The 117,818-nt window shown below is 38.6% G+C and overlaps 2 protein-coding genes and 1 pseudogene across 8 annotated transcripts; 2 read left to right on the top strand and 1 right to left on the bottom strand.

Annotated features, from left to right (window-relative positions):
* Window positions 1-11,379: 11,379 nt before the first annotated feature.
* Window positions 11,380-96,988, bottom strand: LOC117017553 (beta-galactosidase-1-like protein 3). 7 transcript variants are annotated; one of them, XM_033097932.1, is made up of 20 exons: window positions 96,725-96,988; window positions 95,982-96,113; window positions 95,464-95,679; window positions 86,601-86,669; window positions 85,836-85,931; window positions 84,398-84,506; window positions 72,694-72,786; window positions 70,603-70,684; window positions 69,613-69,677; window positions 38,163-38,250; window positions 35,958-36,095; window positions 35,287-35,367; window positions 34,482-34,588; window positions 33,479-33,646; window positions 33,098-33,169; window positions 32,494-32,572; window positions 31,955-32,042; window positions 31,536-31,647; window positions 11,809-11,925; window positions 11,380-11,667 (listed from the first exon to the last, which is right to left on the bottom strand). In XM_033097932.1, exons 1-20 carry the CDS (start codon window positions 96,745-96,747, stop codon window positions 11,602-11,604), a joined length of 2,001 nt encoding a protein of 666 aa, XP_032953823.1. In that variant the 5' UTR covers window positions 96,748-96,988; the 3' UTR covers window positions 11,380-11,601. The 7 variants fall into 7 exon arrangements, with proteins under 7 accessions (XP_032953823.1, XP_032953826.1, XP_032953825.1 ...); XM_033097935.1 differs by having other exon boundaries at window positions 33,506-33,646; XM_033097934.1 differs by having other exon boundaries at window positions 35,976-36,095.
* Window positions 83,323-83,833, top strand: LOC117017554 (proteasome maturation protein-like). Its single transcript, XM_033097940.1, has one exon. The coding sequence runs from the start codon at window positions 83,333-83,335 to the stop codon at window positions 83,756-83,758; it is 426 nt and encodes a 141-aa protein (XP_032953831.1). The 5' UTR covers window positions 83,323-83,332; the 3' UTR covers window positions 83,759-83,833.
* Window positions 96,989-107,738: 10,750 nt separating the features above from the next.
* Window positions 107,739-117,434, top strand: LOC117017357 (ribose-phosphate pyrophosphokinase 2-like; annotated as a pseudogene).
* The last annotated feature ends 384 nt before the right edge of the window (window positions 117,435-117,818 follow it).

The raw sequence follows: 117,818 nt of genomic DNA, 5'->3' as shown, positions 1-117,818 counted from the left end.
GGCTCTGCCTGCACATTACACAGAGGACTCTTTGGTACAGCAGAGGACAACCTGGAAATTACTTGGTGGGCTTAAAACAAGACTGGCACTGCTTTTTTTGTTTTGCTTTGTTTTTATATCTTTGATATCTTTGCCTGTGTTGACTGGGTTATCGGTTGTTTTTACATGTGAATGTATTTGATTTTTTCTTTGTTGTTGTTGTTGTTGTTGTGCTTGGTGATTTTCTTTGTTCTGAAATTGCCCTACACCAGGGCCCAGATTAACAGGCACAAGATTCAACACACCCAAAGGCCAACTCCAGACCAAAGCAGAGTACTACCGGGTTTGACCTACAAGTGACACACCTAGAGGGAATTCTCTACAGACATAAGAACCTATAGAGGCCGAACCTCATTTAAGTGGTCGACTCTCATGCAGCAGAACACTGCTGTGGGCAGAGCCAAGTCTCACAACTAGTCAGCCCAGGAGCAACCCCACCTACTCAAAAGTGAAAAGAAATTAAAGATCAATTTTAACAGGACAATATATACAACACAAGAGTCACTTTTGGAGCACACGCAGAGGAGCAGAAGGAAGTGGTGCAAGTCAAATATAAAGGACACATACTACGTAAGATAATACAGCAAGAACTAAGAACACTAGGGGATCTACATAATACATCGAAGCAAACACAGAGAGTCAGCCAGAATGGGGAAACAAAGAAACATGTCCCAAATAAAAGAACAGAAGAAACTTCCAGAATTGGAACCAAATGAAATAGAGGTAACCAACCTATTAGAGACAGTTCAGAACACTGATGATAAGAATGTTTAAAGAGCTTAGAGACGACATAAAGAAGGATAGAGAAATCATAATGAACAACCAGTTAGAACTAAAGAACACAATTACTGAAATAAAGAACTCACTTGAAAGAATTACTGCAGGTTAGATGAAGCAGAGGATCGAATCAGCGACTTAGAAGACAAGTTAGAGAGATCACCCAAACGGAACAACAAAAAGAAAAAAGAATAAAAAACAATGAAGATGGTTTAAGGGACCTCTGTGTTAACATCAAGCGCAACAACATGTGCTTCATAGGAATACCAGAAGATGAAGAGAGGAAGCAAGGGATTGAGAACATATTTCAAGTAATAAAGTCCGAAACTTCCCTAACCTGGTAAAGGAAACCGACATACAAGCCCAGGAAGTGCAGAGAGTTCCAACCAGGATAAACCCAAACAGGTCCACACCAAGACACATTATAGCGAAAATGGCAAAGGTTAAAGACAAAGAGAGAATCCTAAAAGCAGCAAGAGAAAGACAGAGGGTTACATACAAGGAACTCCTACAAGACTATCAAATGACTTCTCTACAGAAACATTGCAGGCCAGGAGAGAGTGGCAGGAGATACTCAAAGTGATGGAAAACAAAGGCCTACAACCTAGATTGCTTTATCCAGCAACGCTATCATTTAAAATTGAAGGAGAGATAAAGAGCTTCCCAGAAAAGAATAAGCTAAAGGAATTTATTACCACCAAGCCAGCATTGCAAGAAATATTAAAAGGGCTTCTGTAAACAGAAGAAAGATCTAACTACAAATCTAGAAGAAATCTAACTACAAATTTAAAAAATGGCAATAACTATGTACCTATCAATAATGATTTTAAATGTAAACGGATTAAATGTTCCAATCAAGAGATATAGGGTGGCTGAGTGGATAAGAAAGCAAGACCTTTGCATATGTTGTATACAAGAGACTCACCTCAGATCAAAAGACACACACAGGCTGAAAGTGAAGGGTTGGAGTAAGATATTTCATGCAAATGGAAATGAGAAAAAAGCTGGAGTTGCAATACTTATATCTGACAAAATAGACTTTAAAATGAAGAACATATTAAAAGACAAAGATGGGCACTATATAATAATAAAGGGATCAATCCGAGAAGAGGACATAACACTAGTAAACTTCTCTGCACCCAAGGGAGGAGCACCTAAATATATAAAACAGATATTGAGTGACATAAAGACACAGATCAACAGTAACACTATCATAGAGGGGACTTCAACACACCTCTGACAACAAGGGACAGGTCTTCCAGACAGAAAATCAATATGGAAACAACAGCCTTAAATGACACATTGGACCACTTGGATTTAATCGATATTTTCCGAGCATTTCACCCCAAAGCTGCAGAATACACGTTCTTCTCAAGCGCACATGGAACATTTTCCAAGATAGACTACATGTTAGGCCACAAAACAAGTCTTGATAAATTTAAGAAAATTGAAATCATACCAATTGTCTTCTCTGACCACAGTGCTATGAAATTAGAAATGAACTACAGGAAAAAACTGGAAGACACACCAATTCATGGAGGCTGAATAACATGTTACTAAATAGTGAATGGGTCAACCATGAAATCAAGGAAGAAATCAACAGATATCTCAAGACAAACGAAACTGAAAACACAACGACCCAAAATCTATGGGATGCAGGGAGAGTAGACCTAACAGGGAAATTCATAGCATTGCAGGAATACCTGGAGAAACAAGAAAAATCACTAATCAACAGTTTATCTTCACACTTAAGGGATCTGGAAAAAGAACAGCAAAATAAGTCCAAAGGGAGCACAAGGAAGGAGATAATAAAGATCAGAGCGGAAATACATGAAATAGAAACCAGAAAAACAATACAATAGATCAATGAATCTAAGAGTTGGTTCTTAGAGAAGATAAACAAAATTGACAAACCTTTAGCCAGACTCATTAAAAAAAAGAGAGAGAGGACCCAAATTAATAAAATCAGAAATGAAAGAGAAGTGACAAAAAACACCACAGAAATACATAAAACTTTAAGAAATTACTATGACCAACTATATGCCAACAAATTTGACAATCTGGAAGAAATGGACAATTTTCTAGAAGCATACAACCTTCCAAGGCTAACTCAAGAAGAAATGGAAAACCTGAGATTGATTACCACCGGGGAAATTGAATCAGTAATCAACAAGCTCCTAACAAACAAAAGCCCTGGACCAGATGGACCAGGTGAATTTTACAAAACAGTCAAAAAATAATTATCACCTATTCTCAAGCTCTTCCAAAAAATCCAGAAGGAGGGAAGGCTCCCAAACGCTTTTTACGAGGCCACTATCACTCTGATCCCAATATCAGAAAAAGACACCACAAAAAGGAAAACTACAGGCCGATATCTCTAATGAACATAGATGCAAAAATCCCCAACAAAATATTAGCAAACAGAATTCAGCAATACATTAAAAAGATCATACACCATGATCAAGTGGGATTCATCCCTGGTATGCAAGTGTGGTTCAACATCCGCAAATCAATTAATGTGATACACCACATTAACAAAATGAAAAATAAAAATCACACGATCATATCAATAGATGCAGAAAAAGCATTTGATAAAATCCAACAGCCATTTATGATAAAAACCCTTAAGAAAGTGGAATAGAGGGATCACATCTCAACATAATAAAGGCTATATATGATAAACCCACAGCTAACATCATACTCAATGGGGAAAAGCTAAAACCATTCCCCTTAAGACCAGGAACAAGGCAAAGATGCCCACTTTCTCCACTTCTATTCAACATAGTGCTGGAAGTTCTAGCCACAGCAATCAGACAAGAAAAAGAAATAAAAGGCATCCAAATTAGTAAGGAGGAAGTAAAATTGTCATTATATGCAGATTACACGATACTATATAGAGAAAACCCTAAAGACTCCACCAAGAAACTATTAGAGCTGATAGATGAATTTAGTAAAGTTGCAGGATACAAAATTAATATTCAAAACTCAGTTGCACTTGTATATACCAATAATAAAACATCAGAAGGAGAAATTTAAAAAACCATCCCATTTACAATTGCTTCAAAGACTATAAAATATTTAGGAATAAATTTAACCAAAGAAGTAAAAGATCTGTACTCAGAAAATTATAAGACACTAAAGAAAGAAATGAAAGAAGATATAAATAGATGGAAACACATATCATGTTCATGGATAGGAAGAATTAATATAGTTAAAATGTCCATACTGCCTAAGGCAATATACATATTCAATGCAATTCCTATCAAACTGCCAACGACATTTTTCACAGAAATAGAACATATAATCCTAAAATTTGTATGGAACCATAAAAGACCCCGAATAACCTCAGCAATCTTGAGAAATAAGAACAAAGTGGGAGGTATAATGATACCTGACCTCAAATTATACTACAAGGCTACTGTAATCAAAACAACATGGTACTGGTATAAAAACAGACACATAGATCAATGGAACAAAATAGAGAGTCCAGAAATAAATCTATGCTTATATGGCCATTTAATGTACAACAATGGAAGCAAGAATTTATGGTGGGGTAAAGACTATTCAACAAATGGTGCTGGGAAACCTGGACAGACACCTGCAAAAAAATGAAGCTGGACCACCTCCTTACACCATATACAAAAATAAATTCAAAATGGCTTAAAGACTTAAATGTAAGATCTGAAACCATAAAATACCTGGAAGAAAATATAGGAAGAAACTTCCAAGACATTACCCGGAGTAAGATTTTTACTGATATATCCCCTTGTGCGAGGGAAGTAAGAGAAAAAATAAACATGTGGGATTATATCAAACTAAAAAGTTTTTTCACAGCAAAGGAAACCATCAATAAAACAAAAAGGGATCCTACTGAATAGGAAAACATATTTGCCAATGATATATCTGATAAGGGGTTAATATCACAAATTTATAAAAAACGCACTCAACTCAATTACAAAAAAACAAACAATCCAATTAAAAAATGGGCAGAGAACATGAAGAGACATTTTTCTTAAAAGGACATACAGATGGCAAACAGACATATGAAAAAATGCTCAACCTCACTAACCATCAGAGAAATGCAAATAAAAACCACAATGAGATATCACCTCACCCCAGTCTAAATGGGTATCATCAATAAATCAACAAACAACAAGTGCTGACGCGGATGTGGAGAAAAGGGAACCTTTGTACACTGTTGGTGGGATTGCAGATTGATGCAGCCACTATGGAAAACAGTATGGAGGTATCTCAAAAATCTGAAAATGGAACTACCTTATGATCCAGCAATTCCACTCCTAGGTATCTATCCGGAGAAATCCAGAACTCTAATTCAAAAAAATTTATGCACTCCTATGTTTATTGCAGCACTATACACAATAGCCAAGACATGGAAACAACCAAAATGCCCATCGGTAGACGACTGGATTAAGAAACTGTGGTACATTTATACAATGGAGTATTACGCAGCCATAAAGAAGAAAGAAATCTTACCATTTGCAACAACATGGATGGACCTAGAGAACATTATGTTAAGCGTAATAAGTCAGACAGAGAAAGATAAGTACCATATGATCTCACTTATTTGCGGATTCTAAAGAGAAGAATAAGTAAATGAACTAATCAGAAACAGTTTTGGAGACAAAGAGGAAAAACTGAGGGTTGCTAGATGGGCGGGAGGGGTGGGGGGGTGGGGGGGAGGGTGAGGGGATTGGAGGGCAGTTGGTGACCTCAGGATGGCCACGGGTTTGAAAATTAATCTGGGGAACGTAATTTCGTGGTTACCAGAGGGTAAGGGGGTTGAGGGGTGGGGGATGAGGGTGAGGGGGATCAAATGTATGGTGATGGAAGGGGAGCTGACTCTGGGTGGTGAACACACAGTGTGATTTATGGATGATGTGATACAGAATTGCACACCAGAAATCTATGTAATTTTACTAACAATTGTCACCCCAATAAATTTTAAAAAATAATAAAATAAAAAAAAAAAAGAAACTGTGGTACATTTATACAATGGAGTATTACGCAGCCATAAAGAAGAAAGAAATCTTATCATTTGCAACAACATGGATGGACCTAGAGAACATTACGTTAAGTGAAATAAGTCAGATAGAGAAAGACAAATACCATATGATCTCATATGTGGAATCTAAAGAAAAGAATAAGTAAATGAACAAATCAGAAACATTTTCGGAGACATAGAGGAAAAACTGAGGGTTGTTAGATGGGAGGGACGGGTGGGGATAAGGGGGAAGGTGAGGGGATTAGAAAGCAGTCAGTAACCACAAGATGGCCACGGGGTTTTGAAAATTAATTTGGGGAATGTAATCAATAATGTTGTAAAGATTTTGTAGGGTAACTGATGGACAGTTGTCTCAGTAGGGAGACCACCTCAGGGATGATGTAGATGCCTGATCACTGCACTGTACACCTGAAGCTGAAGCTGAAGAATAATGAATGTCAACTACAAGTTTATATGTGTGTGTGTGTGTGTGTTTACTTACAAGAAGTGGAGTACAGCATTAGGAAAGAGACAGTGGAAATGTAATGGCTCTGTGCGATGTCAGAGGGATAGTGGATGGGGGTAGTGGGGTTGACACAGTGTGAGGGATATAAATGATAAATGTCTAAGTATTACTTTGTTTTGTGCACCTGAAACTAATAAACAAAGAAGAAGAAAAAGAAGAATGAAATCTTACCGTTTGCAACGATATGGATGGATCTAGAGAACATTAAGCTAGGTGAAATAAGTCAGACAGAGAAAGACAAATACCATATGATCTCACTTATATGTGGAATCTAAAGGATAGAATAAATGAAGAAACTAATCAGAAACAATCTCAGAGATATAGAGAAAAAACTTAGGGTTGCTAGAGGGGTGGGGATGAGGGAGAAGGTGAGGGGATTAGAAAGCACAATTGGCAGATCTGGACATATCTCCCCTACCCCCATGGATGGGGGCTGCCACCTTTGCTTCTTTAAACTTTGCACAGACCTTTAGAACACAGTTCCAAAGACCAGCTGTTCCCAGAAGCTTGCCCTCAGAAGGTTTCTATCCTTGAACCACGCCCTCCCCCCACTCCTTCTGTGGAACAGCCCACTGTATGGAATGGACGGTAAGATGGTGTCCCTCACGGACTACCTGGGTGCAGCCATGTTCCTTGCCCGACAACCTCACTCCTGGACAAAGTCTGGGCAGATCCATAACTGCACCTGGTTCAGAGATTTCTTGGTGTCTCTATGGAGGTGTTGAGTTTTCTCCTTACTGGAGGTGGCAGGATCTTCCATTCATTCTGACTGCAGCCCACATACAGCCACCCCTCGAGCTTTGAAAGGTGGGTTGAGACCCAGGGTGAACATGCCAACTAATGGGGAATCACACCAGAGTTTCCCTGTGCTGGTTCCAGGACAGCCTTACGATCATTTAAGAAATTTGTGTCATTCGAGGATGTGGCTGTGGATTTTACCCAACAGGAGTGGCATAGACTAGACATTGTTCAGAGGACCATTCACTAGGATGTGATGCTGGAGAACTACAGCAACTTGGCATGTGTGGCTCATGAAGATGCACCTTTCTCTCCCATCAGAGGCCCTAAAGCTCAGATAACTTGGCCCACGTCTTGTGCTGTTTCCCATTAACGGGCCTCTGCATGGCGAAACCAGAGATGATCTTTAAGTTAGAGCGAGGAGAAGAGCTGTGGGTATTAGAGGAGGAATCCTCAGGCCATGGTTACACAGGATCTCCTCTCACTGCTCTGTGGCAACAATTCTGTTGGGTGTAGTGCCGTCAGGCATGATAATGACCTTCTTCAGCATCAGAAGATTCAAACTTCAGATCAAACTATTAAATATAATGGATATGGGAAAGTCCTCTACAAGAAGATGGGCTTTGTTGAACATAAAAGAGCACACACAGGAGACAAAAACTTTGAATGTCATGAATGTGGGAAAACTTACTGCAGGAAGTCAAACCTTATTGAACATCTGAGGATATACACAGGAGAGAGACCCTATGAAAGTGGCGAATGTGCAAAAACCTTTAGTGCAAGATCATACCTCATTGCTCATCATAAAACTCAACAGGGAAGAAGCCTTTTGAATGTAATAAATGTGGGAAATCTTTTGACAGGAAGTCACAGCTCATTCTCCATCAGAGAATACACACAGTAGAGAGACCCTATGAATGTACTGAATGTAGGAAAATATTTTCTGAGAAGGCAATCCTCACAATTCATCAGAGAACTCACACAGGGGAGAAACCCTGTGTTGTAAATGTGGGAGAAAATTTCACGTTAAGATATCCCTTAAGGAAAACCTTTTCTGAGAAAGCAATCTTCACAATTCACCAGAGAACTCACACTGGGGAGAAACCCTATGAATGTGGTGACTGTGGGAAAAACCCCTGTGCAAAGAAATCCCTAAATCAACACCAGAGAACTCACACAGGTGAGAAACACTATAAATGTGAAGACTGTGGGAAATTCTTCAGAATGAATACGACTCTCAATAATCACCAGAGAACTCACACAGGTAAAAAACCCTATCAATGTAATGAATGTCGGAAATCTTTCAGGGTGTACTCATCTCTCGGGATACATCAGTGAATTCACACAGGAGAGAAACCTTATGAATGTAGCAAATGTGGTAATGCCTTCTATGTTAAAGCACGCCTCATTGAACATCAGAGAATGCATTCAGGAGAGAAACCCTATGGATGCAGTGAATGTGGAAAAATCTTTAGTATGAAGAAATCCCTTTGTCAACACCAGAAAAGTCACACAGGAGAGAAACCTTACGAATGTAGCGAATGTGGAAATGCCTTTTATTTGAAAGTATGCCTCATTGAACATCAGCGAATTCACACAGGAGAGAGACTTTTTGAATGTCAAGAATGTGGGAAAGCCTTCTGCTGGAAAGCACACCTCACCGAACATCAGAGAACTCAAGTAGGCCGGCCCTTGACTTGTGCTATGGAGAAAGCTTCTCAGTGAAGACTCTTCTCACCATTTGATCAAGCCCTTTGGACCATCTGATCACCAGGGCACAGAGAATGCACCTGTAACAATTTGGCTCCTTACTACATTGGTGTGAAAATATGTCCTGATCCCTTAGGGGATAGCTCATTGTTGTTTTCCCTTCATTTGGATTTCCCTAATTAGTGAAGAGGTTGAACATCTTCCTTTCTGTTGATTGTCCATTTGGTTTTTTTCCTTCTGTGCATTGGCTGTTCATATCCTTTTGCTCATTGTTTTCTAATGGGCTATTTATCTTTTATCTCTTGGTTTAAATGTTGTTTTTCATATGAGACTATAAAAAAATCCCCTTTCAGTCAAAAAAAGAAAGAAAGAAAGCACAATCGATAACCACAAGATTTCCATGGGGATACAAAAGACAGTTTAAGGAATATAATCAATAATGTTGTAAAGATTCTGTAGGGTATCTAATGGACACTTGTCTCATTAGGGAGACCTTCATGGACAGTGTAGGTGCCTGACCACTGCAGTGTATACCTGAAGCTGAATAATAATGAATGTCAACTATAATTTAATATATATGTGTATATATATATATATATATATATATATATATATATATATAGTCACAGGATGTGGATAACAGCATAAGGAATAGAGTCAGTGGAACTGTAACAGCTATATACGATGTCAGAGTGGTAGTAGATTGGGAGAGGGGGCTTATCACTTTGTGAGGGGTATAAATGTCTAACTATTACATTGTTTTGTACACCTGAAACTAATAATAATAAAAAAGAAGTGATCACCATGATAAATCCAGCAACCATCTGACACCATATCACGCTATCACAATATTATCAACTTATTTATTTTATACCTGGAAATTTGAACCTTTTATTCCCCTTCACTTTTTCTCCCCCTTTTTAATTTTTCAATTAGTTGACATTCAATAATATTTCATATTAATTTCAAGTGTACAACATAGTGGTTAGACATTGATATAATTTAAGAAGTGATCCCCCTGACTAGTCTAGTACCCACCTGGTACTATACATAGTTATTACCATATTATTGGCTATATTCTCTATGCTTTACTTTACATCCCCATGACTACTGTGTAACAACGAATTTGTACTCTAAGATCACATTCTTTAGAACACCTTTTCTCAACTGGGGTTCCCTGAGAGATTTAAGCTGCAATGACCTCGGGCATCCATGGTCTGTAATGAATTAATGTCCCTAATGTGCATATAGAATGACACAAGAAACTAATCCCTGAACACATTTTCTTTAAGGTTTAATTCTCTTATGAAACCCAAATGAGAAAGGCTGCTTCAGAATTCCCTTTAGTGTGTGGATCTTTTGATGATAAAAATCTCTTGGGCTTCTGTTTAAAAGGTCTATATTTTGTTCTGCTTTGTTTTTCTTGAAAGGCAATTTTGCTGGGTAAAGAATTCTAAGCTGTGTGCATTTTTCTCTAAGCACGCTGAAAGTATATCTTCTGGATAGAAGGGTTGCATTCATATTTGGGAAAGACTGACATAGGTATGGAGCTGAGGTATAATAACAAAAGAAGAGGTTTGAATCAGAAAGACATATTCAAACACCTCTTTGAACTTTGATTTTTCCACCTACAAAATGGGTATATATTTGTTGCATGGTTGTTAAATTTAGAAATGATGTATATATTGCATCTGAAATATAATACATTCTCATCATTATTGCTTCTGTTTTGCTCTCTTAGTCTATAGTTTAGCCATAGAATTCATGAGTTTGAGTCTAGAGCGCCCTAGAATGAAGTTTTATGTAGAAACTGTGTAGGTACATGATAGAATTCTCCTTCAATAAACCAGCCATTCAGATTAGTGGGAGAGAAGATAATCTGACTCTTTTGTCCTCATTCCAAACTGGAAGGTTTCTTCCTCCCTTTGGACACCAGATTATTTTCTAAATTTCTCTAACCTCCTAGGTACTATTACTAGCAAGGTGATAATATTTTTGTTATAGTGCATTGGTTTGAATTTAGGCTAAGTGCTATATCTTGATTATAAGAATGTGATTAGTTTCCAATGGTGTCATTTGAGAAAATTGGTTGAGTTATCCATGCATATATGGCTTATCTCACTCATATCTGTCTTCTATCAGTAAGAGCTTCAACTATACCCAGACAGCTGAGGAGTAATAAGACACAGAGTGCTCAATGCCAGGCTTTGCTGTCACACACATCAGAACCAAAGAACCAAATTGCTTTTCCTTCTTTCAGTGGATGTGATGCACCAGGTAATGCAGGAGATATGCAGGCTGTAGGGAAATGCCTGAAGACATTGCTCACTCTTCCCTGCATTGCCCCCTCCTACACACACACACACACACACACACACCGGGGGTTTGTCAGTCAGTCTATACAACACTCTGGCATGGAGAGAGCAGTAATTCTTACTCTGTCACAGGCCAGAGACCCTGCACTTCTTCCCAATTGAGAATGGAGAAACACAAATAAAATTTGTTTTTATTTTATTCATATCTGCCTAAAGGCATATTTGATTAGAGAACAAGAACCTGCTAAGGATTAAGCATTTAGCTAGGTAAATCAATCATTGCAGATTTGAAGACTTTTTAAAGCCTAAAACTAGACATCATATGGATATACTATAACATACATATAACAATTTCTCTATTGATTTTTTTAGGTTTTTTCACATTTTTGCTATTGTAGACAACACTGTGTCTGAAATTCTAGGTGTAAATCTTCCTCCTGAAACACTGCTTGTAGATGAACTCCAACAATCCATGAAATATGCTATAAGACAATTTAAAGCATGGGTCCATCTATAGTTTGAATGTCTGAACCACTCTTGCTTTTCTCAAACAGGATGATCTAGGGAAAAAAGAAAGGCTGACAGTAACAAAGGATAACCTCTTTAATACAGGATGAAAAAGACACTGCAATTTGCATTCTGTGGATGAAGGTAGATCTGAAAGTTTATGAGACAAAAAGGCAGGGGCAGGGGTGACTCACCTCATTGTCTTCTGGATGAAGCCAGGCACCAGGAAGATAAAGTGTTTCCTGTGGTCCAATGCACCAATATCGCCCAAGGTTATGTCCATTGATGAACACAAATCCATAATTCCAGTTCTGGAAGAAATGGAGGCTTGAGACGTGGGAACAGATTCACACTGGCAAGGTAAAATCAGAGGCACTTGGGGAGTGAGAGCATGACTAAGATGCGTTATGGTACTGAAAATGAAAGTGAGTTTACAATGGGATATGTTCTAGAAGTTTTACCTGGCTGTACCTGGTGTAGGCATGACAGAGCAGGTCTTCTGCTTCCAGAAATAAGTACTAGGCAATAGAGATGAACACTACTGCTGACAACAGCTATAAAAGCTAGACAATTTTTTTAAAAAATTTGCTTGCAATGCAATGAAGAATTATAGGAAAAGAAACTGAGAACACATTGAGGCAATTATTCCACTAGAGGAATCTGCTTACTCAGGAAGAGGTAGCTGAGAAGCTGAGCAGAACTTCTCATAGCTTCACAAGTTTAGGGGAACAAAAATTCGATACCAAGGAACTTTATTATATAATCTACACTCTGGGTTGGGAACCTGAGGGTATACACCCTAGGAGAAGAGTGAACTAGAAATAGTCTAGTCATTGGATGGAAGACTTGATTCAAACCATTTCATTCATTGTAAATTATAGCAAGGTCTAGTTTCCCTAGTCACCTCCAGAGTTGAATATAAATCCCCTGAAATCATGTTAGGCCTTGAATTATTTCTAGAATTTTTCACTTTTTGTTTTGTTTGTTTAGTGATAAAAGTTTATTTTTTTATTTTTTATTTTTTTAATTAAAGGTTATTGGGGTGACAATAGTTAGTAAAGTTACATAGATTTCAGGTGTACAATTCTGTATTACATCATCTATATATCACATTGTGTGTTCACCACCCAGAGTCAGTTCTCCTTCCATCACCATATATTTGATCCCCTTTACCCTCATCTTCCACCCCCTTCCCCCCTTCCCCTCTGGTAACCACTAAACTATTGTCTGTGTCTATGAGTTTTTGTTTCTCATTTGTTATCTTGTTCTTTTGTTGTTTTTGGTTTATATACCACATATCAGTGAAATCATATGGTTCTCTGCTTTTTCTGTCTGATTTATTTCGCTTAGCATTATAATCTCAAGATCCATCCATGTTGTCACAAATGGTCCTATTTCAACTTTTCTCACCAGCGAATAGTATTCCACTGTGTATATATACCACAACTTCTTTATCCATTCGTCTATTGAAGGACATTTTGTTTGTTTCCATGTCTTGGCCACTGTAAATAAAGCTGCAATGAACATTGGAACACACGTGTATTTATGTATAAAAGTTTTCAGACTTTTTGGGTAGATACCCAGGAGAGGGATTGCTGGGTCATATGGTAATTTTACTCGTAATTTTTTGAGGAACCTCCACACTGCTTTCCATAGTGGCTGCACCAATCTGCATTCCCACTAACAGTGTATGAGGGTTCTTTTTTCTCCACAGCCTCTCCAACACTTGTTACTATTAGTCTTGTTGATGACAGCCATTCTAACTGGGGTGAATTGATATTGTGGTTTTTATTTGTATTTCTCTGATGATTAGTGACGTTGAGCATTTTTTCATATGTCTATTTGCCATTTGTATGTCCTCTTTGGAGAAATGTCTCCTCAGGTCCTCTGCTCATTTTTCAATTGGGTTGTTTGTTTTTTTGTTGTTGAGTTGCATGAGATCCTTGTATATTTCGGATATTAGCCCTTTATCGGAGGCACTGTTTGCAAAAATCTTCTGCCATTCAGTTGGTTGCCTCTTTATTCTGTCAATGGTTTCTTTCCCTGTGCAGAAGCTTTTAAGTTTCATATAGTCCCATTCGTTTATTTTAGCTTTTACTTCCCTTGCCTTTGGAGTCAAATTCATAAAATGCTCTTTGAACCCAAGGTCCATAAGTTTAGTACCTATGTTTTCTTCTATGCAGTTTATTGTGTCAGGTCTTATGCTTAAGTCTTTGATCCATTTTGAATTAATTTTGGTACATGGTGACAGATAGCAGTCCAGTTTCATTCTTTTGCACGTGGCTATCCAATTCTGCCAGCACCATTTATTGAAGAGGCTGTCTTTTCTCCATTGCATATTTTTTGCTTCTTTGTCAAAAGTTATCTGTCCATATTTATGTGGCTTTATTTCTGAGTTCTCAATTCTATTCCATTGGTCTACAGGTCTGTTTTTCTGCCAATACCATGCTGTTTTGATTATTGTAGCCCTGTAGTACAAGCTAAAGTCAGGGAGTGTGATACTTCCAGCATTGTTCTTTTTTCTTAAGATTGCTTTGGCTATTCGGGGTCTTTTGCGGTTCCAAACAAATCTGATGATTTTTTGTTCTATTTCTTTAAAAAATGTTATTGGGATTTTGATGGCGATTGCATTAAATCTGTATATTGCTTTGGGTAATATAGCCATTTTAACTATGTTGATTCTTCCAATCCATGAGCGCGGAATGCTTTTCCATTTCTTTTTGTCTTCTTCAATTTCTTTTAAAAATGTCTTACAGTTTTCAGCGTATAGGTCTATCACATGTTGGTTAAGTTTATTCCTAGGTATTTTATTCTTTTTGCTGCTATTGCAAAACGAATTGTTTTTTGTATTTCTTTTTCTGAGATTTCATTGTTAGTATATAGGAATGCAATGGACTTTTGTACGTTGATTTTATAGCTGGCAAATATACTGTATTCATTGATTGTTTCTAATAGCTTTTTGGTGGAGTCTTTAGGGTTTTCTATATATAACATCATCTGATCTGCAAGAGTGACAATTTAACGTCTTCATTCCCAATTTGGATGCCTTTTATTTCTTTTTGCTCTGATTGCTCTGGCGAGGACTTGCTTTTTTCTTATTGCTCTGGCGAGGACTTCCAACACTGTGTTGAAAAGAAGAGGTGATAGGGGACAGCCCTGTTGTGTTCTTGAATGTACAGCAAAGGGCTTCAGTTTTTCACCGTAAATTATGAGATTAGCTGAGGGTTTGTCCTATATGGCCTTTATTATGTTACGGTATTTTCCTTCTATACCTATTTTATTAAGTGTTTTATTAAGTGTTTTAATCATAAATGGATGTTGTATCTTGTCAAATGTTTTTTCTGCATCAATTGATATAATCATATGATTTTTGTCCATTATTTTTATGCTGTGATGTATCACATTGATGGATTTGTGTATGTTGAACCATCCTTGTGTCCCTAGGATGAACCCCACTTGGTCGTGATGAATAATCTTTTTAATGCATTGTTGCATTCGATTTGCTAGAATTTTGTTTAGGATTTTTGCATCTGTATTAATCAGAGATATTGGTCAGCAGTTTTCTTTTTTTGTGTTGTCCTTACCAGGTTTTGGTATCAGGGTAATGTTGGCCTCATAAAATGAGTTAGGGAGTACTGTCTCTTCTTCAATTTTTTGGAAGAGTTTGAGCAGGTTTGGTATTAGATCCTCTTTGAAGGTTTCGTAGAATTCACTAGTGAAGCCATCTGGTCCAGGAATTTTGCTTTTGGGAATGTTTTGTATGACTGATTCAATTTCGTTACTGGTGATTGGTCTATTTAAATTTTCCAGTTCTTCATGTTTCAGCCTTGGAAGGCTATATGTTTCTAAGAACTTGTCCATTTCTTCTAGGTTATTGAATTTGGTGGCATATAGTCCTTCATAGTATTCTTGGATGATCCTTTCTATTTCTGTGGCATCCGTGATAACTTCCCTCTTTCATATCTGATTTCGTTTATTAGTGTCTTCTCTCTTTTTGTCTTAGTGAGTCTAGCCAAGGTTTCGTCAATTTTGTTAATCTTTTCAAAGATCCAGCTCTTTGTCACATTAATTTTTTTATTGTCTTTTTGTTCTCTATTTCATTTAGTTCTGCTCTGATTTTTATTATTTCCTTTTTGTTACTGACCTTGGGTTTCATTTGTTCTTCTTTTTCTAGTTCTTTAAGGTGTAATCTGAGGTTATTTATTTGGGATATTTTTCGTTTCTTCAGATAGGCCTGTAGTGATATAAATTTCCCTCTTAAAACTGCTTTCACTGCATCCCAAAAATTTTGGTAGGATGTATTTTCATTGTCATTTGTTTCTATGAATATTTTGATCTCTCCTCTAATTTCTTCTTTGACCTGGTTGTTCTTTAAAATTATGTTGTTTAATCTCCCTGTATTTGTGTTTTTTCCTGCTTTCTTTTTGCAGTTGATTATCAATTTAAAAGCCTTGTGATCAGAGAATATGCTTGGTATGATTTCGATCTTCTTAAATTTTCTGAGGTTAGTTTTATGTCCCAATATATGGTCTATCCTTGAGAATGTTCCATGTATACTAGAAAAAAATGTATAGTTTGATATTTTAAGATAAAGTGCTATATAAATGTCAATTATGTCCATTTCATCTAATGTGTCATTTAGGGCTGCTGTTTCATTATTTATTTTCTGTTTGGATGATCTATCCATAGTTGTCAATGATGTATTTAGGTCCATTAGTATAATTGTGTTTCAGTCAATTTCTCCCTTTAGTTCTGTTAGTAGTTGCTTAGTATATTTCGGTGCTCTCTGATTGGGGACATAAATATTGATGACTGTTATGTCTTCTTGTTGTTTAGTCCCCTTTACCATTATGAAATGTCCATCTTTGTCTCTTGTTATCTTTTTCACCCTGACATCTGTTTCATCTGATATCAGTATGACTACACCTGATTTTCTCTGGATTACCATTTGCTTGGAGTGTCAGTTTCCCCCCTTTCACTTTGAGTCTATGCTTGTCCTTTTAGCTAAGATGTCTCTTAAAGACAGCATATGGTTGGGTTTAGTTTTTTGATCAAATCTGCTACTCTGTGCCTTTTTATTGGTGAGTCAGTCCATTTACATTTAGGGTAATTATTGATATGTGAGGATTTCCCATCATTCTATCTTTCGTTTTCTGGTAAGACTCTGTCTCCATTGTTTCTTTGCCTTTTTTTTGTTGTTGTTGTTGTCTATTATTTCTGTATGGTGGTATTCTATGATGTTTCCCTCTGTTTCTTCTTTTATTACAGTATATATTTCAGTTCTGGATTTTTTTTTTTTTGAGTGGTTACCATTAAGTTTACGTAAAAGAAAGTTTGATATTTAGAGTATTCCATTTTCTTCAGCATGCTGACTTTCTCCATTCCCATGTTCCGGTTCAGGCCTTCACTCTCTCACTTTTTATGTTTTGGTTGCCACAAATTGTCCCTGATGATGGTGGTTGAATACCCTACTTTATTATTTCTTGTAGTGCATGTCATGTATTAGAAAATTCCCTCAGCTTCTGTACGTCTGGAAATGTCTTTTTTCCTCCTTCATATCTAAAGGATATCTTTGCTGGATATATTGTTCTTCGCTCATAACTTCTCTCTTTCAATAGTTTGAATATTTGGTTCCACTCCCTCCTGGCTTGTAGAGTTTCTGCTGAGAAATCTGATGATAATCTAATGGGCTTTCCTTTGTTGTTACCGTCTTCTTTTCCCTGGCTGCCTTGAGGATTCTTTCCTTGTCATTGATTTTTGACAGCTTCAATACAACGTGTGTTGGAGAAGGCTTGTTGGGGTTGAGGTAATTAGATTTTCTATTTGCTTTTTGGATTCGAGGATCCAGTTCTTTCCACTAGTTTGGGAAGTTCTCATCGACTATTTGTTTGAATATACTCTGTTCCTTTCTCTCTTTCTTCTCCTGGTATGCCCATTATTCTTACATAGCTCTTTCTGAAGGAGTCAGAAAGTTCTTGTAAAGTTCTTTCATTTCTTTTAAGTCTCAAGTCTCTTCTTCCATCCGTGTCATTTCCAGGTTTCTATCTTCGATGTCACTGATTCTTTCCTCCATCTGATCAACTCTACTACCTATGCTGGCTATTTCATTCTTCATTTCTTCTATTGAGTTCTTAATCTCCAGAAATTCTATTTGGTTCTATTTTAAAATTTCAATCCCTTTGGTAAAATGTTCATGTTGTTCTTTGATTGTGTTTCTGAGTTCATTAAACTGCTTTTTGTGTTTTCTTGCATCTCATTGAGGTTTTTCAGAACTTCAATCTTGAATTCTGTGTCATTTAAATCACGTATTTCCATATTTTTAAGTTCCTTTTTGGAGACTTTTCACTTTCTTTCTGAGCTGTCTTGCTGCCTGGGTTATTCATGGCAATTAATGATTTATTATTTCTCTTTCTAGACATCTACAGGAGTGGATTCTGCAACAGGTTGATAGGAAGAGGTCTTTCTTTTGTTTTCCAATACGTGTTGGTAGAATGTTTTATTTTCTCTCCAACTGCAGCCTTTTTTGTCTCTCACACAGTAGTTTTATGTTTTCTCTACACTATTCCAGCTTCTCACACAATGAGTGGATTCCCTGGAAGGTGGGTTTCTCCTCTATTAACAGTTCACCTGGGTCATAGTGCACCGCGTCCCTGTGGGGATGCAGAGAGCTTTGAAGTTCCAAAGCTCTTCCTGCACCAGATTCAGAACCCATGTGTTTCAGCAGTTCTGTTTACTTCTGCAGGGATCCGCCCAGACCAGGGCGGCTGAGTTGTGAGAGGTGGCCAAGAGCAATGGTGGCGACCACCACCACAGCCAGTTCTGCCTGCACAGCTCCCTCCTATTTGCCAGAACTAGTTGGGCTACATATCTGTGTCTGCAGAGTACAGTTCTCAGAACTGCAAATATTCTGTTCTTTTGATCTGACACTGCTACTGTTCTGCTTCTAGCACTAGGCAGGTGAAGGCTGAGCGAACTCTGTGAGGGTACGGAGGGGGTGGCTAGTCTCAGTGCCTAAGGCTTCCATTCTCTGCAGCAGTGAGGGCTTAAACCACTGTTTTCAGCCTTCTTCCCTCAGTCTTTGCTCCGAGGTCTCTGCCATGAGCGTTGGGGTCAGCCGTGTTATATACTGTCCCTTCAGCCCTGTGGACCATAAACAGAGCCCTAGCAGTCCGAGTTCTTCCTTCTCCTGCAGCTGTGGTAGTTTCGGGATGCAGCGAGCTCATAGCACTGAGCTAGGTCTGCGTCCTGCGCCCACGCGGCTCTGTCCCCACACTTCTCCCTTCCCTCCTTCCCTGCTCGTACAATTTGCCCACCTTTAGGTGAATTCAGTAGTGACAATCTTCATCTTGCCTGTCTGCTGTGCAAGGAGTCCTTTGTGGAGTTATAGCTGTTTAATTTGTTGTAAATTCCAGGGGAGATTTCCAGAGGCTCACCTCATGCCGCCACTTTGATGACGTCTATCTAGAATTTTTCATAATGTCTGGCATTCAATCAAAAAATAATCAATGGAATACCATATGCAATGGAATACAATTCAGCCATTAGAAAAGATGAAATGCTGCAATTTGCAACAACATGGATAGCTCTTGAGAGTATCATGATGAGTGAAATAAGTCAGACTGAAAAGGACAAGAATCATATGATTTCATTCATATATGGGATATAAAACAGAAAGCAACAAATGAATGAACAAAACAAACAAACAAATAAACTCATTGATACAGCAAACTGTATGGTGGTTACCAGAGGGGAAGGGGGATTGGGGAGGTTGAAGAGGGTAAAAGGGGTCAAATATATGGTAACTGAAGGAGACTAAACTTTGGGTGATGAGCACACAATGCAATATACAGATGATGTATTATAATATTTTACACCTGAAACTTATATAATCTTATTAGCCAATGTTACCCTAATAAGTTTTTAATAAAATTGAAAATAAAAAAGGCGATTGTATGTCTAACTATTACATTGTTTTATACACCTGAAACTAATTTTAAAAAAGGCTATAGTTATAGAATTGAAATTCTAGAGCTAAAAAATATAATAATTAAAATTATGAATTTAGCAGATGTTTTGATGGATTAGATAAAGCTAAATGGAGAAAATAGCTAAATAGAAAACTAGCTGAATAATAATAAAAATGAAATTTTCCAGAATTAAGCTCAGAGGGAAATAAAAAGAGTAACACATGAGACAGGAAGAGACAAAAGTAATATAACAAAAGGTCTCACATATAAATTGGAGTCTCTGATTTTAAAAGACAAATTTAAAAGACAATAATTGCTGGACTGCAGCTGGACCCTAGGTCGGACAAAGAACATAAACTCCATACCTGGGCCCCTCCCTTCACTGTCCCAATGCTGCCCTTGCCCTTCCAGAGACTAAAGGTGGCCCCTGAACTGAAGAGTAGTATCAGATTACAGAGGAGCCGTAGTGCTGAGGATCTGGTAAGACCCAGCATGCAGCTCTGAAACAGGGAAGAGGCTGAAAAGAGTGATATTGCTGGACTGGGAGAGAAGAGACTCCTCCACCCCCAGCCATCAGCTTTACTGGCCTTTGGGAAGAGTGTGACACTTCTGGGCTGGGAGAGAGAAGACCCCTCCATACTCAGCCACCACCTTTTTCTGGCCTGACTAGGGCAGGGCAATTTCAACTTTGGAGAAATTCCCAGGGATCAGCAGTAGGCGACAGACGCAGCTCTGGGCTTTCAGCAGCTCAGAAATCTCCTACCCTACACACAGACACACACACACACACACACAAACGCACACACGGAAGAAGTGCCCTAAGACTCAGGAGAACTGGGCACAGAGCTGGTTGTGTTACTCTCAGTGTGCATATGTGCAGGCGAGAGCAGACACTGCACTGACTTTGTAGAAACTACCATCCGGACCCCTTAGCCCCACTCATCTAAATCTGCAGTCCCAAGGTCACTCTGGGCACCAGGTGACCGGCTCTGCCTGCACAATACGCAGAGGACTCTTTGGTACAGCAGAGGACAACCTGGAGATTACTTGGTGGGCTTAAGCCAAGACTGGCACTGCTTTTTTTGTTTTGTTTTTATATCTTTGATATCTTTGCCTGTGTTGAGTGTGGGTTATCGATTGTTTCTACATGTGAAGGTATTTGTTTTTTTCTTTGTTGTTGTTATTGTGCTTGGTGATTTGCTTTGTTCTGAAATTGCCCTACACCAGGGCCCAACTTAAAAGGCACAAGATTCAACACACCCAGAGGCCAAATCTAGACCAAACGAGAGTACTACCCAGTTTGACCAACAAATGATACACCCAAAGGGAGTTCCCTACAGGCACAAGAGCCCATAGAGGCCAAAACTCACTTAGGCGGTCAACCCTCACACAGCAGAATATCCTGCTGTGGGCAGAGCCAAGTCTCACAACTAGTCAGCCTAGGACTCAATCCCACCAACTCACAAGCTAAAAGCAATTAATGATCAACTTTAACAGGACAATATACACAACACAAGAGTCACCTTTGGAGCACACACAGAGGAGAAGAAGGAAGTGGTGCAAGTCAAATATAAAAAACACATAATACATAAAATAACTCAGCAAAAACTAAGAACACTAAGGGATCTACCACATACATCAGCAAACACAGAGAGTCAGCCAGGATGGGGAAACAAAGAAACATGACCCAAATAAAAGAACAGAAGAAACCTCCTGAATTGGAACCAAATGAAATAGAGGTAACCAACCTATCAGACACAGAGTTCAGAACACTGATGATAAGAATGTTTAAAGAGCTTAGAGACGACATAAAGAAGGATAGAGAAATCATAATGAACAACCAGTTAGAACTAAGAACACAATTACTGAAATAAATAACTCACTTGAAGGAATTACCAGCAGGTTAGATAAAGCAGAGGATCAAATCAGTGACTTAGAAGACAAGTTAGCAGAGGTCCCCCAATTGGAATAACAAAAAGAAAAAAGAATAAAAAATAATGAAGATGGTTTAAGAGACATCTGGGATAACATCAAGCGCAACAACATGAGCATCATAGGAATACCAGAAGGTGAAGAGAGAAAGCAAGGGATTGAGAACATATTTGAAGTAATAATGTCCGAAAACTTCCCCAACCTGGTGAAGGAAACCGACATACAAGCCCAGGAAATGCAGAGAGTTCCAACCAGGATAAACCCAAACAGGTCCTCACCAAGACACATTATAGCGAAAATGGCAAAGGTTAAAGACAAAGAGAGAATCCTAAAAGCAGCAAGAGAAAGACAGAGGGTTACATACAAGAGAACTCCTAAAAGACTATCAAATGACTTCTCTACAGAAACATTGCAGGCCAGGAGGGAGTGGCAGGAGATACTCAAAGTGATGGAAAACAAAGGCCTACAACCTAGATTGCTTTATCCAGCAACGCTATCATTTAAAATTGAAGGAGAGATAAAGAGCTTCCCAGAATAGAATAAGCTAAAGGAATTTATTACCACCAAGCCAGCATTGCAGGAAATATTAAAAGGGCTTCTGTAAACAGAAGAAAGATGAAAACAATCTAACTACAAATTTAAAAAATGGCAATAACTACGTACCTATCAATAATCACTTTAAATGTAAATGGATTAAATGTTCCAATCAAAAGACATAGGGTGGCTGGGAGTATAAGAAAGCAAGACCCTTGTATATGCTGTATACAAGAGATTCAACTCAGATAAAAAGACACACACAGACTGAAAGTGAAAAGTTGGAGTAAGATGTTTAATGCAGAGATTGGTCATCAAAATGGCGGGGTGAGGTGAGCCTCTGCAACCTCCCCTGGAATTTACAACAAATTGAAAAACTATAACTCCACAAAGGACACCCTACACAGCAGACAGGCAAGACCAAGAGGCCCACTACTGAATTCACCTAAAGGTGGGCAAACTGCACGAGCAGGAGAGGAGAGAAGGAAGAAGTGCAGAGACGGAGCCGTGTGGGTGCAGGATGCAGACCTAGCTCAGTGCTCCAAGCTCACTGCATCCCAGAACTACCGCAGCTGCAGGAGCAGGAAGAACTCGGATTGCTAGGGCTCCGTTTATGGCCCACGGGGCTCAGGGGACAGCATATAACACGGCTGAACCCAACGCTCACAGCAGAGACCTTGGAGCAAAGACTGAGGGAAGAAGGCTGAAAACGGTGGTTTAAGACCCCACTGCTGCAGAGAATGGAAGCCTTAGGCACTGAGACTAGCCGCCCCCTCCCTACCCTTCCAGAGCTCGCCCCACCCCTACCTGACTGGAGCTAGAAGAGGAAGAGTAGCAGTGTCATATCAAGAGAACAGAATATTTGCGATTCTGAGAACTGTGGTCTGCAGACACAGATTCAGAGCCCAACTAGTTCCGGCAAAGGGGAGGGGGCTGAGGAAGCAGGACCATTTGAGGTGGTGGTCGCCGCCATTGCTCTGGGCCAATTCTCACCATTCACCCCGCCTCTGTCCCCACCTATCTGGGCAGATCCCTGCAGGAGTAAACAGAACTGCTGAAACACATGGGCTCTGAATCTGGTGCAGGAAGAGCTTTGGAACTTCCAAAGATCTCCACATCCCTACAGGGACACGGTGCCCTATGACCCAGGTGAACTGTTAATAGAGGAGAAGCCACCTTCCAGGGAATCCCCCCATTGTGTGAGAGGCTGGAATAGTGCAGAGAAAACATAAAACTACAGTGTGAGAGAGAAAAAAGGGCTACAGTTGGAGAGAAAATAAAACATTCTACCAACACGTACTGGAAAACAAAAGAAAGACCTCTTCCTATCAACCTGTTTCAGAAACCACTCCTGTAGATGTATAGGAAGAGAAATAATAAATCATTAATTGCCATGAATAACCCAGGCAGCAAGACAGCTCAGAAAGAAAGTGAAAAATCTCCAGAAAAGGAACTTAAAAATATGGAAATATGTGACTTAAATGACACAGAATTCAAGATTGCAGTTCTGAAGAAAACTCAACAAGATGCAAGAAAACACAGAAAGGCAGTTTAATGAACTCAGAAACACAATCAAAGAACAACTTGAACATTTTACCAAAGAGATTGAAATTTTAAAAAAGAACCAAATAGAATTTCTGGAGATTAAGAACTCAATGGAAGAAATGAAGAATGAAATAGCCAGCTTAGATAATAGAGTTGACCAGATGGAGGAAAGAATCAGTGACATCGAAGATAGAAACCTGGAAATGACACGGATGGAAGAAGAAAGAGACTTGAGACTTAAAAGAAATGAAAGAACTCTACAAGAACTTTCTGACTCCATCAGAAAGAGCAATATAAGAATAATGGGCACACCACACGGAGAAGAAAGAGAGAAGGGAACAGAGAGTATATTCAAACAAATGGTCGATGAGAACTTGCCAAATTTGTGGAAAGAACTGGATCTTCAAATCCAAAAAGCAAATAGAACACCTAATTACCTCAACCTCAACAGGCCTTCTCCAAGGCACATTGTATTGAAGCTGTCTAAAATCAACGAGAAAGAAAGAATCCTCAAGGCAGCCAGGGAAAAGAAGACGGTAACCTACAAAGGAAAGCCCATTAGATTATCATCACATTTCTCAGCAGAAACACTACAAGCCAGGAAGGAGTGGAACCTAATATTCAAACTATTGAAAGAGAGAAATTATGAGCCAAGAATAATATACACAGCAAAGACATCCTATAGATATGAAGGACGAATAAAGACCTTTCCAGACATACAGAAGCTGAGGGAATTTTCTAATACATGACCTGCACTACAAGAAATACTAAAGGAGGCTATTCGACCACCATTAAAAGGGACAATTTGTGGCAACAAAACATAAAAAGGTGGAGAGTACAGGCCTGAACCGGAATATGGGATAGGAGAAAGTAGGCATGCTGAAGAAAATGAAATACTTTAAATATCAAACTTTCTTTTACATAAACTTAAGGGTAATCACTCAATAAAAAATCAAGAACTGAAATATATACTGTAATAAAAAAAAGAAACAGAGGGAAATATCATAGAATACCACCACACAGAAATAATAGACAATAACAAAAAGGCAAAGAAACAATGGAGACACTATTCTCTGATCACAAGGCTTTGAAATTGGATATCAATTGCTAAAAGAAAACAGGAAAAACCACAAATACGTGGAGATTAGATAACGTACTCTGAAAGAATGACCAGGTCAAAGATGAAATTAGAGAGATCAAAAGATACATAGAAACAAATGACAATGAAAATACATCCTACCAAAATTTTGGGGATGCAGTGAAAGCAGTTTTAACAGGTAAATTTATATCATTACAGGCCTATCTCAAGAAACAAGAAAAATCCCAAATAAATAACCTCACGTTGCACCTTAAAGAACTAGAAAAAGAAGAACAAATGAAACCCAAGTTCAGCAGAAGAAAGGAAATAATAAAAATCAGAGCAGAACTAAATGAAATAGAGAACAAAAAGACAATAGAAAAAATTAATGTGACAAAGAGCTGGTTCTTTGAAAAGATTAACAAAATTAACGAAACCTTGGCTAGACTCACTAAGATAAAAAGAGAAGATACTAATAAACAAAATCAGAAATGAAAGAGGGGAAGTTATCACGGATGCCACAGAAATACAAAGGATCATCCAAGAATACTATGAAGAACTATATGCCACCAAATTCAATAACCTAGAAGAAATGGACAAGTTCTTAGAAACATATAGCCTTCCTAGGCTGAACCATGAACTGGAAAATCTAAATAGACCGATCACCAGTAACGAAATTGAATCAGTCATCCAAAACCTTCCCTGAAGCAAAAGTCTGGGATCATATGGCTTCACTAGTCAATTCTACCAAACCTTCAAAGAGGATCTAATACCAATCTTCCTCAAACTCTTACAAAAAATTGAAGAAGAGACAGTACTCCCTAACTCATTTTATGAGGCCCACATTACCCGGATACCAAAACCTGGCAGGGACAACACAAAAAAAGGAAACTGCCGAACAATATCTTTGATGAATACTGATGCAAAAATCTGAAACAAAAGTCTTGCAAATCAAATGCAACAATGCATTAAAAAGATTATTCATCACGACAAAGTGGGGTTCATCCCAGGGGCACAAGGATGGTTCAACATACACAAATCCATCTGTGTGATACACCACATAAAATAAAGGACAAGAATCATATGATTATATCAATTGATGCAGAAAAAGCATTTGACAAGATACAATATCCATTTATGATTAAAACACTTAATAAAATAGGTATAGAAGGAAAATACCTTAACATAATAAAGGCCATATATGAGAAACCCTCAGCTAATCTCATAATTTACGGTGAAAAACTGAAGCCCTTTGCTGTACATTCAGGACCACGACAGGGCTGTCCCCTATCACCTCTGCTTTTCAAGATAGTGTTGGAAGTCCTCGCCAGAGCAATCAGGCAACAGAAAGAAATAAAAGGCAACAAAATTGGGAATGAAGACGTTAAATTGTCACTCTTTGCAGGTGACATGATGCTATATATAGAAAACCTTAAAGACTCCACCAAAAAGCTATTAGAAACAATCAATGAATACAGTAAAGTTGCCAGGTACAAAATCAATGTACAAAAGTCTGTTGCATTCCTATATACTAACAATGAAATCTCAGAAAAAGAAATACAAAAAACAATTCGTTTTGCAATAGCAGCAAAAAGAAGAAAATAACCTAGGAATAAACTTAACCAAAGTTGTGAGAGACCTATATGCTGAAAACTATAAGACATTTTTAAAATATATTGAAGAAGACACAAAGAAATGGAAAGACATTTCATGCTCATGGGTTGGAAGAATCAACATAGTTAAAATGGCTATATTACCCAAAGCAATATACAGATTGAATGCAATCGCCATCAAAATCCCAAAGGCATTTTTAAAAGAAATAGAACAAAAAATCATCAGATTTGTTTGGAACCACAAAAGACCCAAAATAGCCAAAGCAATCTTAAGAAAAAAGAACAAAGCTCGAGGTATCACACTCCCTGACTTTAGCTTGTACTACAAGGCAACAATAATCAAAACCGCATGGTATCCGCAGAACAACAGACACATAGACCAAGGGAATAGAATTGAGAACCCAGAAATAAAACCACATAAATAAGGACAGATAATTTTTGACAAAGCAGAAAACATACAATGGAGAAAAGACTGCCTCTTCAATAAACCTTGCTGGCAGAATTGGAAAGCCACGTGCAAAAGAATGAAACTGGACTGCTATCTGTCACCATGTACCAAAATTAATTCAAAATGGATCAAAGACTTACGCATAAGACCTGGAACAATAAACTGCATAGAAGAAAACATAGGTACTAAACTTATGGATTGGGTTCAAAGAGCATTTTATGAATTTGACTCCAAAGGCAAGGGAAGTAAAATCTAAAATCAATTAATGGGACTATATGAAACTTAAAAGCTTTTGCACAGAAAACGAAACCATCGACCAAATAAAGAGACAACCAACTGAATGGGAAACGATTTTTGCAAACAGTGCCTCCGATAAGGGGCTAATATCCAAAATATACAAGGAACTCATGCAACTCAACAACAAAAAAACAAACAACCCAATTGAAAAATGGGCCGAGGACATGAAGAGACATTTTTATAAAAAGGACATACAGATGGCAAACAGACATATGAAAAAATGCTCAACCTCACTAACCATCAGAGAAATGCAAATAAAAACCACAATGAGATACCACTTCACCCCAGTCAAAATGGCTATCATCAATAAATCAACAAACAACAAGTGCTGACAAGGATGTAGAGAAAAGGGAACCCTTGCACTCTTGGTGGGATTGCAGATTGGTGCAGCCACTATGGAAAACAGTATGGAGGTATCTCAAAAATCTGAAAATGGAACTACCTTATGATCCAGCAATTCCACCCCTAGGTATCATCCGGAGAAATCCAAAACTTTAATTCAAAAATCTTTATGCACTCCTATGTTTATTGCAGCACTATACACAATAGCCAAGACATGGAAACAACCGAAATGCCCATTGGTAGACGACTGGATTAAGAAACTGTGGTACATTTATACAACGGAGTATCACGCAGCCATAAAAGAAAGAAATCTTGCCATTTGCAACAACATGGATGGACCTAGAGAACATTATGTTAAGTGAAATAAGTCAGATAGAGAAAGACAAATACCATATGATCTCACTTATATGTGGAATCTAAAGAAAAGAATAAATGAACTAATCAGAAACAGTTTCAGAGACATAGAGGAAAAACTGAGGGTTGCTAGATGGGAGGGAGGTGAGGATAGGTGAGAAGGTGAGGGGATTAGAAAGCAGTCAGTAACCACAAGATTGCCAAGGGATCGTGAAAGTTAATTTGGGGAATGTAATCAATAATGTTGTAAAGATATTGTAGGGTATGCGATGGACACTTGTCTCATTAGGGAGACCACCTCAGGGATGATGTGATCACTGTACTGTACACCTGAAGCTGAAGCTAAAAATAATGAATGTCAACTACAAGTTTATATCTATATATCTATATCTACATCTATCTATATATATATATGTATGTGTATAGTTACAAGAAGCTGAGTTCAGCATTAGGAATAGAGACAGTGGAAATGCAATGGCTGTGTGCGATGTCAGTGGGATAGTGGATGGGGGGAGGGGTGCTGACATAGTGTCAGAGATACAAATGATAAATGTGTAACTATTACATTGTTTTGTGCACTGGAAACTAATAGTAAAAAAAAAGCAACATAAAAGATAAAGCCACAACTACAGAAAAAGAAAAAAAACAAAACAAAGGTTATAACAAGAGACAAAGAAAGACCCAGGGATCCCACTTCTGGGTATTTATCTGAAGAAACCCAAAACACTACTTCAAAGGGACATGTACGTCCATATATTCATTGCAGCATTATTTACAATATCCAAGATATGGAGGTGGCCTGGGTGTCCATCAATGGATGAATGGATAAAGAAGAGGTGGTACATATATGTAATGGAATGTTACTCAGCCATAAAAAAGAATAAAATCTTGCCATCTGCAGCAACATCAATGGACCTAGGGGCTATTGTCCTGACTGGAGTAAGTCAGGCAGAGAAAGATAAATGCCATATAATTTCACTTATATGTGGACTCTAAAGAACAAAATAAATGAACAAACAAAACAGACTCATAGTTACAGAGAACATTTTGATGGCTGCCAAAAGGGAGGAGGGTTGAGGGGGTGTCAAAGGGGAAGGGATTAAGAAGTCTAAATTCATTGTTACACAGTACTCATTGAGACGTAGGGTATAGCATAAGGAATATAGTTAATAATATTGTAATAACTATGTATGGTGTAAGACGGGTACTAGATTTATCAGGGTGATAGATGGGAGGGGAGTTGGGGACAGGGTGAAAAAGGTGAAGGGATTAAGAAGTACAAATTAATAGTTACAAAGTATCACGAGGCTGTAAAGTGTAGCATAAGGATTATAGTCAATAATATTGTAATAACTACGTGTATATATGGTGTCGGAAGGGTACTATATTTATCGGGTGAGCACCTCATAAGTTATATAACTGTCTAATCACTAAGTTGTATACCTGAAACTAATATAATATTGTATGTCAACTGTAATTGAAAAATTGAAAAATTATTCAAAATAATAATAATAAATAAAACCACTTTTTAAAAGAAAAAAAATTTGCTGGACTGGATTTTAAATACTTACATGCTACATATAATAAAATAATCTAAAATATAAAGGCATTAAAAAAGAAAAGCATGCAAAAGATATAACAGGTAAACCTTAAGCAAAACAAAGTTGCTGTAGATCTATTAATATCAGAAAAATTTGATATTAAGGCAAGAAGCATTACTAAAGATAAATAGGAACATCTCCTGTTGATAAAATTTTATATGAATGTATATATCAAATATAGACAAGCTAAACGTATAGATTCAAAATATATAAGCAACATTGATGGAATAACAGGACAAATAAAACTCACAACCACAGTGGAAAATTTTCATACAATACCTCAATAGCTAATAGACAAAGCAAACAGGAATCAAGACATAAAAACATTTGAAACAAGATGATTAGCAAAATTGAACTAATTGGCATGTATAGAATATTGATCTAACACATGCAGCATACACATATTCTTTCAAGCATATATCAGAATCTTTACAAATTTGACCCTATGTTGGACTAACCAAGTGTTGTTAACATATTTTAAAGTTCTCAAGGTCAGTGCAATTAAACAAAAAATTAATTACAAAAAGATTACCATAAAATATCATTAATAATTTTTTAAAAATTTATGCATGCAACCAAATCATGCTTAAGTGAAAATAGCCTAAATTCATACATTAAAAAATTAACATTCAAAAATCAGTTAACTAAGTATGTATCTAAAGAAATTATAAAAAGAAAGCAGATAACTCCTACTATAAAATGTGGAATAAACAAAATAATAAATATAATGATAGAAATTAAACAGAAAAGAAATACATAATAAAGAGAAAGACAGTAAGAGTCATAGCCAAACCTTCATTCTTTGAAAGTTTAATAAATTAGTAATGTTCTGGTGAGACTTATCAAGAAAAAAGAGATGTTACTACAGATGACCTAGACATTAAAAACTAACAATTTAAACACAATACATTTGTAAATTTAGATGAAATATTTAAAAATCTTAGAAAAATATATTTGATCTAAACTAATTTTTAAAGAAACAGAAACTCTGGAGATTACTTTAATCTTGAAAAAATTTAATCCACACTTATAAACTTTGCCACAAAGAAAACAGTGGCCCTAGATGGATCCACTAATGAAATCTACCAAATATTTAAAAAAAATAATACCAATCTTACGCAAACTTGACTTCCCAAATCATTTATGAGGTTATTAAACCTTAGTAACAAAACCTGACAAAGATGTCTCAGTCATGAACATAAACAGAAAAGAAGTCTTAATTATTTATAATAGCCAAATGCTGGAAATAATACAAATGGCTATCAACAGTAGGATGGTTAAATAAAGAAGGTATATTTGTAAAATAGAATCCTATACAAGAGTGAAAATTAACAAATCACTGCAACATTATGAAATGGTTGAATCCACAATGTTAAACAAAAGAAGCTATATATTAAAAATTTAAAAAGACAGCTATGTACTTCAACTTACATGAAGTCAAAAGAGGAAACACTGTATTAGAAGTTTATTGGGGTGACTTTAATTAGGAAAAAAAGAAGAGTATTAGAAGTTTATTGGGGTGACTTTAGTTAGAAAAAAAGAAGAGTATTAGAAGTCAAGACAATGGTTATCTTTTAGGAAAAAGGGGAGGCAGTGATTGGGAGGGCTGTTGACAATTTTTGTTATCTCAAGGGTAATTATGTAGCATTCCACTTTGTGATAATTTATTGAACTGTACATTCATATTTTGTACATCTATTTTATCTATGTGTGTTTATACATAGAAAGATACATGAGGTAAAAGTTGACCTCCCCCCAAAAAAAACAATGTACAGAATATAATTTCTGGAATGATCCCATTAATGCAAAAAGTAACTACGTATGTGTTTAAGCACAGTTATGTATGAAATCACACAAACTGTGTGTGCTTAGTTCTGAGAAGTAGAGAAGAATTGGCATGCAGGTGAATTTGAAGAACTTCCACCATTTGCTCTCTACATCTTGTTATTATTTGAATTTTTCAACAGTGTTTTGATGTATTCTTTTTTGAACAATGATAAATTAGGAAGATTGAAAGATGTTGGATGAGTTGGTTGGGAGGAAGGGAGAGAGAGAGAGAGAGAGAGAGAAAGAGAGAGAGAGAGAGAGAGAGAAAGAGAGAGAGAGAGAGAGAGAGAAGTATTCTTGCCAGGAACACTGTCTTTGCTTCAAGATTTTTCAAGAAAGAATCGGTGTTTGGGACTCCAGAGTAGAAGAGGGCGCTCACTTACCAGTGGTCTCAGGAAAGTGTCCTTGGGAGAAGAGCCAGCCTTCAAGGTACCAAGGTAGAAGGCAGGGCCCAAATAGTTATTTGGGACAGGCCTCCAAGTGGCAGAGCGGAGCCTGGAAGAAGGGCCAAACCTTGAGGGAGAGGAACACCCCTTCGCAATTCTACTCCCAATATTGACCCCAGATTTTCATACAGGAACTAGGATTCAGTTTCAGTGGGACATATCAGACTAGAAGCATTAAAATTATAACCAGTAGACTTGTTCTAGGGTTCTAGTCCTGATTCCAAAGCACTCTGTAATCCTGAGCAAATCACTTCAGTTCTCTGAATCTTAGGCTCTTCATCTGCACAGTGAAGAGTTTGAAATCTCTGAGTCCCCTGATCCCTCAAAGTGTCCAATGGGAGTAAGTAGGAACATACCTCTCAAAGAAGTTCATTTTCATTTCCAGAGAATAGATAGTGTAACCCTCCACGGGAATATTATTGATGGTAATAGATCCAATTAATCCTGCAGACGGGAAGTAGGAAAGAGAATATGGTCAGGGACTGGATAGTCTCAGTGTTTGGAACAAAGAAAAGCAGACTATGTATACCTTGGATTCAGCCATGAGGGCAAACACGTCTGACTTGCTATGATTGAAGGTTTCTTGTATGTTTCCATACTACTGAGGAAGTTCCCCACTTAGTATCAGAGCTTTCCCTGAAATTCCCAAAAGGAGATTGAGTCTGCTCCAGGACAAGACAGCACCTAGCAAAACTACTTCCCTTTCCTACCCTGGAGAACTGGAGAAGGCAAGACAAGGAACAGGGAAAGAGTTTGCATCTTTGGTCTTAGGACCTAAGTCTCTCACTGCCTGAGCAGCACATTTATTTCCTCCTAACTCCAAAATAGTGCCAGAGTAAGGATCCAAGTAACCATGAAGAGAGATTACAGCCTGATTCTCAGGCCTGGAGCCCACCTTTCCGCTGATCTTGAATTTTCCATGAAAAATTGACTCGTCCTTGATTCTCCACCAGGACCCTTAGAAGTTGACATTCCTATTTGAGACAGACCAATTCATGGAAACTACATGGTCACTCAGCATTTTTACTCTAGAACCCATTCTTTTCTTTGAGTCCCAGATGGAAAGACAAGCAAGTGAGATACAAGGAAACTCCAAAGCCCAGCAATCCTCTCTCTCTCTCTCTTAAGGACCCTGTGTGTTCTTGTTTCACACTGTCTCCCCTTTCTTCTGCTGCCTTAGGAAAGGCAGAGAGACTCAGAGAGACTGAGCCTTTGATCAGAGACCTGAACAGTGGCTGATGGTTGGCTCAGGGATTAACGGGGAAATTCCATTCACACTGAAGCTTATATAATGCAGCTCTTGATGTATCTGAGCCTGGGCGATGCAATTATGCTTATAGCTAACTTATAGCTAAACAAACACTTCCTGCTGCAACCCTAAGTGAGGAGCAATACCGAAGGGCAGTGGTAGAGAAAGGAGGTGGTCTCTATCAGGACCAGGCTGTGTTTGCATTTGAGTCAGAGGTCGGCGGCAGTATCTGGATTCTAGAAATACATACCCTGACTTCAGGAATGTTCAAGTTCTGATTATCATCATTCAGCATTCCTATACTTGTCTCATTCAAAAACACCTGCAAAAGAAGAGCTGGTGTCTGACTGATAAGCCTACCTGAAGAAAGGGAGAAGGGAGGCTCTGGTTTAGGGAGGAGGTCATTATGAAGGAAGGGACCAGCCTTGGTGCTCACAGATTGCTAGAAGCTAACAGGGAAGCCCCAATAGACCTAGGTTGTAATAAAGCAGAAAGCAAGTCTCTTTGGTTTGATTTTCTATTCCCATTACCTCACACATAGGAGGTCCTTAAAAATACTATCAAACAGTAAAGTTGACCAGCGACTGACTACCCTCCCCAATAGCAGAGTTAGGCTAAATGTTCTGTTTACCTCCATGGAGAAGCTGCTGTCCCCTACCTGTGCTGTATCTTGAACATCAGCATAGAGCTCACCTCCAGAGCAGATGGGAGTCTCATACAGTATGAATCCATAGGACTGACCGTTCCCATTGTTTATGGGAAGATTCTCCATGTTGACTGGTTTATTAGATATGACTGGCTATAAGAGAGACATGGCCAGAAACAGGAGCCAGGGTGATGAGAAGTCAGGATCCTTCTTCCTAAGACACTCGTCATTTTTTTGTTGTACCTCCTAAGGGTCCCCAGGGGTTCTTTGGATAAGAAATACTAAAACAGATGCTATGTGATGATGCTCTTGTGCAGGAAACTCAAGGGAGGGTGAGGGCATGGTAGAGGGGACAACTGCTGTAATCATGAGAATTAACAGAGTGAATAAGTTGTGTTCTAACATAACAAAAGTAAAAATTATGCATTAAGAGAACCTTTATTTAGCATCCACAATGTGTCAAGCACTATTTTTTATCTAAAACAGTGATAGCACAGGTAAAACAATATGAATTCAAGAACTGACATTTTTCAAACACTGTCGACCTTTTCTACAAAATAGGACAGGTAGTCTAATTGTAAAGGGAGAGCAGAGACCTGTAGAAGTTCAGTGATTTGGCCTAATTGATGGTGAAGAAGAGTCAGAAACTCAGTTTCATGGGTTCCTAGCTCAGCAGCCTTTCCCATATGGATAATGCCGTCCCCCAGCATTTGTCAGATGGGTTCATCTGAGCTGGGAAGGAGGATCCTCTAATATCCTGCTTCTCCCGCAACCCCCACTCATTCTTCAAGTTCAAACCCCTTCACAGTCCACCCAGAAGGAGCTTGTGGGTTTTGCCCCATAATTCTAAATTGGGGCAAAATGCAGAGGATTAGCTTTCACACTTCCAATAAAAATCCCTTGAAATAACCTCTACTCTGTGACTTAAGGCCTTCTCCCCCATGTCTTAAATGGCCACCCCCCATTCCAGTGCCCAGGCAGTACTCACCTCATTTAAGTACTTTAATACATCCCATAGTGGCAAGTAAAGGGATGGTCTCACAGCAGGATACACAGCCTTGAGAGTGATCTCAGGTAAGGGGGGTAGGGGAAACGCTGCAATAAAAATGGGTCATGGGGCCAGAAGCACCTGCAGTAACTAGTGCCTTCTCCAAGCCTCCCCACTGCTATCCATGAACTCTCGTACCCCAGAGCCAACAAGAGAAATGGGCCCTATCCTGCCACATGGCTATACTTCTCCAATCCTGATGGAAACCTGCCAAGAACTACCTTGGAGCTGTTTGTATGCACAGATAGATACAGATGCAGAAAAGGTAATGTTAGTGTCACACAGACTAACATTACAAATGGTGATTTGGGGAGCAAGAATTCTGCCTTATGCCTTTGGCAATGATAGTGCTTACCGACTTTCTAGCACACAGTGGATGGTTAATTAACTGTATTTAAATAAATAAAATTAAATAGGATGATTTTAGTTATTGTATATGAGGGTATTGGGTCATATATCATACTAAAAGCTTTACAAATCGTAACTTAATTTTCACAATCATTATAGGAGATGAGTATCAGTCTTCATGTTTTGGGGAAGACACTGAGGCTTAAAGAACTTAATAACACTCATGCAAAACCACACAGCTTTTTTTTTAAGTGGGGAAAATGAGGATTTGAACTTAAGTTGCCCTTGTTCTTAAGCACTTTATTAAGCTTCTGCCCATAGGGGAAATCCTTCCCTTTCCTCACCCTTCCACTTCATGGGGACGGCCAGCCCTCAAGTAAAAATGGTTGCTGAGTACCTAAAATGGATCCAAAGAGTTTTCGGAGCTTGAAATATTTGTTTGTGTAATCGCCGGCCTCTGTCAGTACAGCATCATAGTCTGCAATACAACACGGCATAGTCACTGGCCAGGCAATCCTCCACAAGAGGCCCTGTTTCAGCACTTCTAGTATGAGATGGACCAGAGCCACCAGAGGGAAACAGAAGACACATCTTCCCCATCCCCTGGCCGGGTCCAACCCAGGCCAGGGTCTGAGGAACTAATGCCAATCTACCCACAACCTTTCCTGGGGACCTGAGGCTGCCATGACATTGGGCTCATCCTGTTTCACTTTCTAATGAACACTCTCTTCTTTCCTCAATCTAGATTGCCCAGCTGTGCCTATTGGTGCCCATATAGCAATCACCACTTGTAATCTGTCTCTCTTGGAAGGTTCAAGTCAAGGGGTCAGTGTACATGATGAGTGAAGCAGAGCTTTAGGTCACAGGCAGCACCATCTACTGCAATGACAGCCTATTGGGAGCATTATGAACTTCACAGAAGAAAGGAAAATAAATAGGGAAATCCTCAGTGCTCAGCTTAGAGTATAGGTCATGAACCTAATGATGCCAGAATATGCTTTTGGAGCCTCCTCTGTTAAACTCCAGTACCACCTATGCTGGGAGGTGACCATACCAGCAAACACTTGCCATAGCTAGTGACAACACCTGTGTGCCTCCCAAAATTTATGGCCCCGTTTATGAAACCAAAGTTGGTTCCACCATGGAACATATAGATGTTGAAGGAGATCTCAAATTTGATAAATTCAGACACAGTTTTTTCAACATCTGTAGAGGAAGAAGATCAGAACATAGAGAAAATTAAAAATTAATAGAAGATGGAAAAAGATGGTAAAATCTTATCATTCCCAACCCCAACCCACAATCAACTTAATTGCTTTGTCCTTCAACCCCTGCTAAGATTCTAACCAGAAAATAGGTGGAATTGGCCAGAACTACTCTAAGAAACCACATCTTATTTCCCAGACTTTTTAAAAATTATTTTTCCAGAGTATGGACGTAATTGGATTCTAAACTACATATGTTAAATAATAGCCTAAGAACCCTTATGTCACTTACATGTCTAATGTTTGTCACATTTTTTTAAATGGTACAAGTAATTAGTATACCATTCATAATATCTCTGGGGACACTGGTTTAGAATTTCTGCAATAGTCTACAAGTGGCTGTCTCAATCTTTAGCCACAGAAACTCTCATTTTGTCACCATGATTTAACAGGTATGATGATCATCTTTCCACTGGCCATAATGAGAAGCAGGATGGTTAAAAGTTGGATGTGGGATTCAGTTCTAGCTGTGCTCTTCACTATTTGTATGACCTTGGATAGCCTATTTTCTTTCTCAGAGCCTCTTCTTTCTTATCTGTTAAATGAAGGTACTAATTGCTACCACATCATAGGATTGATGAGAGAATATATTAAGAAACATGGCATAGTGCTTGACATACAAGTGATCAGAAAACTGTTTGGTGGTGGTGTGGTGGTAGCTTGTTTTTTTGTTTTTATTTTTTCTATTTTTCAGGCCAAAGCAGACTTTTCTGTTACCCAGTACTTTTCAATGGTTTTCTTTACTTCAGATGCAAGTCAACATGTTTTCATAATAGCTGCAGCAAAACATTTTTAGTAGTAAAATACTTTTATTAACAACATTAACCAGGCACTGCTCAGAATACTGTATTTTGCCGAGTATAATGCGCACATTTTTGCCCAAATTTGTGAGGGGAAAACTAAGGATGCGCATTATACATGGATAGTACTAATTCCGTATCTACATAAATGTTTTTAATTCTTTTATTTATGCTTATGAGTAAAAAGTGTAACTCTAGAAATCAATAATGATATCCGTACACAAAATAATACCCTGGAATATGATAATTGGTTTTGTTGAACTTACGATGAACTTGCAACTGAGGAAGAGTTCTTGGTCTTCTATGATGCGTAAATGTCATATATTTGTTACCAGTACATAATTCTTAGATCTTGTATCTGTTCTTGTGTTTCATATTTATTTGTTACATAGAATTTCTTGTACCATGATATGTTAAAAAAAATGCTAAAATTCCTTTATAATACGAAAAACAAGTACCTAAATGTAAATAAATAAAACATTGAATTAAAAAATTAAAACGAAAGATTTGTTTCCCTCAAAGTTTGGGCCAAAAACGTGGGTGCTCATTATACACGGCAAAATACAGTGGTTTGCATGAACTGCCACATTTAATCCTCACAACAATCCTATGAGGTAGGTTACATGACAACCCGCGTTTTTGGATGAAGACACTCGGAAGTGAAGGAAAGCTGCCCTGAGTAACGCAGCTAGTCCTGCAAAGCTGGGATTGAAATCCTGATCTCTGGCTATGGAATCTACTCTCTCAACCATCATGGCATGTTGTCTTCTGATAATTACTACCGCGCAGTTGACAAATCTGCAGCAATGTCCTGTGCATTTTCCAGAGATAAGATTAAGACTTTCGGCAAATGTATCACCTTCTTCAGAGACCCTTCCATGACCACCATGCCTCCCTCTGCAGTCTGTCCCTGTCTTTTCTATCACTGCGCCCTTTTTGTTTGCTTCAATACCTTTGTCAAATGCGGAGCTCTATATTGACTGTTTTATTTCTTAATTATCAGCTCCACTAAAGTACAAACTCCCTGCGGGTAAGAACCAGGTAATTTTTATTAACTAGTGCACTTTGAGGCCTAGCAAGTCCTTATACATAATATGAGTTGAATTAATAGTTGTAATTGAATTATCTGATTAACTAGCATAGAAATGTGTGAATAACTCATGATTCAGGGCCATCTCTACTTGGGTCAAACACTGCAAAATACTTACCGTCCGCATTTGTAACCTTGTGTTCACCACTCCCCCATGTGTCAAACCAGCCGACCCAGTATTCCATAACCATAATGGGCTTATTTCTCTAGAAACAAACCAAATAAAATACTAAGTCTGACAAAAAGAAAAAAATCATAAAAACTGAATACAATAGATGAGACTTTGAAGAACCTATGCTTTTCACTTTTTCCCAAGTCAGTGCTAACCCCACCCCCAACTCTCCCTCACCCACTGCACCTTTGGTTCCTCCAGTCCTCCTAAACTATCATGATCTCCAGACTCCTTCCAGATTTATGTGCCTCCCTGATATACCTGGATAGCACCGTCTATAATTCCAATCTCGTCATACACAAAGCTGGTGTTGAAAGAACTGGCTTTGGATACACAAGGACCTGACTGTAATTCCTCACGTAGAAACTGAGGCTCAAAGGTCACATTGCTGGTAAGGTCAGAGCCACAATCCAAATCCAGGTCTGAACCAAACAATCAGCCACTAAGTTACACTGTCTATTAAGCAGATCATTTATTTTCTCTATATCTTTATTTGATTTAATTTTACCTCATCTTTGTTGACGTGTCCATTGTAATTGTATTTCTATTCATCTATTTCCTATTTCTAACAGTTCTTCCTTTGTATGTTTTTGTTACTAAACAATTTGGTATATAACAACTCATAAATGTTAGCAGGTCTTTATGGATTATACTTTTATTTACATAAAGTAATTATTACCATATTAAAATGACTAATGATTATTGAACTCTTAATATGTGCGGGCACTGTTTGAAGTACTTTACTTAATTTGTTCTGCATAACAACCTAGTAAAGTAGATTTTTGAAGTCCCTATTTTATGAAGGAAGAAATTGAAATTACAAATCTTGTCCAAACTCACTCAGGTAGGAACTGTTAGACCTGGGATTTGAACTCAGCCAGCCTAGATCCAGAATTCACATTCTTAACCATTATATTATATTGCCTCTGGATTGTAAGCGACTTATTTCTTCTAGAACTAGAAGAAAACATACCAAAGCAATTATATTTTCCAACCTTCTGAATTAACTCTTGCCTGAAAATATAGGCATCTCTTTTAAAATTCATATTATTGGCGGTCTCAACTATTGGAAGCCATACTCTTTCAGCCTGATGCCTGCATTCACTCTTAGCCTCGCTTTTCAAAGCTGCTGAATAATGTAGGTTCTTTTTTTTTTAAGTTGACATATTCTCCACAGCAGGACTAAGTGTTGTGCCATTTTATTACAATGGAACATTATGGCTGGGTTTCAATTGGGGAATATGACAGACATTCACACTATGCATTCTCAACTGCAGTCTTGGAATCTTCCAGCATGCTGCTGTAATCAAAAACAGTCACACTGTAAGCCGGAAGACCCGTCATCCAAGGACTTTTCCTAGCTGATCCCTGAGGTTGGATATGATATGTTCTGGACCCCATATGTTGTTCTATCTTGATTTAATCCCTCATTTACTGCATCCTCCAAACATTTTCATAAAAAAAGTGAATGGAATATAAGTATTCTGAGTCCTTAAATATCTGAAAATATCTTTATTTTACCAATACAGTTGTTTAATATTTAGACCGGGTATAAAATTCTAAGTTGAAATTCACTTATCCTCAGAATTTTAAAGGCATGTTGCATTGCTTTCTATTATCCAGTGTCAATAGTTTAAAAGCCTATACATTTGATTCTTGTTGCTTTATATGTAAGCCTATGGTTTTTCTCTCTGTAGGATATTAATTTTACAATGTGCATCTCTTTTATCATTTATTAAGCTGACAATTTGAGGGGCATTTTCAGTCTAGACATACATATCTTTCAGTTAAAGGAAATTTTCTTATGCTAGTTATTTAGTTATTTGTAATTTCTATCCCTCTGTGTTCTTTGTCCTTTCTTTTTGTAACTATTAGTCAGATGTCAGGCCTCCTAAAATGGTCTTATAAGACATTTATGTTGTCTCTTATACTTTATATCTTGTTGACTTGCATTATTTTGAGGAAATTTTCTCGACTTTACCTTCCAATTCTTATATTTAATTTCAAATATTAGATTTTAATTTTGGTTCTTTGATGATCCCTTTTTCTTCATATATCACACTTGTCTCATGCATTAATAATCTTACCCATATCTCTATGCATATTGATGAACATTTTTGAAATTATATTCTGTTTCCTGAATTATCTCTATATTCCCTGGTTTCCATTTTCTTTTTTATTTGTAGTTTAATTATTTTTTCATTGGCAACTTTTACTAAATGAATACAGATCCTTGATTTTCCACTTGTATTTAAAAGGGAAGACTGACTTCTGGTGTTAAAGTGATACTGTGCTATTGGTGGATTTAACATTCTTCTCTTGGAAATCCTCAAAATCAAAATGAAGAATGAGAAATTGAAACACAAACAACATCTTTCATAAATTTAAGAGACATCTGAAATTTCAAAATACAAATTAGGAGGAAACAATGCCAAAGTATTGAAAGTCTACCAGGGGTTCAATAAATGCAGTGAAAAGATGCTCTTTGTTGAAGATTTTAGGAAAGGGTAGCAAGTAAGTATAATGGCCTATAGTGTAACACCAACAATTTCTGATTTGCCATTACAGAATGGGGTGCAAAAGCTGGTAAAAGGATTGCACTTTGCATAATTCAGTGTATCAGAAACTTAGAAGGAAGTAATTATTGAAGAATCACAGATTAAAAAATTTTAATATAAGCAAGAAGAAGTTTGCTTGTGAGGCATTTGAGGACAATCCTGTAATTTCAGATGGTTCCTGGTGAGAGCCAGGAAGGGGAAAAAAGAGGAAGGAAAAGAATTCATCCTTGCATACACCAGTGTGCTATTAAGATATTTTATTAGCAGTCATGTACTCTTTCTCACAAGAACTTCTCTTAAGTACTTGAGCCAACAAAAACTCAGTCATCTCAATCAAAGATGAGTAATAATAATAAAAAAGAACAAGAACAGAATTATTATTTTTTTAATTTACAACAAAAAAGAGGAAAAAAACGGAAAAAATTAAGGGAGGAAGGGGATGGTAGAAAAGGGTAAAGGGGGTCAAATATATGATCATGGAAGGAGAACTGACTCTGGGTGGTGAGCACACAATGTGATGTATAAGAGAAGTATTATAGAATTGTACAGTTGAAACCTATGTAATTTTACTAACCATTGTCACCCTAATAAATTTAATTTTTAAAAATGAAAAAAGGGGCCACCAGTTAGCTCAGCTGGTTAGAGCGCGAGCTCTTAACAACAAGGTTGCTGGTTCAATTCCCACATGGGCCAGTGAGCTGCGCCCTCCATAACTAGCAGATGAAAGACAACCTCTTGAGCTGAGCTGCCACTGAGCTGCCAATGGGCAGCCGAATGGCTCATTTGGTTACAGTGTGTGCTCTTAACAGCAAGGTTGCAGCATGGGATGGTGGTCTGCACAACTGGACTTGGAGCTGAGCTGTGCCCTCCACAACTAGATTGAAGGACAACAACTTGACTTGGAACTAATGGGTCCTGGAAAAAAAACACACTGTTACCAATAAAAAAAAAAATTTTAATAAATTACAAAGGAGAAACACCAAAAAATTGCCATGGCACAGGTCAAAATTGTGGCCCGAAAAGTTGGTATAAATTTAAAATGTCAGTGTAACAATCACTTCTATAACTTGAGAACACAAAATAAAACTAAATAGGCTCAAGGCAGACATGATAAGAGAACATAAGGAGCTAAAATATGACCTGTCAGGGTTTTGTTTTTGTTTTTGTTTTCCTAAGGTGGAGATAAAATAGAAAATATTACATCAAAATGGCGACACGAGATGAGCTTCTAGAAATCTCCCCTAGAATTTACAACAAATTGAAAAACTATAACTCCACAAAGGACTCCCTGCACAGCAGACAGGCAAGACAAAGAGGCTCAGTACTGAATTCACCTAAAGGTGGACAAATTGCCCAAGCAGGGGAAAGGGAAGGGAGAAGTGCGGAGACGGAGACACACTGGCACAGGACGCAGACCTAGCTCAGTGCTCAGAGCTCCCTACATCCCGGAACTACCACAGCTACAGGAGCAGGAAGAACTCGGACTGCTAGGGCTCCGTTTATGGCCCACAGGGCTGAGGGAACAGCATATGACACGGCTGAACCCAACGCTCAAGGCAAACACCTTGGAGTAAAGACTGAGGGAAGAAGATGGAAAACGGTGGTATAAGCCCTCATGCCAAGCAGAGAACAGAAGCCTTAGGCACTGAGACTAAAGGCCCCTTTCCTATCCTCCCAGAGCTCACCCCACCCCCACCTGCCCAGTGCTAGAAGCAGAAGAGTAGCAATGTCAGATCAAAAGAACACAATATTTGCAGTTCTGAGAACTGTGGTCCACAAACACAGATTCGCAGCCCAACTACTTCCAGCAAAGGGGAGGAAGCTGTGGAAGCAGGACCGGCTGTGGTGGTAGTCACCGCCATTGCTCTGGGCCAATTGTCACAACTCACCCCACCCCAGTCCCCACCTATCTGGGCGGATCCCTGCAGGAGTAAACAAAACTGTTGAAACACACAGGCTCTGAATCTGGTGCAGGAAAAGCTTCGGAACTTCAAAAGCTATCCACAACCCCACAGGAATGCTGCTCTCTATGACCCAGGAGAACTGTTAACAGAGGGAATCCCCCCATTGTGTGAGAAGCTGGAATAGTGCAGAGAAAACATAACACTACACTGTGAGAGAGAAAAAAAAGCTGCAATCAAAGAGAAAATAAAACATTCTACAACACGTACTGAAAAACAAAAGAAAGGCCTCTTCCTATCAACCTATTGCAGAACCCACTCCCGTAGATGTCTAGGAAGAGAAATAATAAATCATTAATTTCCATGAATAGCCAAAGCAACAAGACAGCTCAGAAAGAAAGTAAAAAATCTCCAGAAAATAAACTTAAAGATATGGAAATATGTGACTTAAAAGACAGAGAATTCAAGATTGCAGTTCTGAAAAAACTCAACGAGATGCAAGAAAACACAGAAAGGCAGTTTAATGAACTCAGAAACACAATCAAAGAACAACATGACATTTTACCAAAGAGATTGCAATTTAAAAAAAGAACCAAATAGAATTTCTGGAGATTAAGAACTCAATAGAGGAAATTAAGAATGAAATAGCCAGCTTACATAGTAGAGTTGACCAGATGGAGGAAAGAATCAGTGACATCGAAGATAGAAACCTGGAAATGACAAGGATGGAAGAAGAAAGAGACTTAAGACTTAAAAGAAATTAAAGAACTCTACAAGAACTTTCTGACTTCATCAGAAAGAGCAATATAAGAATAATGGGCATACCAGAAGGAGAAGAAAGAGAGAAGGGAACAGAGGATATATTCAAACAAATAGTCGATGAGAACTTCCCAAACTTGTGGAAAGAACTGGATCCTCGAATCTAAGAAGCAAATAGAACACCTAATTACCTCAACCCAACAGGCCTTCTCCAAGGCACATTGTATTGAAGCTGTCAAAAATCAACAACAAAGAAAGAATCCTCAAGGCAGCCAGGGAAAAGAAGATGGTAACCTATCATCAGATTTCTCAGCAGGAACCTTACAAGTTAGGAGGGAGGGGAACCTAATTTTCAAACTATTGAAAGAGAGAAATTATGAGCCAAGAATAATACACCCAGCAAAGATATCCATTACATATGAAGGAGGAATAAAAACCTTTCCAGACATACAGAAGCTGATGGAATTTTCTAATACATGACCTGCACTACAAGAAATACTAAAGGAGGCATTCGACCACAATCAACTGGGACATTTTGTGGCAACCAAAACATAAAAATGGGGAGAGTAAAGGCCTGAATCATAATATGGGAATGTAGGCATGCTGAAGAATATGAAATACTTTAAATATCAAACATTCTTTTACATAAACTTAAGGGTAACCACTCAAAAAAAAATCCAGAACTGAAATATATCCTGTAATAAAAGAAGAAACAGAGGGAAACGTCATAGAATACCACCACACAGAAATAATAGACAACAACAGACAGGCAAAGAAACAATGGAGACACAGTCTTACCAGAAAACGAAACATAGAATGATAGGAAATCCTCGTGTATCAACCGTACCAACCTAAAAGTAAATGGACTGAAGTTACCAATAAAAAGGCACAGAGTAGCAGATTGGATCAAAAAACTAAACCCAACCATATGCTGTCTCCAAGAGACACATCTCAGCTACAAGGACAAGCACAGCCTCAAAGTGAAAGGGTGGAAATTGACACTCCAATCAATTGGTATCCAGAGAAAATCAGGTGTAGCTATACTGATATCAGATGAAAGAGACTTCAGGGTGAAAAAGGTAACAAGAGACAAAGATGGACATTTCATAATGTTAAAGGGGACTATACAAAAAGAAGACATAACAGTCATCAATATTTATGCCCCCAATCAGGGAGCACCAAAATATGCCAAACAACTACTAACAGAACTAAAGGGAGAAATTGACCAAAACACAATTATACTAGGGGACCTAAGTACATCACTGACAGCTTTGGATAGATCATCCAAACAGAAAATAAATAACGAAATAGCAGCCCTAAATGACACATTAGATGAAATAGACATAATTGACATTTATAGAGCACTTCATCCTAAAACATCAGACTATACATTTTTTTCTAGTGTACATGGAACATTCTCAAGGATAGACCATATATTGTTGGGACATAAAATTAACCTCAGCAAATTTAAGAAGATTGAAATCATACCAAGCATATTCTCTGATCACAAGGCTTTGAAATTGGATATCAACTGCAATAAGAAAGCAGGAAAAGCCACAAATACATGGAGATCAAACAACATACTTTTAAAGAAAGATCGGGTCAAAGAGGAAATTAGAGGAGAGATCAAAAGATACACAGAAACAAATGAGAATGAAAATACGTTCTACCAAAATTTTTGGGAGCAGTGAAAGAAGTTTTAAGAGGAAATTTTATATCATTACAGGCCTATCTCAAGAAACAAGAAAAATCCCAAATAAATAACCTCATGTTTCACCTTAAAGAACTAGAAAAAGAAGAACAAATGAAACCCAACGGCAGCAGAAAAAGGAAATAATAAAAATCAGAGCAGAACTAAATGAAATACAGAACAAAAAGACAATAGAAAAAATTAATGTGACAAAGAGCTGGTTCTTTGAAAAGATTAACAAAATTGACAAACTCTTGGCTAGATTCATTGAGATAAAAAAAGAGAAGACACTAATAAACAAAATCAGAAATGAAAGAGGGGAAGTTATAACGGATGCCACAGAAATAGAAAGGATCATCCAAGAATACCATGAAGGACTATATGCCACCAAATTCAATAACCTAAAAGAAATGGACAAGTTCTTAAAAACATATAGCCTTCCTAGGCTGAACCATGAAGAACTGGAAAATCTAAACAGACCAATCACAGTAATGAAATTGAATCAGTCATTCAAAACTTTCCCAAAAGCAAAAGTCCTGGACCATATGGCTTCACTAGTGATTTCTACCAAACCTACAAAGAGGATCTAATACCAATCCTGCTCAAACTCTTCCAATAAAATTGAACAAGAGACATTACTCCCTAACTCATTTTATGAAGCCATCTTTACCCTGATACCAAAACCTAGTAAGGACAACACAAAAAAAGAGAATTACAGACCAATATCTCTGATGAATACAGATGCAAATATCCTAAACAAAATTCTAGCAAATCGAATGCAGCAATGCATTAAAAAGATTATTCATCACGACCAAGTGGGGTTCATCCCCGGAGCACAAGGATGGTTCAACATACACAAATCCATCTATGCGATACATCACATAAACAAAATAAAGGACAAAAATCATATGATTATATCAATTGATGCAGAAAAAGCATTTGACAAGATACAACATCCATTTATGATTAAAACACTTAATAAAATAGGTATAGAAGGAAAATACTTTAACATAATAAAGGCCATATATGACAAACCCTCAGCTAATCTCATAATTAATGGTGAAAAACTGAAGCCCTTTGCTCTACGTTCAGGAACACAACAGGGCTGTACCCTATCACCTCTGCTTTTCAACATAGTGTTGGAAGTCCTCACCAGAGCAATCAGGCAACAGAAAGAAATAAAAGGCATCCAAATTGGGAATGAGGAAGTAAAATTGTCACTCTTTGCAGATGACATGATGCTACATATAGAAAACCCTAAAAACTCCACCAAAAAGCTATTAGAAACAATCAAAGAATACAGTAAAGTTGCCAGCTACAAAAGCAAGGTACAAAATTCCATTGCATTCCTATGTACTAACAATGAAATCTCAGAAAAAGAAATACAAAAAACAATTCCTTTTGTAATTGCAGCAAAAAGAATAAAATACCTAGGAATAAACTTAACCAAGGAGGTGAAAGGACCTATATGCTGAAAACTATAAGACATTTTTGAAAGAAATTGAAGAAGACAGAAAGAAATGGAAAGACATTCTATGTTCATGGATTGGAAGAATCAACATAGTTAAAATGGCCATATTACCCAAAGCAATATACAGATTTAATGCAATCCCCATCAAAATCCCAATGGCATTTTTTAAAGAAATAGAACCAAAAATTATCAGATTTGTTTGGAACCACAAGAGACCCTGAATAGCCAAAGCAATCTTAAGAAAAAAAACAATACTGGAGGTATCACACTCCCTGACTTTAGCTTGTACTGCAGGGCTACAACAATCAAAAGAGCAAGATATTGGCAGAAAAACAGACACAGAGACCAACGGAATAGAATTGAAAACCCAGAAATAAAACCACATAAATATGGACAGATAATATTTGACAAAGAAGCAAAAAACATACAACGGAGGAAAGACAGCCTCTTCAATAAATTGTGCTGGGAGAACTGGATAGCCACATGCAAAAGAATGAAACTGAACTGCTATCTGTCACCATGTACCAAAATTAATTCAAAATGGATCAAAGACTTAAGCATAAGACCTGAGACAATAAACTGCATAGAAGAAAACATAGGTACTAAACTTATGGACCTTGGATTCAAAGAGCATTTTATGAATTTTTTTTTAATTTATTGGGGTGACCATTGTTAGTAAAATTACATAGATTTCAGGTGTACAATTCTGTATCACATCATCTATAAGTTACATTGTGTGTTCACCACCCAGAGTCAGTTCTCCTTCCATCACCATATATTTGATCCCCCTTACCCTTATCTCCCACCTCCAAACCCCCTCACCCCCTGGTAACCACTAAATCACGTTCCCCAGATGAATTTTCAAAACCCCGTGGCCATCTTGTGGTTACTGATTGTTTTCTAATCCCCTCACTTTCCCCCTTACCCCCACCCCCCCGCCCATCTAGCACCCCTCAGTTTTTCCTCTTTGTCTCCAAAACTGTTTCTGATTAGTTCATTCACTTATTCTTTTCTTTAGATTCCGCATATAAGTGAGATCATATGGTACTTATCTTTCTCTGTCTGACTTATTTCACTTAACATAATGTTCTCTAGGTCCATCCATGTTGTTGCAAATGGTAAGATTTCTTTCTTCTTTATGGCTGCGTAGTACTCCATTGTATAAATGTACCACAGTTTCTTAATCCAGTCATCTACCGATGGGCATTTTGGTTGTTTCCATGTCTTAGCTATTGTGTATAGTGCTGCAATAAACATAGGAGTGCATAAAGATTTTTGAATTGGAGTTTTGGATTTCTCCGGATAGATACCTAGGAGTGGAATTACTGGGTCATAGGGTAGTTCAATTTTCAGATTTTTGAGATACCTCCATACTGCTTTCCATAGTGGCTGCACCAATCTGTAATCCCACCAACAGTGCACAAGCGCTCCCTTTTCTCCACATCCGGGCCAGCCCTTGTTGTTTGTTGATTTATTGATGATAGCCATTTTGACTGGTGTGAGGTGGTATCTCATTATGGTTTTTATTTGAATTTCTCTGATGGTTAGTGAGGTTGAGCATTTCTTCATATGTCTGTTTGCCATCTGTATGTCCTTTTTAGAAAAATGTCTCTTCAAGTCCTCTGCCCATTTTTTAATTGGGTCGTTTGTTTTTTTGGAGTTGAGTTGAGTGAGTTTTTCATAGATTTGTGATATTAATCCCTTATCAGATATATCATTGGCAAATATCTTTTCCCATTCAGTAGGATCCCTTCTTGTTTTATTGATGGTTTCCTTTGCTGTGAAAAAACTTTTTAGTTTGATATAATCCCCCATGTTTATTTTTTCTCTTACTTCCCTCAAACAAGGGGATATATCAGTAAAAATCTTACTCTGGCTAATGTCTGTGAAGTTTCTTCCTATATTTTCTTCCAGGTATTTTATGGTTTCAGATTTTACATTTAAGTCTTTAAGCCATTTTGAATTTATTTTTGTATATGGTGTAAGGAGGTGGTCCAGCTTCATTTTTTTGCAGGTGTCTGTCCAGGTTTCCCAGCACCATATATTGAATAGACTGTCTTTACCCCATCGTACATTCTTGCTTCCATTGTCGTAGATTAAATGGCCATATAGGCGTGGATTTATTTCTGGACTCTCTATTCTGTTCCATTGATCCATGTGTCTGTTATTATGCCAGTACCATGCTGTTTTGATTACTGTAGCCTTGTAGTATAATTTGAAGTCAGGTATTGTTATACCTCCCAGTTTGTTCTTATTTCTCAAGATTGCTGAGGCTATACGGGGTCTTTTATGGTCCCATATAAATTTTAGGATTATATGTTCTATTTCTGTGAAAAACGTCGTTGGTAGTTTGATAGGAATTGCGTTGAATATGTATATTGCCTTAGGCAGTATGGACATTTTAACTATATTAATTTTTCCTATCCATGAACATGATATGTGTTTCCATCTATTTATATCTTCTTTCATTCCTTTCTTTCTTCAGTGTCTTATAACTTTCTGAGTACAGATCTTTTACTTCTTTGGTTAAATTTATTCCCAGGTATTTTATAGTCTTTGGAGCAATTGTAAATGGGATTGTTTTTTTTAATTTTTCCTTCTGATGTTTTATTATTGGTATATACAAATGCAACTGATTTCTGAATATTAATTTTGTATCCTGCTACTTTACTAAATTCATCTATCAGCTCTAATAGCTTCTTTGTGGAGTCTTTAGGGTTCTCTATATATAGTATCATATCATCTGCATATAATGATAATTTTACTTCCACCTTACCAATTTGGATGCCTTTTATTTCTTTTTCTTGTCTGATTGCTGTGCCTAGAACTTCCAGCACTGTGTTGAATAGAAGCAGAGATAGTGGGCAAGCTTGCCTTGTTTCTGATCTTAGGGGGAATGGTTTTAGCTTTTCCCCATTGAGTATGATGTTAACTGTGGGTTTGTCATATATGGCCTTTATTATGTTGAGATATCATCCCTCTATTCCCACTTTCTTAAGGGTTTTTATCATAAATGGCTGTTGGATTTTATCAAATGCTTTTTCTGCATCTATTGATATGATCATGTGATTTTTATTTTTCATTTTGTTTATGTGGTGTATCACATTAATTGATTTGCGGATGTTGAACCACCCTTGCATACCAGGGATGAATCCCACTTGATCATGGTGTATGATCTTTTTAATGTATTGCTGAATTCTGTTCGCTAATATTTTGTTGAGGATTTTTGCATCTATGTTCATTAGAGATATCGGCCTGTAGTTTTGTTTTTGTGTGGTGTCTTTGTCTGATTTTGGGATCAGGGTGATAGTGGCTTCGTAAAAAGTGTTTGGGAGTCTTCCCTCCTTCTGGATTTTTTGGAAGAGCTTGAGAATAGGTGATAATTCTTTTTTGAACGTTTTGTAAGAATCACCTGTAAAGCCATCTGATCCAGGGCTTTTGTTTGTTAGGAGATTGTTGATTACTGATTCAATTTCCCTGGTGGTAATCAGTCTATTCAGGTTTTCTGTTTCTTCTTTTTTTTTTTTTTTTTTTTTTTTTTTTTTTTTTTTATTATTCTTTTTTATTTATTGGGGTGACAATTGTTAGTAGAATTACATAGATTTCAGTTGTGCAATTCTGAATCACATCATCCATAAATCACACTGTGTGTTCACCACCCAGAGTCAGCTCCCCTTCCATCACCGTACATTTGATCCCCCTCACCCTCATCCCCCACCCCCCAACCCCCTTACGCTCTGGTAACCACCAAATTACGTTCCCCAGATTAATTTTCAAACCCCGTGGCCATCCTGTGGTCACCGACTGCCCTCCAATCCCCTCACCTTCCCCCCCACCCCCCACTCCCCCCGCCCATCTAGCAACCCTCAGTTTTTCCTCATTGTCTCCCAAACAGTTTCTGATTAGTTCATTCACTTATTCTTTTCTTTAGAATCCGCAAATAAGTGAGATCATATGGAACTTATCTTTCTCTGTCTGACTTATTTCACTTAACATAATGTTCTCTAGATCCATCCATGTTGTTGCAAATGGTAAGATTTCTTTCTTCCTTATGGCTGCATAATACTCCATTGTATAAATGTACCACAGTTTCTTAATCCAGTCATCTACCGATGGGCATTTTGGTTGTTTCCATGTCTTAGCTATTGTGTATAGTGCTGCAATAAACATAGGAGTGCATAGAGATTTTTGAATTGAAGTTCTGGATTTCTCCGGATAGATACCTAGGAGTGGAATTACTGGATCATAAGGTAGTTCCATTTTCAGAATTTTGAGATACCTCCATACTGTTTTCCATAGCGGCTGCACCAGTCTGCAATCCCACCAACAGTGCACAAGCGTTCCCTTTTCTCCACATCCGCGCCAGCACTTGTTGTTTGTTGATTTATTGATGATAGCCATTCTGACTGGGGTGAGGTGGTATCTCATTGTGGTTTTTATTTGCATTTCTCTGATGGTTAGCGAGGTTGAGCATTTCTTCATATGTCTGTTTGCCATCTGTATGTCCTTTTCAGAAAAATGTCTCTTCAAGTCCTCTGCCCATTTTTTAATTGGATCGTTTGTTTTTTTGGAGTTGGGTTGAGTAAGTTTTCCATAGATTTGTGATATTAATCCCTTATCAGATATATCACTGGCAAATATCTTTTCCCATTCAGTAGGATCCCTTCTTGTTTTATTGATGGTTTCCTTTGCTGTGAAAAAACTTTTTAGTTTGATATAATCCCACATGTTTATTCTTTCTCTTAGTTCCCTCGCGCGAGGGTGTATATCAGTAAAAATCTTACTCCGGGTAATGTCTGAGAAGTTTCTTCCTATGTTTTCTTCTAGGTATTTTATGGTTTCAGACCTTACATTTAAGTCTTTAAGCCATTTTGAATTTATTTTTGTATATGGTGTAAGGAGGTGGTCCAACTTCATTTTTTTGCATGTGTCTGTCCAGGTTTCCCAGCACCATTTATTGAATAGACTGTCATTACTCCATCGTACATTCTTGCTTCCATTGTCGTAGATTAAATGGCCATATAGGCGTGGATTTATTTCTGGACTCTCTATTCTGTTCCATTGATCTATGTGTCTGTTTTTATGCCAGTACCATGCTGTTTTGATTACTGTAGCCTTGTAGTATAATCTGAAGTCAGGTATTGTTATACCTCCCACTTTGTTCTTATTTCTCAAGATTGCCTTTGCTATTCGGGGTCTTTTATGGTCCCATATAAATTTTAGGATTATATGTTCTATTTCTGTGAAAAACGACGTTGGCAGTTTGATAGGAATTGCATTGAATATGTATATTGCCTTAGGCAGTATGGACATTTTAACTATATTAATTCTTCCTATCCATGAACATGATATGTGTTTCCATCTATTTATATCTTCCTTCATTCCTTTCATCAGTGTCTTATAATTTTCTGAGTATAGATCTTTTACTTCTTTGGTTAAATTTATTCCCAGGTATTTTATAGTCTTTGGAGCGATTGTAAATGGGATTGTTTTTTTAATTTCTCCTTCTGATGTTTTATTATTGGTATATACAAATGCAACTGATTTCTCAATATTAATTTTGTATCCTGCCACTTTACTAAATTCATCTATCAGCTCTAATAGCTTCTTGGTGGAGTCTTTAGGGTTCTCTATATATAGTATCATATCATCTGCATACAATGATAACTTTACTTCCTCCTTACCAATCTGGATGCCTTTTATTTCTTTTTCTTGTCTGATTGCTGTGGCAAGAACTTCCAGAACTATGTTGAATAGAAGCGGAGATAATGGGCATCCTTGCCTTGTTCCTGATCTTAGGGGGAATGGTTTTAGCTTTTCCCCATTGAGTATGATGTTAGCTGTGGGTTTGTCATATATGGCCTTTATTATGTTGAGATAAGATCCCTCTATTCCCACTTTCTTAAGGGTTTTTATCATAAATGGCTGTTGGATTTTATCAAATGCTTTTTCTGCATCTATTGATATGATCATGTGATTTTTATTTTTCATTTTGTTAATGTGGTGTATCACATTAATAGATTTGCGGATGTTGAACCACCCCTGCATACCAGGAATGAATCCCACTTGATCGTGGTGAATGATCTTTTTAATGTATTGCTGAATTCTGTTTGCTAATATTTTGTTGAGGATTTTTGCATCTATGTTCATTAAAGATATCAGCCTGTAGTTTTCTTTTTTTGTGGTGTCTTTGTCTAATTTTGGGATCAGGGTGATAGTGGCTTCGTAAAAAGTGTTTGGGAGTCTTCCCTCCTTCTGGATTTTTTGGAAGAGCTTGAGGAGAATTGGTGATAATTCTTTTTTGAACGCTTTGTAAAATTCACCTGTAAAGCCATCTGGTCCAGGGCTTTTGTTTGTTGGGAGACTGTTGATTACTGATTCAATTTCCGTGGTGGTAATCAGTCTATTCAGGTTTTCTGTTTCTTCTTGAGTTAGCCTTGGAAGGTTGTACGCCTCTAGAAAATTGTCCATTTCTTCCAAATTGTCAAATTTGTTGGCATATAGTTGCTCATAGTAACTTCTTAAAACTCTTTGTATTTCTGCAGTGTCCGTTGTCACTTCTCCTCTTTCGTTTCTGATTTTATTAATTTGGGTCCTCTCTCTCTTTTTTTTAATGAGTCTGGCTAATGGTTTGTCGATTTTGTTTATCTTCTCTAAGAACCAACTCTTGGATTCATTGATCTTTTGTATTGTTTTTCTGGTTTCTATTTCATTTAATTCTGCTCTGATCTTTATTATCTCCTTCCTTGTGTTCCCTTTGGGCTTATTTTGCTGTTCTTTTTCCAGATCCCTTAAATGTGAAGATAAACTGTTGATTAGTGATGTTTCTTGTTTCTTTAGGTAGGCCTGCAAAGCTATGAATTTCCCTCTTAGGACTGCTTTCGCGGCATCCCAAAGATTTTGGGTCGTCGTGTTTTCATTTTCATTTATCTCGAAATATCTTTTGATTTCTTCCTTGATCTCCTGCTTGACCCATTCATTATTTAGTAATAAGTTATTCAGCCTCCATGAATTGGTGTGTCTTCCCGTTTTTTTCCTGTAGTTCATTTCTAATTTCATAGCATTGTGATCAGAGAAGACAATTGGTATGATTTCAATTTTCTTAAATTTATCAAGACTTGTTTTGTGGCCTAACATATGATCTATCTTGGAAAATGTTCCATGTGCGCTTGAGAAGAAAGTGTATTTTGCAGCATTGGGGTGAAATGTTCTGAAAATATCGATTAAATCCAAGTGGTCCAATGTATCATTTAAGGCTGTTGTTTCCATATTGATTTTCTGTCTGGAAGACCTGTCCCTTGTGGTCAGAGGTGTGTTGAAGTCCCCGACTATAATAGTGTTACTGTTGATCTCTGCCTTTATGTCAGTCAGTACCTGTTTTATATATTTAGGTGCTCCTATGTTGGGTGCATAGATTTACTAGGGTTATGTCCTCTTGTCGGATCGATCCTTCTGTTTCTTCTTGAGTTAGCCTTGGAAGGTTGTACACCTCTAGAAAATTGTCCGTTTCTTCCAGATTGTCAAATTTGTTGGCATTTAGTTGCTCATAGTAATTTCTTAAAACTTTTTGTATTTCTGCGGTGTCCGTTGTCACTTCTCCTCTTTCATTTCTGATTTTATTAATTTGGGTCCTCTCTTTTTTTTAATGAGTCTGGCTAAAGGTTTGTCAATTTTGTTTATCTTCTCTAAGAACCAACTCTTGGATTCATTGATCTTTTGTATTGTTTTTCTGGTTTCTATTTCATTTATTTCTGCTCTGATCTTTATTATCTCCTTCCTTGTGCTCCCTTTGGGCTTATTTTGCTGTTCTTTTTCCAGATCCCTTAAGTGTGAAGATAAACTGTTGATTAGTGATGTTTCTTGTTTCTTTAGGTAGGCCTGCAAAGCTATGAATTTCCCTCTTAGGACTGCTTTCACAGCATCCCATAGATTTTGGGTCGTCGTGTTTTCATTTTCGTTTGTCTCGAGCTATCTTTTGATTTCTTCCTTGATCTCCTGCTTGACCCATTCATTATTTAGTAACAAGTTATTCAGCCTCCATGTATTGGTGTGTCTTCCAGTTTTTTTCCTGTAGTTCATTTCTAATTTCATAGCATTGTGATCAGAGAAGACAATTGGTATGATTTCAATTTTCTTAAATTTATCAAGACTTGTTTTGTGGCCTAACATATGGTCTATCTTGAAAAATGTTCCATGTGCACTTGAGTAAAACGTGTATTTTGCAGCATTGGGGTGAAATGTTCTGAAAATATCGATTAAATCCAAGTGATCCAATGTATCATTTAAGGCTGTTGTTTCCATATTGATTTTCTGTCTGGAAGACCTGTCCTTTGTTGTCAGAGGTGTGTTGAAGTCCCCTACTATGATAGTCTTACTGTTGATCTCTGTCTTTATGTCAGTCAGTACCTGTTTTATATATTTTGGTGCTCATGTGTTGGGTGCATAGATGTTTACTAGGGTTATGTCCTCTTGTCAGATCGATCCCTTTATTATTATATAGTGCCCATCTTTATCTTTTAATATGTTCTTCATTTTAAAGTCTATTTTGTCAGATATAAGTATTGCAACTCCAGCTTTTTTCTCATTTCCATTTGCATGAAATATCTTACTCCAACCCTTCACTTTCAGCCTGTGTGTGTCTTTTGTTCTGAGGTGAGTCTCTTGTATACAGCATATACAAGGGTCTTGCTTTCTTATCCAGTCAGCCACCCTATATCTCTTGATTGGAGCATCTAATCCGTTTACATTTAAAGTGATTATTGATAGGTACATAGTGATTGCCATTTTTAAATTTGTACTTAGGTTGTTTTGATCTTTCTTCTATTTACAGAAGTCCTTTTAGTATTTCTTGCAATGCTGGCTTGGTGGTAATAAATTCCCTTAGCTTATTTTTTTCTGGAAAGCTCTTTATCTCTCCATCAACTTTAAATAATAGTCTTGCTGGATAAAGCAATCTAGGTTGTAGGCCTTTGTTTTCCATCACTTTGAGTATATCCTGCTACTCCCTCCTGGCCTTCAATGTTTCTGTAGAAAATTCATTTGATAGTCTTATGGGAGTTCCCTTGTATGTAACCCTCTGTCTTTCTCTTGCTGCTTTTAGGATTCTCTCTTTGTCTTTAACCTTTAATATTTTCACTATAATGTGTCTTGGTGTGGACCTGTTTGGGTTTATCCTGGTTGGAACTCTCTGCACTTCCTGGGCTTGTATGTTTGTTTCCTTCATCAGGTTGGGGAAGTTTTCGGACATTATTACTTCAAATATGTTCTCAATCCCTTGCTTCCTCTCTTCACCTTCTGGTATTCCTATGATGCACATGTTGTTGTGCTTGATGTTATCCCAGAGGTCTCTTAAGCCATCCTCATTGTTTTTTATTCTTTTTTCTTTCTGTTGTTCCGTTTGGGTCATCTCTGCTACCTTGTCTTCTAAGTTGCTGATTCGATCCTCTGCTTCATCTAACCTACTGGTAATTCCTTCAAGTGAGTTCTTTATTTCGGTAATTGTGTTCTTTCGTTCTAACTGGTTGTTCGTTATGATTTCTACATCCTTCTTTATGTCTTCTCTAAGCTCCTTAAACATTCTTATCACCAGTGTTCTGAACTCTGTCTCTGAAAGGTTGGTTACCTCTGCTTCATTTGGTTCCAGTTGTGGAGGTTTCTTCTGTTCTTTTATTTGGGACGTGTATCTTTGTTTCCCCATTCTGGCTGACTCTCTGTGTTTGCTTTGATGTATTAGGTAGATCCCCTAGAGTTCTTAGTTCTTGCTAGGTTATCTTATGTAGTATGTGTCCTTTATATTTGACTTGCACTACTTCGTTCTTCTCCTCTGTGTGTGCTCCAAAGGTGACTCTTGTGTTGTGTATATTGTCCTGTTCAAGAAGATCTTTAATTGCTTTTTGCTTGTGAGTAGGTGGGGTTAACTCCTAGGCTGACTCGTTGTGAGACTTGGCTCTGCCCCCCGCAGGGCATTCTGCTGCGTGAGGGTTGACCACTTAAATGTGGTTTGGTCTCTATGGGCTCTAGTGCCTGCAGAGAATTCCCTCTGGGTGTGTGACTTGTAGGTCAAACCCAGTAGTACTCTGGTTTGGTCTGGAGTTGGCCTCTGGAGATGTTGAATCTTGTGCCTCTTAAGGTGTGCCCTGGTAGGGCAGTTTCAGAACAAAGCAAATCACCAAGCACAACAACAACAACAACAAAGAAAAAAATCAAATACATTGACATGTAAAAACACCCAATAACCCCCACTCGACACAGGCAAAGATATCAAAGATACAAAGACAAAGCAAAACAAAACAAAACAAAGCAAAACAAAAAGCAGCGCCAGTCTTGGCTTAAGCTCACCAAGTAATCTCCATGTTGTCCTCTGCTGTACCAAAGAGCCCCCTGCTTATTGCACAGGCAGAGCCGGTCACCTGGTGCTCAGAGTGACTTTGGGACTGTAGATTTAAATGCGTGGGCCTGAGGTGTCTGGATGATAGTTTTTACAAAGTCAGTGCAGTTTCTGCCCTTGCCTGCACATATGCACACTGACAGTAGCACCACCAGCCCCGTGTCCAGTACTCCTGAGTCTTAGGGCACTTCTTCAGTGTGTGTGTGTATGAGAGGGTGAGGGCGGGAGATTTCTGAGTTGCTGAAAGCCCAGAGCTGCATCTGCTGCTTACTGCTGACCCCTGGGAGTGTCTCGGCAGTTGCACTTGCCCTGCCCTAGGCAGGCCAGAAAGTGTGGGGCCTGGGGATGGAGGGGTCTTCTCTCTCCCAGCCCAGCCGCACGTCACCCTCTTCCCGCAGGCCAGAAAAGGCGGTGGCTGGGGGTGGAAGAGTCTCTTCTCTCCTAGCCCAGCCAAAATCACACTCTTCCCAGCCTCTTCCCTGGGTCAGGGCTGCCTGTCAGTCTTCCCAGAGCCTGAGCACTACTACGGCTCCTCTGTTATCTGACACTACTCCTCAGTTCAGGGGCCAGTTTAAGTCTCTGGAAGGGCGGGAGTAGGATTGGAAGAGGGGGGGAGGGGCCCAGGTATGGAGTCTGTGTTCTTTGTCCGCCCAAGGGCCCACTAGCCGCCCTCCCAGCGGGAGAAATCAGCCGTGGGACGCAGGGAAAGAGCCCACCTCCTGGTCTCTGTGCTCTCCGTTCTGCCCTGGGGTCCCGTGTGTGCCCGGGAACTGCGGGTGCCACCACGGTTTTCGCTGCCGCCGCCGCTGCAGGCCGAGACCCCGCCACGGGCTGCGCGTTTTCACTCCGCTCCCTTCCTTCCTTCCCCTGCTCGCCCAATTAGCGCACCTTCAAGTAATCCTTCCATGAGTCTCTTAGCTCTTCTGTATGATGAGCAAAGAGTTCTTTGATGGGTTATAGGTCCTGTTTGTAATAAGATCCGGAGGAGAACTCAGAAAGTGCACCCTGCTGCTGCCATTCCTATGACGTCATTCCTCGCATTTTATGAATTTGACTCCAAAGGCAATGGAAGTAAAAGCTAAAATAAACTATTGGGACTAAATGAAACTTAAAAGCTTCTGCACAGCAAAGGAAACCATCGACAAAATAAAGAGGCAACAAACTGAATGGCAGAATATTTTTGCAAACAGTGCCTCCGATAAGGGGCTGACATCCAAAATATACAAGGAACACATGCAACTCAACAACAAAAAAACAAACAACCCAGTTGAAAAATGGGCAGAGGACCTGAGGAGACATTTCTCCAAAGAGGACATACAAATGGCAAATAGACATATGAAAAAATGCTCAACATCACTAATCATGAGAGAAATGCAAATAAAAACCACAAGGAGATATCACCTCACTCCAGCTCGAATGGCTATCATCAACAAGACAAAGAGTAACAAGTGTTGGAGAGGCTATGGAGAAAAAGGAACCCTCATACACTGTTGGTGGGAATGCAGACTGGTGCAACCGCTATGGAAGGCAGTGTGGAGGTTCCTCAAAAAATTATGAATAGAATTACCATATGACCCAGCAATCCCTCTCCTGGGTATCTACCCAAAAAATCTGAAAACATTTTGCCATAAAGACAAGTGTGCTCCAATGTTCATTTCAGCTTTATTTACGGTGGCCAAGACATGGAAACAGCCAAAATGTCCTTTGATAGATGAATGGATAAAGAAGTTGCAGTATATATACACAATGGAATATTATTCGGCGGTAAGAAAAGATGATATAGGACCATTTGTGACAACATGGATGGATCTTGAGAGTATAATGTTAAGCGAAATAAGTCAGACAGAAAAAGCAGAGAACCATATGATTTCACTGATATGTGGTATATGAATCAAAAACAACAAAAGAACAAAACAAACAAATGAGAAACAAAAACTCATAGACGCAGACAATAGTTTAGTGGTTACCAGAGGGTAAGAGGGGAGGGATTTGGTAGATGAGGGTAAAGGGGATCAAATATATGGTGATGGAAGGAGAACTGACTCTGGGTGGTGAACACACAATGGGATTTATAGATGATGTAATACAGAATTGTACACCTGAAACCTATGTAACTTTACTAACAATTGTCACCCTAATAAACTTTAATTTAAAATTAAGAAAACAAAATACAAAGAACAGAAACATAAATCAAAGAGTAAAATAAAGGAAATAATAAACCTAAGAGCAGAAGTATTGAATTGAAATTAATTTTCAATAGATAAAATTTAAAAAGAAAGATTGGTTCTTTGGAAAGAACCAATATACTTCCGGTGAGACTGATAAAACAAGAAGGAAAGAAAAACAAGTATGTAACATCAGAAATGAAAAAGGAAGTATCACCACAAATGATGTGGTCACTAAAAAGACAAGAGAATAATATCTATAATTTTATGTCATTATATTTTAAAACTTGTGTGAAATGGTTGAATTCCTAGAAAAACTATAACAACCTTGTTTACTCAGAGGAAGTAGAGAGACTGCTTCAGAGATGTAAAGAGCTGGAAAGAACATAAACCCATAAACCCTACCCTTACAACAAGGACAAAGTTTGAAAAACTGCAAATTAATTACTCTTGTTGAATCCATCAGAGAACTGAGGTCACAGAGCAACCAAATAAACCAAAATTCTTTGTTAACCTGGTACCTGCAGGGAGAAACAGTACTTAAGCATTTGGTTTCCTAGAGCTGGAGCCCATAGAAGATAGAAATAGATAATTTTAAAGAATTAATAAAAACTGAGTGTGGGTAGCATGAGAGTGTGAAGCCCCTGAGAGCCCAAATGTGGTAGATCTTACACCTTCATGTAGGTTTCCCACCAGATGTACTGAGGGAAGATTAGGGGGAATCCTTCCTAAGCTTCTGTTTTGGGTCCCACCACCCAAAAATTCATATATTGAAGTTCTGACTTCCAGTACCTCAGAATGTGACTGTATTTGGAGATAAGCCTTTTAAAGAAGCAATGAACTTAAAATGAGGTCAGTAGCGTGGGCCCTAATTTAATACGACTGGTGTCCTTATAAAAAGAAGAAATGTGCATATAGACTTGCACAGAAGGAAGACCCTGTGAAGACACAAGAAGGAGAAGATGATCATCTACAAGCCAAGGAGAGAGATCTCGGGAGAAACTAACCCAGCTGGCACCTTGACCTTGAACATCTAGCCTCTAGAACTGTTCGAAAATAAATGTTTGTTGTCTGAGCCACCCAGCCTGTAGTATTGTGTTATAGAAGTCCAAGAAAACTGATATAGATTTTGGTACCAAGAAGTAGGGTGCTGCTGTAATTTGTTATTACTTACCAAATACCTAAAAATTTAGGAGTGATTTTGGAACTGGTTTAATGAGCTTTGAAATGCAGGCTAAAAAAAAAGAGAAAAAAGAAAAAAGCTTAGATTGTCTTGAAGAGACTGTTGGTAGAAATATGGACATTAAAGGAAATTCTGGTGAAAGCTCAGAAAGAAAAGAGGAAAGCTGTAGAAAAATCTTCTATCATCTTAGAGAACATACATATCATCATGAACAGAATAGTGTTAGAAATATGAATGTTAAAGATGCTTCTGGTGAAATCTCAGATGGAAATGAAGAACATGATATTGAAAACTGGAAGGGAGGAATAATCCTTGTTAAAAGTATCAAAAAAAATTGCATAAATTGTATTCTAGTATTTTGTGGAAAGTAGAACTTGTAATTGATGAACTTCAATATTTAGCTGAGGAGATTTCTAAGCAAAATGTTAAAAGGAAGGTGTGGTTTCTCCTTGTTGCTCATAGTAAAATACAAAAGGAAAGAGATGAATTGGAGATGGAATTATTAAGCAAAAAGAAAGCAGAACTTGAAGGTCTGGAAAATTCTCAGACTATCTATATTGTAAAAAAAAAAAAAAAAAAAAAGAGAAAGTGTGATTAGAGAACATCAAAGACATGGCTGCACAATCATTTGCAAAAGAGATTATGGGTACATAACTTATGGATTCATTTAGCCATCACAGCAGAATCCAGAAATAGAGACGGGGTCATCCAGGAAAGATATGTGTAGGACCCTGTAGTTTTATTGCTTGGACCCATGTGAATTACATGGGAGTTCAACATGTTTTTTAAAGAATTTTATACAACAGAAATGCTGCCACCTGGGACTGTATAGACAGAGGTAGGATAAAATGAAGCAAGACTGTTGGACTTCCAGGATTTTACAAGGTGGGCCAATAGAGGTAACAGCTGCAAACATGTGCTATTGCTTCAAAAAAAGGGAGGAAGAACGCTGAAGACGTTTGAGAAGTCAACAGGCTGCCAGTATCACTATGGGTGCAGAGGGCACAGGCCCTGTGGACAGGGCTGTGTTGTCTTTTCCCTAGTTCCAGTAACTCAGAATGTGACTGTATTTGGGAAAAGGGTATTTATATAGTTAAGACTAAATGAAGTCATTAGGATGGGCACTAATTCAATATAACTGGTATCCTTATTTAAAAAAAAAAAGATTAGGATACAGACACACACAGAGAGAAGACCATGTGAAATTGCAGAGAGTAGGCAGCCATCTTCAAGCTAAGGAAAGAGGCCTCAGAAGAAACAAACCCTGCTGATACCTTGATCTCAGACGTCTAGCCTCCAGATCTCTGAGAAAATAAATGTTGTCAAAGCCACCCAGTCTGTGGTACTTTCACTTTCTTCTTGGTACTGGCTGGGGAAGGGGAGCAGCAGCTACTGCCAAATCTCAATACCCACCTCCCCTAGGGAACACAAGACTTAATCTGCAGAGGAAAGAGCAACAAAAACTGTCACCTTAGGTCACTATCCTTGCATATTAAGTACTATTGTAGTCATTATCATCTAAATTTGTTGACTGAGGAAAGCTGGCCATTGTGAAGTCTAAAATGTAGGTTACCCAATTATGCAAATAGTATTATATGTCTAACCATAGTCTTTTAAAAATGCTCTTATATAAAAAGGACAGAATATAATAAAGAGTATTAATAGTCCTATGAAAAAACAAACAAAACAATTGCACCTGAGAAAAGAAAAAAAAATCACCCTTGGCAGAGGAGCAGGAACATACACTGGGCCTAGAACTACAACTAGAGGAGAAGCAGGAGCATTTGAAAAGGCCTCACCCCCCATGGGTCACAACACCTGTTTAAGACTGAGATTGAATCAGAATTAAGGAATGCTTTTCCTCCCTCACCATCAAGCTAACCAGTATAGAGTAAAAATAACATGTAGTATAGCTGGGACAGCTGGAAGAGACAGACTCTCTGGGGTGCAATGCAAAGGGAAGTTTCAAGGCCAAGGGAAATGCAGACATAGTGAAAATACCTCTGCCAAACAAGCCCTCAATGTAGACACCAGATGTCACTAGAGGAATTTGAAGTCTGTGATGCACAGCTGACAACCATAATAACAACCAACCTGAAATTCAGCTCAACCCCTGACTAGATTAACACAACCTAACACCAAAAGCCTAGCAGAAAGAAAGGAATATTTATCTCCCAGATAGTATCTATGTCTTTCGCAAATATTCAGTTTTCAATTAAAAAACAATGAGCCACAAAAAGGCAAGAAAAAGACACTTTGAATAGATAAATCAATCATCAAAAATAGACTCAAATAAGACACAGATATAGACAAGAAATTTAAAATAACTGTTATTAATATGTTAAGTGCCATAATAGAAAAGGTGGACAGTATGCAAAATCAGATGGATAATTTTAGCTGAGAAATGAAAACCACAGGAAAGAATCAAATGGAAATACTAGAAATTAAAAACACAGTAACATAAATGAAGAATTCCTTCAGTAGGTTCATCAGTAGATTTAACAGAGGAAAGGAATTAATCAGTGTGCTTAAAGAGAAGTCAATAGAAATTAACCAAACTGAATTGTAAAATTAAGGGAGAAAAAGAGTAGGGAAAAACCAACATCCAAGAGGTGTGAGACAATATCAAATGATCTAATATACATGTAATTGGACCTGCAGAGTAAGAGAGAGAGAACAAAGGATATATTTGAATAAATAAAGGCTGATAATTTTCTAAAATTAACGACAGACACCAAACCATATATTCAAGAATCCCAGAGAACATTAAGCAGAATAAATTCTAACAAACCACACATCAGTGTCACATGGGTAATAGACTCATTGGGGTTATCACCTTTTAGGTGTGGGGACAGAGTCCCAGAGAGCAGTTTCCAGGCTCTCAGCCTTGCGTGGGGAGGTGCTGGCTCTGGTAGTGAATGACCGTCAACTGTGATTGGTTGGCCATCAGTTGTAACCGGTTAGCCAATTGTCTACTGATGTAACTGTGGGGCTGCGTTGATTGGTTGGTGGGTTGGCAGGCAGAGAAGTGAATGGCGGACTGCAGATCGTGTGGCTACTACTGCGTGTGTCTCCCCCTGGCGCCAAAGAGAATATAGTGGTATGACTCCCCTATCTATGGCTCAGTGGGTATTCCTTTTTGGTCTAGCTATACCCTGCGTTCTTATGTGTGGAGCAGGAACAGAGGCCCCCCAGGCCGCCCTGCACGACAGAGGTATATGAATGTGTAATCACTATGCTGTTTTGTACACATGAAACTAATAAAAAAGAAAAAAAGAAACAAACTACACCTAAATATATTATACTCAAGCTTCTGAAAACCAAACACAAAGAGAAAATTCTAAAATCAATCAGAGAAAACAACACAAATCACTTACAAAATCCACAGATAAGAACCAATATAGAAGATGGCACAGTAATAAATGCTGTGCTTATAACTACATCAAAATTACAACTAAACTACAAAACAACCATCATTGAGAATTGCCTAAAATCTTGTGGAACTGAAGCCCTACAACAAAGGACATGCAGAAGAATCCACCTTGAGGCTGCTAGGAAGGGCAGACATGCACAATGGACTGGTCCTACACCTGCATGTGACCATTAAAAATACGGAAGGATATCACGGCTGTGAAGGTCCCCAGGAGGAGTGAGTGGGGACCTAGACCCTCCCCATCCCAGTGTTTCAGTGCTGGAAAGAGAAGTCCCCATAATTTCTGATTGAGAAAACGAGCGAAGATTGTGACTGAGACAAAGGGCAGCTGGACTCCCAGGTACTTCTCTTAAAGGGACCATGCATTAATCTGACAGAATCAATGGCTCTGAAGCTGCTCCGGCACTGGGGCAGCAGCTGGAGACGTGGCAGGGACATATGGGGGGGGGAACTCAGTTGTGTGGCTTCAGGACGGGGGCTGGAGGGGCAACTTTCTCCTGGACAGAGGAGCTGGCAGAGGCTATTGTTTCTTTGTTGAACCCTCCCCCTTCCTGATGTGCAGACGCAAGCAGCTGCCATATCTGAGTCTTCATCGAGCAGGCTGACACCATTCATTTGCCACACCCTGGTGATTTGAGATTCTGACGCACAGCCCAACTTTTGGGCACAACCAAGCTGCTTCCAGTGGCCTTTTTGTACAAACTGCCTGCCTTGGCTCATACTTTCCTAGGGTCTCTCAAAGGTTAGTGGAAACCAGACAAGCAGTATCTGGCTTGAGCATGTCCTGTAACACTGGTTGAGCAACCCTAACCCCAGCATTAGCAGCAGCTGGCTTTGGTTCGTGGCTTGGCCTCTCAAGGCACTTCCAAGCACAGCACAGGTGGTGGCCATCTGCAGATTTCCTTGTGGCTCCTGTCAGGTGTCCCCTGTGGATCCCCTCCCAGGTGGTCCTGGGGCTGGTACCACCAGTGGCCAGCTTCAAAATGAGCTGGAGCATCATTGAGCTGCCTCCAAAGATGACACACCCAGGGGTGAATTGGGCAGGCACCAGAGCTCTGCTGAGGTAGATCTTGCTCTATAGGGTCAGCACCTGCATCACAACTCCTCCACTATAGTCACAGCCAGTTTTCACAGCCAATGAGCCTGAGGGTCAGTCCCTTCCATTGATGTGCAAATAGTAACCAAGGCTTAACTACAAGAGGAAGGCACACACAACCCTTACAAAGGACACACCTGGAGTGCATGGCTCAAGTGACCAGGAAGATGGCCATTGAGCCCCACAGCACACCTATCACATAAGACCAGAAGACATAGCAGCCTTATCTAATACATAGAAACAAACAAACACAAGGAGGCAGCCAAAATGAGGAGACAAATAAACATGTCCCAAATAAAAGAACAGAACAAATCTTCAGAAAAAGAACTAAACAAAATGGAGACAAGTAATCTACCAGATGCAGAGTTCCAAACACTGGCTATAAGGATGTTCAATGATCTCAGGAGGAACTTCAACAAAGAAATGGGAAACAAAAATGGAAATAGAAAATATAAAAAAGAACCAGTCAGAAATAAAGAATACAATAATGGAAATGAAGAATACATTACAGGGAATCAACAGTAGATCAGACAAATCAGAGGATCAGACCAGTGATGTAGAAGATAAGGTAGCAGAAAACACTCAACCAGAACAGCAAAAAGAAAATAGAATCCAAAAAATTGAGAAGAGTTTAAGGGGCTTCTGGGACAACATCAAGCATACCAACATTCACATTATATGGGTACCAGAAGAAGAGAGAGAGAGCAAGAAATTGAAAACCTATCTGAAGAAATAATGACAGATGGTTAAACAAACTGTGGTACATCCATACCACAGAATTCTACTCAGCAATAAAGAGGAATGAACTATTGATACAGGTAATAACATGGGTGAATTTTCTAGGGCATGACGCTGAGTGAGAAAAAGGCAATCTCAAAAAGTTACATACTATATAATTTCAAAAAGTCACATTGTGTACAGAAAAAAAGAAAGAAAGAAAGAAAGTGACAGAAAATTTCCCTAACCTGGTGAAGGAAATAGATGTACAAGCCCAGGAAGCACAGAGAGTCCCAGACAAGGTGAACCCAAAGAGGACAACACCAAGACACATCATTATTAAAATGTGAAAGGTTAAAGACAAAGAGAGAATCTTAAAGACACAAGAGAAAACCTACAAGGGAGCTCCCATGAGACTATCAGCTGATTTCTCAATAGAAACTCTGCAGGTCAGAAGTGATTGGCAGTAAATATTCAAAGTGATGGAAAACAAGGACCAACTACGAAGATTATTCTACCCAGCAAAGCTATTATTTAGAATTAAAGGATAGATAAGGAGCTTCCCAGACAAGAAAAAGCTAAAGGAGCTCATCATCACCAAACCAGTATTACAAGGAATTTTAGAGGGACTTCTTTAAGATGAAAAAATTATATATATAATATGAATAATAAAATGGCAATAACTACATAGCTATCGACAATTACTTTCAATGTAAATGTATTAAATGCTTCAATCAAATATAAGGGGGCTGAGTGGATAAGAAAACAAGACCTTTGCATATGCTGCCTACGAGAGACTTACTTCAGATTAAAAGACACACACAGACTGAAAGTAAAGGGATGGAAAAAGATATTTCATGAAAATGGAAACAAACAAATAGCTGGGGTAGCAATAGTTATAACAGACAAAATAGATTTTGAAACAAAGACCATAACAAGAGACAAAGAAGGACCGACTAATCCCACTTCTGGGTATTTATCCAAACAAACACAAAATGCTACTTTAAGGGCACGTGCCCATCCATATGTTCATTGCAGCATTATTTACAATAGCCAAGATATGAAAGCAACCTGGGTGTCCCTGAAGGGATGAGTGGATAAAGAAGAGGTGGTACATATATACAATGAAATATTACTCAGCCATAAAAAAAGAAAAAGAATTCTGGCCATCTGCAACAACATAGATGGACTTAAAGGGTATTGTGCTGAGTGTAGTAAGTCAGACAATGAAAGACAAATGTCATATGATTTCACTTATAAGTGGAATCTAAAGAACAAAATAAACAAACAAACAGAACAAAACAAACTCATTGATACAGAGAACATTTTGATGGCTGCCAGATGAGAGGGGGTTGGGGATGAGTGAAAAGGGGAAGGGATTAATAAATACAAATTGGTTGTTACACAGTCGTCATGGGGATGACTACTTCCTAGAGCATAAGGAATATAGTCAACAATATTGTAGTAACTATGTATAGTGTCAGATGGGTACTAGATCTATCGGGGTGATAAATAGGAGGGTGCTGGGAGCATGGTGAAAAAGGTGAAGGAATTAAGAGGTATAAATTGGTAGTTACAAAATAGTCATGGGGATGTAAAGCATAGGGAATGTAGCCAATAATATGGTAATAACTATGTATAGTGCCAGGTGGATACTAGTCAGGGGGATCACTTCTTAGATTATATAAATGTCTAACACTGTTCTATACACCTGAAACTAATATAAAATAATATTGAATGTCAACTCTAATTGAAAAATTTAAAAAGGAGAGAAAAGATAAAGAAGAATAAGAGGTTCAAAGTTCCAGATATAAAACAAATAAGTCTTGGTGATGTAATATACTGCTGAAGAAATAGAGTCAATAATATTGTGATAGCTCGCTGTGTCAGATGGTTGTTGGACTTATGGTGATCACTTCTTTAGCATAGGGAATATAATCAATAATATTGGTAATAACTATGTATAGTGCCAGATGGGTACTTTTAAACAACTATGATGTATACCTGAAACTAATATAATATTGCATGCTAGCTATATTTTAATAAAAACTTTTTTAAAAGACTGGGTCAATATTCAAAAACCATATTAATCATATTAGCATATGAAACAAAAAGGACATATGAGAAAAGCTGCATGAACTTTGGGTTTGGCTATAACTGTAGAGGTATGACAACAAAAGCATGATCCACTCAGCTATCAGAAGGAATAAAGTACTGATTCATGCTACAGTAGGAATGGACCTCAAGACCATCAAGCTGCCTGAAAGTAGCCAGATAGATGCAAAAAACTAGATATTGTATGATTCTTTTTATATGAAATGTATAGAAAATGCAAGTTGATAGAGAGCAGATCAGTGGTTGCCTAGGGCTGGAGATGGGAGCAGGGGATTAACTACAAATGAGCATAATGAAATTTTAGATTGTGGGGATGGTTCTAAAACTCTATATATTCAATTGTATACTTACAATGGGTGAATTAATGATGCATGAATTATATCTCAATAAAGCTGTTTTAAAAAATAACAAGAGGGAAAAAAAGAAACAAGGGAGATCAGGTGGTTCAGTTGGATAGAGCGCGAGCTCTGGGCAACAGGGCTGCCAGTTCAATTCCTACATGGGCCAGCGAGCTGCGCCGTCCACAGCTAGAATGAAGTCAATGAGCTGCCGCTCAGCTCCCGGGTGGCCAGATGGCTCAGCTGGTTGGAGCGCGGGCTCTCAACCACAGGTTGCTGATTCAACTCCTCGACTCCCGCAAGGGATGGTGGGCTGCGCCCCCCACAACTAAGATTGAACACAGCACCTTGAGCTGAGCTGCCGCTGAGCTCCTGGATGGCTCAGTTGGTTGGAGTGTGGGCTCTCACCATAAGGTTGCTGGTTCGACTCCTCGACTCCCGCAAGGGATGGTGAGCTGCACCCCCTGCAACTAACAACAGCAGCTGGACCTGGAGCTGAGCTGCGCCCTCCACAACTAAAATTGAAAGGACAACAACCTGACTTGGAAAAGTTGACTTAAAGTTGACTTAAAAAAAAAAAAGAAAAAGAAAAAGAAAATAAACAACAAAAGAGACTTATTAAATGCACTAAAAACTAGAGAAAGCCATGGATCTACCCCCAGCAGAATCCCTTCTTTTTATTATTAATAGGTCATAAATTGAAGAAATTAGTGAGAAAAGGAAGTAAGAATGGATTAGTTCTTTAATTAAAACTTGTGGAGGAGGTTGTAAGGCTGAGGAGAGGGCACTGGGGAGGCTCTAGCCAAGCGAGAGTGCCACACTTTGCAGGAATTACAGAAGGCCTTTGTGGATGAGGGAGAAGACCAGTGAGGGCTGAAGTTGGAAATGAAGACTGTGTCAGGCACACAGGCCATGGATTGGGTTTTAGATATTATCCTAGGCACAAAGGAAACCGAGGAAAGTGTAGTAAGCAGAGGAAACCATAATTATATTTGGTCTGTCAGAGCTCAATCCTGTTCTGTGGAGAGAGGATATAATCCCTGAAGCTACAGGTTATCCATCTTTGTAACAATCACAGGGGGTCACCCACTAAGAGGAAACTAAGAGCTACTCAATCCATGTTTGTTAAATGAATTCATGTGCAATACAGTTACTCATTCCCATAATTTGCACAGCTACGTTAAAAAAAGGCTGATCCCACCAAAGCTAGGCATGATTCCTGTGTCAACAATACACATGGCCCATTTCTGAGCTCTGTCCTCACAGAGTACAGAAAACATCATCTCCCTCTTGTTTACCTCACATAACCCCCTCACCTTTCATCTGGTCGTCTCCACGAGGTGCTCCACTAACGCAGGTGACAGGAGCAGAATTTCCTCCTCATTCTCCATGACAAAAGACATAAACTCCCCCAATTGCTTTGGGACCCAGCTGAGACCCCAGGGGAAAAGCTGCAGTCTTTCTGTCAAGCCTCCTCTCCTCATTGAACACCAGTTGCACAGGCTGGGGTGGGGGCGGGGGGGGGATGTGAGATTCATGACAGGTGAAGAGACTAAGACTCTTCATCACTAAGGTGTCCTTACCTGCATCTTATGAAGGGACTTGATAGCATTTTCCTGAAATGCGTTCATATTGAGGGTGGCCAGCACTGTAGAGAAAAGGGAGAGTTGCTGCATGAGGCATTGTGACAAGTGCCAACAGGGAAGGGATGGAGGCCCACAATTTGTGCACAGAAGGAAGGTGTGTTGAGTAGTAAGGATAATGAGATACTACTTGTATCCCACACTGCAATGTACAAAGGACTGTCATATATCTCCTCACATCATTGGATACTTGTGCAGAGAAATGGAACAGGCCAAGGTCACATAGTTTTATTAGACCTAGGAAGTGAATGACTGTTTCCTGACCCCAAGTCCAGCACACTTTCTACTGTACCATAACAATGTGGGGAAGAAACACCAAAAAGCTATAAGGAGAGAACAGCAGTCTACAGAAGAGGCTAGTCTTAAGCTAAGGACTACTTGACAGATGCTCCCCTGGACCCATCTGGCTGCTCAGTAACATAAGCTTATAACTTTGTTCTGAATTATTCAGCTACTTTATTCTCTAAGACCTACTCAGAGTCCACAGTGCACCTCATGTTGCAGGATCCCAGGACTGGGACTCTGCTGAGGCTGGCTGTCTGACACAACACCTGTCTTCTTCTTCTCCCTGGAATTCTCAATGTTGGTGGAGAAGACCTTCATTCTAAACCTACCCAGCACCAATCCAGGTTCTCAGCCAAAGAAAACGTATGAAAGATGGAAAGGTGTACTGGGGACAGAGGAACTCAATTATGGCTTTGTTGATGAAAGACAACAGGAAAAAGGAAAAGTGATGGAGTTGCCAAATGAACTCTTCACTTTGACCTTGAGTCCTCATCTATTGTAATATCAAATCTCTATGGTCCACTTCAATGTACATGGGAAAGACAGGTATCAGAAATATTCTTGGTTCTTTCTGATGCTTGTTCAAGATTCAAACGGGTGGGTTAAAAGCCTCAGTTCTCCCTTAAAATAAGTCTAAATTTGTACCTCCTTTTATGGAGCCTCTTTGAACTTCTTTCTCAGAATCTGAGGTCAAGAGCAGCTCCACAATCCCTCTTTTCAGCAGGGCCTGTTGAGAAAACTGGACAAAATGAACCCACTTCCCTTACCCCCTTGGGAAGGAGGAGATTAAGAAATAAATACAACTGGGCTTAGATGGGCAGCGTGTGAGCAGAAAAAATGTTTTAATTGAGAGTCTGACCATCTGAAACTCAATAAATTGAGGGAAATTGCAGTCTCTGTTCCAGTGCGGTGTTTTTCCCAGGAAAGACCACAAAAGCAGCTAAATATGGGCTCTGATACCCCGTAGCCTCAAGGAAAACACAAGAAGGAAAACACAAGGCTAAGTTTATAAGGAAACGCCCTGAGGGGGGATCACAATCTGAGAGAAAGAGAGAAAGAAGACTTGGGAAACTCTTTGTGCTTGAAGAGGAGAAGCTGAGACTATGGGGCCCCAAGGATAATCAAAGAGAAACTTAACAAAACTTGGATTCTACCTGGACACACAAAGGAAGCAAGGAAGCCTGCCACAGTGTTGGGAAACTGGGAAACTAATTTGAAAATCATATTTACTAATGGCATAGGAAGCAGACAGATGGCCAAGGGTGAGAAGACCCTCTCTGTGTGCCTTGTATGTTCACTGAACCATATCTGGGCCTGGGAGTGGAGTCGCATGATAAATTTTAAAAATCAAGGAAAAATAATGCTAGCTGAATGAGATTGATTTGAGGGGGTCTGATGTGATGCCCCTGAGAAATGTTAGGGAGGGGAATTTCTCACAGGCCTCGTCCAGTTCTGGAAGCCACAGCTATAGGACAGGAGCCAGGACATCTGTGGAGCCCAGCACTCACTCCTCCCTCTCTTGTCACTTGCTCTCTCTTCCCTGTCCAGCTGGCAACTCCTCCCGCTGCTCTCCTGGCCATTCCACCCAGAGGTCTCTGTGTGGACAGAGCTAACATGGGCCCCTGACTCCTGCTTAACAGCTTGGGGAAGAGTCCAGTTTAGACTAGAACTCATCAGCTTCCTGAATGTGGGAAGTCAGTGACAGGGAGGAGCCAACAAAGACACCAGGCAGGACTGAATTATTCCTTGGTCTGAGATATCCCCCACATGAAGGAGCAAAGGCAACAGAAGAAAGAATGTTAGTACTATAGGTAAGAAAGCTGCTGGATGATAGCCATCATCCTTAAGTTCATGAAGTATTATTTATTCACTGTGGATGTATTCACCAACCCCAGCTTTCATGAAAATCATGGGTCATAGAGATAGCAACAGAAAGGAATAATCTTTTCACATCATATTTTATCTCATCATAAAGTTTTTTAAGTACATCTTGATCACCCTGACCATATTATAGATTCATAGAGAAATTGAACTTGATCTTCTATATGAGGTCTGACAATTAAGTTCGTGAACTCATCCTAGAAAAAGTGCTACATACCTCATTGTTGACTATCACTATAGTCACCTTCGAAGTACACCCCTTGGGAAGCTATGCACCCATGCCCATACCTAGTCCACCCTTCAGAGCAATTTTGGAACTGTTTTTCTGAAATGGCCATCAGAGCTGTCACTGTATTACCCTTGATGTCCTGAATGTCCTCAAAATGTCTCCTTTCAATATTTCCTTTATCTTCAGATAAAGAAAGAAGTCACTTGGGGCCAGTTCAGGTAAGCAGGGAGCGTGTTCCAATACAGATATTTGTTTACTGGCTAAAAACTTCCTCACAGACAGTGCCGTGTAAGCTGGTGCATTGTCATGATGCAAGAGCCATGAATTGTTGGCAAAAAGTTCAGTTTGTCTAACTTTTTCACGCAGCCTTTTCAGCACTTCCAAATAGTGAATTTGGTTAACTGTTTGTCCAGTTGGTACAAATTCATAATGAATAAACCCTCTGATATCAAAAAAGTTAGCAACATTGTTGAAACAAGTTTGTGAACTTAATCGTCTGACCTCATATTCGATAACCCACAGTGCCTAACATAAAATCATACAGCAAACTCAGAAATACTTCCTGTAAAAGAGACATATTGAGGAAGGAAGCATGAAAGTATGCAGACAAATCAAATGTTTCTTACCTTTTGAAGATACGGCATGTAATCTTTATCCTTATTGAACGAACCATATTCATTCTCCACCTGCACTGCAATAATGGGGCCTCCCTGGTGGTACTGAGATAAGCAGAGTAAGGGGGAGAGTGAGGCTAAGCGTGGGAAAGCCTGGAGTCTGTGGTCTGCTACTAAAGATAACACACCTGGTGAGGGACACTTTGCTTCTGGTTGTTTCCTTACCTTAAGGCACTCTCTCTTTTACCCCGGATTCTATAATAAATACCTCCAGGTACTTTCGCTTCTGCCAAGAGTCCTACCTTCACAATTTTTGTAGCGACTGCCACAGTTTTCCCTCCATTTCTCATATTAATTAGCTTCTTAAATATGAGAGCTCAAACCTACAAACTCACCTGCTTCCACTCCCACTCTATCCACTTTCCCACCTGACAAAGAATGAGGTATCCCTCCTCTCTCCTCCTGTGTTAGGGTAATGCCAACACTCGTGCGAGGAGTCCCTGCCTCCTACTACCTTCTCAAGAGCTGGTTCTATGCACTGTTCTCTTGCCATTCTGTACTTTCAAACCTTTCCTTCCAAACTGACTGATTTCCACCACCCTGGAAACTTATTCAGAAACTTCACATCAGAAACAGAGAGAATAGCCCAGGCTTGTTCCCGCCAATAACCATTCTCTTGCTTTCTCCTCCTTTGTTTTTTTGGGGGGGTTTTTTGTTTTGTTTTGGTTTGGTTTTAGATTTTTATGGCTATTTTATTTTATTTTTTTTATTTTTCAATTACAGTTGACATTCAATATTATATTAGTTTTAGTGTGCTCTCTCTTCTTTAAGATCCTTACTTCTTGAAAGAGTCACTAGTTGTCTACTCTCACTTTTATCAATTTCTCAAACCATTGTGGTAAAGCTTCCACCCCATCATACCACCTAAGCTGTCAACATTGACCTAGTCATGCTGAAATTATAACACTTTTCAATGTTGAATTTACTCTTTCCACACTCCAGTCTTTCTACACTCAAGTCAATTCTCTGCTTCTTGAAGCCTCTCCACAATGAAAGCAGATAAACTCTCAACAGTGAACAATGGATCATTTCACTCCCCACATGGTTCCTACTGCCTCTGAGTAAATGCCTGTTTTAGAGTGAGGTATTCTCTTTTAGACAATGGGACACGAATTCCTGCGTTGGAACAGAGGAGAATGACCATGTTCAGTGGGTTTTCCTTTACAGCCTCACATTTTGCCTCTTTTCCAGCTCACATGCTATTCTCCAGACTGACTGGACTTCTTTTACTCTTTCAAACTCCTCATTCTATCTCTTGTTATCTGGTCTTCACCCATGTTGGAGATTCCTGACCATTCCCCCTGGCCTGGTTCAAGCCTGCCCACATTTCAGGTCACTGTTTAAATTACTTTTTCTGAAAAACATGCTCTGAATCTCCCTTTCTCCTACACTTCTTTCCCTGTAGCAGTTACCACTTGTGTTGAAGTGCCTGTTTGTCTCTCATGTTGAGTTATAAGCCCCACGGGAAGCTTAACTGCTACATAGTGTTTGGCACATAGTAGGTGCTCAATAATTACTTGTTGAATGAACATAAGTATTCTGAACTGATGAACTAAGGATAACTGTTTGTATTATTGAACAGTATCTTCTTCCCAGCCTGAAGAGTGACATATCTAAAAACTCCATAGTAGGAGAATTCACAGTTAACCATATGAAATAAACAGGATTAGAAGAATAAATATGCCCAATAAAATAGTAAATATACTCTAAAAATTATTTAAATGTAACAAAACAACAAAGACAACCAATCAAATGGAAAGACCTTAAAATACTAATAATTTGATAATGATGATCCCTATACATTTCATTTGTACTTACAATTCCCTGCTTCTTAAAATTTTCCCAGAATTTCCCACCTTATGATTTCAATGGATGTTTATAAATTTACTTTGCTTGCTGAATATATATGAGTGTTAAGTAGCATTTTACTTATACCCGAACTTCCATGCAAACAGTCAGACTTTCTAGTTTTAGGACTCAGAGATTTTTCATTCCTGCCACTGAGTCTCACCTTGATTGTAGAAATAAATCCAGGAACACATGGCTTCAGCTCTTCTTACAAAGGATGTACCTCGACTCCACCAAATAGACCCAGAATTTAATCCTAAAGACAAGGTCTTCCCCTCTGCATTGCTCTTCTTTCCTAAAGCTGTGTTGCTTTATTTCCATTTATAATCTCCATTTGTTCTCTTTATAATGGTCCTAATAAGAGTAACTCAAATTCACAATTCAGAATTATTTAGGAGAGATGACATCACAGAAATGGCAGCATGAGGAGTACTTCTTGAAATCTCCTCTGGAAGTTACAACTAATTAAACAGCTATAATTCAACAAAGGTCTCCCTGCACAGCACACTAGTATGCCTGAGAGACTTGCACTGTGAATCAGCTGAAGGTGGGCAAATCGGGCTAGCAGGGGTGGAGAAATGGGGGAAGTGCAAAGAGACAGGCCACTGACTGTGGGACCCCAGGATGCAGACCAGAGTCACAGCCTCAGGAGAGGGAAGAATTCAGGATCCAGGCACACCCCCTTGTGACCCACAGTCCTGCCTGAGCGATCAGCATACAAGCAGCTGAATCCAGCATTAGAGGTGAGAACAGTGGTTTAAGCCTGCACAGCCAGGCAGAAATCAGGGGAAAAAAAAAAAAAAAGAGACACAGAGCCTGGCTGCCTCCCTCCCACCTTCACAGAGTTAGCACTGGGCTTCAGAAGAAACAGGTAGCAATGTCAGATTAAAGAACAAAATATCTACAATTCTGAGAACTGTACCGACAGTCCTGTGCACTCCAGCAACAGCGAAAGAGCTGGGGGAGGGGGACAAGACAGCTCTGGGCTGATCAGAGCCACAAGCTCCAGCCACCTTTCCACATCCCACCCCATCCCCACCTTTCTGGACAGATCCCTGTGAGGTAATCAGAGCAGTGAAGACACACAGGCTCAGCATCGGGCTGCAAGGGAAGCTTTGGGATTTCAGAAGATTTGGCCATCGTACTCCCAGTGCATATTCCCAAGCTGGGGCAGAAACTGCACTGAATGGGTAGAAAGAACTGACCACATCCCATGGCACACTGGAATCCTGCCCCACCCACCTAGAGATGCATTGCCAGGGGCATTCTGGGTGCCTGGGTGACTAACTTCGCCCCCAGAAACTGTGGAGGAGGTTTTTTACAGCAGCAAACAATCTGAAAAGGCCTAGGGAGATTTGGGTGGTGAACAGTGACCCAAAAACTGCACCACAACCACTTGGGAGCAGCTCTTGGGAATTTTCAAGCCTGAAGTAGAGGCTGGTGGCAGTGTCCTCGGGGCACAATACAAGGTGGTCAAAGTCCAGGTACAGGCATAAGATCTGAATCTGTATTAACATTGTAAAAACAAATGGTCACATTTCATAACTCACTTCAACTCCACCCCACCCAGCTAGTGCCATATCACCAAGCGCACTCTCAACACCAGGTCAACCAGCCAGCCACAGGCTCCTAAGGAGCCTCTTTCAACAGTTGGCCCTTACAGGCAACTGACAGATGGCAACAGGCACGGGGGTGCCCTGAGCCTATTGCTAAGCTGTCTCAGGCCCAATTGGTGGCAGCCAGCTGCAGTTCACAGAGAGACCACCCACACATGCATGCAGGTCTAGCATGGGCAGCAGCCAACTGCATACAGCTTTGAGGCACCTACCAGGTAGCCATGGGCTCATAACAGGCAGGGCTGAAACTGCCCTGCATGGGAGCCCCACCCAAGAGACACCAGAAATAATATACCCAGAAGCCAGCTTCAGACCAAACCAGAGCACTACCTGGTTTGACCTACAGGCAGCACACCCAAAGGGAATTCTCAACAGGCACAAGAGCTTGCAGGAGCAAAGCCTCCACTGAGGGGGATCAGCCCTCACACAGCAGCTCATAAACTGTGGGCATAGCCAATCCTCATAGTTAGTCAGCCTGGGAGTCAATCCTACACACTGATACAACAAAAGCAATCAAGGCTCATCTACAACAGGAGAACGCTCACAACACAAGGGATACCTCTGGAACACATGCACAGGAGATTAGGGAGACTGAGCAACTTGACTACAAAGGACACATACTACATAACGTCACGCATCAAAGACTGAGAGATATAATTGATTAGGTAATCTACCTAATACATAGAAGCAAACACAGAGCAACAGCCAGAATGAGGAAACAAAGAAACATGTCCCAAATAAAAGAATAAAAGAAACTTCCAGAAATGGAGCTAAATGAAACAGAGGCAGTCAACCTACCACATACAGAGTTTAAAATGCTGATGATAAGAATGATGAGGAACTTAGTGAAAATTTCAGCAAAGTGATAGCAAGAGTAAAGAAGCATATAGAAAAAATAATCAGTCAGAAATAAAGAATATAATAATTGAAGTGAAGGATACACTAGAAGGAATCACCAGCAGATTAGATGAAGCAGAAGATCAAATCAGTGATTTAAAAGACAAAGTAGTAGAATTCACCCAATTAAAACAGCAAAAAGAAAAAAGAATAAAAAACAATAACCTGTAGGACAGCATTAAGCACAACAATATTTGCATCATAGCAATACCAGAAGGAGAAGAGAGAGCACAAGGGATTGAGAACATTTGAAGAAATAATGACCAAAAACTTCCCTAACCTGGTGAAGGAAAATAACATACAAGCCCAGGAAGCACAGAGAGTTCCAAACAAGATAAACCCAAACAGTCCCACACCAAGACATATCATAGTTAAAATGGCAAAGGTTAAAGACAAAGAGAGAATCCTAAAAGCAGCAAGAAAAGGACAGCTAGTTACTTACAAGGGAGCTCCCATAAGACCATTGGCTGACTTTTCCACAGAAAATTGGCAGGCCAGAAGGGAATGACAGGAAATAGTCAAAGTCATGAAAAACAAAGGCTTACAACTGAGATTGCTCTACCCAGCAGGGCTATCATTTAAAATTGAAGGAGAGATAAAGAGCATCCCAGAAAAGAATAAACTAAAGGAATTCATTACCACCAAGCCAGTATTGCAAGAAATGTTAAAAGGGCTTCTTTAAGCAAAAGAAAGGTGAAAGCAAACTAACTAATGAAGACCAGAAACACAAATACTAAAATTGCAATAACTATGTACCTGTCAATAATCACTTAAATGTAAATGAATTAAATGCTCCAATCAAAAGACATAAGGTAGCTGAGTGGATAAGAAAACATGACCCATTCGTACGCTGTTTACAAGAGACCCACCTCAGATCAAAAGACACACACAGACTGAAAGTAAAGGGATGGAATAAGATATTTCACATAAGTGGAAATGAGAAAGAAGCTGGGGAAGCAATACTTTTATCAAACAAAATAGATTTTAAAATGAAGACTATAATAAAAGACAAAGAAGGGCACTACAAAATAATAAAGCAATCGATACAACAAGAAGACATAACCATAGTAAACATCTATGCACCCAACATAGGAGCACCTAAATATATAAAACATATATTGACTGACATAAAGGCAGAGATCAACAGTAACACGATCATAGTAGGGGACCTCAACACCCGACTGACCAATGGACAGATCCTACAGACAGAAAATCAATATAGAAACAGTGGCCTTAAATGACAAATGAGGCCAGTTGGATTCAATCGATATTTTTAGAGCATTTCACCCATAAACAGCAAAATATACATTCTTCTCAATAGCACATGGAACATTTTCCAAGATAGACCACACGCTAGGCCTCAAAACAAGTTGTAATAAATTTAAGAAGATTGAAATCATACCAAGCATCTTCCCTGATCACAGTGCTATGAAACTAGAAATCAATTATAAGAAGAAAACCAGAGATCACACAAACACATGGAGGCTGAATAGCATGTTACTAAATAATGAATGGGTCAACAATGAAATCAAGGAACAAATCAAAAGATACCTTGAGACAAACAAAAAATGAAAACAAAAGAACCCAAAACCTATGAGATGCAGTGAAGGCTGTCCCAAGAGGGAAATTCATAGCAATGCAGGCCTACCTAAAGAAACAAGAAAAATCTCAAATCAACAGTCTATCTTTACACCTAAGGGAACTGGGAAAAGAACAGCAAAATAAGCCCAAAGGGACTACAAGAAAGGAAATAAAAAAGATCAGAGTGGAAATAAATGAAATAGAGACAAAAAAAAAAAATACAGAAGATCAATGTACCAAGAGCTGGTTCTTTGAAAAGATAAACAAAATTGACAAACTTTTAACTAGACTCAGCCAGAAAAAGAGAAGACCCAAATTAATAATATCAGAAATGAAAGAGGAGAAGTGACAACAGACACCACAGAAATACAAAAAAATTTAAGAAAACACTACGAGCAACTATATGCCAACAAATTAGACAATCTGGAATAAATGGATAAATTTCTAGAAGCATACAATTTTCCAAAGCTAAATCAAGAAGAATCAGAAAATCTAAACAGACTGATTACTACCAACAAAATTGAATCAGTAATCTACAAGCTCTGAACTAACAAAAGCCTTGGCCCATATGGCTTCACAGGTGAATTTTCCCAAATATTCCAAAAAGAATTATCACCTATTCTCCTCAAACTATTCCAAAAAATCCAAAAGGAGGGAAGGCTCCCAAGTTCATATTATGAGGCCACTATCACCCTGATCCCAAAACCAGACAAAGACATTACAAAAAAAAAAAAAAAAAAAAACACTATAGGTCAATATCCCTAATGAACATAGATGCAAAAATCCTCAACAAAATATTAGCAAACATAATTCAACAATACATTAAAAAGATTATACATGATGACCAAGTGGGATTCATTCTTGGTATGCAAGTTTGGTTCAACATCTGCAAATCAATAAATGTGATACACCACACTAACAAAATGAAAAATAAAAATCATATGGTCATAGCAATAGATGATTTGACAAAATCCAGCAGCCAATTATGATTAAAATCTCTGAGCAAAATAGGAATAGAGGGATCATATCTCAAAATAATAAAGGCCATACATGATAAACCCACAGCTAATATCATATTCAATGGGGGAAAGCTAAAACCATTCCCCTTAAGATCAGGAACAAGACAAGGATGGCCACTTTCACCACTTTTATTCAACATAGTTCTGGAAGTTCTAGCCACAGCAATCAGACAAGAAAAAGAAATAAAAGGCATGTAAATTGGAAAGAAGGAAGAAAAAGCATCATTATATGCAGATGACATAATACTATATAGAGAGAATCCCAAAGACTCCACCAAAAAATATTAGAACTGACAAATGAATTTGTAAAATAGCAGGATACAAAATTGCAACTCAGAAATTGATTGCATTTGTATACACCAATAACAAACTATCAGAAGGAGAAATTAAGAAAACAATCTCATTTACAATTGCTTCCAAAAAAAATATAAAATACTTAGGAATAAATTTAACCAAGGAAGTGAAAGACCTGTACTCAGAAAATTATAAGATATTGAAGAGAGAAATTAAAGAACATACAAATAAATGGAAAAATATGCCATGCTCATGGATAGGAAGAAATAGTATAGTTAAAATGCCCATACTACCTAACGCAATATATAGATGCAACACAATCCCTATCAAATTACCAATAATATTTTTCACAGAACTAGAACATATAATCCTAAAATTTATATGGAATCATAAAAGACCCCAAATAGCCATGGCAATCTCAAGAAATAAGAACAAAGTGGAAGGTATCATTCTACCTTACATCAAATCATACTACAAAGCTCTAGTAATAAAAACAGCATGGTATTGGCATAAAAACAGACACATATCAATGGAATAGGATAGAGAGCCCAGAAATAAATCCATGCCTATGTGGTCATTTTATCTATGACAATGGCAGCAATAATTTACACTGGGGTAAAGACACTCTATTTAATAAATGGTGCTGGGAAAACTGGACAGACACATGCTGGACAAAAAAATGAAGCTGGACCACCTTCTTACAGCATATATAAGAATAAATTCAAAATGGATTAAAGACTTAAATATAAGACCCAAAGCCATAAAACTCCTAGAAGAAAATATAGGAAGTAAATTTGCAGATATTACTCTTAGTAATATTTTTACTGATACATCCCCTTGGGCAAAGGAAGCAAAAGAAAAAATAAACATGGGGTATTACATCAAACTAAGAACTTTTTTCACAGCAAAGGAAACCATCAATAAAACAAAAAGGCATCTTACTGAATAGGAGAAGATATGTGCCAATGATACATCTGATAAGGGGTTAATATCCAAAATTCATAAAAAATTAAAAACACATAGAACTCAACACCAAAAAAACAAACAACCCAATTCAAAAATGTGCAGAGGACACAAAGAGACATTCCTCTAAAGAGGACATACAGATGGCCAACAGACATATGAAAAAATGCTCAATGTCACTAATCATTAGAGAAATGCAAAATAAAAATGACAATGAGATACCACCTCACTCCTGTCAGAATGGCTATCATCAATAAATTGACAAGTGCTGGCAAGGATGTGGAGAAAAGGGAATCCTTGTGCACTGTTGGTGAGATTGCAGATTGGTGCAGCCACTATGGAAAACAGTATGGAAGTACCTCAAAAACTTGAAAATGGAACTACCTTATGACCCAGCAATTCCACTCCCAGGTATCTATCCAAAGAAATACAAAAACACTAATTCAAAAAATATATATGCACCTCTATGTTTATTGCAACACTATTCACAGTAGCCAACATATGAAAACAACTGAAATGCCCATTGATAGACGACTGCATAAAGAAACTGTGATACATTTATACAATGCTGTATTACTTGGCCATAAAGAAGAATGAAATCTTACCACTTGCAACGACATGGATTGACCTAGAAAATATCACGCTAAGTGAAATAAGTCAGATGGAGAAAGACAAATACCATATCATCTCACTTATATGTGGAATCTAAAGACCAGAATAAACAAACAAAACAGAAATGGACTCAGAAATATAGGGAAAAAAACACTGATGTTTGCTAGTGGGAGGGGTTGGGGATGGGGGCGAAGGTAAATGGATTAGAAAGTACAAATTAGTAGTCATAATATAGCCACGGGGATATGAAATACAGTTTGGGGGATATAATCAATAATGTTTTAAAGATTATGTACGATGCCAAATGGGCACTGGATTTATCAGGGGGATCACTTCATAGACTGTGTAGATGTCTGACCACTGCTTGAAGCTGAAGTTGAATAATATTGAATGTCAGTATTGAATATCAACCATAATTAAATTATATTTATCTATATAGTCACGGGATGTGGAGTACAACAAAGGGAATATAGTCAATGGAATTGTAAAAGCTATATTTGATGTCAGAGGGGTAGTAGACTGGGGGTGTTATTACTTTGTGAGGGCTGTAAATGTCTAACTATTACATTGTTTTGTACACCTGAAACTAAATAAAAAAAATAATAAAAAGAATTATTTAGAAAGGGCTGGATCTGCATCATTTTGCCTCCAAAAAAAGAGTCAAACATAGTAAGTCTAATTCTGGTTTTTATCCCATCACAAGCTATACCAGAAGTATGTTCTTAAAATAACATTAATTTTTAAATAATCACCATGTGCCTCCTCTCGTTTGGAAGAGAGTTATGTTTTTTAAATCAAACACAATGATCAAACAATTACTGTCTTGCAGACTGCAAGATATAATGTTCTTTTTCTGTCACAGACTGGTCTATGTGCTAAAGGCTGACATTATGAAAATAAAGGCATTTCTTGTCAAGTACATAGGGTCTGGGCACTCCAATGAAGAAGGGAAAGTGCGTGGCATCTGTGCTCTTTGCATTTATGTAAACAAAATGAACTGGAATGTAAGTAATAGCAAATATATTCACACAGGTACAAAATGACACACATGAACCAAGTTATTCATTATAAACTTGAAAAATCAAATGCCCATGACAAGGGCACTAGTTAAATTTTGATATATCCATATCCATATTATGAAATATTTTGCAGTCATTAAAAACAATGGCAGGTTTGAAAAACATATTTTCTAGTGACCAAAGAAAAATGCTCAGTGGAAATAGTATAGTTTTATATTTAAAAATGTACATACACACACATACACATGTGTAAGTGTTTGTATAAATAATTTGCTTCCATGTGTGTAGAGAATCTCTAGAAAGACACAAAATTCTGGTAAAGTTGGTTGTCTCCTAAAAAATAACTGAATGGCTTTGGACAGGGTAAGAGGGGAGACTTTTCTTTCACCATAAACTCTTTTGAACTCTTTCGAGGTTTTTCACCAAGTCCGTATATTAACTGTTTAAAACAGCAAAGATTATTTAAGAGTAATAATAAGGAATATAAGATCAGTGAGTCTAGTGAACATCAAGTACATTCAGAATGACAACCACACACCCATGCTTTCTGTCAGTCCTGTCTGGTGTGCTATATGTTTTCCAGAAGCCCTGAAGCAAAAGCTGTAGTAAGATGAGGGTCTAGAATTCAAAATTGCAAGAATATAAGCTTCAGCTCTCGTAGAGACTTATTCTGTGAACAAGCCGGGAAAAGCTATTTTTCTAAAGCAAATATAAGAAAGAAGGTAGGCAGAGCGGGTTGAAGATGAATGCCAGAGGACTTGGATCTCAGCTAAAGGACAGTATTCCTGTTACTGAACTTTCAGCAAGTGGACCTTTTGAAAGTCATGATCTTCTTCGAAAAGGTTTTTCTTGTGTGAAAAATGAACTCTTGCCCAGTCATCGTCTTGAATTATCAGAAAAAAATTTCCAGCTCAACCAAGATAAAATGAATTTTTCCACACTGAGAAACATCCAGGGTCTGTTTGCTCCACTCAAGTTGCAAATGGAATTCAAGGCGGTGCAGCAGGTTCAGCGTCTTCCATTTCTTCCAAGCTCAAACCTTTCACTGGATATTTTGAGGGGTAATGATGAGACTATTGGATTTGAAGATATTCTTAATGACCCATCACAAAGTGAACTAATGGGAGAACCACACTTGATGGTGGAATATAAACTCGGTTTACTGTAATGCAGTATGCTGTCCGTGAAAACAGAGGGGCTACGTCTTGTTTATAGTTGTCTTTTTACTATAATTTGATGTACACAACACAAGGGGATTGTTGCCTAAATAATATCTGATCATTTGAAAGTATTTGGTTCTTCGGTTTATGGCCATGCGACAGTTGAAAACACTAGAGATGATTTTAAAACTCCTGGTTTATATTAAAACAATAGCCTATGTCTTTAAAAAATTGTTTTGAATGAATATTATAAAATCGTCTTCAGATTCCAGTTCAACCTGTTTTCTGGGTAGTCCATACATTTAATTTTGAATAAAAATTATCGGTATTTGAGTCTCCAGCCTTCACAGTAGCATATTTCAGAGTAATATGCTACTGTAATTGATTTCACTGGCAACACTTCAATTTAGGTATAAAATCAGATATTTGTGTTTTACCTTGTTTCAGTAGTGCTCATCAGAGTAATATTTGCTTTATTGAACTTACTTTAGAATTATAGCCTATTTTTTGCTTCTTTCAAGTGGAAAAGTATAAGTTTAGAGGTTTTGATTTGGGTCTTGTCTTTACAGTGAAAAATTAAATAACGTAACCAGCAGATGTCAATTAAAAAAAAAAAAAGAAAGAAGGTAAAGATACTTTGTCTTTACCTGGAGAGGAACCACTCTGGCCATAAGATGATCAAAATATTGATTAACTGCTTCAACAAAGCCATTGTCGGTTGTTCTCAGTCTCAAGTTGGGGTCCTGCAGTAACCAGCTGAGGGTGAAAGGAGACAAGCTGAGTGAGAAGGAAAGACAGGAGGAAATATGAGTTGGGGCTGGGACCTACCTGACAGGTAGCTCCTTCCCAGGGCTCCCTTCCGCACAGTTTTACATATTTTGATCTCATGCCCACAGTTGTGCGGCACTCAAAAGTCCTGAAAGGATGCTTTCTGGACCATTCTTACAGACTTGTGAAATTTAGAAGGAAAGTGTCAAGACACTTTACAACTTAGGAGGTGCTCACAATTCCATCATGGCTCGTACACCCACATCTTAATGAGAGGTTTTTTAATCTTTCATTGAATACTCTCCTCCATTCTATTTCAGTTCATTAAAAACTTTCCCTTGAGCAAAGTGTATGTACCTTAGGCACAGTGTCAAACCTTCTCTAAGACCTAAGACTTCCAGCACAGAGCTTTCAAGTCAGCAAGCACAGCCCCAAGTCACTTTTAAGGTGCTGAGCAGAGCCACAGCTGACCTGTACAGGGAATCACAGCTTTGCTAAAACACCCACTTCCCTCAAGGTCAGGCTTTTTCTGCCCCTGAGCTGGCATGGGAGAATGAGCTCATCTTGGAGAAAACAAAGCCTTTACCTGACTGAGGGGAGTAAAAGCGCTCATCTGGATGCAGAGCCGTACATTAAACAGGGAGCTTGTAGAGTTAACAGAAGAGTATTCTTAGATTCTCACCCTGAACCTTAATTGTCTGGACTGAGGGCCAGCATCACAGATGAGAGAAAAGGGCAAAGAAAAATGAGAAGGAAGGGAGGGGAGCTGAGAGTTCTCAGCTCACTAGAGAAAATGGTCTTCCATTAACAAAATAAGAGAACAGTCAGAAGTCCCCAGAACAAGTCCAGAAGTTATCAGAATCTTCCGTCCCACTCTCTAAAGCTTCACTTCCCATTCCTCCTACCACAGGAGAACAGAGATGGGCACAGCTCCTTCCCGTGAAGAAAGAAGACTGTGATCATACTGATGCTTCCTCCTGCCCTCCACCCCCGCCCCCACCCTACACACACACAAACACACAGACACACACACACAAACACACACACACACACATACACACACACACACACACACTTGGCCACATGCCCACAACACCAGGACCAACCTCTCAAGTCCCTTCTCTGTGACACAGGAGTACAGTCGTACCCACATCTCACTATGTTACTGCAAGCAGTCCCTGGGACACTGTGTGAAAAGTACATGAGTGCAAAAAACAGCATATCTGCTCAGTGCTGTCAGATCCAAGTTTCATTTTTAGTAAAATAGACTGCTTTTCCACAACCACAACCCTACGCTGAACTCACAGCCCCGCTCACCTGGGCAAGCCCCCAAGGTCGATCTCACTGCAGATGTAGGGGCCTGGACGCAGAATCACCCACAGCCCGATCTCCGCAGCCATCAGCACAAAGGCCCTAGAAAGGTCAATGTCAGCAACTCTCAGGACACCTGAGCGGAGGGTGGGGATGAGCCCAGCACGCATCGCAGGGTGGCAGAGCTCCCCGGCTCCTCTCCTCGCCTGCCTTCCTCTCTCAACCAGAGACTGGGTGAGTGAAGGGAAGGCCGAGCCTTTACCCCCAGCAGAGAAGGGAATCCTACACCAGAGCATAGGCCAGAGGCCCTGGGAACTGGGTTATCACTGGTTACCAGCCTAGGACTGTCGGCACAGCCCCACTGGGTCATGAGGAAGAAGGGCATCAGACAGGGGACAGGGTCCCTGACAGTAAACCTGACTCCAATGACCTTGCTATCCTCGAGGGGTAACGCCTGTCCCAGCCTGGATGGCTGGACCCCACTGCAGAGCAGGGCCAACCCTGGGGATGAGGCATCTGGGTTGCAGTGAGGAAGGCTGGGCTCTGAGGAGGCAGGCCCTGATGCCTAGGAGTAACGGGTCTACTGCTGGAGAGCATCTGGGTCCTGAGTGCAGAGGCTGTCAGTGTGCTGAGAACAAGGCGCTGGACCCAGTCTGCCTCTGGTTCTCCAAGCAGAGCCAAGATGCCACTGTGGTCCCCAATCAACCCCAGCCAGCCCCCTTCCTCCTTCCCTGGCCTGGGCCACGTCACAGAAGCAGCAACAGCACCTACTCCAGATCCAGGTTCCCAGAGAAGTCAAATTTGCCTCTTTGTGGCTCATGGAGGTTCCACGGAACGTAGCTGTCATAGGGAAGAAGGAAATACAATAAACATCTTCTTATTTCTTTCCTATAAATTCCTAGGTTAGCCCCAAATCCAAGCCAAAACCTAGGATAACTTTACTTTGGAATAAGTTGAAGTTTCCAATAACAATTGGAAAACCTATATTACATGAACAATGATTATTTTCAATAGTTTCTTCTCTATTACCCGGTTGCGGTCCAAGCTGCCAATAATCCTGATTCTAGATTCCTTAAATTTATACATAATTTATCCCACTCTCCTTCCCATTCTTTGTAACACTCATTAAAAATATTTAAAAAGTGAAAAAATACAAATGTCTACATATGCCCAATAAATTATTGCTGAGAATTAATCAGAATCAGAATAGAGGAGGCGTTTCTATGAAAACAATGAAACATAATAAAAGAATGTGCTACCTTTAAACCTTGTAAGAAGAACCCTATCAGCGACCTTGGCCATAGGGCTGAGTCTGTAGGGCCAAAGGAACATGTACAAACTTTTATTAGGTGCTGTTTTTATTAGGTGCTGTTTTTATTAGGTGACTATATTTTGTGTGTGTAATGCAGGGTCTCAGCTCCCGCTCCCCGCACAAGAATGCAGGATATGGTGAGGCCAAAAAGGAACAACAAGGGAGCCATAGATAGGGGAGTCGTATCACTATATTCTCAATGGTGGCTGGTCGAGACAAAAAAGCAAACATCCGCCAGTACCCCAACGAGGGGACTTCCTGCACCCCAGTCTCGCTGGCGGCCGGGAGAGACAAAGGAAGTAGGATCCACATGATCCACAATCTGCCATCCGCGTTTACCAACCGCACTTGCCAGCCACAATCCGCACCTGCTAACCATGCTTACTAACCAAGTCATCCATAATCCGCCCTTCGCTTCTCTGGCAACCAACCAACCCCCCTAGCATACCTATGGAAGTTATATCAGTGGCTAATGGCTAACTGGTAACAGCTGATGGCCAGCTAGTCACAGCTGATGGCCATCTACTACCTGAGCCAGAACCTTTCCACGTGAGGCCGAGAGCCTGGAAACTGCTCTCTGGGGCTCTGTCCCCAGAGTGCGTTTCACCAACAAAGTTTTTGAATATTGTGCCCAACATCATGAGCCTTGTGGTTCTTATTACACAATTTTGCACAGCATAGAGATTTTTAAGAATCCATATGTTGCATTATGGCAGAACTGACTGTATTTCAAAATCTTTTCTTGTAAGGAGGAATGAAAATTTGGTTTGCGAAAGACTTTAAATATGCATGGTAAAGCTTATAGCCAAACATTGACAGAATAGAATGAAAAAATTTTGCTAAGTGATACTTACAAGTGACTTACTTTAAAGAAAATTGCTGGGGGGTGGGGGTGGGCGGAGGCTGGGGGAAGGGGCTACTGGTAAGCTCAGTTGAAAAAAAAGAAATTTATCAAATTCATTTTGGGTATCAATTTGTTCATGTGGTTTTGTACTTTGATATAGTAATGAGAAAAATCATGTGAATATATTCCCTAATGTTGAATTATCTTTGCTAAATTCTATTGGCTGATTTGAAAAAGAAAGAAAGAGAAAAAAAGAAAGAAAGAAAGAAAAAGGAAGGAAGGAAGGAAGGAAGAAAGAGAAAATTGCTGAAAAAAGTCAAAAACAAAAAGGTGGAAAAAGATATAGATGAAGCAAAATTAATTTAGCAATCTTAAATAGCAGGCAAAATAGATTTTAAGGCAGAAAAAACAAGCTTCACGAATAGATGCTAAGAGAGATATCAAATAATAACAAAAGGAGTGATTCATCAAGGAGATATAATAATCATGGCCTTCCGTGCTCTTTTTTCTTTTTTTTTAATTAGTTTATTGGGGTGACAATTGTTAGTAAAGTGCTCTTAATATCAAAGCTTCAAGTAAAGGAGAAGCTTAATGAATCAGAGAGGAAATGGATAAATCCAGTCATAGTGGGAAGATTTAACGTTTCTCTAAGAAACAAAAACATTAACAGCAAAAAACTGTAAGCATATAGATTTGAATGACACCATTACAAGGCTGGATCTAATAAATACATAGAGAACTCAGTAGCCAACAGGTGGAGCATATACATTCTTTAAAAACACACAGGACACTTGTAAAACACAAAATAAATCTCAACAAATTCCAAAAATCTTCATCACCTAGTTTGTGATCCTAAGACAAGTGCAGCTAAATTAGAAAATTATACTTTAATATATGAAAAAGTAAGATAAAAAGATAAAACAGAAAGTATAGTCCCAAATAACCGAAACGTTTGAAACCAAATGAATTTCAAAGTACTACATAGCAAAATTTGTGGGATATATAACCAAAGCAATACTTAAAGATATACTCATAGCCCTGAATAAATATACTAGAGAACAAAAAATCCTGGAAGTAAAATGAGGTAAATTTTCAACTCAGGAGACAAGAAGAGAAGGAGAAGGAGGGGGAGGGGTGGAGGAAGAAGGTACTAAAATAAAGTAGAAGAAAGGAAAATACACATAACTCAGAAATTGTGAAATAGAAAACAAAAAGATACAGAGATTAACAAAGCTACAAGCTAGTTCCTTGAAAAGACTAAAAACTTAGACAAGATTAAGTAGGAAAAAAAGCCCAAATTTACAAAATGATATATAATTTCCAAAAAAGAAATGAGATTTTTTTTAAAGTCCCAGAAAAGAAAAAAGATCTACAGAATAAAAAGAGCATATACTCTAGAAGAAATAAAACATATGAGTTAAACAACTATTCAAGAAAGTTACATCGTCCCCAAAATCTTCACCTCACAACCGCACAAGATAGTAGCCACAAAGTTTTACAGGTGAATTTTAGGAAACATTCATGGTAAAAATTCATTTGCAAAATATTTCAGTAAATATAAAAAGGAAATATAATCACTTGATGAATTATTATAAAAACTAGACAAAACACTAACATAAATAAAATTTTAAATCAATTTCAGTTATATATATATGAAATAAAACACTAGCAAATCAGGTCCAGCAATCTGTGTGTGTGTGCGCTCATGCGCGCACGCACACACACATGCACATGTTCATGTCTGATAAGTAAATAGAATTTATCGCAGAGCTGTGGATTTGTTGGATATCAGAAAAATTGTCTATGTAATTTATTGCTGTATTAGAGTGAAGAAAATCCACATGATCCCTCAACAGATGCCAAAAAAGGCTCTCAGTAAAACTCAACAATTATTTATGATTAAATTATTTACATATTAGATGAGCCAGTTATCAATTTATTGCCTCTCGGCTTCAAATTCACCCTTTGGAATCAGCTCTGCAGTAATGGTTGGGGCCCTTTAAGCATTTTCCCCCTTGCAGTGAGTACATTGTTTATCTTTACCACAAGAGGGCGGTGGAGGGACATTCAAGAGAAAAGGGGCTTCTTTTTTTTTCTTTTTCTTTTTTTTTAATTCTTTTTTTTATTAGTTTCAGGTGTACAAAACAATGTAATAATTAGACATTTAAGACATTTATCATTTATGTCCCTCACACAGTGATAACCTCTCTCCCCCATCTACTACCCCTCTGACATCGCATACTGCCATTACATTTCCACTGTCTCTATCCCTAATGCTGTACTCCACTTCTTGTAAATATATATATATATATATACACACACATATATACACACATATATATATAAAATTGTAGTCAGACAAAGACAAATACCATATGATCTCACTTATATGTGGAATCTAAAGAAAAGAATAAATGAATGAACTAATCAGAAACAGTCACAGAGATATAGAGGAAAAACTGAGGGTTGCTAGATGGAAGGGGGGATGGGGATAAGGAGGAAGGTGAGGGGATTAGAAAGCAGTCAGTAACCACAAGATTGCCACAGGGTTATGAAAGTCAATTTGGGGAATGTAATCAATAATGTTGTAAAGATTTTATAGGGTATCCGATGGACACTTGTCTTGTTAGGGAGACCACTTCAGGGATGATGTAGATGCCTGATCACTGCACTGTACACCTGAAGCTGAAGCTGAACAATAATGAATGTCAACTACAAGGAAAGGGGCTTCTGATTGCGGTGCAGTTTTTATATTTCTGTGGTCTTGCTGGTCAATGGTGTAGGTGTCTGAGGACACCTGGTGGTTATTTCTTTTTTAAAAATTCAGTATATCATAAATATAATCCATAACAACAAATGTAAAATTAACCCAAAATAGCAAGGAAACAAATATTTTGGAATTAATATAATTAACACAGTTACAGATATAAAATATTATGTTACATTCCCCATAGTGTTTTGCTGCCACTTTTCAGTTCTTCCCTTTCTATAGTGTAAGTCTGAGTTTCTCAGGACTGCCTTTACTTTTCCTGATGTTAACTAACAAAATCCCACAGCCTGACCATGAAAACAACAAATCTTTATAATTGCTGGTGATAAACATCTCATCAAGAAACAGAAAGGATAGTTTAAGAGACCTCTAGGACAACATCAAGCATAACAACTTTCACATCATAGAAGTTCCAGGAGAAGAGAGCGAGCAAGGAATTGAAAACCTATTTGAAGAAATAATGACTGAAAACTCCCTAACCTAGTGAGGAAAATAGACATACAAGCCCAGGAAGTGCAGAGAATCCCAAACAAGATGAACCCAAAACACATCATAATTAAAATGGCAAAGGTGAAAGACAAAGAGAGAATCCTAAACGCAGCAAGAGAATTATATATATATACATATTAATTCTCTTGCTGCGTATATATATATATATATATATATACATGTGAATTATATATATGAATAATAAAATATGAATAACTACATATCTATCAACAATTATTTTCAATGTAAATGGATTAAATGCTCCAATCAAAAGACAGGGTGGACAAAAAAACGAGACCCTTAACACATGCTGCCTATAAGACACTCACTTCATATTGAAAGATGCACACAGACTGAAAGTAAAGGGATGGGAAAAATTATAGCATGCAAATGGAAATGAGAAAAAAGTAATCTGGAGTAGCAATACTTATACCAGACAAAACAGACTCTAAAACAAAGGTTATAACAAGAGACAAAGGACCCAGTAATCCCACTGCTGGGTATTTATTTGAAGTAATCCAACATGCTACTTCAAGGGGACATGTGCATCCATATGTTCATTGCAGCATTGTTTACAATGGCCAAGATATGGAGGCAGCCTAGGTGTCTGTCAATTGATGAATGGATAAAGAGGAAATGGTGTATATATATATATATATATATATATATATAATGGAATATTGTTTGGCCATGGGAGGGTATGGGTTCTTGCCATCTGTGGCAGCATTGATGGACCTGGAGGATATTATGCTGAGTGGAGTATGTCAGACAGATAAAGACAAATACAATGTGATTTCACTTATGTGTGGAATCTAAAGAACAAAACAAATAAACAGACAAACCAGAAACAAACTCATAGATACAGAGAACATTTGGAAGGTTGCCAGATGGGAGGAATATTGGGGGGTCGGGGTAGGGGTAGCTAAAAAGGGGGAAGGGATTAAGAAGTACAAATTGGTTATTACAAAGTAGCCATGGGGATATAGGGTATAACATAAGGAATATAGCCAAAAGTATTATAATAACTATGTATGGTGTCAGATGGGTACTACATTTGTTGGGGTGATAGATGGGAGGGGGTTTGGGACAGGATAAAAAAGAAGAAGGGATTAAGAAGTACAAATTGGTAGTTACAAAATAGTCATGGGAATGTAAAGTAAAACATAGGAAATATAGTCAATGATACGGTAATGTGCCAGGTGGATACTAGATTAGTCGGGGAGGGGGTCACCTCTTAAATTATATGAGGTGTGATCAAACAATACGGTGAATGTTTAAATTTTTAAAAATTTATTACAGTGAAAGACACATTGCCATTAACCCCTCAAAATATTCCCCTTCTTGCCACTTTCTGAAGTAGTTCTGGATGTCCTCTATCGTGATCTTCTTTAGTTGCGCTGTCATGGCTGCCTCGATGTCCTGAATCATTTTGACTTTAGGGAGGAGCCAGAAGTCACACGGTGCCAGATCTGGTAAATACAGTGGATAAGGACACACCATAATGTATTTATTTGACAGAAATTGCCATGTATCAGAAGCAATGTGTGACAGAAATGGAGCATGATTTACAGCACACGTTAAAATACACCTTCTCTCAACCGTAGTTCACACGCAACTAACTGCACCAAACAAGTTGAAACTTGTCACACACTGTTAATAAGGTTTGATGCACTTCTTCCCATATTGAAGATCACTGTCCTTCCATTGGATGGCACTCAGCAGCATCATTCACCATATTTTGTGATCACAATGGAAAGGCTCCATGTTACACAATGCTTCTGGTACGGGAATTTCTGTCAAATAAAAACATTACGGCATGTCCTCATCCACCTTATTCACCGGATCTGGCACCATGCAACTTTTGGCTCTTCCCTAAAGTCAAAATGACCATGAAAGGTCAGTGTTTTGAATCAATTCAGGACACTGAGGCAACCACAACAGCTCAACTAAAGATACTCATGAAAGAGGATTTCCAGAACTGCTTCAGAAAGTACCAAGAGCAATGGGATAAGTGTGTGCAAAGCGAGGGGGAGTATTCTGAGGGGGGTTAATTGCAATGTGTCTTTTACTGTAACAATTTTTTAAATTTAAACATTCACCTATTTTCTGATCACACCTCATATAAATGTCTAACCACTATTCTGTATACCTGAAATTAATATAAAATGATACTGAATGTCAACTGTTATTGAAAAATGTAAAAAGGGAGGAAATGGTGAAGGGGTATAAGAGGTTCAAATTTCCAGGTAGAAAACAAATAAGTCATGGGGATATAATGTACCTCATGGAGAGTATAGTTAATAGTACTGTGATAGTGTGGTCAGATGGTTGCTGGACTTATCATGGTGATCACTTCTTTAGCTATATAAATGTTGACTAACTATGGTGTATACCTGAAAATGATATAATGTTGTACGTTAGCTATAGTTTTTAATAAAAATATTTTTAAAAATAAATGGTAATTATGAGACAAGTAAGAAAACAGAAAAATATGTTCTGCAACAAAGAAATGATAAAATATACTGAAAGGGCACTTAGACTTTATAGGACTTTACAATGAGAGTTGCGAAGTTTTGTGAACATAATCCTCAGTCTCTACTCTTCCACAATTGTGAAAGGTGCTGAATTGTTTAGCAGCTGGGCCCTGGAGCCTGACTGAATTCAAAGCATAGCTCCACTATTATTATACGCGACTTTGGGAAAAGGTCTTAACCTCTGTTTGCCTGAGTTTTCTCAGTGATAATAACACTACACACCACATAGAATTGCTATATAGATGAAGTGAATTAATATTAATATTTTCCAGTTTAAAACATAGCCTGGCTGTGTATAAATACTATATATATGGTCATTGAATAACTAAAATTGGTACTCTTACTTTGTAATAGTAGATATATTTAAATTAGCATTTGTGTTCTGGCAATGGCAGGATCATTACACTCAGGGTTGGTTTCCCTGCCTTTCCTCTAACCTGAGGAATACCCTTCCCCTGATGTTAACCACCCACCCTTTTGCATGCAGCTGCCACAATGCAGCCTTCCACAGAATTTTTTTCTTTGGGCTCACCTTTCAATGCACTTTACTGACTCCCAATTTTTTGAGTTTCGAGACTTTTCTGGAAATAGGCCTGCTATGAAGGGAACTTCACTATTCCTAATTCAAATATGATTTTTGCTTTGGGTATGGTTTTTATTTGACTGATCATCTGTGCACAGGCAGTAGCCTTTGCTCCATGTGTGACTTGGGTGGCATCCACATTCACAATTGTGTGGTCACACTTCATAGAGATACTGGGAGGAGACACTCCTCCTGAGCAAGCTAGCCTTCTGTGCTTCCATTTCTTCCCCTGCACAATGGGAATTATACTGTCCATCTCACAGGACAGTTGTGAGGATTAAGCAGTTTTGTGAAAATACTTAGAAAATGCCTAGCCATCTGTAAACCCTAAATACTTGTTACCTTTTGTCACTACATGTGTAATCATGCTAAATATCATGTTAAATTTATATTTAAATTCTTCTAATGGACTAAACTGGGCTTGTATTTCTTTTAGCCACCATAATTGAGTACATGTATGTGCCAGGCATTGTGATAGGCATTTTTCATATAAATAATAGAAAGGTTTTATCTTATTTCATCATTAATGCAACCTTACGAGGTAATTACTACTCTGCCCATTTACAGACGAACACACCAGGGCCCAGCCATGCACTGGTTGGGGGCAGAGCTGGAACTGAAGAGCAGGTCTGTCTGATCGTTTAACTACCGCATTCATTCCCATTTAACTTCACGTTAGTGATTCTAGTATTTTCTTACATGTTCATTTTGATACTACTATTCCTTTATATGTCCATCTCCAAATACATAAACAAGAATTGTTTTAAAAACACCATGTATTCATTCCCCATGTATACTTTAAACATATGTCATTAAACTGAGTGCTCCTAAGGAGCCCAATGTCTCTTCCACTAGACACATTCCTGAAGAAATCACTTACTCCTTTTATATTTTTACCATTAAACCATTATCCAAGGCTTCCACCTCATCAGACTAAGTATGAGATGTAAGTGACCCTTAAGCATAAAAAGCGCATGCTGAGCATGATTATTCAGAAGGTGAGCCCTCAGGTCAGGCTCCCCAAACCAGCTCTGAGCCTGGGTGCAGATGTTATGAGCCCCTGTAGAGAAGCAGATTGTGGAGGACTGGGGACAGCACTCACGTGGTGACAGTGTTGAAGCCACAGGCCTTCAGCTTCAGGAGACGGTCCCTCCAGTAAGCCCTGGGCACTCGGAAATAGTGGATGGAGCCCCCAAAGATCAGGAACTTGTGCCCCCCCAGTGTGAAGTATGGGTTACTCCCAGCTATGCTTTCAGTCTGAAGTCCCATAGATCGGTTTTTCAGCTCAAGAGGGGTCAGATGAGACCAATTAAACCTGCTGAGAGAAAGAGAAACTGAGAGAGGGAGGGAGTGAGGAAGGGGGAGGGAGAGAGAGAGAGAGAGAGAGAGAGAGAGAGAGAGAGAGAGAGAGAGAGAGAGAGGAAGCGAGGGAGGGGGAGAGAGAGAGAGAGAGACAGAGAGAGGGAGGGAAGGAGGGGGGAGGGAGGGAGAGACAGAGAGAGAGATGAAGCCCTTGGAGAAAAAGAAGTTCCTGTTAGCAGAACATGCTCAGCGCATGCTTCTGATATTATTTTCTCCAAGAAAGGAGAGAAAGCTCCCGGCCCTCCCGCTAAGGCAAACCTGTACTGTGGCAGCTGCGGCCGCACTTCTCCAGATATAAGATACTCTTTATATTTTCTCGAAGGAGCAAGACCTGATAAAATAAATGGCAGGAAAAAGCTGCACACGATTCTTTTCCAGGAAAGACACGTGCTGAAAAAAGAAAGAAATAATAATGGGGGGGGGAGGAGGGTCAGCCCTGGCCTCATTCAACTATTCAGATCAGAAAGCTGCCCTAGAGGCAGGTTACAGGCGAGAAGCACAGAGGTGGCTCCCGTCACAGGCAGGTCACCTAGGTTAGCCTAATGCACAAGAAGGCTGAGGCTTTGCCTGGGTCCATCGAGGTCCCCCACAAAACCAGGGCGGTCCCACAGTCCCTCTCAGTCAGGACGGAAAACTGGGGACACACATTCAGTGCTAGAAGCCTGCTGCACTGGGTGATGGGGTCCTGGGGGAAACGTGGGAAGGGTAAGGGGCTCAATGACAGGGAGCATTTCATCCACCACGTTCGGGAAGGACGCAATATCTGGCAACTGGAGCACCTTGTCAGCCTCCACACCCTGATTTTCTTCCATCTGGAGCAATGGACAGACCCTCCGCAGGGCGGACATAACTAAGGTAGGGGTAGAAGAAAGCTGGAGGAGAGAAAGCTTGTAAGGGAAGCGGATAAGAAGAGTCTCAGCAGACTTGAGCGTCCAGGAGGGCGTTCCAGACCAGCCAGGTCTTTTTGCCCCATGTAAGTCGGCTTAGGCAGCGGCCGTCACCTGAAGCGTGGCGAGGAATCCATCACCGCACGGCCGGGGCGCAGAGGTCCCGCTCTGCTCTCGCCGCCTCCCTGCAGCGGGGACCAGCCACGCTTCGGACCGCTGCGCGCCTGTAGCCGAGGATCTGCGAGCCTCCACCGCAGCCCCGCACGGGGTCCGGGAGCCTCCCGGGCAGGGTCAAGTAGCGGTCTGGGGCTCTAGGCGGCCAGAAGGGCAGAGCCCCTCATCCCACCCAAGGCGCCAAACCGCTTGAGCGCAGAAGACTTTCAGCCAGGTAAGTAGGAGGAGGTGTCCCGGGTTAGCGCCCTGACCTCGAGTTTCCTTAAACTGCGTGTCACCAGCCAATAGGGACAGGAAGGCGAATATGAGTGGGAGGAAAGGAGAACAACTTAGCCCCCGCCGTGTACCAGGGAGCAGGGAAGTTTTCATTCGGTAGGTTCAGCAACTTTAGCAAGGGCCCTTTGGTTCCAGACAGCGCTTTAGGCTAACAAACGGGTCGTCCGCACAATGAAATAGTTTGAATACGAGGTGTAAATACCAAAATAAAGATTCCACAGGGTGCTAAGGACGGACAGGCGAGGGGCACAGGCTACCCTGGAAGAGTATAGTTTTCTCAAACTTAATCTTGGTGAATGAGAATTATCAGAGAGAAGAAAAGTGGGAATGCTGTTCCTATCAGTGGGAATAGCTTCAAGTGTTTATTTACACACTATGTGGAAGAACTGCAATTTGGAATTCTTTAGTTAAACAGTAGCAGGAGATAAAGCTGAAGAGATCAAATTGGGAGAAGGTGAATCAGGAAGCATTGTGGATGCAATGCGAAGCATCTCAGTCTCTTTTCAGAGATTTCAAGCAGAAACTAAGTCACAATTTAGCCTTATGGAGATTACTTGGCTGCAAGGTGGAGGCTAAATGGAAAAGAGACAAGTCACCTCAATAGACCTGGTGATGCAAGGATGAGGGCTTGAGTAGTTCTGGTAGGAATACTAAGCAAGAGGGAGTGGATTCAAGAAAAAAAATTGAGGTAAAATTGGTAGCTCTTAAAAATTGATTGGATGAGTCAGGTGATACAAAGAGAGGAATCTAGATGACCACCACATTTCAGGCTTAAATGACTTGGGTAGACAGTGGTGACATTTATTGAAATCAGAAACACAGGAAGTGATAGAGGTTCCAATAGAGGTAGAAGAGTGACGAACCCAGTTTTGGACAAGCTCAATTTGAAGTTCCTGTGATGAAAAGAGAAATCTTCTGATCTTTTCTCTTTGAAACCTTTGCTTTTCCTTCCCGCTTGAAAGAACAAGCCTGTGACATGAGGTTGAAATCAGTGCTATACTTTTCAGAGAAGTGTGTGTGTGTGTGTGTGTGTGTGTGTGTGTTCTCTTATCTTACTCACTACAGGCACACTTTCCTCCTTGAAACCTCAGCTCCTGAAATTTTTATAATGAAGGAAAATTTTCTCACTCTTAAGTGGAAAGCAATGCATTCTTGTGACCTTCTGCATCTTACACCGAAGCATAATATTTAACTTCTTTGAATATACCTTGTTTAATAAATTTGGATTTACAGCCACAAAACTTTATTCTTCTATGTCAAGATTTTTAAAACTATTATAGGGTCTGTGCCTTTACATATAAAATTTAGAATAAACTTGTCTACTTCTACAAAAAGCCACGCTAACATTTTGATAGGAATTGCATTAGACCTATAGATCCAACTGAGGGGAATTGACATCTTCAGTATGTTTAGTCTTCCGATCCATGAACATGCTATGTCTCTTCATTTATTTAAGTCTTCTTTCACTTTTCTCATCAAAATTTTGTGATTTTTCAACATACAGATCCTATGCATGTTTGTCAGATTTATATCACAGTATTTCATTTTCTTTTGAGCAATTTTAAACGGTATTATATTTTTAAGTTCAGTTTCAGCATGTTCACTGTTAGCATACAGAAATGGAACTGGATTTCTTGTATTGATTTGTATTCTGTGAACTTGTTAAACATACATTAATTCTGAGAGATTGTTTTAGGAATTGAAAATCCAATTCTTTGGAATTTTCTACATAGGCAATCATGTCATCTGCAAATACACACAGTTTTTTTTTCTTCCCAACCTCTATGTCTTTTATTTCTTTTTTTTTAAATCTTATTGTAATAGCTAGAATTTCTAGTACTATATTAATAAGAGTGGAGAGAGCTGTTATCCTTACCTTATTCCCAGTCTTAGGTGAAAAAACATTCAGTCTTTTGCCATTAAATATAATATTAGCTGTGGGGTTTGTATAGATGTTGTTTCTCAAGTTGAAGTAGTCCCCTTCTATTCCTAATTCGCTGAGATTTTTTTTTTTTTATTGTGAACGGTGTTGGATTTTGTCAAATACTTGAACCCTCTCTTCATTTTCTATAACATGACTATCCTACTTCTTTACCTGAAAGATACTTTTGGCAGATATAGAATTTGCAGTTGTGCAATAATGTGATATAACAAGAAATACATATTTAATCTTCATTCCCAGTTTCTGGCACAGAACTCCTAAAATCCTTGGAATTTCCTGTGTGACAGGGATGAGAAGATCTTTTGTTACCCACAACAAGTCTTTTTCAACCACACCTGAGTGAGTTTTTATTAATGAAATAACTTTTGGAAACCTCTTAAGGATTAGGGGCTGGGTGCTAGGGGACACAACCGTGTGATGACAGGGTTGGAATTTTCAGTCCCCCAACCTGAGGGAGAGGGACTGGGAGTCGGGTTAATTACCAATGGTCAATGGTTTGGTCAATCATGCCTACATAATGAAGCCTCCATAAAAACCTTAACTGAAAGCGTTCAGGGAGCTTCCGGGTTGGTAAACACGTTGAGGTGCTGGAGGGTGGTGAGCCCAGTGAGGGCATGGAATCTTCATGCCTTTTCCCCGTACCCGGCCCTATGCATCTCTTACATCTAGTTGTTCTGAGTTGTATCCTTTATAATAAACCAGTAAACCTAAGTTTCCCAGAGTTCTGTGAGCAGTTCTAATAGATTATCAAACATGAAGTCATGGGACTCTGATTTGTAGCCAGTCAATCAGAAAGTGCAGGTGACAACCTGGAACTGGCCTCTGAAATAGAGGGGGGGGGGGCATGTGGGTCTGGGCCCTTAAGTTGTGGGTCTGTGCTAACTCTGAGCAGTTAGTATCAGAGCTGAGTTAAATTGTAGAATACCCAGTTGGTATGTGCTTAGAGTTGGAGAAATGCTTGGTGTGGAAAAACCTACATATCTGGTGTTAGAAGTGTTATGTGACTAAAGGGAAATAAGTTTTCCTTGAACTTGGAAATTTTTTTTCTTTTAGCACTTGAAAAATATTGTGCTACTTCCTCTGGCCTCCATAAAATAGAGTTCTATTTCATGTCTCATTAATTGGCTGTAATTCCAAGTGAGGTTCCCCTTTAGTTTATAGATCACTTCTCTCTGGCTGCTTTCAAGGTTTTACCTTTATTCTTAGTTTTCTTTAGCATTCGGTGTGTGTGTGTGTGTGTGTGTGTGTGTGTGTGTGTGTTTTAAAGACTTTATTTTCTGGAGCAGCATTAGATTTGCAATGAAAATGAGAGGAAGATACAGAGACTTCCCATATATTTCTTTCCCATATATTTCTTTCTCCCCCACATATGGAGTCCACCCATTACGAACATCACTCACCAGAATGGCACTCTTTTTTTCTTAACCAAGGATGAACTGACACTGATACATCATAATCACCCAAAGTCCGTAGTGTACATTGCAGTTCACTCTCCGTGTTGTGAATTCTAGGGGTTTAGACCAATGTATAATGACATATATCCACCATTAAAATACATTCAGAGTATTTTCACTGCCCTAAAAATCCTCTGTGCTCCACCTATTCATCTTCTCTCCTCCCAAACCCTGGTGACCACTGATCTTTTATTGTCTCCATAATTTTGTCTTTTCCAGAATATGTCACATAGTTGGAACCATACAGTATGTAGCCTTTTCAGATTGGCTTCTTTCACTTAGTCATATGCATTTCAGTTTCTCCATGTCTTTTCATGGCTTGATAGCTCATTTCTTTCTCTTTTTTTAGTTTCAGGTGTCCAAAACAACAGAATGATTAGACATTTAAACACCTCACAAAGTGATAACTCCAATAAGTCTACTACCCATCTGACACCGTGCATAGGAATTACAATACAATTGACTATATTCCCTATACTTTACTTTACATCCCATGACTATATATATATATATATATATATATATATATATATATAATAGTTGACATTCAATATTATTTTATATTAGTTTCAGGTGTACAGCACAGTGGTTAGGCATTTATATAAGAAGTGATTCCCCCTGAGAAGTGTAGTCCCAACCCGATATATATAGTATTAGTATAATATAGACCATATATTGTATTCCCCATACTGTATTTCACATCCCCGTGACTATTTTGTGACTTCCTAATTTGTACTTCCTAATCCCTTCACTTTTCTCACCCATCTACCCAAACCCCCTCCCATCTAGCAACCATCAGTTTCTTCTCTGTATCTATGAATCTATTTCTGTTTTGATTGTTGTTTATTCTGTTCTTTAGATTTCCATATATAAAGGAGATCATACGGTATTTGTCTTTCTTAGTCTGACTTATTTCACTTAGCATAATACCCTCTAAGCCCATCCATGTTGTTGCAAACAGTCAGATTTCATTCTTTTTTATGGCAGAGTAAGACTCCATTGTATAAATGTACCACAATTTCTTTATCCAATTGTCTATTGGTGGCATTTTGGTTGTTTCCATATCTTGACTATTTTGAATAGTGCTGTAGTGAACATAGAGGTGCATATATTTTTTTTGAATTAGTGTTTTGGAATGGAACTGCTGGATCATAAGATAACTGTATTTTTTATTTTTCGAGGAACCTCCATACTGTTTTCCATAGTGATTGCACCAATTTGCAATCCCACCAACAGTGCACAAGGCTTCCCTTTGCTACACACTGTTGTTTGTGGATTTATTGATGACAGCCATTCTGACAGGAGTGAGGTGATATCATATCTCATGGTAGTTTTTGTTTACATTTCTCTGATGACTGATGACATTGAGCATCCTTTCATATGTCTATTGGCCATCTGTATGTCCCCTTTGCAGAAATATCTATTCAGATCCTCTGCCCATTTGTTAATTGAATTGTTGTTTTTTTCCTCGTGTTGAATTGTATGAGTTTTATAAATTTTGGATATTATCCCCTTATCAGATGTATCATTGGCAAATATCTTCTATTTGGTAAGATGTCTTTTCAATTTGTTGATGGTTTCCTTTGCTGTGCAAAAACATTTTAGTTTGATGCTATCCTACATGTTTATTTTTTTCTTTTGTTTCCCTTGCCCGAGGAGGTATATCAATAAAAATATTACTAACAGTAATGTCTGAGAGTATACTTTCTGTATTTTCTTCTAGGAGTTTTATGGTTTCAGGTCTTACATCTAAGTATTTACTCCATTTAGAGTTTATTCTTGTATATTGCATAAGAAGGTGGTCTAGTTTCTTTTCTTTTTCCATATACCTATCCAGTTTCCCAGCACCATTTATTGAATAGACTGTCTTTATGCCAGTGTAAATTGTTGCTTTTTTTGTCATAGATTGAATGAACATATAGGAATGGATTTATTTCTGAGATCTCTATTCTGTTCCACTGATCTATGTGTCTGTTTTTATGCCAATACCATGCTCTTTGGATGACTGTGGCCTTGTAGTATAGTTTGCTATCAGGTAGCATGATACCTCCAACTTTGTTCTTCTTTCTCAGCATTGCCGTGATTATTCAGTGTCTTTTATGGTTCTATACAAATTTTAGGATTATTTGTTCTAGTTCTGTGAAAAGTACTATTGGTATTTTGATAGGAATTGCATTGAATCTATAGATTGCTTTAGGTAGTATGGACATTTTAATGAAGCTAATCCTTCCTATCTGTGAGGATGGCTTATGCTCCCATTTATTTGTGTCTTCTTTAAATTCTCTCTTCAATGTCTTATAATTTTCTAAGTTCAGGTCTTTTACTTCCTTGGTTAAATTTATTTCTAAGTATTTTTGATGCAATTGTAAATAGTATTGTTTTCTTAATTTCTCTTTCTGATATTCGTTATTGGTGTATAAAAATGCAACCAATTTCTTAATATTAATTTTGTATCCTAGTACTTTACTGAATCCATTTATCAGTTCTGATAGTTTCTTGGTGGAATCTTTGGGGTTCTCTATGTACAGTATCATGTCATCTGCAAATAATGAGTTTTACTTCTTCCTTTCCCATGTGGATGCTGTGGATAGGACTTCCAGCACTATGTTGAATAAAAGTGGTGAGAGTGAGCATCCTTGTCTTGTTACTGATCTTAAGGAGAATGCTTTTAGCTTTTTCCCATTAAGTATAATATTAGCTGTGGGTTTGTCATATATGGCCTTTATTATGTTGAGATATATTCCCTCTATTCTCAATTTCATAAGAGTTTTTATCATAAATGGATGCTGGATTTTTGTAAAATGTTTTTTCTGCATCTATTGATATGACCATATGATGGTTTTTTATTTTTTATTTTGTGTATGTAGTGTATCACCTTAATTGATTTGCAGATATTGAACCAAACTTGCATAGCAGGAATAAATCCCACTTGATCATGGTGTATGATCTTTTTAATGTATTGCTGAATTCTGTTTGCTAATATTTTTTTGAGTATTGTTGAGTCTGTGTTCATTAGGGATATTGGCCTGTAGTTCTCGTTTTTTTGTAATGTCTTTGTCTGGTTTTGGAATCAGGGTAATGTTGGCCTCGTAAAATGGAGAGTTCATTTCTTTTTATTGCTGAACAACATTTCATCATCACAGTTTATCCATTCATCTACTGAAGGACATCCTGGTGGCTTCCAAATGTTGGCAATTATGAATAAAGCTTTGGAAATTGTGAATAAAGATGCTATAAGCATTTGTGTGCAGGGTTTTAAGTGGAAATAAGTTTTCAATTCATGTGGGTAAATACCAAGGAGCTTGATTGTTGTATTGAGCGGTAAGAGTACATTTAGTTTTGTAAGAAACATCCAAACTATCTTCCAAACTAGTTGTACCATTTTGCATTCCCACCAGTAATGTACAAGAATTCCTGTGCTCCACATGCTCACCAGTCTTTGGTGTTGTCAGTGTTCTGAATTATGGTCATTCTAATAGGTATATAATAGTATGTCATTGTTGTTTTAATTTGCATTTCCCTGATGAAATATGATGTGGAGTATCTTTTCACATATTTATTTGCCATTTGTATATATTTGGTGAGGTGTCTGTTAAGGTCTTAGGCCCATTTTTTTAATCAAGTTTTTTGTTTTCTTATTGTTGAGTTCTAAGATATCTTTTTGAATGTCTTTTATGAGATATGTCTTTTTCTTAAGATTTTTATTAAAATATAGCTAACATACAATATTACATTAGCTTCAGGTGTACATACATTTATCTACCTAAAGAAATGATCACCATGATAAATCCAGCAACCATCTAACACTGTACCACACTATCACAATATTAATGCCTACATTCCTTATGCTGTACATTACATCCCCATGACATTTATTTTATACTTGTAAATTTGAATCTCTTTCCCTCCCCCTTTAAAATTTTTCAATCGCAGTTGATATTCAATGTTGTTTTATATTAATTTCAGGTATACAGCATATGGTTAGACATTTATATAATTTAAGAAGTGATTCCCCTATTATTTTATATTAATTTCAGTATACAGCATGTGGTTAGACATTTATATAATTTAAGAAGTGATCCCCCTGACTAGTACCCATGTGGCACTATACATAGTTATTACCATATTATTGACTATGTTCCCTAAGCTTTACTTTAGATCCCTGAGACTATTTTGTAATTACCAATCTATACTCCTTAATACCTTCACCTTTTTCACTCTGCCCCCCCAATGCCCCTTCTATTTAATACCCTGATAAATCTAGTACCCATCTGATACCACACATGATTATTATATGATTGACTATATTCCTTATGCTATATCCTACATCTCCGTGACTACTTTGTAACAACCGATTTGTACTTCTTTATTTTTTTTTATTTTTTATTGGGGAACAGTGTGTTTCTCCAGGGCCCATCAACTCCAAGTTGTTGTCCTTCAATCTAGTTGTGGAGGGCACAGCTCAGCTCCAAGTCCAGTCGCTGTTTTCAATCTTAGTTGCAGGGGGCGCAGCCCACCATCCCATGTGGGAATTGAACCGGCAACCATGTTGTTGACAGCTCACACTCTAACCAACTTCGGCCCCCCTCTGGAAGCTCAGTGGCAGCTCGTTGCCTTCAATATAGTTGTGGAAGGTGCAGCTCACTGGCCCATGTGGGAATCGAACCGGCAACCCTGTTGTTCAGAGTTCATGCCCTAACCAACTGAGCAGTCCAGCTGCCCCCCAATTTGTACTTCTTAATTCCTTCCCCTTTTTCACCCACCCCCTACCCCAAATCTGGAAACCATCAAAATGTTCTCTGTATCTGTGAGTTTATTTCTGTTTTGTTTGTTTATTTGTTTTGTTCTTTCAATTCCACATATAAGCGATATCACACTGCATCTGTCTTTCTCTGTATGATAAAGTTTACTTGGCACAATACCCTCCAGGTTCATCCTTGCCACTGTAGATGGCAAGAACCCATTACATTCCCTGACTGAACAATATTCTATTGTATATATGTACCACCTCCTTTTTATCCATTCATCCATTGACGGACTCTAAAGCTGCCCCCATATTTTGGGCATTGTAAACAATGCTGCAATGAACATATGGATGCACACATCCCCTCAAAGTAGCATTTTGGGTTTATTCTGATAAATACCCAGAAGTGGGATTACAGGGTCCTTCTTTGTCTCTTGTTATATAGCCTGTTTTAAAGTCTATTTTGTCTGGTATAAGTATTGCTACCCCAGATTCTTTTCATTTTTTTCCATTTTCATGAAATATCTTTTTCCCATCCCTTTACATTCAGTCTGTGTGTGTCTTCAAATCTGAAATGAGTCCATTGTAGGCAGGAAAATATGTGTCTTGTTTTCTTGTCCATTTAGCTACCCTGCCTTTTGATTGGAGCACTTAATCCATTTACATTTAAAGTAATTATTTATAGATATGTAGTTATTGCCATTTTATTATTCATATTTTCTATCTTTTTCTCTTTTTTTCATCTTAAAGAAGTCCCTCTAAGATTCCTTGTAATTCTGGTTTGGTTTTGATGAAGTCCTTTTGCTTTTTTGCTTCTCTGGGAAGCTCTTTATCTGTCCTTCAATTCTAAATGATAGCTTTGATGGGCAGAGTAATCTTGGTTGTAGGTCCTTGCTTTTAATCACTTCAAATATTTCCTGCCAATCCCTTCTGGCCTGCAAAATTTCTTTTGAGAAATCAGCTGACAGTCTTATGGGAGCTCCCTTGTAGTTAACTAGCTGTTTTTCTTTTGCTGCTTTTAAGATTTTTTTCTTTGTCTTTGACCTTTGCCATTTTAGTTATGATGAGCCTTGATGCGGGGCTGTTTGGGTTCATTTGTTTGGGACTCTCTGCATTTCCTTGGCTTACATACTCATTCCCTTCACCACGTTAGGGAAATTTTCCACCATTGTTTTTTTAAGTAGGTTTTCAATTCTTTTCTCTCTCTCTTCTCCTTCTGGTATCCCTATGATGCAAGTGTTGGTATCCTTGATGTTGTCCCAGAAGCCCCTTAAACTATTCTTGGATTTTTTAATTCTTTTTTCTTTTTGCTGTTTTTTTTTGGTGTGCTTTCTGCTTCCTTGTCTCCAAAATCACTGATTTGAAAAATATATATATATATATATATATATATATATATATATATATATATATATATATAAAATAAATCACTGATTCGATACTCTGCTTCGTCTAATCTACTGTTGATTCCCTCTGATGTATTCTTTATTTCAGTTACTGTATTCTTTATTTCTGACTGGTTCTTTTTTATGTTTTCTATCTCTTTGTTGAAGTTCTCACTAAAATCATTGAGCATCTGAAACAAGTACTTGGAACTCTGCATCTAGTAGATTGCTTGTCTTTATTTTGTTCAGTACTTTTTCTAAAGCTTTGTTCTGTTCTTTCATTTGGGACATATTTCTTTGTCTCTCCATTTTGATTGCCTTCTTGTGTTTGTTTCTATGCATTAGGTAGGGCTGCTATGCCTCTGCATCTTAGTAGAGCTGCCTTATGTAGTAGGTGTCTTGTGGGGTGCAGTCTTCCTGGTGAGCTCCAGGTGTGTCCTTTGTGTGGGTTGTGTGTGCACTCCTGTCATAGTTGAACCTTGGGTACTGTTTGCATCAGTCGGAGGAATTGACCCTCAGGTTCACTGGTTGTGAGGACTAGCTCTGACTACAGTTCAGCAGCTGTTGTGCAGGGGCTGATTCTATGGAGCAGGATTCACTTTAGCAGGGCTCTGGTGCCTGCACAGTCTACCCTTTGGGTGTGTCATCCTTTGAGGCAGCCGGGTGGTGCTCTTGCTTGTCCAATGCTGGCCACTGGCATGCCAGCCCTGGGGGGCTCCTGGGAGGGGCCCCACCACTGGCCAAGTTCAACTGTAGCTTGTGCCCTGCCCAGGGCCACCTGGCATAAGCCACAAAGCAATTTGCAGATGACTGCCACCTGTGCTGGGCTTGGAAGTAATTCAAGAAGCCAAGCTGCAAACCAAGGCTGGCTCTCATTAGTGCTGGGCTTATGTCTGTTCAGCCAAATGTAGGGACATGACAAAGCCAGATGCTGCTTGTTTGGGTTTTGTGAACCTGTGAGAGATTTTAGGGCAGTCCACAGCATGAGCCAAGACAGGGTATTTATATGGAAAAGCTACTGGAAGCAGCTTGGGTGTGCCTGAAACTTGGGGGGAGGGGGGTGGGGGGGTCTCACGGACTCACCAGAGCAGAGTGAGCAAATGATGTTAGTCAGGTTAATGGAGACTCAGATATGGCAGCCGCCAGTGTCTGCATGCCAGGAGGGGAGCAGGGCTCAACAAAGACCAAGGGCTTCCACCAGTTCATCCATCCAGGAGAAAGCTGCCCCTACAGCCCTTGCCTGAACCCAGACAATTCAGTTCCTCCCCATTTGTCTCTGGCACCTTTCAAGGTGCTGCACCAGTGCTGGAGATCAGAGCAAGTGAGTCTGTAAGCGAGTAAGTCTGTACATGGACCCTTTAAAGGAACAGCGGGTGCTGCAGTCACTCTTCATTTCACCCAGCCACAACATCTGCTGGTTTTCATAGCCAGAAGTTATGGGGACTTCTCTCCCCAGCACTGAAACCCTGAGCGGGGAAGCCTGGTGTGGGGCTGGAACCCCTTCCTCCTCTGGAGGAAGGCTCTCCACAACTGAGATATCCCTCCTGCTTTTTAATAGTTACATGAGGGTGTGGGACCAGCCTGTTCCACGTCTCCGCCCCTCTTACCAGTCTCAAGGTTGCTTTTTCTGTATGTCGTTAGTTGTCGGGCTTTGGTTTAGCTAGACTTCTGGCGATTCTCAATGATGGTTGTTCTGTAGTTTAGTTGTAATTTTAATGTGGTCATGAGAGGAGGTAGGCACAGCATTTACCTACTTCACCATCTTGACTGGATCTCTCTAAGATATGTCTTTTGTCAATTTCCCTCCCAGTCTATGGCTTGTTGTTTTATTCTCTTGATATTGTCTTTCACAGAGCAGAATTTTTAAAATTTTATTGAAGTCCACTGATTATTTCTTTCATGGATCCTGTCTTTGGTGTTGTATGTAAAAAACCATCACCATATCCAATGCCACCTTGGTTTTCTCCTATTTTATCTTCCAGGAGTTTTACAGTTTTGCATTTTATATTTAGGTCTATGATCTATTTTAAGTTAATTATTGTGAAGTCTACAAGGTCTGTATCTAGATTTTTTTTTTACACGTGGATGTCCAATTATTCCAGTACCATTTGTTGAAAAGACTATCTTTGCTCCATTGTATTGCTTTTGCTCTTTTGTCAAAGATTAATTGACTATATCTCTGGGCTCTATTGCTGTTCCATTGATCTATTTGTCTATTCTCTTGAAAATAACATACTGTCTTGATTAATGTAGCTTTATATTAAATGTTGAAGTCAAGTAACATCAGTCCTCCAATTTTGTTCTTCTTCTTTAACATCATGTTGGCTATTCTCAATCTTTTGCTTTCCATATAAACTTTAGAATCAGTTTTTCAATATCCATAAAAAAACTTGTTTTTTTATGCTCATGGTTTTCTCAACCTTTACCACATGAGTATAATTATAATAGGTATTTTAACATTCTTTTCTGCTAGTTCCTTTATCTACATCACATGTGAGTATGTTTTTATTGATTGAATTTTCTCCTGGTTATGCATCATACTTGGTTGCCAAAAAGAAAACAGATCTTTAGCTTATTCTGATTGTGTTCATGAGGAAAAGTTGTCAGATGGAAGGAGTAAAATGCTATATGGTCTTAAGAAGTAAGAAATGGAAATAATTGGTAGTAAAAATATATGCTAGATCCCTTTGTATTAGTGAGAAAAATATGATAGGATACCTATAATGAATCTAGGACACAGTTTCTGTCACTATGCTTCTAGTGACCTTTAAGGAAAATTTTTTTAATAAAATAAAGTATCATGGTATTAATTTTTGTGGGTGCAACTACATTACCACCTAAAGCATCAACACCATAACTAGGGGGCCAGCCCAGTGGCTCAGGCGGTTGGAGCTCCATGCTCCTAACGCAGAAGGCTGCCGGTTCAATTCCCACATGGGTCAGTGGGCTCTCAACCACAAGGTTGACATTTTGATTCCTCGACTCCCCAAGGGATGGTGGGCTCTTCACCCTGCAACTAAGATTGAACACGGTATCTTGAGCTGAGCTGCCGCTAAGCTCCCGGATGGCTCAGTTGGTTGGAGCGCATCCTGTCAACCACAAGGTTGCCTGTTGGACTCCCACAGGGATGGTGGGCTGTGCCCTCTGCAACTAACAATGACAACTGGACCTGGAGCTGAGCTGCGATTGAAGGACAAAAACTTGACTTGGAAAAAAATTCTGAAAGTACACACTGTTCCCAATAAAATCCTGTTCCACTTCCCCAATGAAATCTCAAAAAAAAAAAAAAGAAAGAAAATTTAAAAAAAAACCATAACTAGGAAATTATATTATATTATGTATGTTGTATTAATTATGTTGATCATAAAACTCTTATTCTTTCACTGATATTACATAAGATTCCAAAAAAAAAATTTCAGGTTCCTTGCCTGGTTCTCATATTTATATATGTTTTATCTAATTTCAGAGAATTCCTCATAAATTAATCTATAATTTTAAATTAATTGTCCATACTATAGCAAGTTATATATTATCCAGTTTCTCATACTTATCCTTAAAAAATGTAGGCATATAAATAAGATGAAAGTTAGGGCAGTTTCTATAATCTTAAAATCTAGAGGACTTCATCCAGCCAAGATGGAGCAATATGGAACAGATTTATCCTCTTGCCTTAAACAGCTAGAAAACTAGACCAGACAAAAATATTTGGAAAGGATATCCATTATTCATTTAAAAATATTTATAACAATATTTTTCAGACATTGGACAGCAAGCAACACAGATCTATGATTCCTGAGATAAAGGAAGCCAACAAGATAAGCCCTATGATTGCATGAGTTCACTACTGCCTGCAAGCAACTTCCACGGTGCAGCACAAGGAGGAGAATCCAAATAGAACCCAGCATTCTAGCTAAGTTGAGTAAATAGAGATCAAATATGGGGGAGAGGGGAGACAAGGCAGCTAAATTGGACCAAGGTAGCTACTTTGTAGAACAAAGTACCAGAGAGGAGAAATCTATATAGGGAGTTCCAGATATCTGCAAAGAGGTCCCCTTGAGTCTTTGGCTGAGTTCAGAACTGTGCATGCGTATAAGAAAACTACCAAAGCCAGGGAAATAACCACTAAAAAGGTAAAAAAAAAAAAAAAAATCCTCAGGGCTTGCAACAGGTCTGGGAATACTTCACATCCCACCAGCTAGAGTGGAAAGATGATTTTCTAATGTCCAGGGAGTCCAGTAGAGTCATAATAAGGGAACTGAGGTCCATACTACCTCTAACAAAGATTTTTTAAAAATTCTTGAAAGGATCAAACTAATTCTAAGTAACTTCGTGGCATCCCACGGCAAAGCCCAAAAATATCTAAAGAATTACAGCAAATCCAGCAAACAACAACATAAAATTCACAATGTCCAGCATTCAATAAAAAAGTACCAGCCATACAAAAAGCAGGCAAGTATGATGCACAACCAGGAGAAAACTCAATCAGTGGAAACATACTCACATGTAATATAGATGAAGGAAATCACAAAAAAAAATGTTAAAATATTAATAACTATTATAATTATACTCTATGTGGTAAAGAAGGTTGAGGAAACCATGAGCATGATAAAAAGAAAAATTAAAGATTTACAATACATCCAAATGGAACTTCCAGTGATTAAAAATATAATATCTGAACTTAAAAAAAATACACTGGATGAATTAACAGTATATTAAATACTACAGAAGAACAGATCATTGAACCTGAATACATAGCAAGAGAAATTATCCAGAATGAAGGACAGAGAGAATTAAATAAACAGAGCATCAGTATCCTTTGAGACAATATTGAATGGTCCAGTATACCTGTAGTTGGAGTCTCAGAAAAGAGAGGGTAGAAAAATTTTGAAGAAATAATGGCCAAAACATTTAAAATTTGATGTAAAGGCGTTTACCTCAAATCCAAGATATTTAATAATGCCTAAGCAGAATAATCATAAAGAAAACCACAAGCCAGGAAGAAAGTCCTCACCAGATCTGACCATGATAGCACCCTGATCTTGGGCTTCCAGTGTCCAGAACTGTGAGAAATAAATATCTGTTGCTTAAGCCACCCAGTCTATGGTATTTTGTTATGGCAGCCTGAGCAGACTAAGACTAAGGTTTATTGATAGTTAATAAAAAGCAACAAAATTTGTAAAAGTGAAAATTTAGCCACTTTTACTTATAAACCATGCTTGTTTTAGAAAACTATTTGTTTACTTAAGTCATAAGATGTTTATTATAGGAAATGGAAAATGCTCATTTGAGCTATAAAATGGACTCAGTAATCTCCCAGTAATTAATTTGACGCATGACAATATATTATTGATAAAGACAGATAGAGGGACAGATGACAAACTTATTCTTGCTGGTAAGAAATCTTCAGATCCCTAGTTTTAAGTTTCCTCCTTACAAACGTTCAAACATCAAGTAAATTAATCATCACCTCCAAAAGATTCGAACAGTAATAAAATGGATATGCTGCATATCACATGTGGCAGCTCCTAGCAAAGGGAGATGAAGCAGACAGCTTCAGCTCTGTCCCTCAGCTGATACTCAAGTGCTCAAGGATGATACTCAAGTGCTGGGATCTCTAAATAAAGTTTTCAGTGGCAGGCAGTCCATCTCGGCTGCCATCTCTGGTTCAGTGTCACTCAAATGTGTCTTTGGTTTTTCCTTTGGTATTGAATCTACTAAATGTGTTCATTAATTAAGGAAATAGAAAATCATACGTGGCTCTAAGTAAAATCAAGATTAAAATGTGTTGTCAAGAGTGTTTCCCCTATGAATGGAAATTAATAAGTGATCAGATTGAGGTGGAAAGATTGCTCTCTGCTCCAGTGCAGGTTTGATTATGGAAAAATGCCAGGTGTTTAAATGGTACAAGAGAGAAAGAAAAATTACTCTATGGGGTATCCATTAAGCAGGCTTCTCTCCTTGCAGATAACCTGATCCATTAAGGTACAAGTTGGATGAGAATTGTCTGTAAGAATATTAAAAGCCTTATCCTAAGGTGATTCATTTTCATCAGGTTTTTATTTTCTCTGTTATTAATAGCAAATAACACTCATGTGCCGGGCATTGTTCTAAATGTTAACATGTATTATGTCAACTCTCACTGCCTCATAAAGCAAGTACCATTATAATCCCTACTTTGGCAATAACAAAGCTAGGGCATAGAGGTTTCCGTGACTTGTGTAAAGTCACGCAGCAGGTTGGTGACAAAGCTGGGATTTGAATGACCTTTAATAGTCAAGTTACGTCTCACATTACACAAATGATAATGAATTCAATTCCGTTCAGCTGGACTCAGCTCAGCAGTTATCTATGAACTCGCAGCCACATGCAAAGCACCACATGGTACAAACCTGTGAGATAACCTAGAGGAAAGTGCTTTACAAAAACTACACAATGCATTTAGAATAAAAGTATAACTATGTGACTAGTAAAAGGAAAATAAAATGCTTCTAAACTGGCAGACCTGTAAAATAAATTATGATGAACATGGAAAACTTTCTTAGAACATTAGAAGGCTTGAAAATTCTCCTGTTTTCTTTATTAGTAAAGCAATCTGACTTTTCTTTCCTCAATTTAGTCAGGCTAAAATAGAATGCAGTTTGAAGAGCTGACAATTGGAGAAATTTTTAGATCTAACTCACGTCACTATGTTAGCTCTTAAAAAACTTCTTGTGGTATATATACACAATGGAATACTATTCGGCAGTAAGAAAAGATGAAATAGGACCATTTGTGACAACATGGATGGATCTTGAGAGTATAGTGCTAAGCGAAATAAGTCAGACAGAAAAAGCAGAGAACCATATGATTTCACTGATATGTGGTATATAAACCAAAAACAACAAAAGAACAAGACAAACAAATGAGAAAGAAAAACTCATAGACACAGACAATAGTTTAGGGGTTACCAGAGGGTAAGGGGGGAGGGGTGTGGGAGATGAGGGTAAGGCGGATCAAATATATGGTAAGGGAAGGAGAACTGACTGGGTGGTGAACACACAATGGGATTTATAGATGATGTAATACAGAATTGTACACCTGAAATCTATGTAATTTTACTAACAATTGTCACCCCCAATAAACTTAAAAAAAAAAAAACTTCTTGTGGTACCCAAATACCTGTGCACATCTGTCTTTCTTTTTGCCATCATGTATTAGAATTGTGTGCTTTCTGTCTATCCGCCTCTCGGAATAGTTAGCCTCACGAGGGTGAGGTTTGTCTTCTGTCATCTGTGGCCCCAGTACTCAGTGCTCCTGGCACACAGAAGACATTCTTCAAAAAAGTCTGTTGACCAGCATTTTCTGGTTTGTGTGGGTGTGTGTGTGTGTGCGTGTGTGTGTGTTGTTTTGATATGTATAACTGAAAAATGCCAGAAAATAACTCAAAGCTTTCTGATGTTCTGCTGTAAGCAATCAGACAGAGAAACAAAGGAAACAATTTACAATTGCATCAAAAAGATTAAAATACCTAGGAATAAACTTAACTGAAGAGGTGAAAGACCTACACTCTGAAAACTGTAAGCATTAAAGAAAGAAATTGAAGCAGACACAAATAAATGGAAGAATATACAATGTTCATGGATTGGAAGGATTAATATTGTTAAAATGGCCATAGTAGCCAAAGCAATCTACATATTCAATGCAATTGATATCAAAATACTAATGACATTCTACTCAGAACTAGAGCAAATAATCCTAAAATTTATATGGAATCACAAAAGACCACAAACAGCCAAAGCAATCTTGAGAATGAAGAACAAAGTTGGAAGTACCATGCTCTCTGATTTCAGACTATACTGCAAAGCTATGATAATCAAACAGTATGGTACTGGCACAAAAAACAGACATATAGATCAATGGAACAAAATAGAGAGCTCAGTGGGAGATGAGGGTAAGGGGGATCAAATATATGCTGATGGAAGGAGAACTGACTCTGGGTGGTGAACACACAATGTAATTTATAGATGATGTGATACAGAATTGTAGACCTGAAATCTATGTAATTTTACTAACAATTGTCACCCCAATAAATTTAAAATTAATTAATTAATTAAAAAATAGAGAGAGCTCAGAAACAAACTGTGCTTATATGGTCAATCTACAACAAAGGAGGCAAGAATAGACAATGGAGAAATTACATTCTCTTCAACAAGTGGTGTTGGGAAAACTGGACAGATACATGCAAAAAAAATGAAATTGGACCACTTTCTTATACCATATATAAAAACAAACTTAAAATGAATTAAAGACTTAAATATAAGACCTGAAACCATAAAGCATCTATAAGAAAACAGAGGTAGCAAACTATTTGACATAGTCTTAGTAATATCTTTATGGATATGTCCTCTCAAGCAAGAGAAACAAAAGCAAAACTAAACAAATGGGGTTTCATCAAACTAAAAAGCTTCTACACAACAAAGGAAACCATCAACAAAATGAAAACGCAACCTACTAAATGGGAGAAGATATTCACAAATGATATATCCAATAAGCGGTTGATATCCAAAATATATAAGGAATTCATACTACTCAATAACAACAACAACAAAAATCCAATTAAAAAGTGGGCAGTGGGCATGAAGAGACACTTCTCCAAAGAAGACTTACAGAAGGCCAACAGACATATGAAAAGATGCTTAACATCATTAATCCTTACAAAAATGCAAATCAAAACCACAATTAGATACCACCTCACACCAGTCAAAATGGCTATTATCAAAAAGTCAACAAATAATGTGTGTTGGCAACGATATGGAGAAAAGGGAACCCGTGTACACTGTTGGTGAGACCGCAAATTGGTGCAGATGCTATGGAAAATAGCATGGAGAGTCCTCAAACAACTAAAAATAGATCTACCGTACAACCTAGAGATTCTACCTCTGGATACTTATCCAAAGAAAATGAAATCACTAATTTGAAAATATATGTGCACCTCTATTTTCACTGCAGCATTATTTACACTAGCCAAGATATGGAAGCAACCTAGGTGTCCATTGATAGATGAATGAGTAAAGAAGATATGGTACATATATGCAATGGTATATTACTCAGCAATAAAAAAGAATGAAATCTTGCCATTTCCAACAACATAAATGGCCTAGAGGATATTAAGCTAAGTGAAATAAGTCAGAGAACAAAAAATACCATATTCTTTCACTTGTATGGGGAATCTAAAAAAACAAATGAACTAACAAAACAAAAACAGACATACAGAGATCAAACTGATCATCACTGTGGGGGGGATGGGTGGAAAAGGTGAAAGGGAATATAGTCAATAGTATTGTGATAAGTTTGCACAGTGATAGATGACTGCTAGATTCCGTGTGGTGATCACACTGTAAGGTATATAAATGTGGAATCACTATATTATACACCTGAAGCTATTATAATATTGTATACCAACTATATTTAAAAATTTTAACTGAAGATTAGACTACAGAGAACAAAAAAATTGTCTTTAAAATTAAATGCAATGTAGCACAGAAAAGCTTCTTGCCCTCCTTAGTAAATAAATAAGCCAGAAAATCTATTTTATGGTGACAAGATACAGAGAATGTCCACAGTTGGCTTAAGCAGTACCTCCATCCCACATGGCTAATGCTCTTTGCTCTCCCTCCCTTTATGGGAACTGACACATAAACTCTCCCAACCTTTTCCTTTATCTTTGTAACAAAGGAAAATACCAGCCCAGTGCTTTGCATTCTCAAGGACACTTCGGTCAACAATCATCGTCTATTCTCAAATACCTCAAATTCTGTTGTGAGTTGTAAGCTTGATTTCAACTACACTTTTTGAGCAAGACGAAACCAAAGTATTTGGAGCTTAAACTAGTTAATCCTGGTGCCGCAGCAGCCACCACCACCTGCACCACATACCCTTAAGCAGCGCACCTGACCGTGCCCAACACATTCCCTTCAGTGGCAGCTGGCATCAGGACCCGTGTGGGTGCATGGATGCCAGCCAGTTAGGAGCTCAGCAACCAGCATACCAGAGTCGAATTAACGAAAAGTGTGAGAGGAGCAGGTGTCTAAATCATCCAAAGTGGCTGCAAAGGAATTAACGACAAACTACAAGAGTGTATTGTTATCCAAGGTGAATGCAATGACCATGTATTTTCCATACACCGGACAAGATAAAAAGGACAAGAGTCATGCTCCATTTATGCAAAACTTGCATCCAATATGCTCTCGGTGGCTAGGGGGGGATCACACCATCATGATGGACCTGCATACAGGGATTCTTAGATATTCCTGTGGATGATTTGTACGTGGAGCCTGCAGTCCTGCAGTGGGTTGGGGAAAACATTGCGAAGTGGAGAAGCTGTGTTATCGTTTCACCTGATACAGGGGGAGCCAAAAGGGTAACATTGTGGACAAGTTGAAAGCGGAATTTGCTTTGATCCACAGAGAAGAAGAAAGTGAACGAAGTAGACTGATGGTTCTGGTGGACGACGTGATGGACCATGTGGCTGTCTTTGTGGACCACAAGCCGGAGACATGGGGCAACATCTTCCACTCTCAGCCGGGGCTACCAAAGTTTATGTTTTCCTAACCTATGAATCTTTTCTGGGCCAGATATTTCCAGAATAAATAATGCTAATTTTGACACTGCTGTCACAAATGCAAACAGAAGGAGGGGGAGAAGAACGAGTGGGGGTTGTGACAGAGAAATAGGCATAAGGTTCCTGGCTATAGAGAGGCAGAAGGTGAAGACAGAGGAGACCGTCTTCTGGCCATCCCTTAACTCCAGTGCCCACCCCTCCTGCACTGGTTTAAATATACCCAGAGAAAATGAGGAAAGAGAAAACTAAAGGAGACTTAAATTTCCTAATATTTTCTTCTCCCACCTGTACAGCAGTACTGATGACGTGGAAGTCAGACTCTGTGGTGAGAATAAATCCAATATAAAATTCTAGGTTGTGTTGATAGATTACTGTAGCTGCTTTGTTTAATTATTGAGCAATTACAGAGATGTCAGCAAAGCTTCCTGAGGTAACAACTACAAAAAATAAACCCCAGCAAGCCACCTGCTTTGAGAGAAATTTGGTTTGACTAAAAAGAGAGAAACAGAGTGCCCTTTAAAACTCAAATACTACCTGAGAATAAGCAAAGAACTGAATAAATCTCTAGGAGACAGGAGGTTCACTTCAAATAGTCAGCAGGCAGCTGAGAACTGAAGACGGGATACTGCGAAG

This window comes from Rhinolophus ferrumequinum, chromosome 25 (assembly GCF_004115265.2).
Source record: "Rhinolophus ferrumequinum isolate MPI-CBG mRhiFer1 chromosome 25, mRhiFer1_v1.p, whole genome shotgun sequence".
Taxonomy (NCBI): Eukaryota; Metazoa; Chordata; class Mammalia; order Chiroptera; family Rhinolophidae; genus Rhinolophus; species Rhinolophus ferrumequinum.
The sequence above is the reverse complement of the archived record's forward strand: the minus strand, read 5'-3'. Positions and strand labels throughout refer to the sequence as shown.

Coding starts and splice junctions, on each gene's coding strand:
- LOC117017554 (XM_033097940.1), top strand. CDS start 83,333: ATGAATGCCAGAGGACTTGGATCTCAGCTAAAGGACAGTATTCCTGTT.
- LOC117017553 (XM_033097932.1), bottom strand. CDS start 96,747: ATGGATTCCTCGCCACGCTTCAG. Junction 85,932..86,600: donor TCTGGGAACCTGGATCTGGA/GTAGGTGCTGTT, acceptor TGACCTTTCTAG/GGCCTTTGTGCTGATGGCTG. Junction 72,787..84,397: donor CCAGAGTGGTTCCTCTCCAG/GTAAAGACAAAG, acceptor TGCTTATCTCAG/TACCACCAGGGAGGCCCCAT.